At 36.9% G+C, this 121896-nt stretch overlaps 1 protein-coding gene across 3 annotated transcripts; it reads right to left on the reverse strand.

Moving 5' to 3' along the window:
• Window positions 1–57964: 57964 nt before the first annotated feature.
• Window positions 57965–111968, reverse strand: LOC117412561 (fibulin-2-like). Of its 3 annotated transcripts, XM_058988448.1 has the most exons (18): window positions 111855–111968; window positions 102457–104017; window positions 79736–79847; window positions 79004–79133; window positions 78496–78682; window positions 76169–76534; window positions 73349–73471; window positions 71875–71976; window positions 69910–70050; window positions 67334–67468; window positions 65418–65555; window positions 63658–63801; window positions 63249–63377; window positions 63002–63127; window positions 62102–62218; window positions 60998–61126; window positions 60010–60133; window positions 57965–59730 (listed from the first exon to the last, which is right to left on the reverse strand). In XM_058988448.1, the coding sequence occupies exons 2-18, from the start codon at window positions 103877–103879 to the stop codon at window positions 59373–59375; spliced, it is 3984 nt and encodes a 1327-aa protein (XP_058844431.1). In that variant the 5' UTR covers window positions 103880–104017; window positions 111855–111968; the 3' UTR covers window positions 57965–59372. The 3 variants fall into 3 exon arrangements, with proteins under 3 accessions (XP_058844431.1, XP_058844432.1, XP_058844433.1); XM_058988449.1 differs by lacking the exon at window positions 69910–70050; XM_058988450.1 differs by lacking the exons at window positions 67334–67468; window positions 69910–70050.
• Between the last annotated feature and the right edge of the window lie 9928 nt (window positions 111969–121896).

Below are 121896 nucleotides of genomic sequence, written 5' to 3' on the forward strand. Positions count from 1 at the left end.
CAGTATTATTGCTATATACATTATGTGGGTTTTTATGATATACCAAATGTATCTGGTATCACTGAAGACCTACAATGTTGGTTCTTGTGTAACAGGGATGCTGGGTGCAAAACAGCGTTAAGGCCTTGTGACGGGGGACTGCCCCGTCTTTATGAACGTGGTTGGGACTGGCAGGGAGGGGGTTAAATTCCTCCCTGCCAGGAAAACATGTGAGAATGTGGCTGGAGCCCTAATTGAATAATCAGCAATTATTGATTAATTGGGGCAGCAGTGTGGAGTAGCGGTTAGGGCTCTGGACTCTTGACCGGAGGGTCGTGGGTTCAATCCCCGGTTGGGACACTGCTGCTGTACCCTTGAGCAAGGTACTTTACCTAGATTGCTCCAGTAAAAAAAAAACAACTGTATAAATGGGTAATTGTATGTAAAAATAATGTGATATCTTGTAACAATTGTAAGTCGCCCTGGATAAGGGCGTCAGCTAAGAAATAAATAATAATAATAATTGGGCTCCAGCCACAGGGGATAAAATCCAGGGGAGAGGCCCTGGCTAGAGAGAGAGTTCTAGAAGGAGAAGAGTGTTTTTCTGTGTGCTGTGTTGTTAGTTTTTTTGCAAACCAGTGACGGCAACGCCCAGCCTGGAAATTTTATTTGTAAGTTTTGTTTTGTGTTTATTTTGTGTTTGAAACCTTTTTGTTTGGCCCTCGTGCCTGTTTATTTTGTATTTTTTGTTTATTAAAAAGCTTTATTTTGAACTTTAAACTGTCTCTGAGCCTCAACCTCAGTCATCCTTGTCACATTTTTGTTATCAAAATTCCATTCAACTTTTCAAACATTAGACAATATAAAGTTAGTTACAGTAAGATATGTATTTTTTACACAACATTATAACTTTAAAGTCTGTTTCAAACACAAAACAAAACATACAAATAAAGTTTCCAGGCTGGGCGTTGCCTTCACTGGTTTGCAAAAAAACTAACAACACAGCACACAGAAAAACACTCTTCTCCTTCTAGAACTCTCTCTCTAGCCAGGGCCTCTCCCCTGGCTTTTATCCTCTGTGGCTGGAGCCCAATTAATCAATAATTCCTGATTAGTCAATTAGGGCTCCAGCCACATTCTCACATGTTTTCCTGGCAGGGAGGAATTTAACCCCCTCCCTGCCAGTCCCAACCACGTTCATAAAGACGGGGCAGTCCCCCGTCACAGGCCTCTACATACCGGACACGATGTGGCAATCAAACGCACCACGACAAAAAAAAATATATATATATATATTTGATACGAGCCGTTTACACTGCCTGCGATGCAAAATAATAGGAATGGTGTCTATTTTTGCGATTTTGTCGCGTGGCTGCTAGAGAACTGACCAATGAGGATCAGCTTGCCATACATGCCTTCAGTAAACAATGGCAGGAGAAAATATCATTCTTGCAGTATCAAAATACCCGGATCTGTACAATAAAGCATACAAAAATTATAACGACACGGCAATGAGGGAGAACATCTGGCAGTCCATTTCCAGGGAACTGGATATCGCTGATGTGTATGAATCATTTACCGTTATTGAAATAAGTATTCTGAAAAGCTATTACGCATTCTATATTTTTATTAGCTGTATAAGAGAGCTATCATTTTATCCAACTGATGATACAATCAGAGTAGAGTCGTCTATCACATCGCGCGCCCCTGTCGCCACTGGTGTGAGAAGTAGTGTCGCAGCGAAATACCATTTTATTGCAGGACAACTCGCATCGCATCTGGTGTGTGGAGACCTTAACTCTGCAACAACACAGAGTAGTCCTGGAGCTTTTATCCATATTTATTCAGGCTGATGATCTGGTCTGTTTTTGATTCAAATCCTGACCCTAAGGGAATACAGTTGCACAATTGCATAAATTATCCAATAAAGCCCTTTAAACTCGAAGGAAGATTAAATGACACAGTTTAATGCTGTGTTTGGCCTGCAGTGTTTCAAATTATATTGGTGGGGGGGGGCATAATTTCTGTATGGAAGGTGTGTCAGCTGGGTCATATTTAATACCATGATCCTTTTAGGACTGGATCGCTGAAGGGTAAGAAAAGAAAAATATTTTTGCAGTTATTTAGAAGATTTAAGCTGAGCATTAGTGGTCCACCTCTTTAAATCAGCACACACACACACACACACACATATTTTTGTAAATCACATGAAAACATGAAAAAGTCCAACTTTTCAAAAGAGAAAATGGCGTAACAAAGGCTAGAAAAATTGAAATAAAAGCAATTACACATCCAATGTATTTATTGTTCCTCGCGTCCTTTCTGTAATATGCTTGTGTGGTGGTTGGCAGGGTCTCTACTGGAGTGACTCACTGCTAGCATCTTATTCCATTTTCCAGTCTGATTGTGGAGTTCAAACAGTATGCTACAGGGGTATGATTAAAACAGATCAAAACTTACATTCCTAAAAAGAAAAGGAATGATTATACTTCAAACACGGATGCTGCTGTTTTACCAAATTAACAAATATTCATTTTTTCTTTCCTGAGGGGAATTGCTTTAAAAAAAAATACATTTTCCACCATAAACTATACTTAAATGTCAGTAAGTTTGAATATGATGATACATATTTAGTAGCTGTGGATATATAGTTTTAGATATCTGGGAAGGCACAAATACATTTTGAATTTTATTTTTTTATTGCACTTTTTTTTAAAAACAAGCAAATAAAAAAATAAACACATAAATAAGCATTACTGAAGTATAGGAATACATATACAGCGTAAAACAAGCAATACTAAAAATAAAGTTAAATAGTTGATCTCAGTTTCTAAAAATGTGTCCTTGCACGAGCTCAATAGGGTCTTAATGTTTCCTTCCTGGTAGAGCTGCACCTCCCATGATGAAAGACTAATAGCCACAAACTAAACTTCTCTGCAAGCAAAGGCTGTCACTCAACAGTCTTGGTAAAAGGCACACAAGCTCCAGATACCTGAGAGTTATGTTCCTTAACTAAAAATACACTAGGGATATTTATCACTGTTATCAGGTGACGTTGTCTTTTAAGCTAAGTCTAGTGTATGAATCGTCCAGGTCACATGTAAAATCAAATATTTAATGCAGAATTTCCTATTAAAAGATAAAAAGACTAATTGTATAGTTTATTTAACATGATGGATTAAGTGTGTAGCAGAAATATAGGTTTATAGGCAAGTGTGGAACAACCCCCCAAAACAAGAAGAGACCTTTGGGGAGGCTGACAGTTGCCTTCCCTCCGAGCTCCAGAACATTTTTTTAATTTATTTAAAACATGTCAAATTAAACATATATGTCTTTAGAAATCATTTTACCTTGAGAATGCCCCTTTATACTACATCTGTAAGATTTAAATACTAGTAATATTCTTTCTTCAAAGTGTTTACCAGCAATATTTCATAAAAAGACACAGCTTTGTAATTTCTTACAATCCAGCCCTTGAAGACTAAAACTGACACTTTGGGCACATATTCTTGGTAACATCACCCTGATACAGGTAAAAGCACAATGAATTACCTTCTGGGGCTTATGAGAGGAAAGAATGGGCAGCCCACATAATCCCTCATTTTGAAAGTAATGCCAGCATGGAGAACCTTCGAGTTAAATATCTAATTGTGGTGAGTTAATATGGAGAATATCACTTAACAGAAAACATAGCCTTCCTGAGCATTCCTGAACCAGCTGTTAGTTGATCACACTTTTAAAACTTTTAAAACATCAATAGGGGTTAGAGTTAGTTAAGATAGACTTTGTTGTACATATATATATTATTTTTTTATTAAAGTTACTGTAAATGGATCCATGTATTTTGAAGCAATGCAACACAATTCACAAAACTGTTCGCAATTTAAACAAATTCTTTCAAGTTTGTTCTAAACGTACAGTATTAGACATTGCAATTACAATTCAATGCCTTCACTTCTTACAAGAAAACCTGCATGCAAAAACTAGAATCATGAGTGCGCATGTATAGCATTAGCCTAGCTACTGGAAACTTCACACAATACAACACATGTTCATATGATCTGTAGACAATGTAGACAGTTTTAGGGTCCATCTGAAGCCAGTTCAGCAGGTTTTGCTGACTTCACATGAAAAATGACTTCAGTCCCTCAAGGCTTCAACATATCTGACAAAAGGGACTATGTGAATTAACATGCAAAAATACAGTTTTTACAGGCGCTCTAGGTTTAAATCAGTTTTTTTGGGGGTCCACCAAAAAATGTATAACAGCGAACGACCTTCATCTGTAGTATCAGATGCATCCATACCTTACTATGTGTAAACGTGTGCTACTCTATCATTATCGATTCTGTGTCATATCAGGAAGATAAGATGACATTAGACATATCTGACATACAGGAAATAAACAGACATCGCTCGATGAATACATAAAGACTTACATGAATCCAGAGACACACTTTTTTCATGATCCATCTATTGCTATGCAACCTAATGAACAATTACCAGTAATCGTTTTGGATATGTTAATGGTACAAGTTTCACCTGCACTGTTGTATTTGATTAGAAACAGGTATGGATGTGAACATAAGCGGTCCAGGACATACTGCCAACTACTTGCCAACAGATTTTGTATCTACAATTATTTTATTGCTTGAATAACACGTTCTTGACAGTCTTGACAGTGATTTTGTCAATTTGGGTTTCACTGTTGAAATTGCTGAGTAATGCAATTGTCATTATAGAGAACATGCTTTTCAAAGACCATGACAGATGATGAAATTAAATGTGTGTCAAACGGTCTATTTATGTGGGGTCAATAAACGACAAGAATGATTATTAAGGGGTAAAGCTGCACAGCGTTTGTTGTGTTTTTCTTTAGCTGTCTACAGCTATGGCCAAAGGTTTAGCATCACCTAGAATTTTAATTAAAAAAAAAACATAATGTAGATCTTTTATTTAACATTGTGTAATCAAAGAAACTACACAATGATATTGCAAAAGTCATAATAATAGTAATACAGTATTTCATGACTTTTGAAATGTTACATTTTTCAACTTTTGTCATCGTTAAGTGTGTGGAAAACTACAAAGCGGTATGTAATTCAATATGTTAACATTATTCAGAAGGTTTCATTCGACTTTATGAAGCAAAATTAATTAATTCTATAGGGGGATGCAAAACATTTGGCCAGAGCTGTATGGTAACAGCTAGAGCGATTGAGCACATTAAGTACAAAGGGCTTGTACTGCTTGTGGTTTTCTCCCCAACCAAATCTGCAGGATAGGTTGGCAAGCGACCAAGTACTGTATCATTTACCTGGATTCTGTACAGCTGGCCAATCAACCATGGATTACTGATCATTAATCCTCATGTAGAATGAGTCAGCATTAACTAGGGGCAGTACCCACAACCATATAAGACATCTGCCCCATCAACAGCCTTGCCCAATTGTGATTTGACTGATAGAAGAGCAGAAGAACGTAAAATGAAACACCAATAAAGTTCCTCTAACCCTATGAATCTGCCTCCCACTCTACTGGCAAATGTGTCCACTACTCTCAGTTTGAAATAGTGATGTCAGCCATTCTTTTTACTGTAGGCTAGTCTTAATGGTTCGTTATGGGTATTTTGTTAATGAGAAATTTGAACAAATCAAATTTTAAAGATGTTACAGGTTTGGCATGATGATTTTGCCCACCTAAGAGATACACCGACCGTTCCTGTTGGCTGACGGGTTAATTTGCTGAATCAAGAAAATAAAAATTAATAAAAATAATAATAATAATACTTCTTACTAACTCTTTGTAAGTGTCAAACATGTGTCTGATAAAACGGTATTGGCAGTCAAAGGGTTTGAATTGTACTCTTCCATGTTACTTCTCTTGACACTTTCACTAGCTGTGTCTAGTTGTGAATTTCATAGCCACCCATGGGTATATGTATTTGCATGATTGGTCATGTATACATCGCATATGCAAACAGGTGTTTTAATGTATGGATTTAGTGATTGAGTAGAAGTCATTCAGCATTTTTTTCTGTACTTTCATCTTTAATTAGTACGTAGAGTGCTATTTAGATTTATTGAGCATTTGAGATTAATGCTAGATAAAATACACATTGTTCTGCCTGTTTTACCTTTTAACCTCTCTACTCAAGATGATGAAGTATGACAAGACAATGCACAGTTGATTCTTGAAGACTGCATATCATTTAAAAAATAACTGAATGATATCATGCATGGGTTATAATAAATCAATAGGGTTTCCTTTAAAGTTCAAACCACAAGCAGTTGTTTTGTAGTTTCACATATCAGTCAAAGCATCTCAAAGGAAAGTAAAACCACTGTAAAAAAAAAATAATTAAAAAATCAAAAGCCTTGCCAGTTAACTATTATCCATTGTTTTGGCACCAAAGCACCTGTTCAAAAAGTAATACATTATTTACACAGGATTAATTGTAGGAAGTATCTCAGAACTATATTATGCACTGTATATTTGAATGGTGGCATAGACTGGTTGAAAATGTGAGTACTTGTGCCATTACCTACTGGAAAAGGTGGCTCTTGATGTGTTGTTGTCCTAGAAAACCTACATGTTACACCCATTCACTTTCTAATTATGAAGCTTGCAACACTTTGGCTTCTATTATTTAAATCAACATTATTGCATTAGTCCAAACTCAGGTAACATTTTACATTGTCTCTAATTACTGTGTATTTACATAGTCGTTACTTAGTAAATACATGTGTACTTACACATAGTTACATTAGTTACAATGTACTTGATGTGTAAATCTTTTTGCAGTTGTATCAGAAAAGGGTTAGGATTCTATTGTGCAAAAAGATTTACACATTAAGTACATTGTAACTATGCATAATAACATTTGTATTTTGTGTAGGTACACATGTATTTACCAAGTAACTACTATGTAAATACACAGTTCATGTAAAGTGTTCCCTAAACTCATACAGAAGGTATATTTCTCTTCAAAGTATTTTAGCATATTTTTCTTAATAAGCTTGCGGCCAGCCTCTTTCCCAAGTCCAATGGTTAAACGATCATATTTTTTAAGGCGCAACAGCACATGACCTCTGTATTAAGAGGTTAATCCACCAGCGAGCTGTAACACTAGTCGTTAGTCACCTTTGTGATGCTTCCTCTAACAACAAGGGCTCTGGCTGCAGCTTTGTAATGAGATCGCTGCATGTCTTTGTGCCTGACATCCTCAAGACGTTCACCCGCAACAACAAATACAGCATTTTCATCTGAGCTTCTGAGCTGTGTTCAAAGAGATTTTTGTTTCATAGTATTTCAAACAGCAATGACTGTAATACATTTGTCTTTCTTTCTATTAGGTTATGTTTTTTCCAAACTGTTTGAAGGCGATCAAATAGTTTATTGTAATGCAATATCTTAAAAACAAAAGAGAATTTAAACACATTTCAGTATAAATACTGGTAGAATACTTACCCACATTTTCCAAAGTGGTAACCCAATATTGTATTTATTATACATTAAAAAAACTATAAATGCAGTACAAAATGGTGTGTAAGCATTATACACACAGCAATCACTTACATGCTGGCCAAGGCAATTCCATTACATATCACGTCATTGAAAATACATCCAATTGACTATCTACAACCTCCTTCACAAACAATGCTGGATGTAATGCAATACGTTTAAGCTTCAATCCTAAACTTAAAATCTTAAAAGTAGCCATGCCATTTAGGATTAGAAAAGGCTCCTAAGAGAACAAAATATACTTTTATCAGTGTGCCCGAGGCCTGCCACACAGCTATAGCATGTTTAAATTCCCACCCTGAAACCTACCAGATTCCAGAACATCAAGGTGCGTGAACAAGTCTTCAGTAAACACGGAATATAACTGGAAACAGATCCAGGCACTGAGTTTTCAGTGAAATATTAAGACAAAATGGCCTAAAGGGCAATACAGGAGCTATGTTATTGTTAGGGCAGACAAGGCAATGGGTTCGGCAAAGTTTTATTATAATCCTTCCCCTTAAGATCTGTTCAATTAAGGATGGTCATATCTTCCAGACCGTTTTTTTTTTTTGTGGACAATACATTTTAAAAGGTAAATGGTAAAATAAGATGAACTTCGTATTTCTGCAGTACAGTATAATAATTGATAATGAATAGCAATTTGGTATTATTGGAGTGTGGCAAAGTGCCCCGCCCCTGTGTGCATTTGTGTGATCTGTGTGGTATGTTGCGTGCGTGTGTGTGTTAATGTTGGTGTATAGATTGGTACACGGGATATAAACGGGTCTGTGTTTCACGTATATTTAAAGTGTAGATTTGTATTTAGGCACGAGGAGAGCACAAATCACTTCACGTGCTGGTTAAATGTAATATGTGAGCACGGGGTTGCACAGAATTAATTCACGTGCTGGGATTCAAGTGAATAATTAATTAGTAATTGAATCCCAGCACAATAGTATATATAGACGCACATTTCTGGCACTCAGGGTTGGTGTTCGGTGAGTGGAGAACGGGAGAGAGAGGAGAAACTAAAAAGTGAAAGAAAGAAAGAACGTAAATACTGCTTTACTCACCGTGTCTGTTCGTCCCTGTTTGTTAGTGTGTGTTCGTTTTTGTTTGTCTCTTTATTTTGGCGCAAGTGCCGTGTCCAGTGTTTTTTGTGTTTCAAACCTTTTATTTTCTGTTTATTAAATGCTGAACGCGATCACGCGTTCAGCCTCACCAAAACCCCATCTCTCTGTCTGTGTATTCCTGTCTGGTCTGACACCACCCACTCTGGCCTGAGCCCTGGAGGCGCTGTTGTCCCGGTTCTGACACCACGTGTCACAAAGACGGCCAGAGTGGGTGGTGTCAGACCAGACAGGAATACACAGACAGAGAGATGGGGTTTTGGTGAGGCTGAACGCGTGATCGCGTTCAGCATTTAATAAACAGAAAATAAAAGGTTTGAAACACAAAAAACACTGGACACGGCACTTGCGCCAAAATAAAGAGACAAACAAAAACGAACACACACTAACAAACAGGGACGAACAGACACGGTGAGTAAAGCAGTATTTACGTTCTTTCTTTCTTTCACTTTTTAGTTTCTCCTCTCTCTCCCGTTCTCCACTCACCGAACACCAACCCTGAGTGCCAGAAATGTGCGTCTATATATACTATTGTGCTGGGATTCAATTACTAATTAATTATTCACTTGAATCCCAGCACGTGAATTAATTCTGTGCAACCCCGTGCTCACATATTACATTTAACCAGCACGTGAAGTGATTTGTGCTCTCCTCGTGCCTAAATACAAATCTACACTTTAAATATACGTGAAACACAGACCCGTTTATATCCCGTGTACCAATCTATACACCAACATTAACACACACACGCACGCAACATACCACACAGATCACACAAATGCACACAGGGGCGGGGCACTTTGCCACAGGAGTTACAGCTATTTCATAGGAATTCAAACACATTTGCAGCCATCCGTTTACACGGTCAGCTGGTCATCTTTATCTTTCAAACATTGTTCCTTAAACTCCATTTTGCATCTACCTTTCTCTGTGTGCCATGTGCTTGTTGTTTTCTCCGTTCTGTGTTTTATTTGGAATAAAATGAAAGAACAGCCTATTAGCCATACTAATTGCCAGAGGAAGACTCATCTTACATTAATATCCAGGTGTTTAATGATGGATGCCTCTTATTTTCCATTGCTTTTATATAGATTAATGCAATCAAAGAGACCATTTACTGGTCCCTGCAACACCTTTGGAGTGGTTACATAAAACAGAGCCTAACATTGAAATTTGTGCAGTGAACCTGGTAAATTTTTCAGGTATCTTTTACCATTCAATAGCTCTACTAATTTACATTATTAATTTGTGGTATAACCAGTGATACAGCATCACTGGTTTCTTTTATCTATGCCTGTAATATCCTATCCACACCACGTTTTCTAGGGTATAAGATACATCTGAATTGCGATGAGCAATCAGTTTTTCTCTCGACACACAATGGAATCAATTTGCTAATATGAAGTACTGGAATGCACTTCTTAAAAGGGTTAAACAAGCATATTACACCTGTGGCTCGTAATGAAGTTCCTCTAAAGCGGAATTTCACACCCGTGACCACAACCACCACCACAACCTCAAGATACATTTTACGTCTGATCCTCCATCCACTTTACGGATTTAAAACCAGGTCAACAGTTTAAAGGGTTGAACTCGTCAGCAGATATTTTACATTTAAACAGAATGAGTTCGTCACCCCAGGCTTGTTACCTGACAGCTCGAACAATCGAATGGCCTCAGTGATCACACTTGAAACGCATATCCTCACTTTATTGGGGCTAATTTACTAATTAACCACAGACACCTGGAACACATTGTGCTTTGCTTGGCTAATTTAAAGTGACAGACCTCTAAAACTCACATCCCTATGAATTTCCGGCTTTCTGTAAACTACACAGTTGGTCAATTGCAGCTTACGGTGTCATTCCGGTTACAGTAGAGGCAGAAAATTAGCTGCATAAAACACATACAGTATGGAAATCACCTTGACAGGTAACTCTTATATAGGAGAACACAATCTGATGGATTTACATGATCATTTCGGAATGTTTTATACCAGGGGTGCACACATCCAGTCATTGAGGTCCGGAGTCCTCCAGGTTTCATTCAATAATTAACTGAATAAAACCTGGAAGGAGGTTCATTTAGTTCAATTATGTAATTTAGTGCACGGGGGAACAAAGACCAGGTGAACTGCAGACTCGGAATTATCCACGCCTGCTTTATACCTTTTGAATCAGCATAATATATATTTTGATGTTCATTATCCCTTATTAGAGTGTCAGCACTCATGGTTTATTAAAGTCGCAAGCATATTTTACCTTGAAAAGTAAAAATGTGGGACTTGGGATGTACCCTGTGAAACACTGAGTTTGTTTGATCATTTCTTCTGCAAATCTTTAACACGCGCTGAAAGATTTCCTCAAGGGTAACATTTGCTTTGTTTAACAAGCCAAGACACATATCATGGGAAAATAAACACATAAGATGTAAAGTATTCCTTTAACTTGTTGTTGGTTTGAAGAACATTTTGGAAATCTTGTTATGATTATGAGTATGTAAATGAGGGTTTAACTGGTTGACTCAATTAAGTATTTCAAGTATTTTAAGTGGTATGTAAAAAAAAAAGATTGTACTTTTTAAAAATATATATTTTCTTTAAATCAAAATCTGTCTTAGTGAAGATGTTTGTGTCTATGAAAGCATATAGTTAACGATATATTGCTCTGCAGTGATCAGACAGAATAACAGGAAAATTACAAAGCAGTTGCCATCAATCAGGATCCTGACTCCCAATACATCACTGGTAAGGAAAGCTGTTGTTAAGTAGTGGCAGACTTGCTTCCTGTGAGAGAGAGCGATGAAAGACAGTTTCAAAAGGTAACTGTCACTTTTACAAACCTGCTTTAGCGCTGTGATTCAGATCCATAGATAACACAATGTAAGAGAACTACACCAATAATTCTACACTGAAGGATGCATAGAATGCAACTGCTCGTCAGCTGTCCTATAATTGTTTATAACAAATGGTTTCTTAAAAAGATCAATAGAGATCTTTAAGTGTAACTTTGATCACTGACAGCTTGTGATTGTGCTTTACCTTTTCTTGAATCAGTACAGCTATAGGTTAAAAACAAAACAAGAAGACAATCGTAAATACAGCACTAAAGTGAAGCACATATTTAAGTTCAGTAAGAGACTAAGAGTCACGGTTTGATCTTCAGTAAATTAAGACTGAAGGTGTAATGAAAGGGGTAAATGACACCCGCCTATAAACTCTTGAAACATCTCAATTTTCAGGAAACATAACATCTGGTTTCTGCCGTATCTTGTCACTTAGCTGTCCCCCTGAAATTTACTGAAGTAACACGTGTACTGGGATCTCCGTACACTCTGTGATGTCTTTATTGGCACTCTGCACTGCCTGTTGCAGAGATTCATTTGATATGTACCTGTATGTGTTCATTTTTTTATTTGAATCTCCTACAATAGTTTTCCTAACTGCATGTTAACTCGAGTCAGGACTTTGAAACTTCCAAATTCAATTAGATCGTCTTTAGGAATAGCGAGGGCTTTATTAGGAGCCCTTAAACATTATAGATTGACCCATACTAGTGAAAGTACATCTCTTTGTAGCTCAACAACTATGGAATGAAATCCAAGGGCTCTTAAATACATTGTTTATTTGTGGCATTAACAGGTGTTTTTCTCTTTTTAGAAAAACCAAAACTGCAAATGACACTTTGGACTTGTAGTAAAAGGGTTTGCAAATTACACCCAAAATATATAATATCTGTTACATATTTCGTCACCTTGGATAAAGTCGGCTGCCAAATAAATAAATAAATAAATAAATAAATAAATAAATAAAATATTTGGGGTAGAGAATTTGATTTTTTATGTGTTAAAGTTTAATTAGTTGTTCATTATTATTTTTATTTTTATTATTTCATGATTTTATTAAACACAATTTCCTCCCCCAAAGAAATAAAATAACGCAAGCAATTAGTCTAATTTTATTTGAATACTTATAAGTATGCGTTGCCAATAATGTAGCCAGGCTACTATCGAAAACTATATTTACAAGAACGTGTTTCCTGTAGGAGAGAGATTTCTGGCAGAATAAACACATTGCATGTTCAGGAAATGTCAGGGTATCTTGCAGACTGCTTCTGAAAGACGGGCACATGTAGTACAGACACTGTATGCCAGGCCTAAAGGCAAAAACTATTTCAATACCTTCAACTTGAAAGCCACCCATTACCCAAAATAACTGTAAAGTTCCACATTTCAAACAAGATTTATAATGTGGTAATGTGGTTACAACCGGCAGCACGCGATGCTGAGATTATAGATGATTATTCAGTACCACTGGAAACAAACACTGAGCTCACTGTTTTGTAAAACATGTATTACTAGAAGGGTTTGCAAACACCTTGCTGGGTTTCACTAGCACAACCAAAATGTGCTGTCTAAAGGAAGAGCCGTTAAAAAATATATCACCGGGTAAATATATCACCGGGTAAATGTATCACCGGGTAAATATATCACCTGGTAAATATATCACCGGGTAAATATATCACCTGGTAAATATATCACCTGGTAAACACACAACAATGGCAAACCATTCCCTTTGGAGTACCCAAAATGCTTAGTTATACAAGATTAAATTATTCACACATTTGCAGTCTTTGACTTGTTTAATGTGACCACACCTAAATAAACAAGGTATTCACAACATTTTAAACTCTTATTAGTAATTTTTGTCATTTTTAGTTTTCTTGTATTTCTAATTACTTGTCTACTGGATGGTTAAAAGGATTCCATTCCCGTGTTCAGTTGAGTCCATTTTTTTCAATCATCAGGACATATTTTACAGGAACTCCTTTTTTGTTTATTCCATTGAAATCCTGCATACAGTCAACATGTCTCTACATAAAGTCTGCTGCGATACAGTGCAGGCCACTTCCTGAGGTGAACTTTACCTGTGGATGAACTTTCGCTTACCTTGCAGGTTAACCAGGAGTTCTTGTCCAGAAAACAAATGGCAAATTCCTTCAATAAGCCTCTTGGCTGTAACACTTCCAACTCACATATTTATAATTCAAATGTGTCAGTACATGAAGCTTTCAATCACAGAGTACAACTGTTCTCCCAGTATTTACCTCTAAGCTCAGATTATTGTGCTGCCTTTGGCATAATGTAATAATTAAATGTAATAAACCCCTTGAGATGGCTAAAGGGCCTTTCGAAATAGTTGACAATAGACTAGATACACATCTAACCAGAAGAGTGAAAGTTAGTCAAATAGTTTTGAATGTACCCAGTACAAAATGGATACGACAAGTTTAATAACATACAAGACTACAGTATGTCTAAAGGTCTCCACACACCGGACGTAATGAGATTTGTCCTGCGATAAAATGGTACTTTCGCTGCGACACTACCGTTCACACCAGTAGCAACAGGCTTGTGCACACCAATCCTATTTTTTTCGCATTGCTTCAGTGTCGCCCGTCGCATTGCGGGCACTGTGAACGGATTGTATCAAAAATACATGTTTTCTTTTTTTTGTTGTGGTGCAGTGTGTCGTACGACACATTCGCTCGTCGCATCGCGTCTGGTGTGTAGAGGCCTGACGGTATTAAAGTAGTAGCTCACTGGTTCATATGAATATTAAAGCCCTCAGTGCTGAGTAAAGTGGCAAAAATAGTGGCAATTCTGTGAGTGAAACCTTCTGAACACTATTTAGGAACCTGACAACTTATATTACAATAACAAAACGTCAAGAGTTCCAGCCACATTTAAAATAAAAAGGTTTTAAAAGTTCAATAGGCTGTAACTGTGGGGGTCCCCATGGCCCCACAATCCTGCACATGCTTCCAATACTGGTTGGGAGTGCTACATTGGCCCATGCGCTTACATAGGGTAAGGCAAGGCCTGGTTTGTGTCATCGCAGCTTCAGCAACAACCATGATTCAATGATGCATTTAAAACACATTTTGAGAACGTTTATGCAAAATAATCCATTTCAGTTTTAAAATGAATACACCAATGACAAACACTACAAAACAGTGCACCTGGAATAGCCATTCCACCTGTAAAAATAACCAAAACCCTATTTCCTGATTTCAATCAGGGTAGTCTATTATGTGGCAATCTCCACAGTGAGAAGGAAGGTCATTATCCATGTTGACATTTATTCAACAAGATGAAGGTCATTATAAATCATAACACTGTGGCTCCGTTTGCCAAGCGGTCCTTAGTAACAGTGCTATCTCTTTGCAGAAAGCACTTTTGGCAGCCTTGTATTGACAAGGGGAAGGCATCAGGCTACCATGTTAAATCTGCTTTTGAACTGCAAAATCTAAAAATAAAAACTTTTACAAGTAATTAAACCACCATATCATCTTGATTTTGTTTTCAATAATAATGAACTATTGCGGCAGCATATTACTCATAATTAGGTGTATTTGTGATAGATTATGACACATCACAAGTACATAACCGTTTATTACAAATACTGAGAAAGAATCCACCATGTTAATTCTTCCCAGCTATTTAGGATTACAAATGATTTTACAAACAATGTTATTGCAATAGTACAGTGGTTATACAAACACGTTTCTTAAAATACTGAATTCTTTGGCAACAGTGCAGCAAAACAAAAATGTTTCTGATAGCAGATAACAAGGATTGTGAGGAAGGTGATCATCTTTCTTCTGTCTAGCAAAGCCTTGGAATAATTTATTTGACTGATAAGACAGTTGTTTGATCACAAATCAATTCTGGAAGAGATTAAAACTAATTCCTTTATACCGTCTGCATGCGGGGCGTCCCGTGACCAATGTAGAGTACAGTAACAGTTTCTGGGAGATCTATCATTCTAATTATGTTAAAAACATGTTGTTTTTTTAATAGGAGACATGTAGAGTTACTTGTGCAATGATTAAAGGTAGCAGAGACTTACATCCCTATGCAGTTGTAATCTTCTAAATGTTTGGATGGTTTTTAACAAGCATCAATGCAGGCACCTTTCATGTTGTGCAGTGTGTAACAAAAGTCCACATTAGATCAATTGTTTGCGATACTAAAGGTACAATAAATAATTATTTTTATAGCAGGCTTTCAAAGATAGATGAAAGAACCCTCTTAAGCTGCGTCTCTCATACATCTATCCTCACAGGAGAGCAGAGGAAAGTGGGACTGGAGTGCAAATGCATTAAAACACACATATTTCTTACTTCAAAGTGATTCCAAAACAGCCCTCGTTAAATAGAGGATTCATAATTCTTACACTTTAATACAGAGCAGCATTTTCCATCTTGATTTATCATAGAAATAATTTAATTGAATCCAATTTCTTTTCTTTATAGTGAAAGGTAAGTGTGTTGCATGTGTTGGTAGATAACTCCAATTCGCACCTACAGTAACAGAGGTGTTTTTCAAGGAAAGGGTTTGTGCTTGCAAAGGGAAGACCCTGGGTGAAATTCCAGAACTGTAGGTTGATTGCATTGTGATGGGTTTAAATAAGTAGTGAAAACATTAGACAGGTACATTTGGAGCCTCCCACACAGGTAGCTCTAATTTAAAGTGGTCATGCATTTCAGCAGATCTTTCACCAAATGCTTAGTGTGCCCACCAGCTGCTGATGGCCACTGGAGTCATCCTTTGTGTGCTTTGACTGCAGCTTTCAAAAATGTATGTTTTCTATAGTCACAAAGCTTCTTTTCCACAGACAGAATGAGGCATAACAAATATACTTTAAAAGTGAACTTTTTTTAACAATGATTTATTTACTTTTTTTTTGTTACAGAATTTACTCAAGGGACATTTCACAACAGAAACGCAATTAAAAGCAATTAAATGAAATTGATTGCATCCTTTTATTTTACCACTGCTTAAATGCTGAGTTCCTGAGACATTTGACTCAAAGGTTTTTTTTTTTTTTTTGCCTTGTTGACAGTTACTTTTGGATCTTCATTCCATTAAAAAATGCATGACTAAACCACAGGATTGCATAGGGTATAGTGAGCATAATGAATCATACTTGGACAATGGAATAGAATTCAATTAGCCATAACTACAGCATATCAGAAAATGTCACAGAATATCTTTAATTTAAGCATGCAATTTTTTATAATACCCTCCTTTTTCTTTAATGTAAATAAATTCACCCAGTCGTCCAAGTCCAGGATATTTATATTATTTCCCATCTTGACATCTTGAACTGGAATCTGGGTGCAATCAAACACATTCCTAAAATACATTATCGGCTTTCTAGTAAAGCGTGTTGTATAAACCATACTTCAAAAATACATTTAAAGGTCCAATTTAATCATTAAAAGTTACAACTTATCATTTAGATGACACCTCTATGCCTTTTTAATGCACTGTAATTGTTCAGCTGGGGCAAGCATTATTATCTTAAGTGTGAATGAAAAACAGCCCTGTCTTACTGAAGGATAGGGAAAAACTGAAGAGCTGCAACATAGATTTTCTGTGTTTTTTCACTGTCTGGGCAGACACGGACAGTTTTACATTAGATTTAAAATGACATACAAAAATTCAACCAATCACATTTACAAATCAGTCAAAATGTCATGTCATCACAGTACATAATAAAAGATTCATAATTAGGTGCTTTTTGTGATATATTTGCTATCCTTAACTTTTTTCTTTCATATTTAATAGAAAGTCCTTGGTTTTAATAAAGTTTTTCATCCTGGTTTTATAACTGTTATTGTACAAAAATGGTACAGCATACTAAAGGTGCTAAATAAATGTATATTGAATTGATTTAGTGAGTATATTGTGGGTAGGGTGTCAATCCACACAGTCTGAGATGGCATCTCTTATACAATAAGAGATACAGAAGTCTATATATTCTTCTCAGTACAAATGCAAGAGAGTGGCACTTTAAATTAGCAGAGACTTGTTTAAGCCACCACAAATGCTCAGTCCCTTAGTGATTGGCTAACTCCAGATTCTTGAAAGCGTCTAATTAATTATTGTTTAGTTAGTCCAATACAAGGTGTCACATCTCCTTCTCTTTGTCTATCATCTCTGGACTGATACGGCTACCATTTCATCTGTCAACGACTATATGATTGTTATTGTTAGTGAGGTCCACTTGAATTGCTTCAATGAATATTATACTGTACTAGTTTTCTTTTTTCTTTATAAAGATGGAAGGAACAGCTCGACAAACAAAAGTGGAAAAGAGCTTGCCAAATACCTCTTTATTATTTAATATCATGTTCAAGATGAAAGAACCAGAACTTTCAACTGCATTTTAAAGACCATCTGCAGGGAATATTAAACTTTTTTTTAATGAATATACATCTTAGTAACCACTAACTTTTGAAGTAAATCACAATAGAATAACAATAATTTTCATCTGCGTCGTACATGTGGTGAAAACATATTAGAGCACAACACGAAACCCAATCAAGATTCCACCTTAAGGGGAAAGAAAATGGCCTTTTGTAATAACAAAACAGTTCACTACTTCGGTGACATTGTTTCTTTCAAGACAAGCCCAAACTCTTCATCATTATGAAACTCTGCCGATTGCTCTGCAGCAGGAAATTTATTACCCCAAATCCATTTACAACAGACAGCATGCATTCCAAAACTGATTTGTTACTTTAGGCCACAACAACTTGCTTTAGAGGTTTAAAGAATGTCTTTAGCAGCTGAACAGAGGTGTCGTGCAATGGGCGTTTCAAGGGCTTTAGACAAAGATACCTATATTAAAGATAGGAATGCAAAATCTGTTAGTGTTTTAACTTGTAAGATGTTGTTAAAACTTTCCAATCTACTGTAATATTGTACCATACATGAAAACAATTGAAATTTGTAAGCCTGAACTGTCTTTATCATAATAGAAACCCCATACATGTGCTACCAAGTAGACAAATAACTGCACTGTGCAGGTATATCGTTTTTGCTCATGTACTGTACTGTATGCCTATATTTACCTAAATATATATGTTAGTGGCCTGAACCACTAATTACAATTATTATCCCTACATAAAGAAAAAGAAGGCACTATAGGTATGGAAAAGGAGGAAAGGGAACTATATTTTTCCTCAAGTGGAAGAATACAAAAACAAAAATGTTTTAAAAATAATAAAAAGCATAGGCCTTTGACATAGATACTAACCACAATGTCTGGCCACCCTTCTCTGTTGGGTAACACTGCTACAGTAAATTAACCAGTATATCTACATTCTATTAGATTTATCCACCCGTACATGCAGCTCTCAATAAATACAGGCTATCTTACGAAATCTGGGTTAAAAACAGGCATTGGCGGTTGTGGTAGTACCAGATATACCTGAGGACGCTCCAGAACACCAATACTCCTTCTTGATTTACATTGCAGTTTGTGTTTTCCTCTTGTGAGGACACGTCTGGATACGGACACTGACAGGAAGCCCATAGTATATTCAATGAGGCATCAGATAAAAAAACAAAATAAAGCTTGATGCTGAGATTCCCAGAACAAAGAATACTCTAATTATCCACTATCCCCCTTATATCATTCTTGAATTACAAAATAAGCTTTGGACTTGGACTTCCACTGAGCAAAACAGGTCCCTACTTTACATCCAAGGTTCCAATGCCCACTAAAGGTAGCGGTGATGGGTTCACACCTATTTGAAAGGGAGAAATACTGTCTGATTTAGTGTTGGGTTTGCCATCTGATTACATGTTGGGCAGACAGAGACAGTCTTCTGAAATACAATTTGACACCCACAGCAAATACATTCAAACAACCTAATAGTTTGATTGTAATGAGTTAAACTATAAAAAAACCTTTTTGTTTTTTACTTTATTACCTGTTACTATCTAGCTTACCAACATCAGATGTTATTCATTTTTCTATTAATGGTTAATACATGGTAACCTATTTATGAATTGAATGGTATAATTGAAACAGGGTTACATTTGTTTAAAGTCGTTCCTCTGAGATCAGGTTTTGTATTATTATACCTTTATTAGTTTATAAATGGGTTACTCTATATTAACTTCTGATTAACAAGAAATGAGCAACATTTGTTCATGTATTTGTAAACTAGTCATTACCAGTTAATAAACTTAACAAGTGCACCACAAATAATTGCACTCTATTCGTCAAGGTGGAAGAACCACAACATGCTCTTTAATTTGGAATCATGCAAGCATCTATCTCACTGTTACAAAGCAGCAGCATTCTGACAGGTGGACACTGTGTGCCACACAGAGAGGTAGCAGAACTATCCGTCATCATCGCCATTATCCTTTGTTATACCCAGACCCACCTAAGCCAGGTGATGAAAGTCTGGGTTAAAGAGCAATCGCTAAGAGTAGTTTTGCGCTTCTCCAGTTTCCCTAATCCTCATATTCCTTTTCCTTTATAGTGGATCCATGAATAGAGTTACTTATTTTATTTTATTATTTTATTTATTTTTTATTGAAATTTTAATATTGTACTCGGACAATCTTTCCAAAATGATTACCAAACTAGTTACAACTTAAATAATAACTTAAAAAATAATACAGGTTAATTGAGAGCTATAATAGGTAAGCTGATAAACAGACTACAATGCAGGACTGCAGGAAGAAGCTAGGCTTGCCAACTGATTTATATTTGGAAGATTCAGGTATTTTGCAGTAATAACTTCTGAATAGATCGGTTAACTTAATAAATAAACATAAAGTGCCTCAATAGATGGGGAAACCCCCATTGCGTCATCAGCTTTTATGATCCAAGCCCACCAATCGGAACCTGGGGAAAAATTGAAAATTCTTCAGGTACAGGCAGGCAGAATCCAGGATCCCCTGCCAATTCAGTGGGGTTCATTATTCAGGGTTTGGTTTTGTTCACATACAGTTGTAATACCATGATGTTTTTGTTTTAAAGTCCACATCTGACCTACTGAATACAATCTACTTGCCATGGCATTTATTGAGATTTTCCTTTTGCAATACAGCAGTCATTTTCTAAAAACCTGTATTTGTGTTTATTGCACAAATTATACTTCCTAATATGTCCAGATTTATTTATATAAGAAATATTTTGAAAATGATTGTCCCCAAATATAGTTTGTGGGTTGGGAATGATAACAGACAGTTTTGAATGGCAGCAACTAAAAAAAAAACAAAAAAAAAAACAGCTGCGTCTTCTCATCCTCTTCTCATTCAAAACAAAGATATTTATTTCATTAACTCAACAGATGAAAACCTTAAATCATATTTTTGTTAATACATGTGACCCAGAAGTTTACTTGCAGCAATATTATTCAATAGTATCACACACTCATGTTGTTATAAATGGTTTGGTAATTACAATGTAGTTACACAGTAATGGTACAACCTGTTTAGTTATGAAACAGAAAGTGTTGGCAGTTGCAAGCAGCTTTTGGAATTACAATACACTGTATTGACTCTTGTGGTTTATGCAATAACAATGCAATTACGTAATGTAAAGTGTTACCAATGTTCAATTGTTCTGTAAGACTGAATCAAAAGCTTTTAAATCAATGGAGAAGCAAAAGTGGTATATAAATAATTGGTCCTCAGAAGACCTCTGGTGGCCATACATATACGTGAGAAAACATCCCTTGGATAGTTGTATGACTGGCAATTTCAAGAGGGATCTGTTTTCTGATAATGCTAGGTCAAAAAGCTATGTATCACCCAGTCTGTGTGGTATCTAAGCAATGAACCACAGATTTTAAAGACCTCCCGCAGAAGCCCTTCTCACGAAATAAGTATATTCTAATCAAACCCGATAAGCTCAAAGCCAAAGTAAATAAAGAACATGTTCCATAGAATACTGTAAGCAGAGCTTATGCCAAGATGTGTATGACTTGAAGCATCGAGTGCCTGTGGTATCAATCTCTAATAAAGTTTTACAAAGCCGCTGATGTTTTGCTTTTTCATCTGTTATTTACTGGACAGGAACAGGAAAATAAAAATGATGGCCTGATAACCAGCATGCATACATTTGTAAGACAATACGAAAAATCGTACAAATAACAAAGAGACAGAGGAGAACAGACATGCATAAACGTTTTTTTTTAGAAAGAGTGTCAACTGGTATTGTATGGATTGATGCTCCAATGACCTTTGTTTATTTGTTAAGCTGAATGAAATAGCTAGTTGACATACCTAGCACTTCCTTCTGAAGAAAAAAAAAACGTAAACATTGTGTATTGGGAATTAGAGAAAAATGTAGAGACACATCCACCCAACCAACCAACCAACCAACCAAGTGATAGCAGAAAAGCGACTTTGTAACTTCGTCAGGTTTCACAATAGAAGCATATTTTCAAATATTATTTGTATCAACCTGAAAAAAAATAAAGTAGTGAGACCGAATTTTATCTGGAATAATTAAAACATTAGGTTCATTAAACATTAAACCCACAGTAAAGAAACTATTCTTAGGTTTTCATTTCTGTTTGAGTGTCTTGAATTTAGATTTAGTTGACATTGGAAGAAAAGAGTTTGCTTTGATAGAGAGGATATTTAACAAACAGTGCAATGGAAACCCTGCAATGGCATACATGCTGCATTATTATAGTTGACAATCACTTAGCACAGCACCCAAATCAGATATCAAGAGGTGTTGAAAATCAAGTGCTTTTATTGTAGGGTGATATTGATCTCAAGGGACTGTTTGTATTACACGTCCATACATAGATGGGAAGAGATTCTGTTCATGTATGGCATTTATACCTTGTGAAATTCCAATCTCACCCAAACGTTCTGCTACTCACGACTGACTGGGAACTGTAGGATTCTATGTGGAAAAACACAAAGGTCATTCACGCATTATCTGGAAACATAGCTAGATGTTGAGTCATCTGTCTGCAAAGCATTTTCCTTCTGCTCTGAATCACTTATTGTCAAATACATCTGATGTGCTGTAATCCGCTAAATTGAACGTATCCTTTTCTGATGCAGAATATCATAACCTTCTTATCTGGATATGTGTACAAGGTGCTCATATTCACTATTATATTTTTGCACACCTTGCAGTGGCTAATCTTTCATTACCTGACCAAGGTGTGCCTGTTTGATTGTTCCAGAGATTACTGGTACATTATGGATCAAATGCATTGAAAATGAAATGAGACAAAAACATACATACAAAACGCACATCTGTTTATATCAGTAGCGGCTCCTGACTAATTTTTATTATATGTAACAAAACGTTGTATGTTTCAAAAGGTACTTCGTAATTTAATAAGAAATGTAATACAGTAATATAGTATACGAAGCACATAAGGCAAGCAACTGAATATAAGAAACACATTGTGGACCTACCTGATTGATGAATCCTGAGTGATGTCATTTGTAGAAAAAATATTTGGAAGATGAAGAACTCGTTTGAAAAACCAAACTGCGAATACTCAACCATTTCGTTTTTCGTACCATGAGCAATTCAAAATTTGGTTTTGGTCCTCCCTGTTGAAGAAGGTTCAATTTAGGCTTTGGACGACCTTTGTTTATATTATTTTAATCTTATTTTTTCCTCAATTGAAAACGAGGAAAATGGCGTATGAATTTTAAAAATCTACAACGTACTGTACAGAAATCGAAACTTAAGGGAGTAGCCACACGTGACCCAAAACCTGCTTACCAACAGATGTCAGCAGTCTAATTATGAGAGGTAGAGGCTAGCCGCAAGCTTGCATCGTGTAGCCAATACAAATACAGTCAAACTTGACAGACAGAGGGTGATTGCAGGAGGAAGACACAGAATCCCACCCATTTTTAGGCTACATGTTAGCCAATAGCAATTCAGTAGACCTTGGAAAGCATGACGTAAGGTAAGCTTACTTACTTTTGCAAAATTACACGTAGGCTTAGCCTCCATATCCTCTTATGATGAGCCTCCACTGGTTTATATAACTCCATAATTATCTCTACTTAGGGTAGTACCTGTTAACGGGAAGGTTATGGGAAGGTTATGTCGCAGTGTTGTGTAGCACAATGAGAATGCAAATACATCACTTTTCATGATTCTGGGGTGAATATCCAGTGTTGCTTTATTTCACAGAGCGTTAAGGTATGTGTAAAAGCTGCACATCCCAGGTGCACCACTATATCGTGTGCTGAGTTTCAAAGATTAACAGAGATAATATTAATGTCTCTCAGTACCATATGTCACACCTGCAAAGTATTATCACTGTATTATTTATAACACTGTTTCTTTTTTTTTGTTCACTATTTGAGTTATTGAAATATTACCCGTTTTTATTGTGATGTGAACTTTTTGATGATCCCTGGACTTTGTTTTGTTTAAGCACTTGGCTTTGCAGGTGGACTAAGACATTAACGAGCTACAGCCGAAGCAATTGGAAGGAATGAGAAGATTGGCTGGCCATTTAATACGAGGCTAAGCTGGTGATTATCACACACATTTATATAAACTACTCTTGTTTAGTTAGAAGGGGCCAGCTGGGAAGAAGGGTTCAGCTTGAGAGGCGAGCCAGCCCTGGAACGCGTAGCTCTGTTTGAGAGCGTATGTCTGCATTGACGGATGTTTGTGCCTGCATATGGAAGGCCATCTGGGTCAAAAACCCATACCTTGTACACGTATTGATTTGGACCAATCAGAATACATAAAATTGTACGTGTTTTAAATAAATGTAAATGAACTGACGTAGTCGCTTGTAATGACTTTGTATTCACAGTGTAATTGCAAGAGTAGCCAATCACCTTCGGAATAACATCAAGAATAAGGAAATTAGAAAATACAGTGACGATCTTCTATCGTGCAAATATAGATGTGCTGAGTGCTGTCGATTTAGGGTTACCAGGCGTCTCAGGAAGAATGGGATTGTCTGTTTTTCAGCCCAGATTTCTTGTCCTGGTCGGAAACCCATTTTGCTTTTGTACAAAACTATAGCAGTGTGATTGTGTTAACGCCATTCAAAAACAAAATAAACAATTTTATGGATTGTGTGTTTCACAATCTGTTTAATTTCCTGCACCATGTCTATTTTTTCAGCTTTTTTTACCATTTGGATAACAATAAAAAGAAAACAATGAATTGTTACGATCTGCAATAATTACACCTGCTGTTTAACTGTTAAATTACGATTAGGTTATATACAGTTATTTTAACTGCTTTGCGGAGTCATTGAATTGAAGAAAAAAAAAGATATGTCCAGATTTTTCAATGTTTCAACCCAATGCTGACTTCTTGAGACAATGTTGACTGTGACACCGTTCTGTTTAAATTACCCAGTCTTTTATTTATTTTCAATTTCAAATGTAAGGCTACTTTTAACTGGATAACGTATTACACATACTATTTTCATTCAATTCATTGGCTCTTATCTCATTTTCAGTGATCTGATTGGGATCCTAACTGGGATTATTTATTTTATTAAATCTATTTGAAAACTGGATTGTGATGTTTTAATGAAGTTAAATGAAGTGTAAACTGAAGATTTAATGTGTTTTATAAAATATTGGAAATAAAACTTCATTGGTATTCATTGGTCTGGTGTGTTTCTCTGTTGGTTCTGCCACAGTTTTTCCAGTGCGGCACTATATTTTAGGTTAAACAGTTTTAGATTGGTGTCACGTAATTTATAATATTACTTATTATTTTGGCCCATAACATATTTAATAAAACACTTCATTTATTGGTTATAGATAAAATTGTGCAAAACAGTTTCAGAATGTTATTATTTATATATTGTTTAAAGGGGTTGAAAATACAGTACATTTAAATCCATAGTGATACTTAATTAGAGGACTCTGTAAACAAAACGTAATACTGTGGAAGGAAAACACCATTTTGTCTTTACATTATAGGGATGTCATGTATGCAATCTTCCTTTTAACATTTTTGAAGGTGGTGAGATGTACAGTACTCATGAGAAAACACTGCAACATGTAACTATAGACGAAAAATGAACATTAATCAGCCTAGATCTAATCTCTGAGAGCCTGTCTATTCCTGTCTAAGAGTTGGATCATTGTAAAACAATGCAGTCTTTCAATGGTAGCCAACTCAGTCAATTTGACGAGAGTTTTAAACAGCAGCGAAACGAAGAGCTCGCTAGATTTAAACCCTTCCAACCATTAGTGCTTTCAGCCACTGTACACAGCACTTCTGTGCAGGAAACCATCTCCACACTATGAGCTCTTTTACTTTCAAGGGGAAGCACTTTCAATACCCTTCAGCAGACGTTCCTCGGCAATGTTACTGTAATGGTCCCATAAATAACCGTTTTAGACTTGGTAATATAGCTATAATGGGGGCACATTTCAGAACATATTGCTGCTTGAGATGTAATTTTTATTTCTATGTACAACAAATACTTGTATTCATTATTGTATTATTATATATAAAAAAAAACATTGTAGGACATGAAATATTCTTAAATGTTTCTTAACTAGATCTAGATTTGTTGATTTTTTTTTTTTTTTTGCAGCTGTTTCACACCTGATACAAAGCAAGCCAGACAAGTGTAATATTGTTTAGAATTGCAGCAGATGAAGAAGAAAATGGTTTAACATAACCAAAACAAGGTTAGAGCGAGGTGGCACGGATATTAATCCAGGTCTCCATGTTGATAGCATTTTTACTGAAGTGCGCAGATAGTAATGGCAGTGATGTAATCATCATCACTCCAACAGTGGAGATAATCTGACCTTTGCTAAATTAATTACAGTGATTTTCTTGTTTCCCCAGGCTATACAAATCTACCTGGAGTGATTACAAAGGAAGGCAACCTCCTTTACTGCTGCTAATATAATTGCATCAGGTATTATGAAAAAGCTTACCTATCAGTCACAATTTTTTATTTTTTTTAGACAATCTCAGAAAGATAATGAACTGCCATCGGCATTCCATTAAGATTGATCCAGGGTTTAACTATAATTCTTCATGTAACTTCTGAACTCTTTGAAGAAAAGGCATGCACTTACATCGATCATGTGCCTTGTGGCATCAGAGGATTGATATGTCTATTCTAGAAATGTGATGGTATTTAAAAGAGATCTTGAGAGTTAGACCTAGGGGCTAAATCCTAAATATATATATTTTGGCATGATACAAGATAACTGTATACCCAAGTATTTATTTACATCATCTTCACAATTGTAATGCCATAGAAGTCAATGGATCAAAGCTGCCTATCCCATCACCAACCCCATGCATGCGCTTAACACTTCCACTATATTATTTGCCGTTTAAAAAAAAAAAAACTATGTGAACATCATTTTGATCTTTTATTTAACATCATGTAATCAAATAAACTACAAAATGATATTGCAGAAGTGTACCAGAAGGCATAATAGTGGTACAGTATTTCATGTTAGATTTCAAAATGTCACATTTTTTACATTTTTGTCAGTGGTATGTAATTTAATATGTTAACATTATTCAGCTGGTTTAATTTGACTTTATGAAGCAAAATTGGTTAATTCTATAGGGTGATGCAGCTGTATTTGAGGTTATACTGCAGAAGCAGCTTTGATTGATGGCTTGTAGCAGTCTTAAACACATACATATATATATATATATATATATATATATATATATATATATATATATATATATATATATATATATATATATATATAAAGGCATCCAACAGTATGAATCTAAATGGTCAGATACATATTCCAATATACAGTCACACACATGCTTATCCTTTATTATTTTGTGCGTGTATCATTTTTAAAGGGCATGCCAACAGTAATATGATAAAAGAGTTCAGAGGATTAAAAGGTATGCGATGACTTCTTTGTAAAAACATATTAGAAGATGGTAATTAGGACGTGACTGCTCAGCAAACTACTTGATTAAGGATAAGGTCAACACAAAAGTTGAATATAACAACAAATATAAGCTCTTGATTATGCTTAATTGTATTTAAGCAGTCGTACGCACTGGTAAGGTGTAATGCACTGTGTTAAGAACAAGGTAGGGTGTTGTGCCAGCAGGAAAGCTACAAAAGGCACAAGGCTTCTGAGCAGGAGCCGGCAGTCATTGCAACATTATTCCCATAACAACAGTATCAACACAAACACACTGTCTTTTTTTTTTTTTAACACGCATGGTCTTATAGTTAACAGCACTGTTATATTATGCCGGGAAAATGTAAACTATTCAAAAGTCTTAACAATGGGTTTACATAAAGATGAACACAGAAAGCCTGAAAACATTATGAGTGGGTGGCCAAATTCTAGTTACAAAAAAAACTCCACATCTTAGTCCATGCTAAATAGGAACATGTGTGTCCAGTACCAGACAATTGAGCCTGAGCATCAAGGTACAGCTGAATAAAGGTATTCTAGGTTTAGATATAAACATATCACTGCCGATTTTTCATAATTTCTGGAGCATTCCAGCATCAGGTTGTTTTCATGAAAGTGTCACCTCGCCATTTTATAGCTATCTAAGACTTAGACTGTCATGTATTTCATAAATCCTGTTTTTATTATTTTCCATTAATTCAGTTGGCGAGCAGTGAATATCAGTAAGGGGTATATCAGTAATATGTATGAGCTCGCCAGTACTTGCACACTTCAGTTGTACCTTCTTTCCTTTGCTGTCTTCCACAATTAAATCCTTATAGTCATGGCCATATTCTTCTGGGTTTTCTGTGTGTTTTTTTTTATATTTTGACACCATTTTTAATTTAAAATTCCACGAGTGTGTAAATACTCCCTGTGATGGACCTGTAATATAGCTTTAAATCTCACGAGCAAGAACAGCCTTCCACTTCCAGTAATTCTAATCTCGCACGCATGTTACAATCCTCCAGAAGAAATGTACGAATGTGCTGCCACTCAGTATTTGGGGTGGGTTTAAAATATTCAGAATGAATCAATGCGAGATGCAAGCCAGGAAGGAGGGACATTGACCAACTACACTGATAAAGTTTTTTTTTTTTGTAGGTTATTGTATTTTATTAATTTCTTTGCAGAGAAAGGGGTAAAGTCAACAAACTGAGTAACTATTTCCAGTGTTTATTGGATATGCACCTATTTCATTTTTTTAATATATATATCAGGGGTGTTTTAGATCAAAGAGAAGAAATATGCAAGAATTAAACAGATTGATTGAGGCTTGTAAAATGGGAATTCCCTCCAAGGATAACGAATATACTCTGGCCAAACTTTTGCTGTAAAACCAACTAATGCAAAGTAAAGTATTTAAACATCAATGGCGCTCATATTTCAAAGCTGCACTGATAATTACATTAATTTTTTTAAACCGTGGGTGTAGTACTGGCTTCTTGCATGAGGTATTAATTATGTTATTAATTATAAGTTTTGCATTATGTGTGTGTCTTTTACAGTTAAGTTGTTTTTAATCATTATGTTTTGATTGTGTGTGTGCGCTGTTATTAATTCAATTGCTTTAATATGCTTTTATATTAAGTTTCTATACAGTATTGTGTAAGTTTCGAGTTCTTTCATTTCCCATCGGCAAAACCAGCTACATGCAGTTTTGCATAGCCTAACACGACTCAAAGTCACAGATGGGTGTCTGAGCTAAACGCCAACAGGCAGGAGACAAGCAGAGATAGTGTGAGATGATGGAGGGGAACTGAAAGACAAAATGGACGCACCGTGTCACATTACACGTGGCTGACCCTGAAATGGGGGGAAGGTGCATTAAATGACAAAATGGATGTGCCCTGCCTGTAGCACATGTCGGACCATAAGGTCAGAGAGCACCGCCCCCTTTGCCACAGCGGAAGTATGTGGTAGGCTCGCGGTGTGTGATGAGAGAACGACTACCTCGATTATTGGACAGAAACCAATCCGGTTGAAGGGGAGTCAGCAATTGTTTACAAAGGTATAAATATCACACATTGTAAAGTTTTGTCAGTCTTTTCATCTCTTTCAAATTGATTCCATGGATATCCGTGCTTTCTGATACAAACATATCATGCACTGAGCTGTACTGAGGCCTTGTCCAAAGTCAGTTTATACCTTGTGTTTATATGATTGTATTGGAGGTATACCTTTCTTGTATATGAAGCGTTTTTGAGTCAAAAACCATTTGTCAGCTTAATTTTTTCACTACATGGGTACCATATGTGTGTGTGTATGTGTATGGATTACCTAAAGTTACTACCTAGGGTCTGTAAAATCAGTCATAAACTTGAAATGATTTAGTTAATAACGGAAGAGCATACTGATGCTAAAACACGCTATGGAAAATTGGTTGCATGATCTATCAATGAAAAACCCAGAGTCAGTCACTGTTACCGATTACGGTCCTGTTGTGTAATACACACCCATGCTTGGGATGATTAAGAGTTGTTTAGGGCAGTAATATAGACAGCGGCATGTGTGCTGACCGCCTGTAGCATCCTTTCCTTCATAGAGCCCTGTGTGCTCAGTCAGCATGCTTTGAAAATGTTTTCTGATACCTGAATAAACCTGCTTAAAGACAGATGGGAATCATTGGAGCCACAGTGTGCTCATTGAGCGCAATAAGAACACTATAGAGTTTGGTCTGAGGAAAATCACAGCACATTTTAAAAGCTTTTCATATTGTTTGATCTCTTCAGCTAAATCCTGTCTCAAGCAGGTGTCCCAGATTAGCACCAATATACACAGCATAGTATGAAAATAATGGGCTTCCATTAGAAGTTTTAGAAGTCCTGTCTCTTAGAATAGCTGGTTTCCGTAAACAAGTGTGTTGTGTAAAACTATTTACCTGACTTTATTAATCTTTAATGTATGGGTATTAAATAGTAGATACGATGGGATGAAGTCATACAAAAACATGTTTCCAACCATGACAGTAAAAATTAAAGAGCCTTATTTATTGCAGGTTGCCTGTAGTGTGAAAAGGATGCTGGCAATCTATGTCATATTGGCAACAGTTTGTTCCCTTATGGAATATATTTTATAGCCAAGGTTATAATCTAAATACTTCATACTTTTCAAACGATTTCAACCGATTTCAGGCATTTTCCATAAACAGATAATCCACACACACAGTTAGGATATCAGTGTCACAATACAAATGGAAAGAAGTTTTTTTTTTCCATACATTAAATGCAAGATATACATCTGCAGCATTTATATTGTGTTTTAATGCCACCATGAGCATTAGGAATGCCCATGTCATTATCTGTCAAAACACTGCATCTAAAAACCAGGATGATACCGATCTTGTTAAAAAACAGAGGAAGGAAAGTCATAAACAAAAATCTCATTAGAAAAAATAACCATCTTCTCATTATATTAATCTCCATAATGACCAAAACAATATTACAAAAGCCTTGGTGACCCAGGTACACATGCCAATTGTTCTCTTGTTCTGATCATCTAAGATTGCTGTTTTAAAATCCTATCCATCAAGTATAGCGGTAACAGGATACTTTTTGATCTTCTATCACAAATGATTTTCCCTTTGATGATTTGATCACCCCACGGTGCTCACGTTGTGGCTTGAAATGGCACTTTGCTTTCCAGAATGCCTCAGTGAAATGTTACCTGCTTTCACTTACATTTACATGATAACACTTGAGACTATTCACATGCCGCTACCATGGAGAAAACATTCTGTAATTCAGAAAAGCTTTAACAAATTCCACTGTGATGAATAAGAGCAATTGTCAGCCCCCAAAGATAGTTTAAGCACGGTGCCTTTGCTATGCCAAAATATATGATATGTTTATATAAATCATGTTATATACGCATAACAAGACTTTTCATTCTTGACTTTCAGTGATTGCCTGGCTGTTTTGTTGTTTTTGCAACTGTGTTGAAATGGCTCCTTATTACAAAATGTCACTAATATAATGAAATTCTGTGCCATTGTCTTCAAGAATTTAGCTCTATGGACTGCAGGACACAGGCAAGTGTATGACAGCCCACTCCAATGTCTCAGTTGTGAGTTATTACTGAACTGAGTGAGAGTGATATCACAACGTCATCTATCAACATCCCTGTTTACAACCGCTCCTGTACAATCTATAAGAGTCCTGCAGTTCAACTGGCATGTAAAATCTGTGTTAGTTGAAGAACAATCCAGCTATTAACCTTGATGAGCACGGAGGGGGTGTCCTTTAGTCTCAGATAAGGAAACAGCGGACTGATCCTGCTCAATATTAAACCTGCTCAATATTTGCTGAAAGAAAGGGGTTATTATTGCAGTTCATGCCTCTGCTTTAATTAGAGACGTTACATCTTTACAGCACCTGTGGATGTAAACCGTATTATTGAAAAGGTTTTGCTTTTGTAGTTGAAAGCTGAAGTGTTTATTCCTCTTATCCTCAAAAACATGAAAATTGTCCAATTCTACTTTAGGAAAATGTTTTGTTCTGTGCCTACATACTTACTGACAGACAGTGATATGTGAATATACAGAATGCACTATGTTCTAATCTTCAAGTCTGGACCATGGTATGCGTGTGTAGGTCCGCTGCTTAAGCTAGCCACGTGGCCTCAATAAGGAGTGTTTCTTGCACATAAACAGATGGTTAATATCATCTTTTCATCAAGATCAATTAAAAAAAACATCTTTGCCTCAAAAAAGAACAAACCCTGACTTGTTTTAATTGCTACTACTCACGAAGAACAAAGTGCGGTCTAGTGTTGTGAGAAAAAAAATATACCTTGGAAGCAAATGCGAGCCTTCTTATTTTTTTATTTATTTTTCATTTATTTTTTAATTCCTAAAAACTACTACTCACCTACTCACTTCTGTTTCTTTGCTCAAATGTGTCGTTTCTACCAATATTCTTGTGTTCCTGAACTCTCAGCACTTCCCTAGGTTTGGCAAACACTCAGCAATGCCATATTGAATTATCTATTTTTGAAAGGAGAAACCTTCACGCTCTTTTTTTGGTTAGTAGTGTTTGAGAATCTAAAAGAAGACTAACCTCTGTCTTGAGTCATACTGTACAATATCTATTCATAAGACGTGCACTGTACAGTGGACCAAAGGTATCTAATATAGAGGTTGGCCTAATACAGGTTTTTTTCCCCCATTATCTCCAAATGGGAAATGACTGGCTGAAGTTGTTTTAATGGTGAGCGGGCAGGGATCTGGGAGGGACTTTATTGTAAAGATTGTACTTCTTTATCAAGCCTGGAGGAAAGGCGTGCTTAAGATCCGCAGAGGTTTCCTCCTTTTTCCCTCTGTATCTCCTGATGGTCTTCTGAGAAGGGTTAGAAATCTGAACACCTCTTCCTGCTTCTTTGCTTATTAAAATGTTTTTATTAAGTGACTAGTTTGTTTGAGTTTATTTTATTGGATACTCCAGCAACTTCTGATACACAAGCCATGATCAAATATTGGGCTAGATTCTTAAAAATATTTATGCCACCAATCTGCATTAGCACAAAAAGGGAAAACAAACCTATGAAACCAGAAAGGAGAACAGCTTAGACATTTAATATAGGGGCTTGTAAATAGTTTTAAGAAAATATTGTGTTTTTGTAATGGCTCATGGTTATTCAATGGAATTATAGCTAATATTTCTAATATGATTAATGGAAATGCCAATATGTATTTTTGCATTTTTACAGTAATTTGTGATTAAAAATAAAGGCTCACCTACAAATTATAGTAGCCTAATAGCCCTTTCACTTTTTTAAACTCATACAATTAGTCTTATGATCTCTCCTTTATTCACCCCTTTACCTCAGTACACACACAGACATGGATTTCCCCAACAGGTTATTCTTTTCTTACTTATCTCTTTTCAAAGATTAAATTCCAAGTCTTGGAACACTTTTCTTGTTGAAAGGTTGGTTGACATATTTTTTTTCGCCCTCCCACCATCCTGAATAAATACATAACTTGCTTCTATAATTCGTTTTTGATATGGATCAGTTACTCAAAGCAGCACGTTAAGATCACTTACAGAAAGATCTACGTTATTATGCCAGTTAAGTGTCACTACAACAGGTATTAAATATTTGTCAAATGAAAATCATACTGCTATACTTACTTCATAGCGCCAAGAACAAAAAATAAATAAAATAAACCCATTGGAATGCAGAGTAGACGTCTACACTTTCAACATCCTGGAGCTAAGTGTTAGTATCATCGCCCAGCTTTCCCAGTTGTTATTGTTTTTATTGAAAGAACGCTGTTTAGGTGGTCTGTTTCCATCTTTGGTATTCTTAGACTGTTAAGAGTTCATCAGAACAGTCTTTGATCATAAATGCCAAATGTTGTATCTTTGAGTGACTATAATATGTGGGTCAGATATGCAAAGCTTTGTATCTTTTTCAATTATTATTATTATTATTATTATTATTATTATTATTATTATTATAGATTTCATTTACAGTGTGAGTGAGAACCAAACAGAACACACCTTTTTTGTTTATCTTGTGCCCAATTGAGATTTTCTTTTAACTAGAGGAAAACATTATAAATAACGTTGAAGCAGACATGTATTATTGTTTGGATTGGGTTAACACATCAGTGACACATAAGATTATATCCAAAAAATTCACCATACAAAAAAGTTAGGCCATGCCCAGCTATTACTTTACATTATTCCTGATTAGAACCAGGAATACAATGTGAATGTGTTACAGAATGCTCTGTAATCATTTTGCTAGAACAAAATGCTTGTAATGCTTCTGAGGTCAGTTCTAGGCGCAATGTATTCAGAGGACACAGTAGCAATACATCAGCTTCAGCATCCATACAGCACCCTCTGCTGCTCCAACCCCACACTACCTGTCCTATCGTATTAGAAAGCAACCAGTGCCAATGGTTCAGATGGTTATTTATATAATTGACTGTGGTTCTTAAGAACAATAAGAGTCACTAGAATTATGGCTGTTTCAGTATAGTTCTGCTGGGTTTGTCACAAGCAATCCAAGCTCAGTAAGGAGCTATGCAGTCTTGAAAGTTTGTATTAAACAAAACCACCTTACACGACTTGGTTGGGTTTTTGCTTTATTGCAAAGATCCCTGCATTCCCCAAAGGACTGCATGTCTGAGCCTGGCCTTTATAAAGACAATGAACGAGTCATTGGTCCCACAACCTTATGTCCTTCTATTGTTTGGCGCATGAAGATGGTAAGTGCACTTTAACATGGGTAGATGATCTGATGCTTCAAAAACTTAGAAACGGCAGCCCCAGAGTTATTGTTCCTAGCAAATAATCATTGCTACAAAGTATTGTGTCTGTATATACACTATATTACAGTTTGTGTGAAAAGACAGCTTTCCACTATTTACCTTCATATGTATGTTTGTATTGAACATGTTGCCAGTGCTTAAAAATGTAAAAAATATTTTTTTTTCTTTCTTTATAAAAAATTAAGGATATATACCCTGCGTGTGGAAAGGTATCAAGACCAAATCTTCAATTCTTAAGATGTGTGGTTTTGGCAAGGTATCAAACATGCATATAAAATACTGGTTCATTCAAGCTATTTCCAAACATTGCTAATTTATTTAATGATGTTCAAGAAAAAAAAAGGATTGCTGTAGGGATAAACACAAACAAATCATCTACACATCCAACACAAGTTGCATTTTTTTGGAATGACTACACAAGGTATTATAAGGTAGCCTGAAGGCAATATTTTTAAAAGTAATAACTAGTCTGCGGTCAGCATGGTATGTAGACGGCAATGAAAGAAGCTACCTGTACCATCTTGCAGCTATAGTTTTAGTAATTTGACTATTCTATCCTACAAGGCAGCCAAAAGAATAATACTTGCAAAATTGCAAAGGAAATAGCATTATTTGGAGTATAATCAATAATTATATGGTTACCCTATCAACCTCCCCAAAATGGAATTCGTTTTTTATTTTCTAAGTCACCTCCCAAGTTGTTTCTTTTTATTTTTCCCTCATTTATAATAGAAAGACGTGCCAGGAAAGTCTTAAACACAAATTTAAATATAATGTTGGTGAAGTGTGTAAATGCACAGTTTTTCATGGTTTAAAAGTGATTAGGGATTCGTAAAAACATGCTTCTCAGTGTAACCGGGAAAACTAATTGCATTAGTCTGAGTTACACCCCTCTAGGCCCCTAGGGGGCAATCTCTCTCAGAAAAGCTTCCTCACAAACCTAAAGAAAAATAATGCTTGCTCTGTTTCTAATAACTGCAAAGCTCTCTACGTAATTCAGGCTTTTTAACCCCCTCTACAAATTGGTCTCTTAGAACATTTTGTTCATTAGATATACCACTAGGGAACCTAGTTTTAAAGTCTTAAGGTCTCTTTTTTCACTTGTTTCCTATCATAGAAACCCTTTATTAACTGAGGTAATGACCTTAGTATCTCCAAAAGCCTGCACCAAAACTTGTAAAATCTCAGTTCAGCTCAAAGCTCCATTTGCAGCCTGAAATCTCACCTCATCTAGTGCTGCACCTTCTAACAGAGACATAATAAACTCATAACAAGACATATTCCTAATTCGAATTACTCTCTATATTTCAATCACAAAAACGTCCATCACTTTTTAAATCACCACTAAACATTCGTAATTTATGTTCTCTAGGAATATATACATATCTGGCTACTCCAGTCTCTTCCCCAGTCTCTCTCCCAGTTACATGGCCCATGTGTGATGGGGGAGGTGTCCCTTCCCCGGAGACTGAAGGTCCCATGGGCTGTTGCGGGGTAATCACTATCCAAAAATAATTCAAGTCCAAAGATCGACCAACTCAAAAAAGTCTGTTTTTGTTATTAAAACCAAAGCAGTCCAGAAACACAGTCACACATCACTGCAATGATGCTTTATAAGCAACACTAGCCACCACCGTTTTCTCTCATTCTTACAATTTTTTCACGGCCATTTATAACACACCAGCGTTGTTAAAACACGCAGACCCCGCTTCTGGTACTATTTCTTAACCAACACTCCAGGCAGCCAGTTAACATCAGGGCTGCGTGTGTGCCAGTAGTGTATAATATAGGTCAATTAAATCCCACTGGTTGCCCAGCAGAGCGTAGCTCTGTGAGGATTAGAATGTATACCAGCATTCCTTCTACTAGTTCTACTGGGCATAGGGTTAGGCATAGCAGGCTCAGACCTTTCAAGATCTATCCCATGCCTGCCTAGCTCTGGTTGCACCAAGCTGCCACAACTAAAGGGCGGGCGAAAGAGATGGAGCTGAAAAAAAAGCCAATGACGGATCCACAAGTTACAAAAGAGGCCCATCCGGCTCCGATAAACAGAGTAAACGGCTGATCAATGACGAAGGTGTTGTATTGTCGCAGGAGCAGGACGGAGAAAGGAGGGTGCTGGCCTTTGCCAATCGTCACCTCAGATCACTCCCTACCACCCCCAAGGAAATGGACAGTGTAAACGATTTAATCGTACGCCACATGATTTATTGAAAACTTTGCCCTCAGAGAAAAAGACCCAGTGGCCCGTTTACCTTTCTGAGCTGGTTTATTGTTATAATGTTACTCCACACAGTTCAACTGACTACTCCCCTTACTTTTTGCTCTTTGGTAGAGCCTATGCTCCCTGTAGATTTTTTGGTGGGTAGAGAACAGGAGGGGGAAGGAGATTGTCCTAGTGTATTAGAAAAGAAGGGGGAGATGTAACCGGGAAACCTAATTGCTCCCCTGGCGCAATGTGGACTAAATCCCTGTTGCTGGGTTTTAATCTGCTTTTGTATTATGTGTGTGTTTTATCGGTCATGAATTAAAAATAAATATAAAGGTCCTGTCCATGAAAATAGCCTCTTTAAAGATACAGTCTCTTTGCACTTGTTTGGATTTTTGTTTTGTGTGCTGTGTTGGATTTTGCATGATTATTTGAAATATGTGTTTGTATTTGAGATTGATTTGTTATTTTGTTTGATTTGTTTAAGGAGATGACAAGTGCCCGTCATCCTTTTCATTCACTGAAGTTTTATTACTTATAAACATACTGTACAGGAATAATTCTTTTCTATGACCAAGATTTGTGGGTTGTGACTGTTACCTGCAATTTTAGCTTTCTTGGATACTGGAAGAATAAACTGAGACTTTTTATACCATCATCTTGGATTTTGTCCACATGCACTGTTTATACACTACTGGCACAAACACACACAGCCCTAATATTACCTGGCTGGCTACAGCGCTCGTTAACATTGTAGACTTCAAGTAGATCTAAGCTGACGATTGTATACCAGTGTGAACATCACATGTAAAACACAAAAGACTTAAAAGTCACAATATATATTTCAATTATATCCAGTTACCAGGTTAGTTCCAAATCAATCTTTTCTGCTAAAGCTAAAGACAGTGATGAATCTAAGAAATAAAGAACCTTGAAGTATGCCATCAAGCTTTGTATTTAATTAACTGGCAGGAGTTTTAATATTCTACCTTTCAACTTAATTACCTAAAATGAAATAATAGGATTTCATCTATTATGTGAAATTATACGAACTGTCTGATCTAGCATTACTGTGTGTCTTATTTCATGTTTGGAAGTTGCCAGTAACAATGTACAGGTATACAAGGGTATACGTGCACTCCCTATCAAAACACCAGTGTAGATTCCCTTTAAGACCAAAGAAAAGTGCTAAAAGCCTTCCGGCTTTGATTTACTGAGACTCCATGTAATAGAAAATCATTAACCACTTCACATCACACCATAGATCGTATATTCTACTGTATATTATTTGTTCTGTTGTTTTTCATTATTCTGTAGCAGTCCTGAAAAAATGTTTAGGTTTAAAAAAATCTAAAATACAAGAAATCCAAAGAGTGTGAGGGGTCACATGGTTTAGACTAGCGATGCAGCAGTGCTTAGTATTATTATTTATTATTTATAGTAACTGAAAGATTGTTTTTTTTTAGACGCCAATATATATTTTCATCAGCCAGAAAAACAAATTAAACAGTATAACCATCTAGCAACCTTCACCTGCAGTGGCTTTGGCTAAAAAGTAACCATTCACACTATTGTTTTCCTATTGTTGGTAAATCGTGCTTATTTTTAAAAAAAGATCAGAAATAAGATAAAATAGTTAAGCTATTACACAGAGCTGATGTCATGTTGACCTTGTTATAAAGTTCAAAGATACTTTTTTCTTTTCATTTTCTTCAGTTCGAAGACATATGTATGTACTAGGTTATAAGAATTATTAAGTAAAGCAAAAAAATAACAGAAAAAAACAAAAAAAGAACCCAACATAAATTGGCCTTTTGACATGAATCATTGAATGAATCATTACTTTGGGTTTGCTATATTTTTAAACTGTTACATTAGTGTCTAATATGTTTAAAAGGCATCAGGGCGTACAGAAATGTTAGAAACATATATTGTTTGTTATGTGTTCAAGGTATGTGTGTTTAAAGCAAACCAGACAAACCTTTCACAAGATCAATGGCAACTGAACCTGTGTTGATAGACAGTTTGCAAGAAGATTGATGGATGGATAGATATGCTGGTGATGACAACATGTGGTGGGCTCATAAAATCTCTGTTTTTTTATTTTTAGTAAAAGTTCCTAAATGGTACTTTATGCCTATATATAAGATTCCCTGCACTGTGGTTGGCTGTTGAGGGAGGTATTCCCTAGTTTATGCCCTTAGAATGTTTGCAACTGCATCACAGAAACAAATCAAACAATATAATTTGGAACAAAACATTGTTTAAAGTAAATTTCAACCTTTTTAATAACATTAATTTAAGAATGGGTAAGTGAAAACTTCCCAGAAAATACTACAAGCACTCTGAAGATGTCCATATATACCCAACTACCATTACTTTATGTGTGTCAACACGTCCAAAATTAAAGTCAACCTATTTTGTCCATCTTCAAATTCTATAATTATAATTTCTATTTTCCAACTATAATTTCTTGGCTACAGAGGTTCCTTAACACCTTGCCCTAAGGTGCAGTGGAGATCAGAGAGAAATGGTTGACATGAATGAAATCCAATTTTAAATAGGTAAACATAATTGACTCCCATCTCTATTGAAATGACTGGGAATACCGTACCAGAAGCAGGATGTGATTTTGCACTCTAGGAACTTCTATTATAAAAGTAATGATTATGGGTCAATGGTGCTCTTAACTGCCAGTACCCTGATTATACTGGGACGATTGTTTTCTGTGTTAGTTAATGACCCCTGAATATTAACTGTTATTTCTTCTTGGCTCCTCATATTCAGACATCATTAATATATAGATTAAAAATCTGCATAACGGTCCATAGCGATCAAGGAGTCTATGCTAAAAGTTTGAAAAATAAATGTTGTGAGAATTCAAGGCTTTTTCTGTGTTCACCATGCCGAGTGTGACGGAGTATGTAAATATAGGCTTCAACATACAGTATATGGATCCAGATTTTAAATGAGGATTGCCTCATCCATTTACCTTTTCCATTTTCAAAGTTATAATCATTTATTTTAATGTTTTCGGGTGGAGGAAAGTTGAGGGAAATTTATACAATTAACAGAGCGACATTTATTTGGATTCAATTTGAACAGCAATGATGAGGAATATCAGCTGCAGTATTAGCAATAGCAAATGGACTATACTACACAAGTGTCCTTGTGACTGATGATTCTGACAATTTTTTCTATTTAAATGTTTCTATTAAATGTACCCATTGCCGGAATTCCCATTTCTTAGTGCAAATGTACATATTTATTATCACTTAAAATAAATACAACCTGGCAGAAGGTTTAGTCTGACTGAACAATGACTGAACACACTGCATAGAGCTGCGCGATTTCTTCAAAATGTCTTCAACGAAAAAGACACCAGCTGCATCAAATATTGGAAATATTTCTGCTAAACATCGCTCTGCACAAGAAGGGGACATTTCATGGGTCTGCTGTTATTTTTACATTTATGAATATATTTTTTGCTTGATAATTCACTGTGAAAAAAGAATCTTTAAAAGGTGGACATAACATATAAAATGTTTTCTACATTATTCTACAATTAAGCATTTACTGATAATGCAGTATATATTATTTTCTAGAGATTATTATAAATAGACCCGGTCCTGGAAGAGTTACTTTAAAGTGTGGATTGCAAGGCACTGTATGCCCCAGAGGGCACATTTCTTACAGCTTACACAGTGGCAAGAACGTTTGAAAGTCCATTAACTGTCACTTTAATGTACACTCAAGAGCAAAGTATATTTGGTTCAAGTGTGGAAAACAAGTTCACTGTTTCACTGATGTTGATTTTATATGTATATTTTTACCCAAACGTAACACATTTACAACTCAAAATCAAATGGTAATGTGATACGGTACAAAAGGTAAAATACCCTTAGCCTGTCTAAAGAAAATATGCCCTGTTGTGTTGTACTTACGAGCCCATGACTTTTATACATTTACGTATTAAGAAAATATAGTTGTTTTTATTTGGTTCTGATGCTCTATGATTTAAGGAAAACAAACCCGTAAAATATCATTAAAAATATAATTGAATTACATACCACTAGATGCACAGCTTTTTCATGTATCATGTTGTACAATTAATTATCTGTGCAAAACCTTAGCGTTTTTGTAATTGGAATTCAAAAAAAGATTTTTTTTTTAATAGTAGTTTACAAAAGGCCTTATTTTAAATCATCTAAGCAATGGTAGTAATTAGATCAGGGGAATTCAGTTTCCCCCACTGTCTTCTGGAGTCAAACAGTTAATATGGATTTCACTAACAGAGCAGTCTATCCATGAACATTCGTTGCATCAGTTGTCAGGAGCCTTCATTGTGAAATGAATTAACGTGGAGTTCAATATTGCCTTCACCAAGCTACATGTCATAATGACCTGGCCTTGCCTTGTCATTACAGCACAGTGGAAAATAGGACCCAATGTCATTGCTATTATATTAAATACATTCTTATATCTATTTAGTCTTACATCTAACTAAACCACATTAGAGCATTAACACATTCATTTCATGTCCTTTTCAGCAAACCTTTGGAAACAAATACAAAATAAATAATTGTTGCACTTAGTTCATCCGGCTCATTGAAAGCATGTAAAAAAAAACACCACCATCTTAACACACTCCCGCCTACTGTACTGGCAACTAAAGTGTTTGTTATTAAAAATAAATATTGGCTTCGGAAGGGAGTGTCGCATTGGCTCTGGCGCTTCTGTGGGTGGGAGGCAAAACCGCATCATCGCGTTACAGTGAACCCTGCTGGCCAGGCGCCCAGTGAGCTCAAAAGCAACTCTTGCAGGGCTGGTCTTTGTTCTCCAGAGGTCAGTAGCTTGCTGACATCCACTCTCGAGTTCCTCTATGTAAAAGAGGAAGCTGGCTCAGTTGTGGGATCCGAGAACGCCCACTGAACCTTCAGTTCTCCTGAGCCGTGTGGGGAATTGCTGCAAAAAAATGATTGGACATTTGGAATTGGGGATAAAATTGGGGTAAAACAATTGGGCACACTAAAATAAATTATATATATATATATATATATATATATATATATATATATATATATATATATATATACTGTTAATATATCAAAACAATCATGAAGCCCTGAGAATAAATATGGCATAAATAAAAATAATGTGATGACAGATCATTTGTAGGTGTCATCTTAATAGTTATGCTTCTTACGCCACAAAAGGCACGGGATAAATCCCTGAAAAAAGTGTTTGAATATACTTCTGTAGAATTCATAGTTCAAACAGCCTGACATATAAGGAAGCTAATTGTAGCAGGAAGTTTAAGATCTGTTTTTTGATCACAAGCAGACCGTGGTGACCTTACTATGACAGAACCTTTGTTAAACTTTAACAGCAGCACATTTTAGTTTAAATTAAATTCAGCCACACATCAGTATTTCAGAAAACAATGGGCGCTGTGGAGTTTAGGCTGACCTTGTGAACTAACAAGTTCAGATGAGTTCAGGTATCACCTCAGCTGGCTAGACCCAGTGTGAAAGTATTGAGAAGCCTCAGATCTTATCACTTGTGAACCTGTAGGGACTTGGAAGCTGGGGCTCACTGTAAAAATCAAAAACAAGTTTTTGTCAGGATTCTTTGGAAATGCCAGTTCCTCATTTACAGAGAAACTAAACTATCACAGGGGTTACAATGCCACAGAATAGCACACATAAAGGTTCAGTTTTGTATACACTCAAAGGAAGTTTTCAATCAATTGCTCATAAACAAAAACATTCCCTAAATCTGCAAGACCAATGTAAATGTGCTAGAAAAACACAGATCACTGCTGTTAAAAACAACTTTTAAAAAAGCTTTGTAAAGCATGGCAACAAGTTTACAACGCTGTAATTTGTGACATGTTGAATAAGATTAATGCCAAAAACAACAATTACTTTTAATTCCTAATACATCAATTGTCTTTCAGCTGGAACTTCCATCCAATTAATTTTCCATTCATGTAAAAGATTGCTTAAAGGGAAATAATTGGGGAATGCTTGACATTCGGTGGGCATTTACAGGAATTAGCGCTATAAAGTATTGGACACTAAACATTATACGTCATTGGACATTCAAAATGAGTTAAATCACTGACCTGCTGTTTGGGATCAAATAAATAAAACAGCACTGGATTCTACAGTCTTCTTGGAAATGTATTGGCCGGATTATTGCACTTTTTTTATTTAATAAAAACCTTTTGGATACCATAATAATGTAGTTTATTACACTGAAGTAACCCTAGAGGAACCTTTTGCAGACATTACCAACAATGGCAGCGATGGATTTGAAATGATCAAACAGTACTGTGAATTGTGCATCCGCTTCCACAACTTGCAGCGAAAGGCTCTACTACTAATAAAAATGGCTTTGTAGGTGGATCATTGGCTAGTGAACCAAACCAGTGATCATGCAGGGACACACCACATTCCCTACGGCCCTTCCTGATCTTTCGCTCACACCTTCAATAATCCCTCTGGGGCAGCTTACCAGTGATTTAGGATTCAATCAGAGGCTTACTGTAGGTCTTAATCATCACCGGCTTTTGCAATCTCCAAAGTTCATATAGAAATGGATCAATGGATTTTCAGTAACTTTGCTCTTCTGTGCTGGACGGTGTGCTGGTTTTATTACTTTGTCTTGGATGGATTGCCACCTTCTTTGCCAGGTAAAATAGATTGTTATACAACAACACAAAAGAAGCCGTGCAGCTTATAAAAATGTCATCTAAACTTTTACATGTTCTGCTGTGATCTTTTAGGAATGCTAAGCATGTGAATTCAACAGCCTCGTTGTGCATTGTATGTCAAATGCTGCTGTTGTTCAAGTGGTATCTAGCTAAAAAAGAAATGAGTCCAATAAATCATCCCACCCAGGTTGCAGTAAAAATGAAATTCCTCGCGACCCCTCCAGCGGTTAGATACCAATCACTTCACTACACTATACACAAAGTTATAAACAGGAAAAGGACGGCCAGGAGAACTTAAACCTGACATGCACACCAGCAACACTGATCCTTTATCCTTTTGGGCAAATTCCAGTCTTTCCCACCTGCCTGCTACACCATTACTCATGAACTGAAAGTGAACCTGTCCCTATGAACAAGAACAGGTTAAAGTTAAAAGAGACACTCAGGACCTTGAGTTCTGCCCATTGTTATATAAAACTATAAGAAAATATTGACTAGCCCCAATACATGCATGGCTTGTGCCGTACACAAGCAATCACCACTGTTAAGCCTGATTCGCGTGGGACTAAAGATCACCACAGGTGGATTCGGAATTTTTACCAACATCTGTGAAATTTAGTCCCGTGCGAACAGACCATTTATTTTTTTTCTCAGAGCTCCTCCGATTTTTTACAGGACATCGGGACCTTCTGTACAATTTCAAACTAAGGCTCCCTGTGTCTTTCCACTCCGGTGCAAATCAGCCATGTCAGTGTTATATTAGAATTGATACAGCATGTCAAGGGTATTCACCTCAAAGCAATACCAGCCATTGTTTTACAAATCATGCACAAAAGCACCTTCTCTGGCCAGAACATCACATTTCATTTTGAATTTACCGACTTTCCTTGATGAAAACGTCTGGGAGGTTACTAGACATCCTCTGCTTTGGACCAGCTCTGAGGACAGCAGATTACACCGTGTAACATTTTTTTTTTTTTTTTTTTGTTCCTGGGTAGTAAGTGTTATTTCCTAATTGCTTATGCCTCAAAAGTATAGAAAATGGCTATTATTCCCCACAAACTTTGCTTTTGTGACCAGGACAGTGATATTTTGAAATTTACCTATTTCCCAGAACATTCCAGATAGATTCAGTGCTGAGTAAACTTGGAGTAACTTCTAGAACTTTCTAGAACTTTCCAGTAATATAAATAGTAGTATAAATACAGGTGCCTTAAGCCCACCAGTTCAGTTTAGTTCCAGCTGCCTAAGTGGATACATATCTGCATTTTTCTGAGATGGCATCAAGGTCATAGGAGACTTCAAAATGGTGGCATTCCTGATGGGTCTCCAAGGCGGTTTTACCAAGTTTCCCTGCTATCTTTGCCTTTGGGACAGCAGGGACACCAAGGCGCACTACCACAGGCGGGACTGGCCACAGCGGACCGAGTTCTCTGTGGGGAGGAACAACGTCAAGTGGGAGCCACTGGTGGACCCCCGGAAGGTGCTGATGCCACCACTGCACATCAAATTGGGCCTTATGAAACAATTTGTCAGAGCTCTAGATAAGGAGTCGACAGCCTTCAAGTACCTTCAAGACATCTTCCCTAAGCTGTCTGAGGCAAAGGTCAAAGCCGGTGTCTTCGTCGGACCACAGATAAAGAAGATCCTGGAGTGCAATGAATACCCCAAGAAGCTCACTAGTAAGGAGAAAGAGGCTTGGAACAGCTTTGTCGCAGTGGTTCGGGGCTTCCTGGGCAATCACAAGGCCGAAAACTATGTTTGAGCTGGTTGAGACTCTGGTGAAGAACTACGGCACAATGGGCTGTAGGATGTCCCTCAAAGTCCATATCCTTGATGCTCATCTTGATAAATTCAAGGAGAACATGGGAGCGTACTCGGAGGAGCAAGGCGAGCGCTTCCACCAGGATATACTGGACTTTGAACGCCGCTACCAAGGACAGTATAACGAGAACATGATGGGAGACTACATTTGGGGGCTGATTCGTGAAAGTGATTTACAGTGTAATCGTAAATCTCGAAAAACTACTCACTTCTAAATCTTTTGTAGTCATTTTTGTATAACTTTAGTATAAATACATGTTAATTTGGATTCATATGTTGTTTTTTTCTGACTTTATGTGAACGAAAAAACACAAATTCGCCTGTTTTCTCATTGGAAATAGGTAAATTTCAAAATATCACTGTCCTGGTCACAAAAGCAAAGTTTGTGGGGAATAATAGCCATTTTCTATACTTTTGAGGCATAAGCGATTAGGAAATAACACTTACTACCCAGGAACAAAAATTGTGTTACACAGTGTTATTAGTCCTGTGCTAATCATGCTTTAGATTGTTTATTTATTTATTTTATTTTATTTTATTTTTTTCCAGCAGGTTAATACCGTTTTATATGAATTTTCTCATTTATTTTGGGGACCCTTTGTTATATTTGGAAATGACATGCAGGACCTTTGAATAGTTTACAGTGGTATAAAGTCGTAAGAGCCTTACACCGACCGGAGAAGGTATTTCTGACGTTGACCACTTTTCATACTTTTGTTGAAATGTGTACTGTAGCGCCACAAAACATTTTCCACAGTGTGCTAGTGTGCCGTTTCTCTTATTATACAATGCAAAAAATTAAAATGTGATTACAGGTACGTTAAAAAATTATGCAAACATTTTTTCCATCAAAATCCCTTCCAGGAAAAACAATGTAGCAGTTCCTTTAAAATCACACTAATTATGGTTGTTACAAAGAGGCCTTCATTTAAAGCAAGACATTACTTGCCTTGTGAATAAACATTCAGAAAAAAAGCAATCTTTTTTTCATGACTCCTTCACGTTGTTGTAACAGCGGCTCAGGTGATAACACTCTGAAATAACAGCTATTTTCCCCTATGACAACCAGAACAAAAAATCTTAAAAATAAATGTATTCATATCATAAATTATTAAATAAACTGTCAAATATGATACATTAGATTTTGTCCTGCTAGTTTCAATAGTTTCCTTGACCTGGATTATTATGTTTTTTTTTTATATTTGCCATAACTTACTTTTGGAAAAAAATGGAATTAAGCTGGAAGCTACGTCTTGAAACTGCAGTATGGTAATGAATGGGCATTGTATTAATTAATGTGGTTTTAAAGTTTTGTAATGTCTAGGCTGCTGTTGTCGGTGATGTCATTAATATTTAATCAAATTGTACACTGCTTAACATCACAACCATGGTTGCTTAGCATAACAATGTAAAATACACTCCAAAGATGGCATAACAGATAGGACAACAGTTCCAGCAAGCCGTGAGTGTTGATCTCAATACCAGCGCTCTAAAAGGAATACAGCTGCATTTCCCAGGGACCTCAGTCCACTCTATTTGTATTGTCTTTTGTGTTCTTATTAAGGGGTCAATAAAGTCCCCCTAGTAAAAAAAAACAAAAACAGCAGGATTATATAAAGTTAAAGGATGGTGGTACTCCAATCCACTGTTTAACTTTCTTGAAATTTGTTGCAAAGCTGTTTTTTTTTTATGTATAATGCTGACTTTTCTCCGAACATACACAATTATTTTTACATTTTTACACAATAAATGGTGCCATGCAAACAATGTGGTTTTCTAAAGCAGACCAAAGCCTTGTGCAACCTAGGAAAACTATAGGAATGGAAAATATTTAGTTAGGTACTGATGTACTGTAAAGGCTCAAGGCATGTTGTGCAAGTGTTGGGTAACTTCTTTTTAATTATTTCATGGTCATTTTACTGCCATCTGCTGTTTTGAAATATTTTGAAAAATACAAGAGTTTTTCAACTAAAATAAAATATATTTATCTGCCTGAACAATACCAAATGCAAGAAGCATTTATACCAAGATGATTCATGGTGCAGTTTAACACATATTAGCATACATAGTTGTAATCACATTGTTAAACATCTTATTGACATTAACCTTAAAAGATATATAAATATTACTGAGAACCCTGTCTCTATTTTCAAGCCAACCCTAACCACGGCACTGTTAATAATGTATATTTTATATTCTCTTGTGTTTTCTGTGCCCATTTCTGTTAAGGATTGCTTGACTTCACAGCTGGATAAGCTCCCTGAGTTAATTAAAAAGTCAGTTGGCCAATTAGTTCACTAAACTAATCCACCTGGAAACCAGGTGTACACAAGTAAAGGCTGCAATCAGGCTTTGCTACAGGGAGGAGTGGAGGATGGAGGCTCTACAGGAGCCCAAAGTTAGTTGCTGTTAAATCTAACCAAAAAATATGTTTTTTAAAACCCGGAATAGGTGGGGGAGTCTTTGCTTTATTGTTTTAAACTTTTTTTTTCCTTGTGAATAAGTGTGCTTTGGCATTTAAAATGTGTTTCTGTATCTGTTTGTGTGATTACTACCAGTTTAACTTCCTGGCTGCCCTTTCACAATAGAACATTTTAACATTAGTGGAAGACATTGCATGGCCTGCAGCTGTTTGTGTGTGTGTGTGTGTGTGTGTGTGTGTGTGTGTGTGTGTGTGTGTGTGTGTTTTCACTCAGTGTAATTATAAAAAAAATGTCGGCATCAATGGGTTATTTTGCACATTGGTGTGACAAAGCAATACCTGGGAGATTCATTTAGTTAATTCAACTTCTATCCTGACAACTTTTGAAGTTATCATAGTAAATAAGGCTAAAACAATAAATTTCAGACCATGTCAAAAGCACATTGTAAAAATGAAAGCCTTTTTGACTTGGCCTAGCTCAACCAACAAAAGTATTGATCATTATTTAAAAATCTGCATTTACCGATCAAAGACTGACTGTGCGTCGCCACTTGGCAATGACGTAACTATTTAAGGAATGAGATGTGTGTTCTTTGAGGTACAAAGACACCACATAATAGGTACTATCCTTTAATCACTATTCTTCATGGGAACACAAAAAAACATTTATATACAGACAGTGATCTGTATTATGGGCAGTGAAATGGTCAATGTAAGGCACATTACACCTGGTTCATTCTGTTTGGTCTAAAGTACTATCTTTTCAAAGTGTTTAAAACAGAGAGAGAATTTTCCTTTAGCCTAGACGGTTACTAAAGGCCAGGGAGATAAGATGAACTGTAGAGAGTTCTATAACCCCTCCCCCTCTACTTTCAATTTCATAACCTCCTTAGAGAATCTTTTTCAGCCATACAGCCAGAATGTCTCTCATTCATTTCCCATCACTGTCTGTGCGTTACAAGTAAGTGGCTGGAACAGAATCAAATATAGGACAGCCGAGATGAAAAACCAAGTGGAGGGGGAAAGGATCATCTATCAAGGCTCCCTACTAAACACAAGAAGAGCTCCACATCAATGCACGGAAGTGTTTGGAGCTTGACTCCCAACTCCAGAAAGGAAAGGGCTGCCCCCTCATCACTGTCTCCAAGTTAATTGGAGGGAGAGAGCACATTTCATGATATCAGCCCTCTTAGCGAAAAGGAAACGTAATAGATATTGCATACAACATTCAAGAAAAGACCTTTTTTAAACAAGCTGTGGTTCCTAAAATCACACCTTGGCTAAAAGCCACTATTGTATGTAAAATAAATGAAATGCCTTGTGTTTATAGAAAAAAGGGCAGTATTTGCTTCTGTTTATTGCATAACCATATCCTCCTCTGTATCTAGCTAGCTAAACAAGTATTAAAGCATGTGTAATGAATCTCATCCTAGCGGCTGATCAGTTAATAATAGTTACCTCTCGAACCCCAGAGCTCGCTCTTACATTGAATGGTAAGTTGTTGGTCCTCTCCCATGTGTTTTGCTGTTTGAGTCCAGCCTTTGCCTTCCCATTCAATTCAATGGGTTGAGATGCCAATTCATTACACACGTTAAAGATTCCTGATTAAAAATAATGGCAACGATTACCATTTCAAAGGTAGATTTTTCTAGTCATGCTGCCAGGCATGACTTAACCATAATGACCATCAATGCATAACACGTTCAATAGTTTTAGTATGCTTCTATGAATGTGCTATATTAAATAATCCATTTAATAATGCAATGTTTTAACTAAGGCTTTATAAGACACACCGGAAAGACTACATGACATGACATTAAGATTCCCTTTAGTAATTTATTAAAATTCAGAAGTAATAAACTGTTAGTCCTAGTTAATCATCACTATCCGTAATACCACAGATCTTTAAACTAAAATGACCCTGTTATATCAGACATGGACCAACCAACACAAATAGAAATGAAAGCAGGTGCCTTAAGATACAATCTGATCACATGAAGACAGGGATTCTACATCCTGTAATTAAAGTATTTAGTGGGTTCACAAAATAGAGACACACATATTTATAAAACCATGTTAGTTCATCCATCAGCAAGTCTACATGTATGGCACTATTACATTCTGTTAAACTGTAGTGTTTAAAGTATTGTTAGACTCTTAACTCTAAACTCTTAACACTTGTCAAATTGGCAGATTGCATTTGACCTTTAATATTCTTATAAACAGCTATAAATAATGTGCTTAGAATCCTTATCTTACAGATAATTTGTAGTTTCCAGTTCCCATTTACAGGAAGTATATGAGCTTACTCTTGTGATAATTTCCATGCTGCTGTCTCTTTAGCACTAAAACATCAGAAGCTGTTTTTATGGGTTTTTTTTTTTTTTTTTTGTAATTACCATTTCAAGGTCCAATTATTAAACAAAGAATTAACATCCTAGTAGTAAAGCAAGATAAATCAGAAATCTTGTCAATGGACTATATATATATATATATATATATATATATATATATATATATATATATATATATATAATAAAGGACCTATAAAAGTGCTTTATTTAAAGTGAATTTCTAACTTTGCCTTCATTTGTATGACTAGTTTCACAGACCCAATACTAATCTCAGACCACTTTACTTTAAGTAAAATTGAATTGTCTGAGATTAGTGCTAATCCTGGGTCTGGTAAACCTAGCAATAATGTTCTCATAAACTATGCAGTTTTTATGTTAAAACACAGTCACTTTTGTGTTGCAATGGTTTATATACAAATCATATCTGCATCAATAAGATGTAAACAGTAATGACAGAATTCAGTGAATAAGTGCCGGGAGTTTCATTATAGGAACCCGTTTAACAGATTGCAATAAATCATAGTCTGTTGCTACACTGATGACAAAGAATCTATAAAAGGTAACAAACTTCACACCAGTGTGATCAATCCACACCTCTTTATCAGGCCAGGCCTCTGTTAATAGTTCACAAAAGTGCAGCTTAATTACACAACAAACACAGGAAGCATATGGTGATGAGTGAATGGTTACCTATGGGTCAGCTAAAAACCAATAACTGCAGATAACGATATTGACAGATAGTTAAAGTAAAACATACCATTTCATAAATGTATAAATGAATATTTATACATATTGTATTATAATATTATAGCAGAGCTGGCTTCTTTGTTGCTTCCAAGCATTTCTTTCCTAATGACTGTACAAAAATATGCGTATATCTGAGCTCATATCCCATTGTCTCTCACCTTCAGAGATACCTCTAACAGCCATACACTACACAACACAGCGTGTTAAATTAAAACTCCTTTACAAATCCATGCTTTCATACAAAATCAAGCTTTACTGTACCATGAAAAAAAAAGGTTTTGAAGGTCTCCTAATGCAAAGAATAGAATTTGTCAGAATATCTTTCAAAGCTGCTCAAACCCTCTCCACACCACCCACAAAGTCCCATGAGTGCAAGGATAGGCTGACCTGGAAACTCTTCCCTTTTCCTCTCCCAATCTGTACTTGTGCAAATATCCCTCGGGACCAGACAACACTCTGCCTCCCAAGGGAGTTCCCCCTGCAACAGATCATGCTGTGAGAATAGCGAATGTAATATACTGTGATATTGTAAGTGACTCTGCAAAAAATGCACAGTTCACAGCCTACCTCTGTAAAGCACTTTGTGATGGTGGTCCACTATGAAAGGTGCTATATAAATATTCTTATAAACAGCTATAAATAATGTGCTTAGAATCCTTATCTTACGGATAATTTGTAGTTTCCAGTTCCCACTTACAGGAAGTGTATAAGCTTACTCTTGTGATTCTCTTGTGATCAGAGCGCTCAGAGATCTAAAGTAAAATTTACCTTTGTACAGTTTTACCGTAATGTTAAGCAGATATAATGAATTGACCATGCAGAATATCAGCTAGTATCCAGTAAAATCTCAGTCTGAAAGATGTGTACACAGTGAATGCCCTTCCAACAGGAGCATGTGTATTCCAGGCTGCAATTGCAAAAAAATCATTTGTAAGCAATGTCAAGCAACCCCAAAGACAACTTCTGATTGGTCTACCATAATGACTTGACTATATTACTCTGTGAAATGAGAGAGGCTGGAAATGTAGTAACAATCTTCAACCTCGTCTAACTACAATACAGCAGAAAGTTGTTTAATAGATTCTTATTTACTATCATCACAGACTCGGCAAAAAGAAATCATTCCGTTTTAGCTCATTGGGATGCAGTGGCCACCACACAGTCCCCAGCACTGATGTGAACAGATAACTGCATTGCATGCTAATGCAATGTGTAATTAATAAATTCAATATCTTGCAGTTTAATGTTATACTGTATTATAATTCAGTGCATACTAAAACTTCACCCTGGACCATTTGAACAACGGCAGGTGTAAATATCCAGGGCTCATAATTTGTGCTGTTTCTTATCAAAAAATCTACTGTACTGCTGATGTGCTGCACTGGATTTATCTATATGTATTCTGTGTGTGTGTGATCGACAGTCTGCACCCAGACTCCACCATTTTACATCCTCATGTTGGATAATTAGCCAATTCGATTTTCATTTGGCATATAAAGGTTGATTTCCAAAGTCATAAATATATGTTTCTGCCATGTACAGTACACTGCAGTAACTGTTTTCCCTGTAATACAAATCTACAGTACAGCAAAACCCTTTGAGCTGAACAGCTAACCAATCCTTCCTATTTATTACAATACATAGTAATCTGGAAGTGTCTCTGCTAATGTGACCTCCAGTGATATAATTCAAATTGAGCTACAGTTATTTGGCTCTGGGTTCTGTTGTGATCTACAATATGCATTAATATTGTTGTCAAAGTACCATTCACACCCTTTCCTATGTTTATAATGCTCAGGGAAGTCTCCTCACCTTCAGGGTGTAACAGGCAGATGACACGACAAGCTCGTAAGAGGTGTAATAGAAGCCCCTCTGCATTCCGCAGCAAGCACACTCTTCAAAGTGTTTAATATCATTGTTAGCATTAAAGGTCATAGTTATAAATCCTATTCTAATAACTGCAAGGTGTCAGCCTTTTGGAAGGAATGATAACTGGAATAACATTTGCAGAGTGGTATAATGAATCATTACATTTTTTTGAATATTCCAAGGCCATCACTTTTTGTCTGTTTGTTTGTTTGTTTTAACACCAGAAATCTCCTCGGCAGTAATATTAATATAACTGAGTAACCATTTTTCTTTTTTTGGAATGACTGCTGCAGGCAACTTACTTTAGTTAAAATAAATAGTATTATAATATTACTACCCATACAGTAATTATCCACTGTACAGCTCTGTTGTTGTTTATTAGTATGAATACAGTACATCTATTAACTCATGAAGCTTTGCTAGGAATATCACACATTGTGTTTAAAGAACTCTGTAATGTATTACCTCCTGTGGTGTTTGTATTCTAACAAGTTCAGGGCCGTTTGGCTGTTGCTGGTTCCATGCCAGCTATTATATGTGGGGGAACCGTCATCTCATTAATCATTGGCCGTGGTTTCCTTGCTAAAGATGAAGCCGCTCCATGTTAGCTCATTGTGTGGCTTCCACGTCATTAGGCCGAGCACTGGAGACTGAATGGAGTAATGCGACTATCTGTGTTTTTATCCTTTACTGGCCAGGCTCTAGTCTGGCTCATTTCACTGTGCTACTAACTGACTACACTGCATATTTTGACCAGCAGGTGGCAATGTTTGTCTTTTTATTAAGGCTGTTTGAATTCTGATATTTATTGCTCTGCCAGACTGCAGAATTTTGTCGTGTTTTGTGTCCTGGTTTTGAGACCGCTGTCTACTGAGTGCTGGGGTGACACCACCAGGGTTGTCCAATCACAGTCCTGGAGGGCTATTCTACTCCAGGTTTAACAGGTACAATTATATAATGATTTACTTCAGGGTCTGGATGGAGGTTTAATTGGTTCAATTTAGAACAGGGTTGGAACATAGACCAGGAGTGGAAGGACCCATTTTGGACACCCCTGAATTAACTTAATCCACCTAAACTGGATTCAAATAATGTTTTCAAAGTATATTCCATACTGTATGTTTGCTGTGGGTGTCAATATCTTAAATAAGTGTGTTGTACACGACTATTTAAAGAGCATTTTTAATCCAAGTATTTCTTTACAGCAATTTAAATATGGGGCAGCATCAGGTTAAGAATACAGATTGTGTCTCTTTGTGTACTGCGTTTGGTATGCTGTAGGGTGCACATTTCTTTTTACTTTGAGGTTGTTATCATGTTGATATGGCAGATTCATATATTCTGTTTGTAAAGCATTGCTGGAGGTAACAGTTCTATACTGATTTCAATACTTACCTCAAGCATCTGAACAATCAAGCTTGTTTGAGGGGCCAATGGAAACACATAATAAGAACTTAAACACCTTTAATAGACTGCAGCATACAGCACAGTGCTTTGACTGCAGTTACCAAAACAAACACTGATAGGTGACTTGAATGCCCCTCATAGTCTGTGGTACACTTGTTTTCCAAAAAATAGTCTTGACCTGCACCATAATGGATTTTAACCAGGAACCCCCCTTTTCAATTCAATTGATCTAAACAGCGGCATGTCTAAATATTGCTGCTGTTTAAATCATTAACAACGGACCCTTTTCTGGCGTTTTACATGTTAGAATGACCATGAAGAGATTCACGTTGACTGTTAGACGTTTGATCCCTGAGCTTAGTACACAAAGAGTCATATTTCATTTATTTAAATCTGATTTTGTAGGTCCTTCACAACCAATTGAATTCAAGCGGAGAGTATCAACACCATTTTCTATGCATTCAAGACTTTTTGATATGAATAATGGATAGTTATTTTCTCTGTATATTTATACGTTTAAAATCGAGAAAAGTTAGTAACTGGGGACTTTGATTTGTTTGCAATGGCATTCTATTTTCTATTCACCAGATGGGTTTCCCTCTGTGAAATCCAGACCAAATTTCTTTCTATCTTCAGCGATATACTTCAATACATTTTAATGCATGGGGAAATTATTTAAATCTCACTGCATCAGCAAAGAGTGAATATACCATTACTTTCAATTACACCATATAAATGAAAACAGGATCATATCATATTTTTGACTTCATATGCAGTCCCTAGAGCCCCAAATAGCCTTCATGTTTCTGTAATTAGATGTTGCTCTTAATAAATTTCTCCTTTCCTCAGTACAGCATTTTCTATTTAGACTAAACTAAAATATAAGCTTTTGATGTCTTATTACAATTAAGCCCAGTTTTCATCACTGGCATTGTTAATTAGAGCAGCAACATTAATATTGAAGAAAACTTCAAAATGCTAGTAGAATAGGACACATCATTTACATATTCACTGTAATTCAGAATAATATGGTACATTACTGTATATGTTTACATCTCAATTATGCACGCCTTTGTTTAAATGTGTGTCAATTATGTGAACGGGTTCAATTATTTACAGCTGTCTGTGCATTTACATACAAAGTTACGTAAAAGTTTTACTTTTGTTCTTTTCTGAAATTGAAAAAATGAAACCCAAGAATAAAAAGCACAGGATGTAGGGCAGAATAGCTTGTACTTTCTCAATAATATGATCAGGAAAGAAATATACAGGCTCGATCAGAAATAATTATATAGTAATCTGAAAAAAAAAGAAATCTTGCAAAGTGATTACACCAAAATGATCCAGTCATTTTATCAAACTGGTTGTTCTTAGGGTATCAACAGATTTTGGTCGTTGCTTATTTCAGTTTGCAGCAGCCAATGACTGGAATAAGTTTCAACAAAAGTTCAAATTAGAACGATTCATATCTGAGGTTGCTTTTAGCCGCAGGGTCTACTCCTTGCCGACTGACGTTTCATGATTGATTATGTGTTTTGTTACTCCTCATTTATTGTGTTTTGTGGTGGCGTGGGCCTCTTGCCTGGTTGTCATTGTAAATGAGAGTTTGTTCTCAATTGACTCATCTGGACAAGTAAATGTTTTGAGTGACTGATTGTTATCCCTGGTGCCCATCTAAGACCTTATCAGCCTAAGCTGGAAGCAATGCCCCTACACATAACAAGTACAGATTTCGGTTAAAATAATTACTTTGTGGAAGAATTACTTCCAGTGGAAGAATGCAGCACCTAAAATGTACTAAAAAAAAACCCAGCCAAATCCTTATCTTCTTAGACATACAGACGTGCTCAAATTTGTTGGTACCCCTCGAAAAAAAACAAAGAATGCACAATCTTCTCTGAAATAACTTGAAACTGACAAAAGTAATTGGCATCCACCATTGTTTATTCCATATTTAATAGAAATCAGACTTTGCTTTTGATTTTTTATTCAACATAATATTGTAAATAATAAAACAAATGAAAATGGCATGGACTAAAATGATGGGACCGCTAACCTAATATTTTTTTGCACAACCTTTAGAGGCAATCACTGCAATCAAACATTTTCTGTAGCTCTCAATGAGACTTCTGCACCTGTTAACAGGTAGTTTGGCCCACTCTTCCTGAGCAAACTGCTCCAGCTGTCTCAGGTTTGATGGGTGCCTTCTCCAGACTGCAAGTTTCAGCTCTTTCCATAGATGTTCGATAGGATTCAGATCAGGACTCATAGAAGGCCACTTCAGAATAGTCGAATGTTTTGTTCTTATCCATTCTTGGGTGCTTTTAGCTGTGTGTTTTGGGTCATTATCCTGTTGGAGGACCCATGACCTGCGACTGAGACAGAGCTTTCTGACACTGGGCAGTACGTTTCGCTCCAGAATGCCTTGATAGTCTTGAGATTTCATTGTGCCCTGCACAGATTCAAGGCATCCTGTGCCAGGCGCAGCAAAGCAGCCCCAAAACATAACCGAGCCTCCTCCATGTTTCACTGTAGGTATGGTGTTCTTTTCTTTGAAAGCTTCATTTTTTCGTCTGTGAACATAGAGCTGATGAAGGAATGAAGCATTATTTCAATGAGCTGTAAGGGTACCAACAAATTTGAGCACGTCTGTATCATTAGAGTAACAACCCAGTTTGACAAATGAACTCTCATTAAATAAGGACTGTAATCTCTGGTAAAGGCAGCTATTATCACTTAACTAAGAGATTGTCTGGCCCTGATCTGGGATCACTTCCACACTGCTCACAAAGAGCTGCACACTTCCTGGTTTTCTTCATGATATTGTAACACAACAGGCGTACAACAGTGAGATAGAAGACGGGATCAATATTTGGCCCAGCTTTAAGGTTTGGCATAGCTACACAAGGTGTCCTCACAGAGCTGATGATGCAGATAGTGCTGTCACTTGCTCAGCGGTTGACTTTGGATGTTGACAGAATTGGGGGACTGGATATCTGTAAAACCATTTTTCTGTAAAACAATGTTAATGAAATGTACTCCCAAGAGGAGGACTGACCAGATCATAATGATTATGGACTTAAAGCACTTCAGTATTGCAATGCAGCATGACAGGTAAATAGTAGACCATGGAAAAGAGGATGGTATAGGGAACTGGCATCATGGAAGGGGCACTGTCATTGCATCACTTACAGAGCAAGCAAAGAACCTTCCAACCTGTGTTGAAGGATCCATGGAGCCGACACAGTATATGAGTTGCAATTCCTGTGTATTTGCTGTTTTTGTCTGTGGGTACTACCACCCAAAGAAGGCTGACCATTGTAGATGCAAACTGTAGTGCCACATACACCAGTGACAACCACATCACACTCTTTCACATGGTCAGCAACTGTTGCAGTTTTACTTTTTCATTTCTTTCTCTTGCTGTTCCTTCCATGAATGAAGACACAGTAAAAAAAAAAACGTATCTCATGACTGCTGAGAAATTCAGTTAGGGTAATGTTTATCTGAACACTGTGACTCATGATGGATGTATTCTCAAAGTTTCTCTCTCAACTCAAAGAAATGCAATTTGTCATTTGTCAAGCGCAATTTGTCATTTTACCACCTAGCAAGATTGGTAATGACATTTGAATCAAAAGGATGGATAAGCATGTTTCACCCTACCCTCCCTAACTGCATTTCGCTTCTGCATACACCACTGCATTTAATTAAAAAACAATAAATAAAACAGAAGTGGAAATAAAGAGAAGTCTTCATTATCTTTTTTCTTAATTTATTTTAAAAGAGAATACATATCAAAAGGTTTGACTTCATATTAAAATGCATTTACTTTCCAACTGATTGTGCAGAAAATACAGTAATTAAGAGCTGTGTCCTCCCCCCCCAAGGCTGAAGAAGATGTATTTAGATGTAAGAAGAAACAGAGTGTATCGTCAATAGAACTATGCATGCTTTATAAAATTGGCAACATGCAAAATGGCATTGCTTATTAAATTGAGGATGCAATTCACCTAAAAATGCATTTTCATTTCAACCAGTACTTAAGTATTTTATATTGTTTTACAGCAAATGGAGTTTAATATGTTGGGACAACTAATGGGCTGAAATAAAAACAACAACAGCATTTGGAATTATTCAGCAATGAACATAGTTTTTAGACATTTTTTAGAAACTGCTATTTTCTAACTGTTAGACAAGCTTACAAAACATAATAAAAAAATGTTATATTTTAAAAAGTTGCTAAAAACTTTGCACATTACAGCTAAATCTTCAAATAAAATGTATTAGAGTGCCTAAGAAGAGAGTTTGCTATCTCAAAATTTGTATGCGTACTTATTGTAACTGGTTATATACATTATACATGATCACATTTTACCTTTTCTTTTACACAGTGGAATAAGATCACATGGCAGTTATCAAGCTGAAACAGTCAGTGTAAAAACCTTTGCTATTTTCTAGATCTGGAAGGGAAACAACGTCATGTGAACTCAATGATAGCATACAATTTCCTATAACCCAGCAAATCCCTCTCTCCTCTGTCTAGTATCATAAAGACGTCCTTTAGTTTCATGCTGTGTTTTCATTTTCTGTCACATTAGTTCTACCTTGTGCATGCCCAATCTGTAAAGATTGCCTAAAATGATAAGAATTACTTATTTTTTTCAGTCCTTGGTTTATAGCTTTAAGAAATATTATACAGCCATTGTGTTACTATATGTTACTATATCCATTGTGTAAACCTAATACTGATGGTCAATATTACCACATACTGCAAATAGGACAGCTTAGTTATTAAAAAAGAGAAGTGAAAGACGTGAGATGTGAGCCATTGAATGACATATTATTTCTGTCTTTGGAAACGTTTTTTTTTAAGGGACATAAGCATGAATGGCAATGAAGCCATTACAATGCTCTGCAACAATCGTGTCCCACACAATTTGTTTTTCAACTGCACAGTATGTCATCAGCACCACCCAGATGTCTACTAAGTTATAGAAATTCAGCATGGCTTTAACATTAAGGTCCTTGATATATTAGATATTATTTAAAAAAAAAAGGAATAGCATACAGTAAATGCAACTTCCACAGTAGCACATGTCTAAAATCTTAAAGTTAACAGCTTCATAGCTGAGCACCATATGAAATATGCCTGTCAGAAACAGCTTAGGGAGCATGAGCTGTTATGAACACGTAAATCTTAGCGAGGAAAGTGGTGAAAGCTCCTTGACGCCAGAGTTTCATTTCAACGTCTATCAAGAAGTCCTTCGGTTGCCGGACCTGCCGCTGCAGGTACACGGCGCCTGTGTAAGGGTTCAGCTTCCGGGTGCTGAAGTAGTTCTCTGCATTCCCGCTCGTTATACTGATAACGATGCTGTCCCCAGCATAAGCAGGCGAGGGCCCAATGCGGAATATCTGGGCTGGGACCACAATGTTGGTTTGGAAGCTCAGCTGATAGTAGGTGATTCTCAAGGGGCTGCTCTGACACTCCACGTAGTTTAAGCAGCTGACGCGTTCACAGCGCCTGCGGGATACAAACCAAGACACTGAGTAAATGAAACAAGGAGTACAAACCTGGTCTTAATCTTCCACAGGAATTGGGGGATTCATGGCCTCTTAGTTGAGATTTACATTAAAATCCCCTATCCTACGGATCTTGCTCCCTATTCAGAAAACATTGGTCAAACACTAACTTATGAGTTTTATCTGACTATAGTTTAAAAAACGTCTCTATAGACAACCGCATAATGAGAAGTAAGCATGTACCTACTGTATTAAAGATGCCATTATTTTCCATACTTACATGTCAGACACTCTTTTGTAGTTCTGTGGGCAGCTGAATGACAAACACCTGAACCCACCCTGGATATTATAACAGGTCTCAGCTGTTGAGCAATTATGAGCTCCAACAGCACACTCATCAATATCTGCAACACCAACAACAAAAAACCTTTAGACTATGTGAAAAAGTAATGTTCAGACATTTCAAACAGTTTCAATTTGCCTATTTTATATTATTATGTAAAGATATAGTCTAATCTAATGTTAATCTTACATAACCACATGAAAAAAGCTGCCTCGTGCTTTCTATTGCCAGAAGTCAATAGTCGCCCTCTCACAGCAACTCCAAACTGCAGTGCTTGTAATCACGCATTTCATCTTAGAGTCGAGATGCACTGTTCTGTACAGCTCGCAGAGTTCAACAGAAATTCAAATGAACCCTAAGGGATCTAAAGTAGGTTCTTTAGTTCTCTCTTCTTTCCCTCTCTCTCTCGCTCAATCTCTCTCTATCTCTCTCTCTCTCTCTCTCTCTCTCTCTCTCTCTCTCTCTCTCTCAATCTATCTCTCTCTGTGGTTTCCCAATAGGTTAATTAGGTATACTTAAACTATAAAATGGGAGCCAGATAAAAATCCTGGCACAGCACTCTAACTGTCAGAAGTGCTGTAAATAAATTGAGAATCCTGCATCAGAGAATCGTACTATAAGCAGTTATAGCACTTCTGGGCAGATGTTCCAGTTTCTTGTGGCTAATAATTGTACCCACTGGTCTTTTGCCAACTCCAAAAACTAGGATTTTGGGAAAATGAACCAACTTTTATCGTTGTAGTTTGCAGGTGTGTTCTGGTGCCCTGTACTTGTTACAGTCCATTTTTAACTTGACATCAGACCATCCAATTCCTGTTCTGATTTTAAGAGGCTGCTGTCAAAAGGGTGCCATGGACGTGCACGTGAGTACAGCCTTCCTACTGACTGTTAGACACATTTAAGGTAAGCAGCTGTCTTCTCTTACCTCGACAGGTTCTTCCATTGGGTGACATGGTATATCCGTGCTCAGGGCATGCACACTGGTAGCTGCCTGGCACATTCACACACTGGAAAGCACACAGATTGCCAATGCTCTGAGAGCACTCGTCAATATCTGCAGCCAAAAAAATGACACGTCAATTCATTCTACATTTACATTCGGCCACAGGAGCCAGTTAATGCATTTATTTTTCATCTCCTACAATGTGCTGAGTTAGATACAAAACACTATAGTGTATACCATATAACCCCTATAGAGGGAACCAAAGTAAGACATCTGGAGCAAATAATTTTGGCTATAACATATATAGTTTGGCAATGGGATGAACCAATTACTCTTCAAGATACACCAAAGCTCTTCATTTTAATGTGGGCATTACTAGACTCCAAAGATTTTGACCACCAAAGACCAAAAAGCAAAAAGTGGATTACCCTCAGCAAGCACTCATATTGGTTTAACTTGGATTACGCAGCTGCAAGGGAATCCTTGGGCCTCATCAAGTGCAAAGCCTTTGAAAACTTTGCAACAGAAAAGATGCCTCTTACCCGCCTCCAGGGAACCATCAATGGCAGAGTTTACCTTTTGAGCCTTGTCACCAGTGACAAGGAAAATCAATTCCTTATGACAGGAGATGATTCTATTGATTCAATACTGCACACATGGAAATGTTGTGTCCAACTACTGATCAGTGTGGGCTATCCAGCTCTGTTTCCCTGTAACTCGTGTTAAGAATGGGCTTAACCAATGCTTAGTTAAGAAAACGCAGTAATGTATATGAACATTTAAAACCGTATACAGTAACATTATGTTCTGTATTGCTAGGATTGTGTGACAGTATTAGGGTGATTAGAAAGGAAGTTTCCCACATCAACGCACCATTTCTCACAAACTTACTTACTTTCTAATCACTCTGTACATGACACTGTTTAAAATGATCTTGTTTGCTTTGTCCCAGACTCCGAATTGCAGTAGTGAATGAGTAATACTACTCTGATCAAGAAAAAGAAACAACACAATCAACCTGTGATTTGAGCGCATTAGATGCATATGAATAAATGCATGCAGATTAACTTTAGAGACGTGCATTACCTTCACAAGAACGTCCGTCCTCTTTAAGATAGAAGCCTTGTCTGCAATAGCACTGGTAGGAGCCATAGATATTGGCACACTCCTGACTGCAGGGGTTGTTGTCACATTCATTTACATCTAAATTAGAACAAACACACACAGTTCTATTGTATGCAATAGTGCAGTATGTATAGTCATGCCACTTTAAGATGTTTTGGCACTTGAGTATATTCATCATTCTTGAATGTATAATATGGCAGACAGGAACACGTCATTCACTAGGTGTGCAGGCAGACAACACTTGTCACTAAGTGACAACCACAGAGGCATTATTTCAGAGAAAATGATATAGATTTGCCTGTGTAAAGAACCTGCCAGTATCTCAATTCTGTACTCCATTAAAAGCAACACACTGACAATGTATCACATCTTCTGTGTAAAAGACAAAAGCAAGTTAACTTTTTCTTTAGAACAAAAAACACAAGTCACACAAATGCGGGACTTTACTGTGATAAGTTTTAGGTGATGCTGGTCCTTGGCAGTAAGTCGCCCTTTCTGTGTTGCTACTGAAGGACTGGTCTACTGCGTCAATCCAGTAGGAATGCATTTAATTATCTGCCTCATGATCAGATAAAAACCAGTACCCCAGCAAACTGAGAGCATTTGTACCTACAGGCATTCTACTGAACAATTTAATCTTCCTCGGTAGAATATGTACTGCAAACGTGCCCATGACGTGGCGTCAATTGCCTGTGAGTGTTTTTGTTATTATGAGATGTGCAGCAGGTTATCTGAATTGGGTAAATCCAGTGCTGCATCAAATCCACAGAGATGTCCTCATTGTCCATCATGAGCTTCTGTAATGCTTTTCTAGCAGGTGTTCATGGTTTGATGATCATGTTCTGTGAAACACAGAGGTACCTTCACAGTTCTTGCCATCGAACGCTAATGCAAAGCCCGAAGTGCACGAGCACCGATAGGACCCGGGATTGTTCTCACAGGTTTGGGCACATAGCCGTCCTGGGTAGCGCCAGCATTCATTTATATCTGTCGGCAAAAGAGGAAGTAAGACAGGTAAAAAGAGTGCCTTTGACCCTGACATCCCCCCCTCCCCCATAGCAGATCATTACAAAATGACAACTGACGACTCAGAAATGTTGCTGCTTACCAACACACGTCCTGCTGAACATGTCGTACTGGTAGCCCGTCTTGCAGTCGCAGCGGTAAGTGCCAGGCAAGTTGTGGCAAATCTGCCCCTCTCCACAGCGGTGCACTCCAGCTTGGCATTCATCAACATCTGTATAAAAAAACAAAGACATTATAAATCTCTTACAACATGTTTCCACGTACAGTACACGCCCCAAAGCTGTTCATGTTTCAAATGATCTAAAATCAAATACTGTTACTGAAATACCCCAAACCTCGTTATCGAAAATTCTATCCAAGATAGACATATAGATACGCACCAGGGTGATATGATACAGAAAATGATTAGAGGGTACAGTTCTTAAATTATGCTTTTTAGCTTTATATTTGTAAACATGTATCTATTATTCTTAGAGATGCTGAATCCTTACCAATGCACCTGGTTCCATCGGGGCTGGCATGATAGCCTCTGCTACACATGACGATCTTCCTCTGACAGGTATAAGAGCCGACCGTGTTGATGCAATTGAATCCAGTAGAGCAGGGCTCTATTAGGCTGGTGCATTCATTGACATCTATTCCAATACAAGAAGAACGTTGAAAGTTGTGGCAGCTTGTACAAGAAAATAATCCACACCAGAAACATACAGCGATGCAACCGCCAGCCGAGTCTCCAAATCTCAACCTACCTTGACACACCTTTGGCATTTGCATTTTCTAAAACACCTGTATGGTTTTGGATCAAGCCTAAGGGTTTTATTTTTGTCATTTGCTCTCATGAAATTTCACTGTGTAAAACACTACCCGGTCAGACAGACGTGTTTCTGTTTCTGCTTCTGTCAATGCAGGGGTTGTGATATGATGAGCTCAAATGCCTTCATCAGTGTTTTTGAGTAAACACTTTCATAGAACATAAACTCTGCCTTTTTATTTTTATAAAGATGTTTTTCGTTTGGGAACTAAGCGTGGTTTGTTCCAGTGAACGCTGTATAACTGTGAATAAGTTTAATTTCATTGGCCACAGAGATATGGGGACTTCTTTCAGAAACTGCCTTCCTGCAGAGTGCTCAAAAATAACAACTTAGTGTTCTTAGAATGCACAGCAGACACCAAATAGATCCGTCTTTTAAGGCATGACGTTAGCAAAGAAAAACAGCTGGAAAAATAACCCAAAGTGCTGGATTTAAAAGGGATTATGAACACCCAATCTAGTTTTAGATTCATTAGCTGTAATTATTCAATATCAGCACTGTGTGTGGCTGCTGGTCCTTCTAGTACAAGACCTGCTGTAAACACAGAGCATTTAGAATACTGGGAGCAGCTTCTCTTACTATGTGCCAGGGTACTGGCCTAGCCAATGTATCACTGCTCATGTGTGTTGAATAAAACATTTATCTAGACTTGCCAACTTTTCTTTCTGTGCATCTACGTTGAGACATGTTGATGCTCTTCAATTTTAGTTGCCAATGCTAAAATAATTCGATTTATCAACCAAAAAAAAGAGCAAAGAAGGTTTCCAAAAACAAATATTAGGTTTCAGAAGAACAAAATCTTCATATGCTGCAGCTATGTTAGTTTTCGTGTGATGTTGAATAACATATTCTGTGCTTGTAAATTTGCTCCTGTGTGTGTATGTGATTAGAATGTATTATGTGCTGGAGCGTGTGTATTCTATGTTTCCCCTCGTGGGCTTCATTAAGAGAGAGAGAGATGAATGAAGGTGAAAGCTTTGTTTCGATTCTGTGCTGCTATTCAAATGTAAATGAAAGATACTGTAAGCCAGCCCTGTTCATGATGTTGAATATCCTGAAACTGCTCTTGAATTAGCAACAATCTACTGTGAGTACCAAACTGCATTTATTATATCAAAACAGACACAATAAAAATGTGCATTAACTTTAGGGGGGGGGGGGGCTATTAATTCTAAGCAATTAAATGTTAATGCTGTTTAATAAAAGTATACACGCCACAACTGTAACTTTGACAAGAAGATAGATTTTTAATTGCATACATCGCTCCTGTCTGCAATGATTGCAGCCCTGTGTTGTGAACTTGACTCCCACAGATAACGTTCAGCCTCCTGGGCACAGGATGTATAATCACTACCATACAGTTTATGACCTAGAGCAGAACAAGCCTTTTAAAATGAGCTAGAGCATTTGAGAAGAACCTGTAAACGGTTTAGTCTTACCAATGCAGTTTCCATTCAGGTCTTGTACAAATCCAGTGAGGCAGCCCTGTTTTGGATTACAGTAGAAGGAGCCCGCAGTGTTCTGACACTCCAAACCAGCATTGCAGTTATGACTTCCCACCGCACACTCATCTATATCTGCAAACAGGAGATTGCAATACCATTTTTTTACAAGGTAACAAAAGCTAGTAAGTACATTCTTGGTACGGTAGATTGGATTACATAGTACTAACAGGCACCACTTAAGGAAGTTACCTCAGGCTGCTGGAGGTAATAGACTAGCTAGTTATGGCTGAGGCAAAGTGACACGTTTCTTTGAATCTAGATGCAATAAACAATATGCCTGGATCAATATGATTTTTTTGTTGGATATCAGACAGGGTTGTATCCAGAGCAATCTGCGATTGTATAACAGTGTTTTAAAAAACAATTGTTTGAGTTGTTTTTATATCTTAATGTGTAACAACAGTGCTAACCATTTTTATCACAAATTGAAAAACAACGTTCCGAATGTCTTCAAAATAGACAGGCAAACATAAATCCAGTTGCTAGTAAGATGAAACATGGAAACACACACGCGGATGCAGGATAAAATGCTTCTGCTTGAAGACTTATGAAAATGTATATTGCAAAACTACAACAATGCTGAAATTCCATTGGTTTGAACACTGATGGGAGAAATACTGTAAACCCAAGCTCTTCCATTCAAAGTGTGTGAATTACTGTAATTGTACCAGTAGATGGCACTATGGTTAAAGATCAGCTTCGTCGTAGACAATTTCCCGAAAGAAACACAAACAAAAATGACTTCATTAGATGCTGTAATGTTTTGTATTATAGAACTGACCCCTTTTCTATTACCCCTGCTCCCTGTCCCTCCCAAATGGTCCTGGCATTTTCATTACATTAACACTCACTGTACCCTCAGTTTTCACCTGCGCTCAGACAGAAATCAGTGAGACTCAGGGAATGTAAATCCTTTACGGGGAACCTTGGTCTGGAATGAAGTGTTTTCAGTTCAATCCCCAGCTCCTCTACAGAAATATAGTTAAGAGAGCAAAGCCGGAATCTCTCTTTCCTTACAGGCTTGTGTATTCCCATGTCAACCAGTTGTCTTAACTCTGTGTCTTTAAGATTATATTTATCTGTCTATCCAGGTGTCCCATGCTGTTCATAGGCGTAGGATACACAGATCCCATAGGTTTGTACTGATATCCTGATATCCTCTCCAGCAGGATCGCCCATCCCAGTACATTGTAACAATCAAATAAAGACTGGATAAACCCTTTGAAAAGCACCCTGGTATCATATATTATTATACAAATCTAAAAGAAAACTAATAGGCACTAAATTAACTTCCCATTGGGGCATGTACTGTATGTTTTTTTGCTTTGTTTTTCAATAGGAAGGTTTCACTTGGAATTGTCCCTCCTGTGTTACAGTAACTGCATGACATGTTTATGATGCTATAAAATGGTATTATAAAACTGTTTAATTAAATGTTTGATTTAAAGCTATGGATTTAATTCATAAAAAACTCTACCACTTAATCTGTTTTAGATTTCAAGTATCTAGGAATGCCTTACAAAACAAAATAACCAGCACAGTTATTCATTAAAGACTCCATTCTCAAACTGTTTGTAGGTTACAGATTTGATTTACAAACAAAAACATGCACCAAACAATGGGAAACAAGAGACTATCACGACAGCCACAGGTTATAGAGGGTGCTGTATCCATCTAGAGGCCAATCCTCCACTGCAACCCAAACAACTACACTCCTGTTGTATACAATAATGGATTCCAAAATCCCACATCAATATATTTTTTTATTTTAAACTTGTGGTTGACCTTCCCCGTTCTCTTCTCTTCCTGTGTGCCTAAGAGAACACGCAAATAAACAATCTATAGTTTACCTTCACAGTTGTCATCCTTTAGCTGATACCCTGGGGGGCAGACGATTTCCTTCTCGCACGTAAAGGATCCAATGGTATTAATGCATCGCTCCCTAGCCTGGCAGTTGTGTGAGTCAGTAAGACACTCATTAACATCTGCAGAAAAGGACACAAGAAAAACCCACTTTGGATCGAATCTTAGGAGCAGGCCTTCATATTTTCCACAGGAGGGCCTCTGTAAGGTCTCTGGGAGGAATACATGACATGGTTGGAGTGAAATGCGGTAGTCAGCTGCCATGTTTACATGCGGTTGCTAAGCACATTGTGGGACAGCAGATGGGGTTTACAAACAAATAGGAGGAGCTGTTGGTCATTCAACAACTTGTGTGCGGTGTGTTCTCTGTTTTATGAGATACGTATTCAAGTGTAAGATTTATTGTCTCATGACTAAGTGAAAAATAACCACATAACCTCTGCCTGAATTACCTTTTCCTGCCTTTCCTTGACTCAATGCAGTTCATTCTTGCAAAATGTTTGGTGGTTTAAAAATGAATGTTAGCAGATGCCCTGCCAAGCTCTCAGCACCAGAAAGCAGATCACCAAGGCTTACATTCAGTGAATGTACATTTAATAATATAAATGTGACATGGATGTATGGTCAGAAATACAGGTTGCTGTTCGTCACACTGTATTCACACTGAGTGTGTAGCTATAGCACAAACAGCAGATGTGGATGTTTTTCCTTGGCTGAGTCATTTTACCAATGAAAAAAAGATTTCTGAACAGCCTCCTGGAAATTGCATGTGGTGAATGGCATGAGAAGCAGGAAAAGACATGGATCATCAACACAAGACATATTATGAATTTTACCAGCTTTTGAGATAGCCGGTAGTATATTTATTCAAATGAATAAAGTGCCCCATCGAAGGAAGTGCCCCATCGACTTGACTTCCTTTATAGAGGCATTAGCCAGAGACACATGCAAGAGTTTGGGAATTCCATAGATCTACCTTTTACTAAATATTCAGTACATTCACTGAACACTGATATACTATAGGGGCATCTTCTTTAAAACAAGTGCTGAGAAGCACAGAACAACTAAGGATGGTTCTTTAATAAGAGAAAAGAACATTGAAATAGAAAGGATGAGAGTTCTGTGGATAACATACAGTTTGACATATCTTAATTCAACATGAAATGCTTTTATCAACTAGAGAATCATAGTGCAGTAAATGGTGGGTAAAGTGTAGAGGAACTGTAATGGGTGAAAGCAAAACTGCAGATAAATCCATTTATAAATCAAAAACTAAAGAGTGCATATAACTTGGTTTATATTTCTTGTAAACCAAACTCAATGCACATCAATTGCAACAAATTTACACCACTGGAAAGTGAATCCCATTGCAGGGTATGCTAATGCTATGGGCGCTCTCAGTCCAGGATATTCAGCAGCTTTGAGAAAAGGGTGTTACAGTGTGCAAATGAGGCTCAACCTTACAACCTTCAGCTTCTCATAAACCTCCCACAAACAACACAACTGAGTAATCAAGTTCCAATGCGTATGAAGCAAGGTTATATTTTCAGCAAGACACATCTTGTACATCTATCACAACCGGGACTCTGCTGTGTGATTCAGATCCTCATTGATTCCATGCCTAGGCGTATTTCTTAATGCTGTTTTTAAGTTCATTTGACACAATGCAGTTTGGCATAGGTTACTGCAGTATTCCTGTGTGACACACAGTGAGTCACCCAGAAGGGAAAGAACACTAGTTCATGGTTCGGGCACCACCCCCTGTACTGGCAAAATCAAAACACTTGGGGTTTGAGGCTTGCAGTTACCAAAATATTTTTCACATGATTAGCCGATATTCCGATTCTAGAACAGGGACACTTCTCATCAACCGTACATTGAGCTATTTATTTCCTTGCATGTTTTTATTGGCAGTTCAGGTGTAGATGGCATCTGAAACGTACCCATTTTTTCTTTTGGTAAGAGCAGTAATATTGCAATCAAAGCTATGTGAGAATCAAACACTTGTGTAACACTGGGTATTTATCTAGCGCTGGCTAGCAATTTATTTGTAAATTGCTAGCATTCTATCTTTACATGTGAGTCTGGGATTCAATTTAAAAGGCTGCTGTGTGCAATTGATTTGTTTTGTATTTGTATTTTTTTTTTTAGCAAAAAGCAATGTTATGCAATGACAGAAATGAGATGAAGGCTGAGCAAGTTTATCTATTACTGTGACGTCACCGGTACCTCAAGATGTATTTAAAAAGACACATATGGATGTTCAGGTGATAAGACGGCAGAAAAATGCATCAGACGCTGCAGTTTGCCGGACCTTGCCTACTGTATTATAAGCTTACAGTACAAAGCTAATGCAAAATAGAACACACATATTGTTAGCATCCAAGGGAAAAATACAGGTACACAAAGACTGACGAATTGCTTATCTTATTTAGCGAACCGTTTCACAATTTGCATTTTCTTTCTTTTACTGGGAATGGGAACCGGCAATCTGAGGACTATCTGCAGACCGGGATGAGTTGAAACAATGCCACAGTTGACTGGTTGGTTTCTGTCATCTTACCAATGCATTGCTTATTCATGTCGAGTATAAAGCCCTCGTCACAGAGCTCTCTGATGCGGACACACTGGAAAGATCCATTGCTGTTCACACACAGCTCTCCTCGGAAACAATTATGAGTGCCGGAGCTGCACTCATTCACATCTATACAAATGAAGGTTAACCACAGTGAAAAGGTAAGCCAAGTCCAGCTGTTAAAAAGAACAAGGTGTGCTTTCAACATGACCATTTTCATGTGCATGGTGATAAAATGGGTTCATAATATAAAGTAGTGTATAATGCAGTGGTACACCAAGTTATGTTGTATCGGTGTGTGTGTAGTAACATTAGATTTATCAAGTGTAACAAACAATTGGATTCAAACAGCATGGTCTGGTGTTATAGTGCTGACGAAGCTAAATGAAAGAAAAATCAGACACACAACAAAAAAAAACAACAAACAACTTTGTAAACAGTTCATGGAAATTACAATATTCCATAAAACGTTTTTGACAGTCGTTGTCACTTTTTTTTGCCATTTTCCTTTTTGTCTAACAACCTTTGAAACTACCACTAAAATACAAACCAAGACCAAAGTTATGTTTTTGAATTAGTGTCAAATGCTCGTCTTGTCTGAGACAATCTGATATATATTTTTCATGCACTGACTAGCCAGAATAGCTGATTCTGTCCATATGGCTAACTAATTAAATATTTAACTCCCTGTATAGATCAGACTGGTTCAAAACTGGCCACCTACATTTTACACACATGGCTAACTAATGAAATATATAACTCCCTGTATAGATCAGACTGGTTAAAAACTGGCCACCTACATTTTACACACATGGCTAACTAATTAAATATTTAACTCCCTGTATAGATCAGACTGGTTCAAAACTGGCCACCTACATTTTACACACATGGCTAACTAATGAAATATATAACTCCCTGTATAGATCAGACTGGTTCAAAACTGGCCACCTACATTTTACACACATGGTAACACTTAAAAAAAAAAAAAAAAAAAAAAAAGGATAATTCGTTACAGATCAACAAATAGGAAATAATGCGTGAACTGATTCATGTGTCGAATAGTTTTGAGAACACCAGACTTGTCTCCACACAATACCACCAACAATAAGCTAACGATTGATAAACATTTCTCTGGTGTTCATTAAACAAACACCAAAGGTAACATCAATTACAATTAAATGGGTTTACTTTGTGCATTTCTCTTAACACTTTTGCGGAGAGCAGAATTCCTAACAAAACAGACCACCTCTGTTTGTGTATTGCTTTTTATTTATATGTAACCAATTACGGTAGTGTCAGAATTACATTCCTTTCAATTAGCTCCTCATCATGACGATCCCAGATGTATGTACTTATTGAACAGATTTTTATTTGACATTTAAAGGTTTGTATCTTTCTCAGCCACACTCGATGAATGCTTGGCCTTGTTTTGCCTCACGAGAGGTACGTTCTGCCAAGGTATTTAAAGCCCAGATTTCAGAAATGTATTGGGGCCCCTAAACCATGGCATGGAAATGGCTTTAGAGCTTGGGGAAGGGGCCTTAAGCTTTCTGGATCAGCAAGACTCTTCATGCATATATTATGGTAATATACAAATGTAACAATGGATTAGTGCTGTCAGACAGCACACGAGGATCTTGTGACCAGCTCAGCCTACATATATGACTTTACACAGCACTCCAAAACTGAAATCCTTGGGGGAACAATGTACCATAGAATCACATGCCAAGATTCTTTCCTTAAGTCCCGACACAACCAAGACACTGTTCTATGGTGACACTCAATAGTACAGTGTGTTCCACGGAAGCAGTGTACATGTGTTTTCAATTAGGTTGCAAATCGAGGGGTATTTTCAGGAAGTGCCCGTCTGTGTCTAGAATGTGCCTATTAGTAGCTAAGAAATACTATTTTCAAATGCAACTTATCTACAGTATGTAAGAACGATGTACTTACCTTCACATGAAATCCCATCCCCCATTCGGGCATATCCTGGGAAACAGGAACAGGTCACCTCCCTTCCAACCTGAGAGCAATGATGCATGCAGCCACCATTGTCTATGATGGGGGGGAGAGTATTAAACAGTATAAAAAGTAATACCCAAGGCATTTCTACACCCCTGATACAGTAAGTGTGTTTTATAACAATGTGTTTACCTCATTAATACAAGATTTTAAGGTGTTCTTTACATTGGGGAATAAGAGGCTGTATCTAATTTTATGACTAAAGCTGAGGGAACAAGAAGCCACTTTGTGGCTTGGAACTTGGATCTAGGAGAGTAGGCTTCAGGCCACTGCATGGCACACCAAGGGAGACTTGGGGTTTGATATAGCAACGTTGCCTCAAACTAGGTCTCCTGGAACCAGGAGACCTAGTTTGGCTAAGGCCATCCTTTTTAAATTTCCAAAAGAGAAACACACCATTTTGAAATCTCAGTACAAACACTGACATTTAGTATTTCTGATCTGCTGTGGTCTGGAAGATTTGGAAGGCTTTCAGAACCTTAACACAAGCTCCCCCCCCCCCCCCTCCCCCCCCCCCAGTTTATCAGTACAAACAGCTGCCCTAGGATCAACAGCAGTCTTACCTCTGTCGTTTTGACCATATTGGCTTATAGTGAGGAGTTAGGGTATTTTTTAAATCATTTTCAATTATTTACTGTATTTATTTTCTCTCATTTGAATTTGCTCTTATTTACTACTGATTCTATTGTATTTTATAACTGCTCTCGTCTGTAATGTGATATTCTGTAATGTGATACTTTGTAACAACTGTAAGTCGCCCTGGATAAGGGTGTCTGCTAATAAATAAATAAATAAATAAATAAATAAATAAATAAATAACACTTTCATTACTTGTGCATTACAGCAAAGAGAGAAACGTGTATATAACAGCACTCTATTGCATTGTCTTGTTAGTATGCTGTAAATCTCTATGCATCATGTGGAATTTGGGTTTCTGTGAGAAGTTATCGCACCATGCTGCATTCTGCCAGAGTAAACATATTTCATGCGCCATTCATAACGGATTCCATAGATTTCACCAGGCTTCAAATAAAAAAGGAACTTATCATATGCCAACATCCCTCCTACTTCCAGCAAGTGCAATCAAATCAATTGTTCAGTTTCACACAAGCATTTTCATTTGTTTTTACTGAAATTATATTTATAAAACAGCTGTGACTACTTTCACAGTGTAGTTAAAAAACTGTTCACACCGCAGGACTGCACTCACTGTATTCAAATGCTTATTTTACACTTACTTTATCACAAACACGGTCCATGGCACCCAGTGTTTATATTGTAATAGTTTTCATTTTTTATTTACATAATACAAATCAAAGAGATGGGTGACTAGCATGTAAAAGATCTAGTGTGATGTGCAGCTTTTACATCAGTTAATACAGGAATGTATGAATGTGTCATGTACCTTTACACAGATCTTCCTCTTCAATGGGAATGGCAGTGGTAGGAGCCTCCATTGGAGTTGCCTCAGTAGCAGGTGTTTCTTCCTCCTCTATTAACCTGTTGTTGTCTTCATGGTCTTCATTTTCTACATATACAGAAACATTTATGAAAAGGATGTACTGAGCTGCTTTCTAGGCATAAAGACGTGTTTGAGAATTTGTAACTAATGTCAGGAAGCTGGTTTTAACCACCCTGGGTTTTTATAAAGAGTGGCATGAAATCTATTAATGTCTTCAAAGCAAACAAAACCTCAGTCTGATGGCACATTCAACGACATAGTGCCTTCAAACAGGAGTGAGCCCATAACATGAATCTACAAACATGAAACGAGTTCCCTTCTCATTAAAACTAGTTATTAAAATTTGTTTCCTCATTAAAATCAGTTCTCACTTGTGCAGGACTGGAGGACTCCAATCTCAAGTAGTGATCAGGCCCTAAGAATGTGATCTACTCCAGATATGGACATGAGCCTCTGACCTCTCGTCCACGAGTTCAAATTCAGCATCATTTAATGTGTCTATAGGTTTTTGGTTCGACTGTTATCTGTTAAAGGCAAAGCCACTAGTCAGGGTGGCAGTGTTTAAAACAGCTGGCAGTGCTCTCTTCCTTGTGTGTGTGGAATATTGCCTGACTGAAGCGAAGCCAGAAACATCAACGCCAAAGTGCCAGCTGGCATTGAGAGTTGCAGCCCTTTTGTTGAGGTATCGTTCTCATGCAGTAAGATGGTTTGCTGTGTTAGCCTTCCAGCAGAAGTCCTATATAAATAAAGCCCTCCATTAAACCGGTCTTATTTCCAGCACTCTACCCGTGCAATCAAGTTCTCTCCTAATGAGAAATCATACGATTTAAAAAAAAAACAACCAAATGATTAACATGTGCCCTCAAGGATGTGGACCAGGTATTGTAGTGACTTATAAGCAAAGGGCTATACTTTAAGATACATTTCTGTATAACTGGCTGTATCTCATATCTGCCTAATTCTTGACCACCCAAGCTTTATGTCTGCTTTTGATTTTGAATTGAGGCTAATTGGCAGCAGTTAAAGGCTCCATCAAAACACTGCATGGCCTCATCTTAATTCAATTTCTCCTCCTAACTCATTATTGCCCAGGATATTTATATCTTTTCATAACCAAATTCAGCCGGATTGGTACTCCAGTACCTTCAGATACTCTCTCCCGCTTCATTAAAAGGAGATCATTCTACACCGAGGTGCAAAGTATACTTACACCTGCTTAATTCACATTAGCAATCTCAAAGAATGTCCTTCCATGAAGGAGAATGTACACTTACAGGGCGTTCTTATCACACTCTGAACATTCTTATCACACTCTGAACGTTCTTATCACACTCTGAACACTGTTTGCTTGCTGCACTGTGGCTCTACGTCAACACAGGGGACAGAACACAGTCACCAACTAGAGCGACCAAAAAAAATAAAAGAATAACTACAGCAGTGTGTCTCGAGTCAGAGAACGGGCTGAAACACTCCAGACATCAAAACATTTATCTAACAATGGGCTTTCTTATCGGGACTTGGTCCGCAGTTTGTATTTAATGTAATCAGATAGAGGTCAGCAGTTTAACATAAAATGCAGGTTCAGGAAGTAATTCCATATGCCTAGCTTGGATAAAAAATTATCAGTCCCAATCAGAAAAGTATTTGTCACACAACATGGAAAGGGAAGGAAAGGATTACTGCGCAGCTAAGACCTGAAAAAATAATGGCTTGTAAATATGTACAAGCATTAGCTAAGTCACAGTAATCCTTGCCAAGAATGTACACCAAGTCTGCAACTGTAATTGAAGTGACAAAGGTGATGAATTCTAATAAGGTTAAAGTCAACACTAGAACGGCTGGAATCCATGGGAACTGGCTGCTTCCACCAAATTCCCTATATTTAAAAGTTCCAACTTCTAATATACCGCTCCTGTATGAACTGTACTGATTTAGCCTTTTATAGTGCTGGGACAAACATGGCTTTTTCATATTCGAGTATCCTTTAAAAATATTAACTAATTAGAATTTGTATTAGCTGAACAGAGGAGGTGTGAAAGGAAACCATAATGATACTGACTGGGGTGTGTGCTGGTTGAAATCTAGGAGTAGGGGTATCATATCTGCTGAGAGCTGATTTTGGATGGCTCCAAGTAGGATTTATTACTCTGCATCTGGCAGGCTACACTAGGCACGAACCAGTTACCTCATGGTCCCTGAGCGAGTTTCTGAACCAGTGAACAAAACTTCAACTTTGTTCATCTCTGCAGCAGTGGTGAGAATCATCTGTGATGTATATTACCCAGCATGCTCGGAGGCCTCAGAAACTGACTGCATCCAGTGTATGAGCATCCCAGTCATGTTTTTATTGGTTGTACGACCTGAAGCAACCCATTTGCACTGACATTTGATCCTTAAATTCCATTAACTTTTCTCACCTGCAGGGGTCATCATTAAAGAAGCGTGTCACCTCACACGGCACAACCGGTCATTTTATTTCCATTTTCACAATACATCCTAGATAATGTGTTTCTTGTAATTTTAACTGTGGTATTTTTGTTTTAATTTTTTTTTTTGTAAACAGCCTCCAGCAAAGATTTCAGATGTGTCCTATCATGTTTTGAACTTCAAAGTTTAAAAATAATCAGCATAGACAGAAAACTAAAAAAATATGACATTCCCCCGAATTTGCTCTCTCACTCACCCTGATCCACCAGCTCTTTCTGTTTTTAAACACGTAAGCATGCACAGCGTGACGGCAGCATCAATCCCGATGCCTCTCACCTAGTCTGCAGGTGTATCCGTCAGCCAGCAGGATGTGTCCTGGAAAGCAGGCACACTTGTAGGATCCCCAGGTGTTGATGCAGCTTTGGTGGCAAAGCTGTCCCGCATAGACCAGGCACTCGTCGATGTCATCTTCCTCATCAACAGTGTTTTCTTTCTTCTCTTTACCATCCTCTTCATCAACAGTGTTTTCTTTCTTCTCTTTACCATCCTCTTCATCAACAGTGTTTTCTTTCTTCTCTTTACCATCCTCTTCATCAACAGTGTTTTCTTTCTTCTCTTTACCATCCTCTTCATCAACAGTGTTTTCTTTTTCCTCTTCACCAACCACAGAGAAAGCCTCTTTGGGGTATTCAGTGTCTGAAACTTGAGACATAAACTACATTTACATGCAGGAATTCAGAATACCAGATACTCGTTTTACGGCTCCTCCACATGTAAAATAAAACTTAATATGGGTGTCATTCTGGTATTCAGTCATGGACTATGGTACATATAAACTACACTTACATGAGCTAAATGGATTATGACCAGTTTGGATTACTGTAATATTATGAACAATCCTGCGCTTGACTTTTGTGCCAAGTAAGTCCATGTTTTTGTGTCATGCCTGCCGCCTATTTGCACAATTAAATTGGTTTTGGAATTTGTCAGTAGCATGCTGGGACATCCCAGAGGAAATACAGGCAACATCCATCTACAATAACACATTATGATAATTTTCCGAAAAGTGAAATGCAGTCAATTAAATTCAGGAAACCCACAGGTTTACCCATACTGTTCCACAGGAATGCGTTTCTGTTTGCCCATGAGAATTATTCATTCATAAGCAGAAAACATCTGACACATTTCAAAAGCTTACCTACCTCATGCATCCTTCCTGTGAAAGGGTGGATATTTCCACAGTTAGAATTACCCTGCAGTCTTGGAAATCACTGAGGCTATTCCATTCTAATATATACAATGATGTACCTCAGCAATTCCATAGAGTAGTACTATGCACTGGGATAGATGGTTACCAGTTTGACCCACACAGAACCACATACAGCACAACACACATATACTATACCCTGTATGAACTTGACCAAAGAAAATAGCCATTAAAATGCCACTCAGGTACATATCTTACCTGCACAATGCTATGCGTCCTCTAGACTATAGCACCCATACAATGGTCATAATTACTATGGAACAATAAACATAAATATACCTATGCCCTACTGCCATACCCTACTGAATGCACTGTAAGCACCAAGCTGACAGCATCACAACACATGCTCAATCTCTTACTAACTCCAAGCAGTACGTTTTACTCAAGCGGTAACCTAAATAAAACATGGCACATAGACATCCTTAGCCTGCAGCTAAAATGGCATCGGATGCAATTGGTAACCTGTAGCCACAGGGATGTCAGTTTTTGAGGTTCTTGTCTTAACATGATACTAACTAACTGTACATTGAATTACACTGAATATTACACACACTTCCACATTCAATTATCCACTCAAGACAGGAAACTGTGAGGTCTGACCTGGGTCATCTCTATTAATATTAACATGTTCTTTGGTAACTTCATCCAAGACTATAACAGGGTTATATCTGTGAGTGACACAACCAGTTACTGCAACTGGCATGTCAATATATTTTTACACTAGCTGACAGAAATAGGGCCCAATCTTACCTTTAAAGTCCCTGAGTAAAATGGTTTGCACAGACCAGAGACAGAACCCCCTGACAGGCATAAGCTGCGATTCTGAAGGACAGGAATAGGATGCAACAAGCCACTGACAGGCAGAACAGAGTCAAGTGGCTGACTCTCACTGTTCTGTCAGTGTGGTTGCAGTGCGCTCATATTTTCAAAGCACTACAAAATGCTTAAGGCACAGAAATATATTTTCAGAAGATGAAGAAAAATAACATGACCCCATCATCTAACATCAAAATAACATGATCCATCATAGTGGATCCTTAAAATGGCCTAAACAAATTCTTAACCCTAACCCTAACTGCAGGCCAATGGGTTCATTCTAAAATAATATATAAGCGAGGCAATGGGGTCATATTTTTTTTTATCCGGATCCCAACATACATAAGAAACTCTTAATGGTAGGATTGCAAAAATGTTCCCAAGAAATCTAAATTGAAAAGACACCCCCCTTCTTCCACGACACACACACACTACTAATTCTAAAAAGGAATTTACATTTTTACACAGGGTTTGTCCTCCGTGGAAGAATAAAGAACGATAATAAACATTGTATAAAAGTTAAGGGCAAGATTATGCAGCATTGGTCCCTGTATGAGAGACAGCTATCAGGGTTGTTTACCTCGTTCTGGTAGTGACGTTGGCTCTGGCTCCGTTCTCTGTTTTAAAGTGGGCTGGACGAAGCCTTCGTCTCCCTCGCAGCATGTCAGGAACACATGGCTACAGGGGTATCCCAGAAACTGGTGGGCCTCGCAGCTGTGTCCCTCACTTCTGAGTTTTAAACCAAGAGAGCAACAGCTACAGCACTCCTAGGGACCAACAGGAACACTGTTACAAACTGCACCGGTACTTCGGTCATCAATGAATCATCGTTAAATAACACAGGATGGTATTCCATTTTATATTCTGGGCTTGAATGTGGGAACTAGAACTTGCGTTGTGTTTTAAGACAATACTGTGAAAACAAATTCCTGTCCTCTGCAAAGATGAGTTGAGATTTTTAAGAAGAAAACTAAAAATGAATGCTACTTTTGTTCATAGTGCTTGCAGGTGACCAGTTTAGTAAAATAATGAACTGTACTATGTATAGAGCACACATCTTTGACACTGTTTCCCAACATCAGCCTTGCCTTGTAGGAGTCTTTTCCACAGGTATCACTTTCATTCGCCTCACAATCTTCTCCCTCTTTCGCTGCGGTCATTCCAGCCAAGCAACTGCTTTCTTTTAAGTATCCTATACAGCACTGTTTCTGGGCAATTCTGAAAAAAAAACAAAAACCTGCTGACGCACATAATGCTAGTTAAACTTGAACTTTGAGTCAGTCTATCCAAACTTCCTAAAAGAGGCTTGACTCGAAAAATTCTCATAAAAATTAAAAAAATAAATAAGCCATCTCTCTTGCTTAACTATACAAGGTCTTTTTTGTTTCAACCTTTGATGACGGCATATGAATTAGCTGTTATCTGTTAAAAAAATACATTGTACAGTGCATACATGCATGCTTTCTCATTTAGGCAATTGCAGTAAACGTTTTATATACCAGACCTGTTTTTATCAAAGTCACTGGAGACAGTAATTACATTTTTTTATGTAATCAAAAATAGGGGGGTCAAGAATGAGGGGTATCCACTATTGTGTTAAATGTCTGAAAACATGTTGGGTAAAAATGTATGTCTGGCAGACAGACAAGTCAGAGCAATGTGGCATGTAAACAAGATTAGAATTGTGACCTACACTGTTTCTGAAACACGCACTTCTTTTCATTTATTGCAGTTACATTTGGACTTTTTATTTTTCTTAATGCAAACACTGTCCTACCGCCTCATATTTCAGTGTTTAACAAATGCCAGCTGCTACTTACCTACAGACAGATGTGTTAATCTCACTCTGTGGCATGTCAATGCACTGCCCATTGACTGAAGCCCACTGCTGTCCAGCTGCACAGCATGCTTCAACCACTTCTTTCACAGAAACTATAAGGATAAAACATAATAGTCACTGTATGCCCAAAACATATCTCCTCACTGGCTAAATCTGTGTGAGATCCGGTTTATTCATTTGCGATGTACGTATTTTGAAAGCAGGCACGTTTTTCTAAGAACACAATCCAGGGAAACCCACTCAGCTATAATGTGTCCTTTTCCTAACATTGCATAGTAAACCTGTGCAGTATGTAGTAACCTAAACCACTGTGGAATATTTCTGAAAAAAAAAACCCACGTTCAAATTCATCCAGACTTCATCATGTAACCGCTCATCATCAAAATGAAATGAAATACCTTAAGAAGTATAATTGCAGTACCTGAATTGCAGGAAAGGACACAGACCATAAGCTTCAAATTAGCAGACAAAGCCATATTTCTTTTCTTTTTTTCTTTCTTTCTTTTGTGCAGTCAGCGTAACCTGTAAGCCGTTCCAATACCACAAGTAAATTCCAAACTTTATTGATTTCCTTCACAGTCGTGTCGGTGGATTTGCCAACTGCATGTGAAACCAAAGACTAATACTTAGAATACCAGACGCCCGATTCACCGAACGGTGCCTCCTACAGTTAACAATCACCCAAGAATACTTGGAATGTGAACATTTTTCAGAAAACCTAATGATAGTTTTCAACTGTCTTTACCTGCTAAAAGAATTGCCATGGGGAACCCTACTCTCCCAGCATGCTACACATTTGTATACCCATTTAAGTGCTTGTGTTGGATGTACTATTCAAATTTAAATTCTATTCAACATAATGAACAAAATAAAGTGTACAGAGAATTTGATGTACTTATTTCATTATCAAATATCTTTCATATTTTGTATATTATTAATAATAATAATAATAATAATAATAATAATAATAGAATATGAGCAATAAGATACAAAGTGTTGATTGAAACTACAGTACTGTTCTTCCGAAGCAAATCAATTGAAACCGGAAAAAACAAACAGAGGTAATCAATTTGAATCTTATTTCATCCTTGAACAAGGATACCTGACTCCTCTAATATTAAAAACAGTAAATCAGAAGCTCTGGGTTGTCAATACTAGGCTCATATCTTGTAAATTTTAACAAGTCTTTATCTTTGATGTGGAAACTTAACAAGCATTTTCCAGCTGGTTTACTCTATCACACTTTTTATAAAAAAAAAAAAGAACTGCAGTATCCTACAGTCTCTTTAATGGCTTTTCATGATGTCACTCCATAGTACTGCAAGAAGAGACATTAAATTGCCCCAATTGCTTCCAACACAACCGCAGAATATGAGAGGAGCTGACCAATGAAGATTTTCCCAAGGCACCTTACCTAAAATAAAACATGTATCTTTGTAAAACAAATACAGGAAGCCTGATTGTTTATATTTTCAACACAAAGCACTGTGCTAAGTTTACAGTATTTTTTGCAACAGGTTTTATTATTAGTATTATTATTATTATTATTATTTAGTGCTTTCTAATGTTTTCTTGTTTTCATTTTAGAAAAAGTAATAGTGGGTGTCACTGGTGTTGAATTGTAATAATAAAAAAAAAAGATTCTAGTGGATAAAAATGTGGGTAGGGATTATAATGATGGATAGGGCAGGTTACAGAAAACCAAATGCATTCTTTATTAAGGCCTTCTGATTTAATGAATATACTGTACAAGTCAATGCTTCAGCGAATGTCAAAATGTAATATGTCTGAATTCTTCTAAATTCAGAAGTATTAAGACTGCTGATATTCAAAACATATTGAAAATGGCAAGGGTGTGTGTGATTACTGAAATGGGACAGAACAAGTCAAACTGACAGCAGGAACATACAGTACTGGCATATTCATCAGACACTTTTGAACTGTCTCTGAGAACGTACAGGGCTTTTTCTGACATGCCCACACATGCTAAATACCAGATCCTTAGAGCTTATAATTAGAGTGGTGCTATTTTGCAGTATGTAGTAAAAGGCTTGACAGTTCAAAGTTTTGAAGAGGTCCTTTAATCAAGTGATTTTATTTTATTTATTTTAAATATCCATCTTCTTGGCAAGGGTTCCTCTTGTAATAGGATGTACAGTTGGTTAGTGCCCTGAGCACCCTGATGTACTCATATGCTCAGATATGTTGAACATCCTAAATGATCATTATTGGTTATTGTGAAAATAATTGAATGCACTTCCTTTATTTAGTTTACATTGTTGTATCACTGCGATTGTTCAGGTTACACTTTTGTAATCTAGATATTTTGATGGTATAGAATCAGGTGTCTTGGTTACATCGTGAAGCTGTGTACAGCGCTTTTATCTTTTTATGTCTAGGTAAAGACTGTCAAACACAGTAATGACAAACTTGCATAACAAAATCTGAAATGCAGTAAGTGGACAAGTGAGTGAATGATGTCATTATGACCTGTTACAATAAGTGGACTAAACAAAATAACAAAAAAAAACATCTTTATTCTTGGCTTATCTGGTCAAACGTGGATGTGGATGGCCTTTTTGTAGCACTGTTATCGGTGACATCATCGAGGAGACATACACATCAACATGATTTTTTTTATTTACAGTGACAAACAAAAGAGGGAACAGAAGACCAGGCTTCATTGAAACCAAACAGGACCTAAAAGAAGCCAGATCGTTCCCTAAAGACCATTCTTCCATTTCCCAGGAAGACCACCCCTACAGTATACATTGAAACAAGCCTGTTTGTTCCATAGCTAACTAAACAATGGACAATGCAACCTCTATTAATAGTGAAAGGAGACCTGTTTTTAGTCAAAACCAGCTCTACTTCCATACATAAGGTTCCACTGTGTTTAAAAGATTTCCAAGCTATGTTTTTGCTGAATGCTCCTAAATCTGATTCCTGCTATGGTCCTGTCAATCAGTGGTGTAGTCAAGATGGAATGCGCAAAATATGCAAGATAAGTCACATGACTCACATCTCCCGCACAACTGTGACAGTGCATCGACTATGACTGTGGACCCAAACACAAACGAAGCTGGAGAAAGGCACTTTGGAAATACTTGTAGAAATGAGATAAATGCATTGTCTACAGTAGTATATGTGCTACCAGAAGTTCAGTATACAAACACAATGTGAATTCATATCACAATTCTTGTTTAAGAAAATCTCTATTTTAGTGGTTCCGGTACCTTGAGATTTAGGACTACAGCACTGTTCTCAATAATATTCCATCCAATATGTGTGGTTCTTGACTGACCCACCCCTTGTATGTGTTACTAAATTTACCAAAGCAAAAGCATCAGATTTCCTAAGGGATGAAGCGTCACCAAAATGGCATCTATTATACAGTATATCAAAATTGAACAGGCAAATTCAGAACGAAAACTCCCACATGAGCATTTCTTTCTGTTTCATTTTGCATTTAAGTGACATTTAAGAAGTGATGGGAGACGCTCAGTATTATCAGACATTATATATCTTTTTTTCTTATACAAAATGGTTAACCAGAGGTAATAATTTAAAATATTTGAAGGATGCTTACAGGCAAAGCTTTCAACACTCCAGCTCTAAGCTTTATCAAGACGCTGCCGTAGACATTTTCTGCAGCTGTTTATCATGTTACCGCTTAGATAAACATCCTGCTAAAAGATTTATTGTATTTCCAGAAGGTTCAGAGTGGCATGGCTCAATGTTTTACTCTGTGACACTTTTATTTGTAGCCACTTTAACCAGCTCCCATCCACCCACTGAGATTCTATCATTTGGAATAAATTAGGAGAATCCATCAGCGAGTGGTAGAGAATTTACCACAAATTGCATGAGGAATACCCACAAATACAGAAAACTGTAATAATGTAATAGATATATATCACACATGTATCCACTGTATAAGCAGTACACGTCTATTGTGATAGTATTCCATTTATAACTACTGTTTTGTAATGTTGTTTGCAACAATCATCCGTGCACAGCTACAGCTGCCAACATGGTGGTGTTCCAACCTGACCTAGCATGCATTTTGAACACAATATCAAAGCTCGCCACAATTAAGAAGCAATTGCATTGGTCCTCTTAAATAAGTTTACATGTGTGGGGTGTGTTTGAATACACTGAGAGCTGAGTGTTCTGAAACCAATTGATATTTACTTCCAGAAGTATATCTCAATCCATTCAGGTTTAGGTTCAAATAACATGGCTTAATCTGATACCCTGTCAACTGCTATTTATCTCTAAACAGCTTTGTAGAAGGGAAAGACAAGTGTTTTAATTACATTTTAGAAATATGTTTTTTTTTATGCTTTTGGTTTACCTGTTAAACACCTGTGTAAGTTGAAAGCAGTCTCTATGAAGTCATCATAACCACTGTATTCTTCTGTAGTTTACCTTTTAATACATCATAATTGATCTGTGGCTACCAATCATTCTGCTATTCCATGTCTTTATAACACAGTTTACTATCTGTTTCCAGCTCAATGTGGCAGACCGGTGGTTTTTTCACACTATGCAATGATGATACATTTTGGTGGTTTGTCCATTATGTTAAAGGGTATACTTGTGAAGAAATTTAAACAATGTCTCAAAGTTAAGCAGCAGTCAAACAGAAGGCAATAGATATTTAAGATGTTTGGGATGTGCAAAGCCACAATTATTCGTGCAACCCAAATTATACATGTGGTATATCTTTCCCAGACAAGCTGTATGTGGCTTAATGCACCAGAAATAACCAGCTATTGGTAAATGTTATGTTGGGCTTGCAAACAGAAAGTAATAATCGTATTATATGATACCACAGCAAGTGACAGTCAGATCCCCATTGAAAATTGGTCTTGAGCGCTGGAGTCAAATCTAATTTGTATAATTATTTTTAAGAACTTATTTTAAAGGTTAATTTAACCGGGTTCTGCATTGTATCCAGTACAGTTGTTCAAGTGAAGTTTTATTTTTGTGCCCATCAGGTTTGAATGAGCCTTTTATTTTGTTTTTTTTAATGAACCTCTGTCTGTTTTTTTTTTCCCCGCGTTCCCTTTCTCATCCATCCAATTCAGTTTGACAATCCCATCTTCCAGTTATCCAAGCTGTGTCTCTTCTGGCTCATCAGTAATGAAGGCAGTTAGACCAAAGCTGTTCAGGGAAAGAGTATCATGGCCAAAGCTTGACTGACTAATCCACTTGATTTGCTTCCTGGCTCATTAATTGGCTTCACTTTAATCAATTTATAATTGATTGAGTCGGTCATGTTTAATAATGGTTAATATAACGATGTTAGGGAGAATGTGGTTTCTTCATTTTGAAACTGGTGGACAAAATATTGATTCCAATCCAATCTAATGTAATTCAAAAAGCATTTATATAATGATTTCTGCGTAACCATCAGAAATCACTTGACAGGGTAGAATCCAGCATTTACCATTACAAAGCCGCATTTAAAGAAGTAAGTGAATCTGTAATCCAAAACCTTGTGCAAGGCAATATGAGATTGTGGAGGTGTGCACACGAATGTCCATATTGCAAGGGTTTTCCACTGGAAGGTCTTTTAGGTGTCCGTTGCTAAGGTGCTGGTGTCATGATATTCAGGGAGCATGATGTCCAGGTGATATGCAATTCTATAACGAGATTCCCTTTATCCTTTCCTGTATTTAATTGTAAAACTAGAATAAACACACATCAGAAATTAAATTTTTGGACTTATGATTCCTTCTCTTCTATCGGGTGTCTCTGCAGTTTCTGCTTATTTTAATGTCAGGCTTTTCTTTTCAACTTGAAGATGACAGGAACAGACCACTACAGGGTGTGTGAGATGGGGAAATTTTGACGCTGTGAAGTCGTGTAGCATAGCAGGACACCATGTGGTCAAACCAGTTTCACATGGGTATTACAGAAGCATGAAAATGCAAAGAGCCTCTTGAAGTTGTTTGAACTCAAGAGGTAGACATTTTCATATTTTCTTTGTAAATATTGTTATTAAATGGTTTTCATATAAGGTTTTTTTGTTCATTAAAGGGGACATGTCACACGCAGAGTCTGTATTATCTTCAAATTCACCCGGGTATGTGAACATGTAACCTGGGGGAAGGTTTTTCAAATTGTACTTGAGCTGATTTTAATTGACGGCGCTCCCTGTGTCCCTCTTTTGCAAAAGCTTTGAACAATTTATTTTCTCAATATGTGTTTCTCAAATGTGAAAGAAACAAATACTATAGGATAAACAGTTTCATGAATATCTAATTAAAACTAGCTGACAGATTCCACCAGTTTAATAGTACCCTGTTTAACATTGTAAGCACACTGTGCTAGTCATTTGCTCGTGTGGCATCTGGCATCCATCTCAATGGATTGACTTTGACAGATGTCAGTGAATATCATGCTCACTCCGCATCATGTGGATCCATTCTGTGCATTATGTACTCTTAGAATAGTTGGCAATGACTTTTTAAACTGATTCAATAAAAAGAGAAACAAACCAACTTAGCCCCAACTCAAGTTTCTTTATTTTTGATTTTATGATTGCGTGTTTAAAATTCCAGGAAACCTAAACCAGATGACTGAGGTAACATAAGGGAAATAAACTTGTGCTTTCTATAAATGTACACACGTGCAGTGCAATACATTAAGCATAGTCATTTTCAAGCCCTGTTGGCTGAACAGCTACTAAGAATAACTCAACACACTGTCACATCTCCCTTTCAATTTCTCTATCAAAAATATTATACATATCCACATTAACTGATGAACACTGAAAATAACATTATTTTTAATTAAAAAAAAACAATATGGGAAAAACTATGGTACGGCATACCATGGTTCTGCAATTTAAATAATTCCACTCCATTGGAACAGAAATAATTACAATTTGGGGCTTTGTAAAGCAGCATGAAAGTGTCTGCCATTCGAATACAGTCTGCACCAAACCCTCCCCTCTATTGTCTTAAGCATTAAGAAAACAGGCCATTTGTTCCTAACTGACTGACCAGTCTCTGGCCTGTTTTTCAATTAAATAAACACGGAAAGCAGACTCCTAGTAGCTGCTTCACAGTATGGAAAGACCATTTCTATTCCTTCAGCCTCATTTTCTGAATTGTTTATGTCATGTCTGCTGTTATTTCAAACAGGATAAACATGAAGAGATGCTCCTGGCTCTGATATGAGCTGTAGTCTTTGCTACAGTTTGTTTAGTCAGTGTTGCATCATACATGGAAAGGAATAAAGTGAAGCTACCATATGATGCATTTTTTATACATATTTCACTGTAGATACTTATTGGGGATAAAGGTTACCGTTTTATTTATTTTTTTGCTCCCAGATATGAACATAGGTACAACCTGCCATCTGTTTTCAATTGATATTGGTGCACATGAATCAATACCTCACCTGGAGGACTTAAAGGATAGGAAGCAAGAGTACTGTATCAATCAATATAATGGCTCAAAATGATTGAGCCTCTTTATTCACTCTTGTGTAACATGCTTTGCAAGTTCTCAAGGAGCTTTCTTTTCAGAAAAGGCTTACTCGCCTATATGTTGGCCTCACAATGAAATAATACATGTACCCTGTCTAGAATTAGGAATGCTATAGGCAGTTAAAGCCAGCTCTTATAAGGACCACATGAACGTCATTACTTATTAAATACAACCTTGGAATGTCCTATACAACCACAGACGGTTTAGTAAAGCATGGTGAAGCTGTGGTAAAGCACAGGCAAATAACTATAGTAAAGCAATGTTAACCTTGGTAAAGGGTGGCTATTACATGAAATAGGCAAGGTAAAAGAACAATACAGTGCAGTTACCTGATAAAACAGTCCTTAACTTTCTAAACTCATATACATAAAATAATACATTGGCTCTTTGTATATTTGTAACTGTGATATATAAGTAAGCTTCTGCATGTCTCTGCTTTGTTTGCACACTTCAACTTGAAGCGTTTCAATGAACTATGATACAAAAATTGAGTTATGCAGATCCTATCTACAAAATGACACATAGTACATAAAAAATAGTTGAATAAAATATATTGATAGGAGGAACCCTGCTGATCAGTCTCACTGTTCATAAACCTCTGTAAGAAAAGTAAACACGAGCTGTCTTGGACACATTGTGATTTATTAAATGTGGGTGAATTAAATTGGTTCAGGAAAGGAAGCAATATTGAGAACCTTCTATATACAGAGGTTTATAGGGAGATCATCCATAGCTAAAACAGTTGCATTTCTGAAACAAATCCCTATACAGAGAGGCGCACCCCATACTGTACAACATAACAGAACTTCAGGAACTTTCCACACTTACAGATTACATTTAGTGAGTTATCATGACCCTCCAGTGCACAGAGTCAACTGCACAGATTTACACTTATGTTCAATCAATATTTTCTATGAGAAGTTGTCTTACGTTCCTAAATATGAGTTTACTGCCTCCGAGTAAATTTGTTGATGGTACCAATAAATATCAGTCTCTTGAAAAAACACAATGACCCAAGTGGTGAATCACTTCTTGGCTAGCGGCAGGGCAGATAATTAAAGTCCTAATGCATCCTAAGTGACCGATTATCTGAAGTAACACCTGAAGTCGACAGATTTATCTATGAACAGTGTGCACTGAAGATGGCAGAGTCCCAGCACTCCTCCAAGCGATCATTAATCACCGCAGGACGCCTGGACAGCTGCAGGATTACTGAAGAGCCAAAGGGGCTTGACGCAAAGGTAACTCTTCTGTATTTTATAAGAGAGGGAGATTTGGTTATTAAAGTTGTCTCTACAAATCATGGAAGCAACTGCATGGCGATTTTATGCAGTGAAAAAATTGTGGGTAAAAATCCACAGCTCAACGTCATACTGAAACATTTATAAGAGCTTGGCGGCAAGCCGTGACATCTTTTAAATTCTAATTTGCAGTCAGTGGTTTCCTACTTCACATGACTGGCCTATTTACATTATACCGGGGAATGACAGTAAAATGTAAATAATGGTTATTTATCTTTTTTTTATGTTTGTTTTTTGCGTGTTTCATTTTGTATTTTTATTACCTACATTGGCGTTCTTCTCCTGACATCCATCTAAATTCAAAGCACGAAAAGAAGAGATAAATAAACTGCTGATGTCGTGTAACCTTGTCACAGCGCACTGTCAGGCTTGAAGGAGGTTTACGAGTGAAGCTCTTTTTCTGAGGTATTGTTTTTCCTTGCTGTTTGAAGATTGAGCATTTACATTTATTCCACATTGACAGTGAAATACTAAAGCTACACGCTATCACAAATCATGAACAGAAATTTGAGGAAAAGCACTCCAACACTGTTCAAGGACCCAGCAAAATGTGTCCCAAGGAAGGTGTCTGCACAGATGATCTCAGATGATATTTCCTGATAACAAATCTCTTTAATCTCTACAGCAATCAGTTTCCAGTTTAATAGAACAGGAGTTTGACAACACAATATCAGTCCTGAAGGACAAGCCCATACCTCTCTCATACAACGAAGTTTTAGTACATGGAACAATATTAATATTCTTAGCTTACCAAAAGGTACCACTGACATTTCCACCATACACACGGAACTTGAAAGACTGGGCCCTTGAATGTGAGACACCAATCTTACTGTAGATTAGACGCAGAATAGAATGTTGCTGTCTTTTTTTTCAGATAATACTATCTTATTACAGATAATGTAATAGTAAACTGGGATATACAGTACAGCCCTTTTGCTGTAAGCACACAGCTTTCAAGATAAATTACATTGTTTATATTAAACTCTCCCGATCTGTTTATTTAAATGTGTCGTAAATCTAACATCTTTGCAGACTGCATCGTATGGCACAGAAGGCATGCAATGATGTTTCCTAAAACACAGACAAAACAGTGAATGTGTCCTGCTTTGCTTTTTTTTTTTACTAGCACTAAATATTTGTTTAAATTAACAATGGCTTTCTAAAAATGACACTATGCTAAAACAGTTTTAGAGTTAACAACTGCCCATTGTTATTTCATTGCTGTAAAAAAAGAAAAGAGCGGACCAATGTGTGACACATATAAAGACCACGGTTCAAACTCAAGTCAACATTGCTGAAACACCGCAGGCCCCAAATCAAATATGCTTGCATTTAAAGTCACACCCTCACTTAATTGATCCTCTGTTGGGTTTAGCAAAACAAAGCAACACTATTTATAAGCTGACAGTTGGCGTGAGCCAACCCAATACAGCCATTTCCAGTGCGGTCCCTCAACTGCATACCTGTTTGCATTGCTTCATTACATTTTTTATACTGGTGTTATTTTGTGAATTGATTTTCTGGGTAATGTGTGCTATTCTCTTTTACATCGGCAAGGTAATTTACTAGTACAATCTAGTTTATTTTTTCCAAGGGGGAACATAATGGGAAAGTACACTTGATCGTAAACAGCAGGAGTGAGGAATACACCGCTTGCAGCTATAGACAGGGTCTATATGTGTATAAGGAGTTTGAGCTGTAAATGCAGCATTTTTAGTTATTTAAAATAAATCTCAGGAATATACAGTATATACAATATTTTGGTGTTAACGTGGTTATATAAGGAATACACGAATAGCAAAAATAAACAATCAAAATAAATACATTTGCTAAGCATTTCGGCTATTTTTTTTTCTTATGGGTTACCAGAACTTAGATAAGTGTATTACCACAAGACCACCTGGTTTTAATGTTGAAACACATATCAGGTAAACACACACACACCATTGGCAGTTGTAGGCCCTGATAACTTGTGAGCTTCAAGCTTTCGAGCTACGAGAACCTAACCTGGGCAGCAGGACTGGATTTTGAAAATATTTTTGAAAAGAAATTACCTTTTTATTTTCAAAGTATCTCTGTAAAAACAGTGGTGTGTTTGATCCTATATGTTCTTACTTTTTTTGGCCTACTTTTTATTTTTAATTAAGCATAACCTGAAGGAAAGGTTCCATCCCCTGCAAGCTAATACACAAAGGCTTTAGTTATGACGAATGATGCTGAACAAATCAAATACACATGTTGCTAACTAGATATCTGTCATTCTGCCGAACACAAGTTTGTTCGGCAATATCTGTCAAACTTATGAACAAAAGATTTCCATTAAGTAGACGAGCCTGTTGTGTCAAACTTTGCAAGTGCCACAGGCAAAACTGTATTCTCCCAAACAGATGTATTTATTAAAGACGTATGCCATGAAAGAAAAAGTGTGTTTTTTATGATTATCAAAGAAACAGTGTAATATGCTGTACTTTAAACTGTATTCTATAAGAATTCACTGAGATTTTGACAGTAAAAGCTCACAAAAAGGTTTTGAAGAAAATGATACTGTACTATCAGCAGTGAACTTCAGTCCACATGATGAAATCCTCTCTTAACAAAATGTTCAATGGAACAATCGCCTAAAATTCACCAGGTTGGAACGCAATTGAGAATGCCCACACCACACCAAGCCAAGCAATGAGAAGAGATTACTGGGTTAACAGTCAGCGCCGTTTCACTGGAAACTATTCAGCAAATGACTGGCAGTTTCTGATGGAGGAACAAAGGTTACCATTGTACTGTGCATAACTCCAATGTTTGTTTCAATAATTATAGTTTTCCTTTTGTTTTGATGCTGTCCTTAATTCTATGGCCATGATTGTGCATGTTTAGAATCATTAAGCCACCTACTATATATGTGCAAATTGAATATATTTTAAGCAATGGTGAATGCAGTTATTTAGAATACCAGTACTATACCCTCATGAACAGCAGGCTCTACCAGCCCCTTTCAGGAATAATCTCTGAGCATCCATCAAACTCTGACACATGTTGGCCAGATTCTACACTGCCACACTGAGAGGTTACAGATGTGAAATACCTAATACTGTGCATTCGAAATCCAAAGTGACATTCCAGCTAACAGGGAAGCAACCACCAGCTTAGATGTGTGTGTCCATCTCATCTACTACAGACAGTTATAACTAAATCTGTCAGGAATAAGATGTCTGCGTGATGTGTGCCCAACACAGCGCCGAACTTTCCAGAAACCAACCACTTTTCTGATGGAAACATTGAATATTTACAGTAATTCAGTTCTGTTCCCTCCCTTTCTTTCTTTTCGATTCAAGCAAATTTATATTGAATCTAAATGCAAATTTGATTAGGGCTGCAACGAAAGGGTACATTTTGACGTTCGATGGTTCGGAACACATTACCGAAGGAAGGTTCGATGGTACTAATTTGCATAATTTACTGGTCACCATAGCTACTTGTTCATATTTGATTGAAAATCCTGTTATTTTATAGATAATCAATATAAATGGAATACAACATTCACATGTAGTTTAAAAATATGTTACATAGAACAGTAATCATGCTTTTATAATTTAAATAAAAATACACGTTGTTTATTTACATGTAATTGACGCTGCTTGCAATATACACAGTAAGCTTGCATTGCAGCAGCACCAGCTGCAGCGGACATGGGAGAAACAAAGCTTTATTTAACAGTCACTGTTCCAACCTGGTTAGTCACAGTCACATTTTAGTACTACTAAAAATATTAATAATAATACTAATAACTAGATGGTAACTTTACAAGTAAAGTTGTGGGGCTTGCTTTATTGGGAAAGTGGTCAAAGTAGCTGATTTGTGTCAAAAGTCACATTCTTTACTAATTGTCTCATGCTTAGAATGTGCTAGAATTTGAAATTTCTCAAAGTTCTATGACAGTTGATTCAACAGTGAGAAGTAGCCTACCTAAAGAAGTTGATGCTGTTACTAAAACAGCTGTACCTCTTGATTGGTAGATGCCATTCCTGTTTTGATTTCATATTTGAATAGCTGAGAAGTAGAGGAAGATTTCATTTGCTCAAAGTATTTGTCTAACTTGTGGGAAAGTGGTCAAAACGGCAGTTATTTCTAAAAGTTCACAGAAAACGTAGTTGGTGCGGTTACTAAAACAGCTGTACCTCTTGATTGGTAGACGATATTCCTGTTTTAATTTCATATTTGAATAGCAGAGAAGTAGATGATGTCATACCGTCTAACATTTTGTCTAGCTTGTTTGGAAAGTGGTCAAAATCAGTTGTTTATAAAAAGTTTGAGAAAAGTTAGTTGATGCGGTTACTAAAACAGCTGTACCTCTTGATTGGTAAAAGTAATTTCTGTTTTGATTTCAAATTTGAATAGCAGAGAAGTAGAGGAAGATTCCATGTACTCTAACTTTTTGTCTTACTTGTTGGGAACGTGGTCAAAGTAGCTGATTTGTGTCAAAAGTTACATCGTTTACAGTAAATATAATGCTGGAAGTCTGGGAGTTTTTAAACAATGGGGAGCTTTAAAATGTTGAAAAAAGTCCCATTAAAGTGAATGAAGATGGACAAAAAAAAGGACAAAAAGCTTAATAGTTTAAAAAGTATAAAATATATCAAAAAGTTGTGTACAAGCACACTATTCCAGTGACCGCTGAGATTGATTATGCCTCCATGATACGTCAACAGTCGCTTGCACAGTTTGCATTCAACTTTTTTTTTGATCGTCTGGGCATTTAACAAAAAAATCACAAACAGCAGAGGGGTTGCAAGACATTTCTTTCAATACAGCTTACGCTGTACAACGCTTTGCTGTCGAGATGGCGAATTAAGAAACTAAAGGTTTGCCTGTGGATAACACAAGCTGGAGGGGGGAGGGGTGGACGGTGCTCAGTTTTCGCAATTAAAATTATTAGTGTTGGCGTATATTTCGTATGTTTCAAACATATTCTACCATAGCACTCCTCTTACACTGTCTTGTACACTAGGTATTCAGGACATATTTTACTGAAGCACTACAACCTCTTGTACCCGCCCACTGCTTTGGCATACTATACCCTGCTCCATACACAGCAGGTGCGTCATATAGAGTTGCTATGTATGATGATTTGGTAGTGGATTTGAATACAACAACTTTTGTTTACATAATATGCATTATACAAATCAAAAGATCGAATTTTGCATTTGAGTGACATTTAATGTGTGGTTTATAGTATTCACACATTGTCAAACGGTTTCTGTTAACAGAGAAAAAAATAAAATAAATAATTACAGTGCGCGAATTCCACCTGACGAACCTTTGAAGGTTTAAAACTACCTCTGAATTCCTGGCTAACAAACCTTTGAACACAGCCCTAAATTTGATGGTGTTAATATGAAATTAAAACACCTTCTTGCTGTGGCCTAGTGGGTGCAAAAACAAATAACGGACAGCTGGGTGGTTTCTACGCATGTTTTTATAATTTAAACAAATCTGTCAAGCTTTAACCCTCTCAAAAATCTGTAAAAAGGGTTTCAAGACTTTATCAATCACAAATATTGGACTTGTGTGTTGTTAACTTTCTACGTTCACTACTTTAAATGCTTGTGGTATATTCACACATTCTATGGTTAATCTAGCAGATGTAACAACAGCTTGTAGTTGTGATATAAGGCAGCCATATTGAACATTAGTTGTTCCTTTTTTTAACATGTTGTAATATTTAACATTGTGATGTGCACATATGGGTTTCAACAGTGCTCCCCTACAGACCACCCCCCATATTTGGTTCCTATAACACAGAAATCTCCATTGCAATAGTCACATCTAAAGGCACTATGCAAAGCAGATAAGACTGTAGTCAATGGGGAATGCATGGCCAATAAAGCAAAGGGCTGCAGGCTACTGGCAGGAGTAGATCTGCTGCATTGTTTCAGTTAATTCTATCACTGGCCTGTAGAACAGAAATAAAGCTTGATTTTCCAGCTTCCTAATTAAGAATTCACTGAATCAAGTCAACAGAAAGTATACACGTCACTTTGAGTGCACATTTGAAATAAAATATAAATTATTTTAGCTCTCTAAAAAAATGCCAGCTTTACATTAATACACATGCTGGCAAAAGAGACAAAACTGAATCTGCTCATAGGGTCAAGGGCACCACTACAGCTAAATTCTACGCAACATTTATTATTATTTATTTCTTAGCAGACGCCCTTATCTAGGGTGACTTACAATTGTTACAAGATATCACATTATTTGTACATACAATTACCCATTTATACAGTTGGGTTTTTACTGGAGCAATCTAGGTAAAGTACCTTGCTTAAGGGTACAGGAGCAGTGTCCCCCACCTGGGATTGAACCCACGATCCTCTGGTCAAGAGTCCAGAGCCCTAACCACTACTCCACACTGCTGCCCTTTCCATGTACTATTATAGGTGTTGGGGTGTAATGCATTATGCATTATTGCAATCTACATTTTTAACTGCCTGAGAAGTAACTATTAACAGTAACTAGTTACATTTTTGTTCAAGTAACTGTAACTTCCCTAACACTGACTGTTATGAATATATAAGCCACATGTTTTTCACTTTAGATGGCATTACGCATTAGTTAAATGTTGGCTTGCCAACCGACTCTTAAAACTAAATGATCTGATTCTGTCGTAATGCCAGTTATGAGATCAAACATAGCATTTTCATTTAAGAATGGTTTCTAAATGCTGGCTTTACATCAAATATATGGATCATTTGGATGTATGCACTTTATCTTAGCAGCTTACCTCACACCCTCGGAATGAGCTGTGTCTGCCATACATCTCATGCAATTCATAAAGTCATTAAATAAAACAACAGACAAAGGTTTTGCTACACTTTTTGGGGATTCACCAACACAAACTATTTTTGCTTAGTTCCACACTGCGCGTCAGGTTGCTGCCTAAAACAAAGCTAATATTCCCTTAGATAATACTGCAGACTGCAGCGCAGGGCTTGCTTGTCAGAACAGACTTCTCCAACATCGAGACAGTGCACAGTAGATTGTTTAAGAGTAAGTAAAACACAGATTGCAATGACATTCGGGATGGTTTACAGTTACGATTATGGATTTCGAGTAGAAAGTGCAGAAAAGAAAAACACCAGGCTAACAGTTAAGCTTTTAAAGTATGTGCCTGGATATGAACTCATTTTAAAATGTAATTGATCCCTTCTTACTCGGAAACAGCACCAATACATGAGTTCCCAGCCATTGAAATGCTGGTGCGAAAAGTTTGCAGTAATTCTTTTTAATGGGATAAAGTACTAAATACTGGCAACGATTACAGTCTCATTTAAAATAGTTGAAAATCAATGCACTTTCAATGCATTCAGTACACAGACATTCCTTTGCTATTGCAGCAGCAATTCATAATAGAGGTTTTCAACTGAAATTGCTTATGCCGGCAATAAACTTTGGCGTACAGTACATTTCCGAAGTCTGTAATTAGAGTGTAATTTCTTTTAGCAAAGATAATAATTGCTACGGGAATGCATTGAAAGTACATTGTTTTTCAACTGTTTTAAATGAGATTGTAATCATGAAAGGTATGCACAACACAAATGCAGTATAAATACAATTATCAATCCAAACAGGAGGAAAATCACTGAGCAGCCCCAATCATTGTTAATGGAGTTGGTGAAAGATTAAAAAAATATTTTTCTAGCAAGGCTGTCGCTTGCCTTACCCTCTATAAACACAATAACCTGTAGAAGCAGCCATCTGTTTAGATCCGCTTGTTTGAATAACTCACTCATGCCTAGAGGTGACAAATGTATAGCAGCATCCACTTCCCCTGGTGTCAGAACAAAACTAGGAAGGGACAGTGTGTTTATGCATAGCGCTCTGTTTTCTGAGATAAGTTTGAACACTAATGCAGAGCTGTGTTACATATGGAAAACAGTCCGCCAAAGCATACACTTTCTCCCTAAAGGCTATAAGCACACTCCCCTCTGATTAATCAGCTTCCCTGCCTGTCTACTACTCTGTATACAGTCCAACAATGACTGCATGTTGAAGGATTAAAAAAAACAAATAAGGGGTCACATTTTATTGCTCTTTCATGATTATTTTTTGCACATCTTTAATAGTCTGTCATGATGTCATCCTATCAAGGAGAATGTGGATTCCAGACAAACTGCTGGAAACCAACGTAAACAAATGCTTGTTCATCCATCACAATTACATAACTCCACTGGGCTTGTACAAACCTTACTGGACAGAAGGAATTACAGTGAGAACATTACTCAAGCAGCACCATGGCACACACTACCCCACAACAGCTTCAGGTCCACAACTATGAGATGACAATATATTTTTAGTAACAGTTTTAGTCCAGTTATCTTTGCGCTGTATATTAACATATGCGTATGTCTGCGGTCTTATATAAAATATACATACAAAATAAACAGTCCTGTTCTCATGTATACTCAATAAAGGGGTTTATTCTTTAGCTCAACAAAAGTAATTCAGGACTGAAAGGGTTAAATGCATTGCAATAAAAATACACCATATATGAATTTGTGGAGGACACTGGTCCCTGCCTACTCATTTATTCATTGGTTTGTTCATCTAAACCTTCTTATTTGCAGGGCATGTATTAGTTCAAGTGATAGTTGTACTCAAAAGCAACTCACTATCAGTAATACATTTCGACTTTCTGTCGTAGAAGTTCCTGCTATATTTACCTTGCTCGCTGCAATTCTAGTGCAAAAAGGGTAGCCATTTGTCATGACAAAAAAAGAAAGTAATCCATTTAACATGGGATCAGTAGGGAGCCCAGTGCCCCCTGGCCCAAAACTAACTGGACATGCTTCATCTTTCACACCTGTCAGGTGAAACATAAAATCAATGTTTTACCCCCTATGAAGCCATTAAAGTTCCCCTGGCATGTAATTAAGAAGTCATTACCATGGCAAAGATCACAATACGAAGCTTCACCTGTCACCTATTACACCAGGAAGCAGAAATCATTGCCAGTATTCATACTACCTTGATAATGTTAAATACCATATGCAGTAATTTCCTAAAATAAAATACAAATCAGAGACATCTGTTTTTTAAAGCAAAGGACATACAAAGTTAAGGCCATCAGTGATATGATTTCACCAAACAAAAGTTGGTATGACATTCTCTCACACTGCCCAGAGCTGAGGAATGCAGACTTAAGGTATCATAGTATGTCAACACTGTCTACAACTCAGAGACTCTTCATAAACTATCTTCCTTCCTTCCTCTTCTCAGTTTCTCCCAGGAGAACCCTGACTGTGAAAAGTAATATTAAATGATTTTAGCTTTCTGACCCAAAGAGATCCACTACTGGGGATGCAATGACACAATGGATTATTGAACAATGGTCTAAAGATAACCAAGCTGCACTTGGTGTTGATTAAACAATGAATTCTAAACCTTGGCAATTCCTCCAATGACTAATCAACACCTTAATAGGGGCACAAATCAATGGCAATTTCACCAACAGCCGCTACAACATGTAAGCTGGGTGTAATTGTTCATTTCAATTCATCCGTGTTCAAATCCTAGTTATTCATTGCACAGCTCTTATGTGTTATTTGTTAGTTCAATGTATTCTTCCCAGGAAAACAGTTAATTGAATTGGGTCTGTTACGAGTCGACAAAAAGAATGCAGCAGATGATCCAAAAAATACTGGCAAGGTCAGGATTGCTCTACTCCAGTCTTTAACACTGCCAGCTGATTTTGAAGCTGTTTCTGAGTAGATGTAACCCAGAAGTGGAACATGCATCATCACTATCCATCAAGTTTAGAGTCCCAAGAACTATCCCTAAAAGTTAATCAAGTAAGACATTCATTGTAACAATCAAGGTCTTTGCCAGACATTGATAATGCATATGTAATCAGTTGTTTCAGATAAACATTGTGCAAATGGAAACAGTAATAAACAGATAGAGGTGGGGTTAGTAGAGTCGCTCACACTGTAAAAAGCAGCAAGAGTGTACAACCACACTACTTCACCTTTTACAGAACTCTGTCATGATCCTCTATTTATACACATCTATGAAGCATGCTGGTTTATTGCTTGAATTTATATTTTCCTAAAATGCAGTTCCACAATAGTTATAAAATATGTATCATTTAAATAAATGTTATGCATTTTTCTTTAGTTAATGAATGCTCATCTAAATAGAATATAAATTATAGTATTAATATATTGAAGAAAAAAACAACTACTAATGGCTTGTCCAGTATGGCCTCACCTGTTCAGGCATTAGCTGGGAAGATTAGCTTTCTTGCAATGAGATGAATAATTATGTAGACTTTCTGCTTTTTAACTGCTTGATCTGTATCACTGTTCCATATATACAGTCTATTCCCACAATAGAGGGGAGTGATAACAAGAACAGTGTTACCATAAATCACTGCAAACACTCCGATCCGAATATTAGACACTGCTTGGGAAGAATCACATTAGGGAAGCAGTTATGCAATTGGACATGCTGTTGTTGTATAATTTACCATGTGGCGCACCTAACAGACTGTGCCTCGTCTACCTTCCGTAGCTAACAAATTTGCAGGGGAAGACAAGTATATGAAATTAATTGACAGGGTTTTTATGGGGTTTGACACACCAGCTCAAGCTGCTGAATGTACATACCCACCTCATACCTGACCTGATCTTTTAATGGCGTGCTAACTCGGAAAGTTATGCAGGGTCACTTTGCACATAAATCTGTTTGACTGTTTCACCATAAAGCTACTCTGTGGTAACCCAGTTTAACACCAAATGATAACATAGCATTCTTTCACCCCCTCTCTCAATCTTTACCCTCCCCCACCGCCCCACTTCATCCAGCACTTACAGGCTACAGTACTGTATGTTTCCACAATTAATAGGAGATAATTATATGCGCTCTATAAACAGATACAACAGGTAATTGCAAATAACAAAGGTATATTAAATTGGCTCCCACTTTTTACCAGTATCTACAATGTTATTAGTGTCTCAGTATACACTTCAATAGCCTGCAAAATGCTGGCCTCCCCCAAAACAGCCTTATAAAGCAGTGCTATATTGCATTGACTGACTTAATGACACTACAAATCATAACAACAAAAGTGTGGCCAATAATCTTTTTTCCTATAGATCTGTATTATGGCAGGCAAAGGGGAATTGTTTGCAGGCTAAATGAAATGAGTTACAGTATATTCTTTTCAGCTCCAAATATCCAGTAGACTCATGTGATACCTAAAATGATTAATTGACTTCATTAGTTACATCATTTAACACAGAACAAAAGTGGAAAGCCTAAAGGCTGTAGCTATTAAATAATTGCTCTTTTAAATATTGATATTTTAGTTACTAAAACATTATTTAAAGGATTCATATTGCTTTCTCTCTTCCCCTGCTATGTGACTGTTATGTTAAAGATGTATTCTATACAGCAAATCTAGACATTCACATAAAAGATCAGCTTTTAAAACCTAAATGGAATGTTCCCCTAGGGTACAAAAAGCAGTATAAAAAATATTATTTTAAATACTACTGTTGCCCAGAATATCCTGCTCTTTCAGTCTGATAGCATCACAGATAAAACCAACATGTACCGAATGAACTCATAATAGACCAAAATAAATAGCATGAAACTCGTTCAGGTTTTCAGCAAAAGCTAATAAGTGTATTGCCTTTGGAGAGAAAGCGGGACTAGTTTATATGCATTAGCTCAACCAAACAGGATTAGGAAACCCTTTGTGAAGGTCAAAAGCTACACAAAGCATGATGTTACAGTCTGCACATTTAAAGATGCCTTGTGTTAGTCAGGGTCATCAAAGCTGAGAGTGGAAGACAGTATATAGCAAACAGGGCATACTCCAGGCGAAACACTCATCTTCTAACCATTACCTTTTTGTCTACATCATATGCCTTTCATTTACTAAGGCGTACTGATTAAGAAACATCTCCCCTCTGCAGATCAGTATATAATTGAATTGTACATGCAGCCGACTGGGGGGCTTACACAGCTGTGCACCAGTATTGACTTTCTGCAAAGGTAAAACCTCAACCCACTTCAACCAAGAGATGTTACTTCAAGATGATGTTCAAAGTATTGCATTGTCTCTAAAGCCTCTCTAAGTTCAAAGCAAGAGCCTCATTCACTAAATGTTTTCTAATCGGTTTCGCATGATTTGTTTTGGTTGTACAAAGCGTGGGTTTCACAACAACGTTATTTGCTGAATGTGTATTTCCATCAGCCAGTGGGATTACAGCTGTGGCCAAAAGTGTAGCATCACCTAGAATTGTAGGATTGAGACATAATTTTAAAAAAAACTATATGAACATAATTTTGATCTTTTATTTAACATCATGTAATCAAAGAAACTACAAAACGATATCACAGAAATCTACCGGAAGCCATAATAGTAGTACAGTATTTCATGTTAGATTTCGAAATGTCACATTTTTGTCTGTTTCAGCGTAATCTGAACAGAGGGATCTCTGATAGTACAGGTTTTGAAATACATTCTGAGAATTCAGTCTGGCCCAGTGACTGAGGCAACGAGCACCCAACGCAAAGGGTTTTAGAGGTGGTTTTGAAACCATGGGCTACAGAAAAAATGTAAGCAGTACAGAGGGCTGTGAATTAATTATGCTATTGGGAAAATACTGGATGTAGGTGAATTAATTTAGAAATGGCAATTATACGAAATTCGATACATTAAAGCAATCTTTGACCTTCGACTTGTAGACTGCAGATGGATGTTGGAACGAGATGGTTTCATGGTGCAGATGGAAACAAGCCTGTCAAAATTTTAAGAAAAACTAAAACAAAAAATACAATAGTTTAGGTTCTCAAAAGAAAAGGAAAGGGCAAGGCTACCTGTCAAGGGAACTAAATGCTTTAAGCTTATGTGCAGGGTTTATTTTGGACAGCAGCCAGGCTGCATATTATAAAGATATGGAATTCTTAACCTTATCTTACTGGTAGCAGGACATAGCAGCTATATTTTGTTTTTACGCTAATACCTGCCTTCTGTAAGAAAACAAAATAGGAGCTGGAATATTCTCATTCACTATGCAACTGCTGACATACTTGACTAATTAAGAACTAAAATAGTATAACATCCACATTGTTTTGTTTTTTGATGAAGAAAAGTGCTGTCATGACGAGCCCTGTGTTGTATTCGCTCCATGTGGTGGTTGAGAACTGTGTCCCATTCAAGTTTTCATGCAGAAGAGCACACAATGCAGTCACTAGGGTTTGAGTCCCATTAATATGAATGTAGTGTCTAGACTCCCAAAGAGGAGGGGGAGTGGAGTCCTTGAATCCTTCAGGAATTGATGTTTGAAACTAAATATTAACAACTTTCCCATTTAAAAGAGGTATTGGCTGATTTAAATGCTGTTTTACTTTATATTTAATTTCAAGAAAAAATGATTCTATGATAACTGCAAAATGTTTAAGGAGAAACAGGGGGTTTATTGGGCTACACAAACTTCAGTCAAACCAAGGTTTCAAAAGCCAATAGAATTTAACAGCAGACTTGTCTTTTTATATTTTTGTAAATAGAGATTTCGAATTATGAATTTTGAAAATGCGTGATTTATATATTTTATATCAATAATTGTAGATAATGTCTTCAAAGCATTTCATCTATGAACAAAAATGTACATACGGGAATAGCTTAAGCAATTTATAAATCACCCATAACTATAAAAATATATTTATAAGGTATATTTAGTAATTCTAAAGAAACTTTAAATGTCCCGACCAATGGTTTTGAAAATAAGCCTTTCTTCAGAGTTTAGTTTTACTATTCCAAAAAATCCTGTTTTCATTTTTAAAATGTACTTATAAATATCACTGAATATTAAACTAGGCATGCTCCTCACCTTCATGCAATGCTGGGGAGTTCATCCCGTCCTCCTCTACACGCTCGTAATGAGAAAGAGTTTGTGACTGCTTGTTTGATATTTGTCTGTCATTTGCTTTGACGATAACTGGAGGCTGGCTTGTCGGGCTAAATTTCACTGCCGGAAACACGACTGGTTCATGCTTCGTGTCCGATTTGTCATGGTCAGAGAAGTCCTTTTCTCCTGTGTGGTTGCTTATTTGTTCTGTTACTACATTATGCAGTCTCTCTGGTTCTTGATCAATAAAATATGTGACCTCCTTTTCATCAGACCCAGTTTCGGTTATGTCTTTGTCTAATGCCACGACTGTTTCATCATGTTCTTCTGCATCTGCCTCTTCAGTCAGGGGTAACCTTTCTTCCTGCTCATAATGTGTCTCTGGGACTGTTTCTTCGCTCTTTCTAGCTTCCTGGGCACCCTGTGTGGTTTCATGGATGAAAGGACTTTCTGTAGTGTCTTCTTTGTATTCCACTTCATCTTCTTCTTCTTCTTCTTCTTCTTCTTCTTCTTCTTCTTCTTCTTCTTCTTCTTCTTGGGTTGCTGTTGTCTCTCTCAGTTCTTGTGCTTCATGCACGCCCTGATTTGCATAAGGAGCTGGGGTTTCAGAGAAGGTCACAGGAATCACTGCTGAGCTGGTTGGTGCAGCAAGATCATACTCTGTAGTTGTCCCTGTATCAGTGTGGGTAAAATAATAATCCTCATTTTCTGCTGTGCTCGGGTTGCCTGTCTTAAAAAGTGGCAGGAGTCGATCGCGATTCATATGAGATTCTTTGGGCAACAGTTCGGAGGCGTCTTGGTCATAGGTGTAAGGATCATTGTAATGCTTTTCTGGAATGTTTTCATCAGCGGTGGCTGGAAATGCAGTTTTCTCATCCGGGTCACAGTCTGGAACAGGGTAGCACATGAGCTCACCCCCAGCATTGGGGCAGTGGCACACCTTGCATGGATCCATCTGGAAAGTGTGGCCAGCCTCATACTTCTGGTCTTCATTGACACAGCCAATGCGCTCACACTGTGTGCACCCATCAGCCGGCTCTGAGAGATCAATGCAGTTTTGAGGTATCTCAGGACAAGGAATGAAGTGGCAACTTATCCTGCCTCCTCCTTTGGGACAGGAGCACTCAGTGCTTCCAAAATCAACAAAGTATGACTTTGATTCTGGAACTTTGCCATTCCTGAACCCTGCGTTGAGGCAGTCGTAATACTGGTAACCCTCACAAGTGCATCCTGTTTGAATACAGGAGGAGCAACACGCATCCCTTTCTAATACCTCTTCAATACAGTTTTCCAGTAATGGGCATTCCACACCTGTGCAGTCCTCCTGGCCTTGGCAGCTGGTAATGGACAATAACAATACACAGTGTAAAAGTATAAATGTAATCAGTCTAAGGGAAGAAGACATTTTTTCAACTACAGCAAGAAGGCAATTAGTCTTAATAAATCCGCAAAGACGTCCAGAAACTGCTTTTGTCCTTCCAGGAAACGTAGATTCAGATTGTAGCTGCAGCTTCTCTCATTAAATGCCTCCACTTCGCCAAAGCTAAAATGGTGAAAGAAAAGTCTGTTAAAGACCATACTCAACAGATTTCTTGTCAAGCACATTCAGAACCTCTAATTCTCAGTCACAGCCAACATCTGGCTACATAGTTGAATATTTAATCTTAAGGCCCTCCCCTTTCCATAACCACAAGGTTGTACTTGTGACATTAACACACTGTGCATTTAACTTACTTAAATGCAGTTGTAAAATGAAACCATTTCAGTTCAGACTCACAATGTAAAATCGAGAAACTGTCTGTAAAAACTACTGATGAAGACAATCATATTAATATGACATACTGACCCCAACCTCATTTCATTTTGAAATGTATGTATGTCATACTGCTGCTCTCACTTGCCACATCAAAAGATTATGAAATAGTTGAAAAAAACTAACTTTATTAGGGTCCTTATTAAAAAAAACAGGGGTCCTTATGGTGTCTGTCTGTCCTATAGGATGCTAGGAGTGTTTGGTTATACATTTATAATGGAAGTTTCAGATTACATTTCACCATAAACATGGTTATTATGGGATTAATTTGATTCTAAATCATGTTACCATTTTTATGTTCTAATGGTTACCATTTGTAATGACTAAGCAGAACTGTCACCAAAGAAAAGTTTAAGGATTAGCGGCGTCTGGATTACTGGGCTGCCCGCAACTAAGGACGAGGAACCAATTAAGACATGCTTCTGGCTTGATTGATATAGATATAATGGTAATTGTTAAGCCTTTCCTGATTAACTCTGCATCTAAAATGCAATGTAAACCCTATATAAAACTACTTGGATGTCCAAATATTATTTGGAATACCACCAGCAAAGCTTTTGCAATATACTTTCTATGCAGTTGTCTTTTTTCTCTTTTAGGCATGGCTATTCTTATGATAAAAGGCTCCCCCCTCCCCCCCCAAGGCAGACAACTCTGAACTGAACTAAAAGTGGGAATCTTGGTAAAGTGAACCATTGTACATCAATTGCAAGCTTCAGTTCAGAACTCAAATCGATAGCCAATGTAAAATTACCATCATCAATAACTTTGATTCTATTGCTACACATTATGAAATATTTTTCTCTGTTCTTTCATCATCTGTGCAGGAATGGTGCAGTTGTTTTGGCTAGACCCAGATCCCCAAAGCACCAACCCAAAATGTCACGCTGAATGTTTTAGATGGCTGAGTTACACAAAGCCATGGTGTGAAAAATGCTGATCAGAGGAAAAGAAGACTGTGTAAGCAGGGCAGGTAGCTTTCTGTGACAAGTAGCTTTCCAGGGCATCCTTGTTTATTTGGAGTTAGTTTCTCCACCAGAGCTAATGAGTCTACACTTCACAAATTATACATATCTCAGAACCTTTGCCAGCTTGGCATACGGAACAGATGGTTGGGCATTTATGAAGTTCAGTTCTTTAGACAACTCAAAATACAGTAATTGGATGAAAACGCATTAGTAAGATAAATGGCCTCAGAAAGTAATTTGTTAAAGCTGATAACAGTGCTAAACCACCTGCAAGTAAATAAAAAGAGAGCATTTAAAAAAAAAATATTCGTGAATTCAATTGAAGTATGATATTATGTCCTTGTGCATTCCAGTGAATTAATCAACAAAGTATGCTTAATTACACACATTTGTTTGAACTGCCATGACTTTTTTCTTATTCATATCAGCTGCCCAGTACTATAAAGTTTTAACCCTGTCATGCAAGAAAAATTGAAAATAGCTGAACATTTTTTTTACATTGCTTTATGTGGGGGGAAAATTGCATCCTCATATGAGGCTATCATGCATTTGTGTCTTCCATATGTCCCAATGTAAAGACTAGAAGAGTTGTTTTTTTTTATCTGTTCCCATATGAGGTCGCCATGCATGAAAGGGTTAAATACATGATGTCATCAAAGCACCAGAGATGTCCCACCCCCACTACAACTATTGAACTAACGGCAAAGATGGATAAACATGAAAAAGGGTTCACATCTTGTGTCTTGTGCATTGTATTCAAAAAAACATATTGATGTACAGTATATCTCTTAACATAGAGACCATGCTTAGTTGATACAGGTTATTAATCTAATCTACATAGAACAACACCACAAAAAATACATGAAAAGGGTCCCATGGGGAGAAAATGCATAGAGAAACAGACTTTTCTTTCATTTTGTTTAACATAAAATATAGCCAATTAAATTTGAGTTACAGTTCTTGGAAAATACCTTGTTATACTGGTATAAAATCCATCAACTAATAAAGCTAACTTCTGTCATGTCTGCAAACAGAATTACACATTTTGACTATTTCCCAAGAAATACCAACAACATACCTTAACACTAAGATTTAACATTTAAAACCCTTTTCAATAATACACACCCTTTAAACACAAAACTACAGCTATGACCAAAAGTTCTGCATCACCTAGAATTTTAGGATTGATGCTTGTTTGTGTTTTGTTAGTGGAAAACTACAAAGCGATATGTAATTCAATATGTTAACGTAACATTGTTCAGCAGGATTCATCGAAGCACAATTAGTTCATTCTACAGGGTGATGCAAAAATGTTGGCCATAGCTGTACTACAGAGGTACAGAGGATTAAATTGTTCATAATGAATCTCTTTCTTATTTTCCCCAGCTGAGATCATTCACAATTACCATCCTGGTACTTCTCAGTTCATTATACGTGTGGTTTGCCATCTAAATGAGGAGGGCTGATCTATATGACTTGCTTTTTCCAAATGGTTCGCTGCACATTGCAGCACCAGGCATGACAACTCAGCAGAAAGAATTGTAATGGCAATTTTTTATATCCATTTATGTTTTAACATCTTACTCACACATACACACATTTTCTAAGTTAAAGATAAAAGTGTGACTTCATTGGAAACAGATTTCCACTCATTGTTCTTGTTGAGAATAAGTCCCTCTGTACGTTTATTTACGGAAAAGGTGACCCTGCATTTTCACGAGTGTCCCAGTCTGGAAACAGACTTGTCAACTCATGAGCGCTCATGCTGCCAAGAGGTCAATCAGACATGAAACATATTTAAAATAATTGCAAGGCACATCGAAGCGAGATTGCATGTTGGTCTTGGAAGCTACTGAGAATTCCAAAACAAGAGTAACATTAAATGTGTACTTTTTTATTAGTAAAATAAACATCAACAGGAATACTATCTGCTGTGATGCACATCAACAAAATAGAATTAGTTGGCACATTGTATTTTAATGTTACACTAAAGCCTGCCGAACTCAATTCAAGTTGAACATGCCCTTTCAAAAAACATCATGTAGACTATACTGAAGGGTTTCGTATTCCAAATCATATATAACCAGTCACAGTTTGATATTGAAACAAGGTGGTATTGAGCCTAGTTTCATGGTAGAACCCTGACAACAGAAAAAAAGACACAATAGACCTTACAAATACAGTGAACACACCACAGTGCACGTCAGCAATTCAATTTCTGAGGTACTACAGAAGTAGATAATGTGAAGCCTGTCCCATGTTCATTTGTTATTCTACTTCTTGCTGGTTTGACTACTTGACCTCCATCTTAGATAATGAGCAAAAACTGTTCTGCAATCGTGCCATCATGCTTCCTTTTTTAAATCAGGGCAGCTTTATAGATCTGTGAGTCCAGCAACAGCCACCTGGATTAAACACAGTTATGTCATACTTTTGGTATCTTTTTTCACTCACTCATTATATGAACTTGTGAATAGAAAAAAACAAGGTGTTTTCAACACACCAAATATTCAGCCACAATTAAAGCAAAACAGTCTGCAAACTAATTAGGATTTGTAAACCTCTTTTACTCTAGAAAAAAATGCTAAAAGCTGATATGCAAAATGTTAACTTTTTCCCTTGCAGCTGCATCTGCTCTGTCAGACAGTGCAAACATTTCATCCCAAAAGCAATCGCTGTCAAAATACCATCTGTTAAACAGACAATGCCACAGGAGTGCATGAAACTACTCATATTTCCATACATTAGCAGCAGCTCTCTGACAGTTTCAAGCAAGAGAGAAGCCATTTAAAAACAAAAGCCAGGGTCTATGAATGGAGCTAAATAAAACAACATAGTTTAATTACAGAGAATCACATTCCAAGAAAATGCTTCCAAATTTGTCTTTTTTTTACAGGGAGAAAAAATAGATTTTAAAATGCGAAGCCCTTTTGTCAGGCATGGTTTGAAGTAAGACGTATGGGGTTTGCAATTAAAAATACATCTAAAGTAAGAATTTAGTGCCCAATGAAATGGCTATCAGTGGTTAAAGGGAGGCTCTACTGGTTCTACCATGGCAAACACATCATACAGACACCCTCAATCTATATCCAAGACAGCATTGTCTTTACGTAAAGACTTATCTAACACAATGTCTTCCTGGTTATCTAGTTAGGATTTCTTGAAGTTGGTACCACATAAGAAATGTTACACCACAAAAATCTACATTGCACAGACACATTTCTATGACAATGCAACAGTTAAGAGCTGTGTACCAAGATCAAGTGATTATTGTCACCAGCCCGGTAACTGGTATCTCAGTCCAAGTGACAGGACAGACCCAGCCCTCCTCCTGGAAAGTGACAGTTTCTTGGTTTTTTATGTGTCCTTTTGTTAGCTATCTTGTTAGAATTGTTAATAAAAGGTGACAACCCTGGTGGCTCTGCATAAATATGCATTAATAAATATTCTCGGATCCTGCAGTATTTTGGTTTTAAGTTTTACAAAGGAAAAAAAAATGGATCCGCATGTAATTCAGTCTTTAAACTTTTTCCACTTCAGTAAGCCCCATCTATCCTATGTCATGAATTAGTGTGTAGTAACATCAATGCTCCAACCTGATAACATACGTCTTCCCAGCCTTTTTACACCTGGAACTGTACACATTTTCTAAATGAAAAATAAAAGGTTTTAAACCTTCAGCATTCCTCTGAGCTACTCTCTCCATAATTGTATCTGGTAAAATAGACATAAATAAACTGAATACATGAACTGAATTAAAAGCCTGAAAGGAGTAGAAACTTGTAAAGAATGAAATGATGAAAAGCCATTTCATTCTAGTTAATAGAAAGCTGATTTGGATCATTCATTATCACAATATGTATAACAGCTACTACATCCCCCACACAAAGAAAACACATTCAGCTTGAGAACATCCACTATGTGACAAGTAATGCAAAATGAGCGCTATTGAGTCCTGGGGGAATAACAAAAGCCTCATCTTCTAAAAATGACATTAGACTGAAGATCAGGCAAGAAATGAAACAGCTACAACTGACAGAATAAAGGGAACTATTTGCAACGCACAACCCAAACCCCAAATACCAGGTCATCTTATCACATTCAAATGCCAGCTCAAGACATGCAACTGAAAATAATTTCACTCAACCTGAGGGTCTTCGAGGTCAGATGGCTTGGCTTCCTAGGAACTTTTTGTGCTCCACTAAATTTCCTGTCCTGTTACAGCCTAGCATTGGCTAGATCTCAAGGTGTAATATGAGCAGTCTAGTACCGTACGTATGGGAGTAGAAGATTTACTTTTTGTTGCCTGTGCTGTCTAAGAAAGTGGTATAGTATTACAAAGGCTGGGTTGAGTAGTTATCTGTCCAGTGGGGAACCTGGTTAAATCAAAAGCAGACGTCACTTTTCTTTTCTGTGGTCACTAGACAAGCTTAAAGCGCCAAGTGCATAGGATTCTATAAACAGTTTTATTACATTATAATTACACTTGTTTATTGCTATGCAGTAACTACAGACATTTATTGCATGTGCATTATAAAAATGACAGGATCCAAATCAATTGTGCTTGTTGTGTGATTAGCCATGTGTTCGGAACCGTTCTGATATGCTGCACTGCATGTCACTGTATATAATGTTGATGCTTCAACTTCACTTGTCTTTCATTACATTTTCCAAAAGCAATTCAGCTGTGTTCATAACATTGCTGTCAAATTTTCTCATCATATACTCTTTAAGTAGTTATACCCTTTGAATAATAATAATGTCCATTTCAATTGCACTGGTCTGCTGGTTGGTGTTTAGCATTCCCATCACTTTTAGTATTCCCTTTAGGAATCTATATATAGAATTGCAATGCTGAAGACATACATTTCAAACAGGCTTTTTAGCTTAGCTTATATATATTATTGTTTAACACAGTTGATGCCTGATCTGTTAATCATTGGCATAAGTTGGAATCAAGTGGCACATTACGTTGGCTTCAGATCTTCCAAAGCATGACCTTTTACCCTCATGCCCTGGTTTAAACTAAAGCCATCATCAAAGTGATCAAAAATCATTGAAACGACTGTAAAGGGTCAAACAGAATATGGGTTTATATGATCAAAGCCCAGTGCAGTGATTGTCCAAGGGTGACCAAAGAACATCTAATCCTCTGTGATTGAAACGCTTTGGATATCAGGCCTCGCTTCGGGGCTTCCTTTCCTCGAATTTATTTATTATTAAACTATTTTTTTCCTAACGTAATTCTTACAGCTTCTTATAAAATGACCTTCTTTTAAAAACATTTTCCATTTATTTGCAAAAAGAATATTCTTTTGAGTTTTAAACAAATATAACGATATATCAAAATATATTACATATTTGATGCATGAAATTATAAACAGTACAGATATATCAAATATATTTGACTCTATTACAAAATAGATTATGATATATATATATATATATATATATATATATATATATATATATATATATATATATAAAGTGCCAATTATCTGTATTTTGTCACACATATTGCACTGTATCTTTGACAATATAGCTTACCTTAAACTAAATATAAAGCAATATAATGTGTTTCATAATAAAACGGTGGCCTTCCTCAACATGTATGCAAAACCAAAATGTTTTTAAAAGTGCCACCAGCTGTATCCTGGCAAGCAATGCAGCAGTATTGTCTCTTAGTAGTACTGCAGTTTCTTCCAGGAGTAAAACAAGGCAACTGTATACTATTACTGTAGTTAGCATGACATTAAAGCAACATTGAAAACAGACCCTGCTTTGGTGGACTAGTGTAAACTCAGCTCTGGTACCCATCTGTTCTTTCCAGTCTTTTTCTTTCTTTTCCTTTTTTTTTACAACCCCATTAACGGGGGCTAGTATAATGAAATTCACAAGTGCCCATAAAACCACACAAAAAACGATTCTCTTCTGTGATTTCCACTCACACCATTGTTATGTGTACGGTCTAACACAAAAGTATTCAACGTTGCTAAAAAAATTGTGGTTTAATTTCCACATCATACAAACTAGTTACTGAAAATGAAATCACATACTGTACATTGCCCTTCCAGGACACTGGTATATTGACTAGCGTGACACGCTACTAGTATACAATACTGTGTAGTATCTAAATTAAAACAGCGCCTCACTTTCCAAAAACTTGTTACATGCATTTGCTTTTAAAAAGAACCGTTAAGCATGCTAGATACCTTGGCTTTATAAAAGAAAACATACACGCCCACCTGCTCATCTTTTAAATGCTGCATTCCAGGTTAAGATGATAAATATTACATTATTGCATAATTCCCCAAAAATTATAACTTTCAATTAAAGTCACGACTCGCAATACTTACTGCCCGGTATAGTGATTTCTTTACAAACATTTTGCAGAACACTACTGATTCATTAATAACTGATGCTGTATTATTATTGTAATTTTAAAAACACGATTATTAAGCAGTTTATGCTGTCGTTTCCAGAGTTATTCAAACTCTCAAAAGTGTCTAACATCCATCGAAAGAAACTTTACAAACAAGCGGTTTGACGGGGAAAAAAAAAAAAAAAAAAAAAAAATTCAGGTTTCACTTAGACCTTACCCAGTGTTTCACATTCTTCCGTGGAGCTGAGACAATCCCAAAAGAAACTGGAGTTTGAAGTCTGACTTACCCTTCAACTGTGCAAGAACTACTGTGCGCAAGGGGGGGGGGGAGGAGGAGGGGGAGGGGGGGTGGAGAGATCCCTCCGAGTGTTTGAAGAGGGGAGGGACAATACTTTCTTAGTTCGTCGCTGCCCAACTGCGTACAGTTAATTAGCTCTAACCTGACATCAGCGTGGCTTGCCCATCAATCCCTAGGCTGTAAATACATCACTCTCTGCAGCCATGCAAACATGTTTTCTTGGGGTCAGTTAGTAACACTGCAAACGGGGTTCCTCCCCTATTAACTAATTTCTCAAGTTCTTACACCATTAGAAAAAACAACAGCATCTTGCACATTTTATAAACTTTATTTATTTATTTATTTATTAACTTTTTGTACTACTGTGTGCTGAATGCCTTTTGACTAGAGACTTTAACATTTGTACTGGGGATAAAGGCACATTTTCTTGTCAATATTAGGAGATACAAAAAAACCCTTTATATTTCACACTCTGTAGTGTAACACAATCATACATGGTTTGTAAAGAGCCATTGTGTTGGGTCTATGTGCAAAAAAGAGTGTAGTTTGAGTGTAACCTGAGTGATACACCTTTCCCTTGCTGTGTTTTTAGTCCGGTCTCACAGTGTGACCATCTAAATGGAGCTGGACCTTAACCATGTGTGTTCAAAGATTTTTAAAACAAGCTTCTCATAGAGAAAAATACACATGACCTTTGTTAATCAAATCTCTTGAGGGAAGCATTGTGCATGGTTCATCATCAAATAGAAATCAAAAAGGCAACTGTATTATATATAGTCTTTGTTGTATGTTGTTTGTCTTACTGTTCAGCAAACAGCAGGTAGAGCAAGCTGTAAATATTGGAAAAATGTAGACTTAAAAGATACCTGCTTTCTAAATGCAGTAAATTATATGTGTAAGAGATCAAACAGTGCAGTCTGGATCAATATAAATACTATGGGATTTAGGCTAATGAGCTTTTGGAAGGTTATTACTGTGAGCTAATTAATATGGTAGACCTTCAATAAATATTGTACACTGTCCATATTGTGTCATGGCATCGGTCATTAAACACACCAAAAGACTATTGATCTTAAATCGGTCCCAAGGTCTTTTAAAGGAAAATGTTTGCTTTTTCAAGGGGCAGTGAATTCAAGTTTTCTTTCTATTATCTCATCAAATGACGTGCCTACTTTTAAAATCCCTAAATTGAGATCTAATATGGGCGAGCGTGCCTTGGTAGATCAAGCATCTCATCTTTGGAACTGTTTGGTTTCAAACATAAAAACAGCCTCTTCACAATACCTTTTTAAATCACTCATAAATATTTTTTTTAAATTTGACCAGGGTTGCAAATACTGTAAATGCTGACAAGTCCCACAAGGAAAACAGTCTTGTCATTTTCTGTGGTACTAAATCCGACCCACCCATGAGAAAGTGAGTCAGTATGTAAAATAAATCAGCCAAAAAAGCAAAACAAAACAATAGAGGCTAAAATGATTTGTGCCCCTCCCTGAAACAATACCTAATTTATAGGACAGCTTACACTTCCACACAGTCAGATTTGCCATGACCTCAGTGGCAGAAATTTGGCAAAAGAAAGCTACGGAAACAGATTTTCTAGCAAACAATTCTATTCCGTAGGACTAATAGTGCAACTGAAAATTACACACTGGGGGCATTGCAACAATACATGTCAATTGAATAATATCATCTTCCAATCGGTTTTAATCATTTTTTTTAATGTTCTTCCTTTCGTGTGCCATAAAAATGCATACACTTCCATTCCATTGTAAGAAATGCCTTGGCTATAGGAAAGCCATCATTTACAATTGAGAAGTGGTTCTTAAAACAAACTGTAAGTTGCCAAGAAATAATCTGCTAAATATTTATGCACCTTGCATGCCCTCCACTCAATCTGTGAACCATCACACCATGCTAAGCCTATCTGGGGCATTTTTGACATGTTTCCAACCACAATCTTCACAGTCCGCCAAAAATCTGTGGTATTTTTATATTTCTTTGGAGGAAATTGAAGTTATTTCTGCCTCGAGTTTTATGAAATCTAGGTAGGTCGAATGATTGTCACTGGACCTCGTGGTATTTTTAGAAGTGGGTAGGGGGGCTATGACATTCTGTAATATGATAGAAAGTAATGAAAAAATAAACAACTGGAAATGTCTTTGATTTGGTTTTTGGTTTGAATCTTGGGTGGCTTGGTAGGGAATTCCAGTACAGGGGGATTCATGTTTCCTGCATGAAACCCCAAAAATGTCCTTCCAGGAAGGCAGTGAACAGATGTGTGATCTTCACAGTATCGTTGTATTATTTTAGAAACTAAAATGTGGCATCGCTTATATAAATTGAAAATTCATAGTACATGTTATATTTTACATACTATTATATGTGCTCTGTACGTTTTCCAAAACTAAATTACATTAAAACATTGAGATTCGTGAAATGGCACAAAATCAGTGATTAAGTAGTAGATTGAAATGACAATGAGTTCCCCTCACGATCACATCATTATTGCAGTATTCCAGATTTCTGTCAGTTGGCGTGGGCACAGCTTTGAAGACCACAGTCCTAACATACTGTATTTTACACTTGCACGAATACAAACACCACACTCATACTGTATGTAAGTCTATCTTTCAGTAAAACATTTAGACTGCTGACCACTAGGGACTGAGTTAAGCTCATCAAACTTTGCAACCTCAACCCTAACCTTGGACTCAATTACTCCATTATTCAGTCCATTTCCAAATTTCATTGCTAATCTTCTATTTGGCAGAAGTTCGCCACCATCTATAGACTCAACAGCATTAGCATGGGATAGTGTGCATTTCAAAGTAAAATCAAAAAAATATTTTAAAATCCTGTACCTTACATAGAGAAGATTTATTTCTAATGTTTCTGGCACTCATTGCTGTGCAATCTTGACTTCTCCTGGCTGACAACGCACAGTATGCAATGAGTGGCCAAGGTGATTATAAGCTTTCCTAGATATCATATCCAAGTGATAATTATAATTTATCACCAAAAGACTGAAGTGTAAAAACATACTGTAGTAATTAATTAATAATAATAGTAATAATACAACTGAATTACAGTAAGTCATCTTGAATGCTTTAAAATAACTATTTAATGGACAAACCCATATAGTTTATAGATCTAGTTCTAGTGTTCTTTTTCTTTGCAGCTTCACAATGACAGATCCAGACTAATTTAATACAAGCTGTGTGTTAAACAAATGAAAACCAGAAGCCAGGCTGTGGATGTGAACACAGTGTAACCAGGTTAACACCCACTGCACTCTTCTGCCAAATCTGCTTTACAGCACACCAGTGAGATTTGTTGAATAACACTGTGATCTCCGGTAGAAGTTATCACATACACAGACAAGCTTTTGAAACCCTCCCATGTGGCTGTTTCTATCTCAGAAGTCACTGGCATGCTACCAAAGCACTTTGATATATGCCCTCCTTTTGGCTGAACTGTGCATCTGATTATAAGGGGGAACAAGGATGCTGAAAGGACAACATTCACATTAAATGTATTGATCGACAAATAAAAAAGGCGTGATGTCATAATGCATACAAAGGTCAAGCAGAACATCTGTTTGGATACAATACCAAATGAACACTGCCCTCTGTATAATCAGATTATTATATTTGACCTCAAGCAGTGCATCGTCAAAACATGAGATAAGATGCAGAGATATAGTATTAGGTGTCAGTTATAATTCATGTATTAATCTTAGTTGATGCAGACCAGTTAGTTTCTTTGGTGTAAAACATTTACAGGCTGAATGGGAATTCTTATTTGCTTAATCAATACATTTCTGGCTACAGCTTACATAAGTTAATTACACTGTAATTACATAATGGCTGGTAATATAGTTACATGTAACTACATGTGTAATTACCAAATTTTTCGGAAGTTGTTTTTTTTTAATGTATGGATTTACTTAGTCTAAATTAACATTAAACTTTAATTGGTGCCAAATTATCTTTAAGTGTTGTGACCAGAATGGCCTTGTTTCGGGTTCGTGCCCCTATAAAAAAAAAAACCTAGAAACTGAAACTTGATATTTTAGCGCTTTATTTGCACCCTTTTATTTTAAACAACAAAAACAAACAAAACTAAATAAACACCTCGCTCTTCCGAGCACTTACTACACATGTACAAGTCCCTGACTAACTCGCAGGAAGGCTGAGCCGTTTACCTGCAAGCAAAAGGTTCACACAGTACCTTTTTACACCATATACAACACACAGTCAGGCTGTTCACACAGCAGCAGCCTTGAATGAACTAACTCTGGGGTTTATATGCTCAAGAGAAACAGGTATAAGCAGCTGGCTCTAATTTAACAATAATGAGGCCAACTGTCAAAACAATAAAACAATTAATAATTAAACAATGAACACAAATTAAACAATTTGAGGCTGGCAGGGAGGCTTTTAACCCTTTCCCTGCCACAGAACATGCATATTTACACTTGTAGGGCCCCTGCCCTGCCACAGTGTATACACAATCAAATGCCCTCCAATCAGACCAGTTTGTTACAATGGTGTTCTAATAATTATACATAATGTTCAAGAACGCCTTCATTTCTACATTCCATCTGTCAGGAAGTCCATTGGAAAGTGTTCCTTTTCTTATTTTGCTCCATCAAGCTGGAATAACCTTGCTGCTGAAATAAGGGCAAGTGTTACTCTCCCTGATTAAGGATCTGTTATTATTGCAACATCCTGAAATTGTTAACTTTATTCAGCTCATTGTTAATGAATTTAGCATAATGTATGTTTATTATATGAATTAATTCATGTGAATTGTAATCTGACTGTAGTCCACTGGGACACCAGTCTCTGGGGTCTATCCTGGACTGAAAAAAATTATTTGATATCATGGGTTACCAGATTTTATTTTTACTCAAGTGAAGATTACCAAACCTATCTATTACATATTTTAAGCTAGTGTACACTTACAATTATGTATGCACCACAAATTACATTTCAAGTGAAGGAGAGGCATATCTACAAACGTAATAAATAGTCTCAAGGCCATATCCATGACAAGCTTGGAATCCTTAATCTCCTGAGCAGCAGTCATTACCTTCAGTTCGGGACACCTAACTGACGCTGCAGTCAGTTATCCAGCAGGTAATGACCACTGCATCAGGCATTAGCGCCTAAGAGGGATCAATAGCAAGAAAGATTCAGAGGTGAAACTTCAGCAGCTTTCCTGTAATAGCTCCTTGTGAATCACGTGAGAATAAAGAAGGACAGATTTGTATCAAGGAACATTTAAGGTGTCAGTAGAAGACCGACTCGTTACAGACCAGGATTTAGATGGACCTGTGATTTAATAAAAATTACATGATTTAAGGAGTTATTACTGCATGTTACTTAAAAGATAAACAAACTGAATTAATACATTTTATTTAATCCTGATTTGCTGCAAAAACTGTTTGAAAAAACTTCATCATATGAAACACATTTGTAATAGACTGTGGCCTTTTATTTTTTATTTTGCTTCTTAATGTAAAGCATTCTACATACAGCGACAGCGAAAGGCTGGGAGCTATTTTGACTGCATCGGTATTTCAGTTTTATTGACACATTATTTGCAATCCGGCCTTGACAGGGCAACACTATAAAAAGGCAAATATTTAAACCCGTACAAAGGTAAAGCATACCTAGTACCCAAGGTACTGCACAGTATATGCTATAAGTCTGTAAAAAGTGCATATCAGATTCCAAGCATATAGAAAGCCAGATCCAACATGAATAATAACTGTGAAAAAAAGGACAAAGGACTGTAATGTTCTGTAGCATTCTTCTTTCGCAAAATTACAAATAAAGTACGCACAAGAGAAAAGGCTTAATTAATGTAGCCCATTGTGCTTTGTGGTATGAACATCTGGTACTCCTAAGAAATAAATAATTTGTTATTTTAAAAAGCACAGTTTGACAGTAAAGCATTGTATACAGTAAACCTGTATACAGTGTTACTGTTTAGAATGTACTGACTAGAGTATCCAGAGATTGGGGTCGCTAAGGGTCAATAAAGATCTCAAATAGTACCTGGCATTTACTTTCAGCTGATATAATTATACATTATTGTTGACCTAATTAATTATTAAATAAAGGATTTAATGATATGAAAAATGTGATTCCTGGAGCAAAATTGTATCCCCACTGTTTACAGTACAATATGATTTTACAGATTGCCATTGTGGTCTGTACACAGCATAGGGTTTCCTTTGAAGTCACAGTGCAGATGCTTCTTGATTCTGTTGTTGGCTGCCCAAGCTCCTTTTCCTTTCACGGTAAGATGCCCGTTCAAAAGACTCTGGATGCTGCCCTGACAATGCGACACTGCTCTCTCCTCCACTCAGGAAAGTGCTGCTGCTCTTAACTTTGCTGTAGACCATCATGTTCCTGCACTTCTTCACAGTATAGATCTTAGTGGCTTACAGAAAGTAATCACTTATAATATTAAAAACACTTTCATAATGGATTCCATTGCACTGTGCATGGTACCTTTGGCTGTCTAAGTAACCTTAAGGCATACGATTACTGTACAAATAACTGGGGAATCCCTGCAGAATTGGAATTGTCTTCTACCTCCACAATGGGATTAGGTGGCGTGCAAATAGAATACCAATGAGATAAACATCCTCTAACCTCTGTGTTAGTAGGGCAATCATGTGCAAGCCCTTTGCCTTATTTGGTAATAATACAGTAGTTATCTAGCGGTAATGGTCTCAGGACACTGTGGGGAAGTGGGTGTGGATTGGGCATTACTGATAAGGAGGATATGCAGCCCAATGAAGGATGCTGCCCTTAAACCTTTTAAATTTAATATCCATCAAAGGAAATTCTGGATAGTGGCTATATGTGCTATTTATGCTTGAGAATTGGATATACTACAGTGCACTCCATATATATGATATATAGTGATCAAAACCACTGGACAAAATCATTCCTATACTAACCATGCTAAAACAATCTGCTTATAAGAATCAAGAAATCCACTTATAAGAATCATTTCGGGGTAGCTGACTACATGTAATATGGTACTGTATCAAGGGCAATGACGTGTACAGCCAGTAAAGCTGTTTTTGAATTTGAATTTGATCACATCTCGCGTGATTAGGCATGTACGCAGCGTGGACCGTGCAATGATGCAGGGAACACTGGATGTTTGTAATAAAACAGTGACCGCGCCCACTGCATTATGCGGGTATGTTTTTTTTGTGTTCTCTGTTAGTGAAAATGTATTTCAATGAAGTGTATACGCATTCATTGAATACATACTGAGTACAGCACTGTTATTGTGTGATTTGCATCACAACTGAAAATAAGTAAGCCACAGATGCTTAAATGCAGTGGTAGCTGTGACTAGTAAAATACTGTACTGTAATGTCATTTTAATTCATGTATTTATTTATTTTTTAAGATGTATATCTAGTACTGTGTACATAAACAATCAAGGGCCTTATTGTGAGTTTACCATGGTTAATCAATATATAAAACATATATCAAGCACCAGAAACTTTATTTAATGTGTTAAATTGAACTACAGTATATGAAACCCTTAAAGCACTGACCCCCTTCTTCTGTAATTGCCATGGCCCATTAGAATCATTATATTAGATATGATTGAACATTTAATGCTCCATATGATCATTGTGTCTGTTGATTTACTATCCTCTCCTGTATATTATTATTTCAAGAATCAAGAAAAAGGAAACACATAATTCCTATTTTAAATCATATTCTCATCATGCATTTTGAGAGGCTTCCAAACATGATTTCTCTCACTAGAGATGTTATGAACTGTTTTCCTTTATTATGATAATACTGCTATTGCCTTGGACACTGCTGCACACTGCCAATATGTCTAGGAAAGCCTGAAGGGCTGCCCAGGAGGATCCATTCATCCATCCATTAATCAAGCCACATTCACTTTGATGTATGGTAATGAAAGTAAACAGAATATTTCTGAATAATATTAGGCTATAGCAGTAAGTCAGTCATGGCTACAAATACACATGCTTATTGCACCCCTATGGTTCAGACTGCCTTTCTCATCTCTCCCCTACCCTATGTACATACATTAGCGGTGTCAGTCTGGGGAACTCTGAAAGTAGAGCCTGTGGGAAGTCTTATCTCCATCCCAATGTGTAAATTGTATTTTTTATTCGTTCAGCATAGTGGCAACCAATCAGAATACGTTTCCAGACTTATGTGTTAATGTGACTTGGGTTTTCCCCATTGAGCCAATGGCTGCTCTGTAAAACACTTCCTCTGCTGCCCATTACAGCTACACAGTATGTTGTCATGGTCTATTGTCTTTCAATTAAAGATCCTGCCTTGCTCTGGTGTGTGATGGGAATACGTATTAGCCCATAATGCATCTGTACAATCCTGCAAAGGCGTTCTTCTAAATAAGCTTCTAGGTGTACCTTTCTCAAGTAAACAATCTGTTTGTATGGTTACTATTCTTGGTTATCTTAAAATTGATAAAAAAACACTAACAGGCCAGCCACATACAAACATTCTATGAATAGAAACCCCAGTCACATAGTAGTGTGGTTATTTCCCCCTGTGAAAGTCAGTATGAGTCAGTAAAGTATGGTACATTTACAGTTCCAGAAATAATATTTTTTTCGTTCTGTTTGACCGACAGGCCGTTTTTTAATGGCACACAAGGCATTCTGTGGGCAGAAAAGAAGACTGGGGTACAGTTCAGACATCCAAAATAAATCCTGATGTATTGAAATATTTCTTCCCTTGCTAAAATGTATTAAGTTTCCCAGTTAAGTGAGCTGGAAAACAGGAGTTGCCTTTGCTCTGATATCACTATATACAACATCAGAACCCGGCTGTTTCAAGTGAACTTTCTATTTATTAGTGTTTGACAAATACCCTAAAGCCACAAATATTTTCATGTGCTTGATCCTCCAGAACTAGCTCATGCATCCAAAACCTATTCGTCTCTGTTGTTTTTGGCTTTGCAAGCAAGACAAATACTGTGGCCTACTGTTCATATTTATCATCATATTTTTACAATATTATGTATGTCCTATGTTAACTTTATAGACCTGTAAGAAAGTGTTGGTTCTCTTCCAGATGACATGTTTTTCATGTACAGGTCACTGTCTACTGAAAGTTTCAGCACTAGCCACAAACCATGCACTCAGATGTGCTGGCTACAGCGTGTCTCCATGGCAGAATAAAACAGTGGTGTCACAAAGGTCCACTGCTCCAGCTACTCTTGTTCATCCCTGACCTACTCACCAACACATCAACGTTTACAGTACTGTAGATCTTCAACGCTGTTCAGGAAGCCAACACACCTGAGCCTGTCAACCTACCATAATTCAGCATACAGCCAGCAGAGAGAAGCTAAACGTTTCCATAACACATAAAAAAAGCTGTACAATTTTAACAGGGAAACTAAGGTATGTATTTTTATTCTGAAATGAGAAAGATGGCAGAACATCTTTAAAAGGAAAACACACCAGAGTTTGTTTACTTGCCCTGTTGTAGCCTTGTATTATATAAACACCAATGTGCTCTGCTAACTCCCCTAACTTATTACATCTTACACATCTGGTTGTTCCATTCTCTATTAATGGGGACTTTTCATTCAAATACTGGGTTTATTATTCTCAGATTACACACTTTTGGAACTGTGCATATGTATAAATCTGCAGAAATTTCTATCTATATACCAAGGAGTCTGTAAAAGAATTTTGCATGAGTAGCATAAAAGATTTTATTACATATTGTATATAGATTTTCAAGTTGGAATGAATGCATCCAGTTTACGAACAGTGAAAATATAAATTATGTATTTCCTTTTAACGTTATTGTAAATTACTTTAACGTTTGTTTTTTGGGTTTTTTAAGGTTTTTTTGCACAAAGGCAACATTTAGAAATGTAAAAAGCCCTGCAAACAAATTAA

The sequence above is a fragment of the Acipenser ruthenus genome, chromosome 16, assembly GCF_902713425.1.
Source record: "Acipenser ruthenus chromosome 16, fAciRut3.2 maternal haplotype, whole genome shotgun sequence".
Taxonomy (NCBI): domain Eukaryota; kingdom Metazoa; phylum Chordata; class Actinopteri; order Acipenseriformes; family Acipenseridae; genus Acipenser; species Acipenser ruthenus.

What these genes read in the sequence shown, in the direction of transcription:
- LOC117412561 (XM_058988448.1), bottom strand. Translation starts at nt 103,879, where the DNA reads ATGTCTTCTTCCCTTAGACTGATTACATTTATACTTTTACACTGTGTA. An exon ending in AACGTCACTACCAGAACGAG is followed by an intron (nt 76,535 to 78,495) that starts GTAAACAACCCT and finishes TTATGTCTCAAG; the next exon opens with TTTCAGACACTGAATACCCC. An exon ending in AGAGGAAGATCTGTGTAAAG is followed by an intron (nt 71,977 to 73,348) that starts GTACATGACACA and finishes CCCCCATCATAG; the next exon opens with ACAATGGTGGCTGCATGCAT.